General features: G+C 36.9%; 2 protein-coding genes across 2 annotated transcripts; both read right to left on the bottom strand.

The window, feature by feature from the left end:
* Positions 1-55,867: 55,867 nt before the first annotated feature.
* LOC105437987 lies at positions 55,868-72,560 on the bottom strand. The gene is made up of 8 exons (XM_030980917.1): positions 71,521-72,560; positions 66,018-66,179; positions 62,282-62,446; positions 61,433-61,597; positions 59,757-59,921; positions 58,923-59,102; positions 57,072-57,169; positions 55,868-56,680 (listed from the first exon to the last, which is right to left on the bottom strand). Exons 1-6 carry the CDS (start codon positions 71,689-71,691, stop codon positions 59,061-59,063), a joined length of 870 nt encoding a protein of 289 aa, XP_030836777.1. The 5' UTR covers positions 71,692-72,560; the 3' UTR covers positions 55,868-56,680; positions 57,072-57,169; positions 58,923-59,060.
* Positions 72,561-73,291: 731 nt separating this feature from the next.
* LOC105438508 (NACHT, LRR and PYD domains-containing protein 3-like) lies at positions 73,292-120,856 on the bottom strand. The gene is made up of 9 exons (XM_030980918.1): positions 120,782-120,856; positions 106,574-106,737; positions 105,336-105,616; positions 101,833-103,553; positions 100,805-100,960; positions 94,134-94,298; positions 92,511-92,675; positions 85,103-85,267; positions 73,292-73,724 (listed from the first exon to the last, which is right to left on the bottom strand). The coding sequence occupies exons 2-9, from the start codon at positions 106,684-106,686 to the stop codon at positions 73,536-73,538; spliced, it is 2,955 nt and encodes a 984-aa protein (XP_030836778.1). The 5' UTR covers positions 106,687-106,737; positions 120,782-120,856; the 3' UTR covers positions 73,292-73,535.
* Between the last annotated feature and the right edge of the window lie 10,701 nt (positions 120,857-131,557).

The following is a 131,557-nucleotide window of genomic DNA, read 5'->3' on the forward strand; positions in this document are numbered from 1 at the left end:
ATTCTGACTGTTAGTGGTTTGTGGCGGGGCACTTAATTGGCAGAGAGTTGTGCATTGGGCTCAATTGCATTACGAAAAATGGCCTATTGTGCAGAACCAAAGTCCTTTGTCCCAGGAAAGACATTTTTGTTTTGCCCTCAATGATTATACATGTTTCACCAAAAACTTGAAAACTTATAATCTTAAATCTTGTCAGCCGTGACATATTCCTTTCCCCGCTATGAGCAATAGCGTAATTGTTTGGTATACTATGCTAGCTAATAGATCAATTTACCAATATATAATCAAATTTATGGATTTTTTTTTCATGGGGACCTAGTGACGAGCGATTTCATTAATCTGTTATTAATAAACGAACTACAATACCTCAGTTCAGTTCAATTAACATTTCTTGTTGATATGTCGGGCAAGCCTCAGGAAGGCTTCAGGTTGTCATATAAAGTTTTGTTTAAGAAGTATATTTAAAATGTATATATGTTAATAACCTTGTCTATTATAAGCACTTGCTTCAAAACACAAATAAACCAGGTTTATAAATGCTTTTATTCGATGCTCACACTATGCAGGTCAAGAGCTGGCATCCTGAACCCTACCAAGGACAGACTACAGAAAATTTCAATTTGCACGATTATGTAATATGCATGATGAATGTTATCCCATTGTATGAACCTTATAACAAAGGTAATGCCTTTCTTATCAGGGATTCCAGTTTATAAGGGTCTGTCTATTAATCAGCCTCATTATAGAATTGTGAACAATTTGGGTATATACACACTATACGGTCATCAGTTCCGAACGTTGTCTTTTTAAAAAACACTTACAACCCGCTATTAAAAACTAAGAACAATAAGATGACAATAATAATGCTAACATGCATTGCATGTCAGTTTCCCGATTCTTAGAAGTAAGATATGTCTACATATGACATTACTAGTTTTTTCTTTTTAAACGACAGCCTATCGATAACAAATTGGAATATCCCTGCTGTTAAAGAAAAGAAAAAATTCATGTATGTTTGTTAGCTAATTCATTGACATAAAGAAAACAAAGACAGTAAGAAGAAAAATGAGAATTTGCAGTTGTATCTTTTATTACTTCAGGTGAATTGCTTTTACATGTACATACTTGACCTCCCTAAAAGAACACTGTTTTGAAAGGTCAGTCTCGTACAAAGTACATGTACTTACATTAACATTTCTTTATATGTGTTTACATGTATACATTACATGCATTCAGTATACAAAATACATGCACCGAAATTTCAGAATCACCCAAGTGATGTTATATTTCAATTTCAATTTATTCATGTTTCCAACAAAACATTACATACCAATTATAAGCATTTAAAACAGATGTAAGAAATTCATGTTGGAAACAGAGGGGTCCACTAAAAAGCAATGCTTGTACAAGTGTGAACACCTCAAATGATACTTAGGAATACTGAGTAATTAAATTAACTAATTCGTAACTACAAAAGGAACTACAAACTAGGGGGAAGGGGGATGACAACAGAGACGGAAAAGGGGCAAGACAATGCTTTACACGACAAAGATAGAAGAACACGGTCATAATACAAAGAGTAGACAATGACAAAAAGAAGTGAGAGATCGGGGGTACAGAAAATAATACAAAATGATGAGCTGCATGTGGGGTTGAGAAAAAGATAAGGAAAGAGAAATGCGCGTTAGAAAGGAAACAAGTCAACGCAAACCGTAGCATCCCCTCGCAGGGTACAAATGGCCTACATACGTCAGAACAAGTTACCTCCATTGGACTATACTATTATAATTATTACTAGGCAAGGAACCACATTTTCACATATATAATTAGGTGTTTTTGCATATTTAATGAGCTATGACCTTTCACCTTTGACCTACATACTCAGAAATTGAACTTAGGCTGTACATGTATTTCGACACCATGTACCTTCATATCAAATTTCATTAAATCCGTCAAACTGAAGTTATCGATCGGAAACCAAATTTGTTATGGACGGACGCACACACGGAAGGAAGGAAGGAAAAACGGACGGCATTGTTACTATATCCCCTCCGACTTCGTCGGCGAGGGGATAATAAGCATGAGAAGGCACAATATAATATATCAAATTACATTTCACTAAGGCCAAAAGGGGAACTCTGAATTAAGAGGTGAATACATATTGAACATACTGAACAATGAAACGAATGCAATTTATTTCTTAATTAAGATTGTGGGTATTTGCAAACCATTGGAGTCAGGCCCTCTCGATTACTTTCAGACTGCCTTAATTTGCATCATGTGCACATAGCTGAGACAATGCAAACAATGGGTATGCGTAGAGAATAGAATTGTGCAATCTAATTCTCTTTAACATGCGTTATGACGTGCAAAATAAGGTTGTTATATTGCACAGTCCTGCAAATATAACAAAATGTTGAGTATCAAGTGACACCATTTCAGCTAAGAGGATACTCACTAACAAGTACACCATCATCAAACTACAACTTAAACATTCTTTTGTCTCCTTTTTACATCAAAATGTTGAAATATTTAAGGCACTGCAAACTCATTTCAGTAATTTATGATCATCCAATATACTTAGAAAGACCTGTCTAGTATAACCTTTTGTATGACATAGTTCAGAAGAAACTCACAGATCTGATCAATTTCATTGTCTATGTGAAAATCAGAGTGGATTATAAAAATGACATCACTTAATCAGAAGCGGATGGTGATCAAACGGCAAGTAAACGGAAAACTCAAAAGAATAGTGTGTATATGCTTGTATGTGTGTTATAAGCCAATTAGGAATGCAAACTTACTAAAATATATGGCAAACATATACAAGTTAAAAATATACATGTATCTTAACAATGCTTAATCATAATCTAATGAAGCAAAGAAAAGCCTGGAATATGTATCATCTACGTACATTATTTAACTCCACGTACCGAGTACAATTAGAACAAACATGTATCGTAAAATTATAGTAGTATAATTACATGTACACTGGAGTAATATTTTGATTTGATTTGATTACTACATTTTCCAAATATAATTACTGAATAACAAAGAACATATAAACGTACGATATAATACAAAATATACAAACAATAATAACTTCAAGTCAAAATTGTATTTACATATAAACATATAATAACGAAACTTAATATTTCTATAACATATTATTATATTAGATAGCTTAGACAGATACCGAGATATGATTGGTTCAGAGCTCGTCACGTAATATCGATTGCGAGAATCGTAATTGTTATATTTTCCTGGCCGGTCACTTTCGATGGTTATATTGACCAGCTGGTGAAATTAATATATTTGTTAATCAATGCATGTCGCCCTCTTGAGGACTGTATTCATTTTTTTTCTCGAATTTTTTTTTCTCCCTCGAATTGTTTGTTTTTCTTAATTTTATTTTTTTCTTAATTTTTTTCCCTCAATTTCCCCCCCCCCCCCCAAAAAAAATTGTTTTTTCTCAAAACTTTTTTTTTTGGTTATTTTTTCTTCTTTTCACTTTTCTCACAATTTTTGTTGTTGACAAAAAAGGGCCAAAACAATTCGGGCAAAAAAATTGGACCCCCTCCCTCCAAAAAAACCCGAGGCTATCTAATATAACATATTGACTGACAGGGGGTATACCGGTATAACATTCAGCAGTCCCAAAAATGTTATATTACACCCCCCGTCAGTCAATAGCTGTATTATCCGAATCCTGTGTGGAAAAAAGTGCAGGAGACCGCAATCATAAGCAATGCTTGACGAGGATGTAACGAAAATCTCGAAAAATATTTCCTCTTTTGGATTTTAGAACTGGATGAAGTTCTAAATCAATAATCCACGTCCAACCGAATATTACACTGATACCTCAAGCATGTGCATTGGAAAAAATAGGCAAGTATCTTCATATTATAGAGGTATATTTACATATACACTGGAATGAAATGAAGAAAATCCTGGCAAATATTTCCTCAACTGAATGTATTATGTAGTACTGGTGGATGTAGTTAATCATGTACAAACAATAATCCATATAAAATTAAATATTACATTGATAAATCAAGCATGGTCGATTGACAAAAGAGACATGTAGCATATGTACATGTACACTGGAATGATGTGAAGAAAATCCAGGAAATCTAGAACCGGATGTACATGTAGTTCTAAATTTATAAACAATTTTATATGTCTAACAGAATGTTACACTGATAACTCAGGCCTTTATTCATACACCTGTACCAGACAAAGCTAGTTCTCGACTATTATATTGGGGTCTATCAAATTTATTTACAACATAACTAGAACAATATGACTCTCAACATCTGGATCATTTGTGATGATAAATTTACAAGGTAATCTAACGATTGTACTTAATTATATTTTGATTTAAAATGTGCATTAACATTGACATAATTATACAACGACATTTTGATAAGATAACTTGAAATATTATATATTTTAATCCATAACTCACCCTGTGAATGTTGAGTGGTATTTCATACATTCAAATCTTATATCCAAATCTCCTAAAACAAAATGGTAAAAGTCTACAATACACAAATACTAGGTACGTGTACTGCAAAAACTGTCTAATGCAATAACGTCCTTGACAAGGCATTAATCCACATTTGCCACTCTCCACCCAGGTAAAAATGGGCACTCGATGTGTCAGGGTGTTACCTATTTGTCAGGGTGTTACATGCCTCCTAGGACGTTTGAGCGCCAGAAATGTCATGGCTTGTCAGGCGTGTGCACTATATCAGAAGCAACAGTTATTATCATTATAATTACTAGTCCCTTGTGTTGTCACCTTCTAGACACAGGCATAATATATGATCATAGCCGATTACAAAATAAATTCCCATTTAAAATATTTTCAAAATCATTTTCCAACAAATTTCATGCAAATCCGCGTAAGACACTAACATAATGAGATGGCCGAGCAATCCGGGTCATCTAAGCCATCCAAGTCGGCCGAGTCATTTGTAATGTCCGAGTTGGCCCAGCCATCTGAGCCGTCCAGGTCAACTGAGTTGTCGGAGTCATTCGTGTTGCCAGAGTTGCCCAAAATAACCGGTCCATCTGAGTCGTCCTAGTCAACTGAGTTGTCAGAGTCATCCGAGTTGCCCGAGTTGGCCGAACCATCAAATTCATTTGAGACGTCCAAGTCGCCGGACCTTAAAGGAAACAGATATTTTCTTTAAATCTGTTTGAAAGCTGAGTAATAAAAATCAACTAATATTGGTACTATTGAATGTACCAGACGCGAGAAACATTTCGATCAGTGAATGAAGAAGAAGAAAACAAAATATAAGTGACTACAGTCAAACAGATATATCAAAAACAGCAACAAATGTACAAATTAGTTTGAATCCACTTTACAGAATTCCTTCAATAAAGTAGGGAATTCAATCGATAAAACTATTACTGAATATTTTTTTCTGACAGACGAGAAATCATGAATTGCTGGGGTAGTTATCAGCATTGTATATTTTCGTATTAGATAAATGCTCTTTATATTGTTTTAAAGGTGTACATGCTGTCCTCTGAACTTTTTTTTAAAAACTTTTTTTATATTTTCTGTACTGACCTCTGCAAACGTGTGAGGGCATGAAGAAATGCGTCCAAGTCATTCTGAGCAACTCCATTGAACCTGAAGTTTCCGTTCCTGATCTGAGGAAAATAATCCTGTAACATAAAACAACAATATAACAAATTTGTATCAGTTACAAGTATAAAGTGGATCAATTTCATTCTGGCATAAAATCAATTTTCTTGGGGAATATAAACTCAAGAGCTACAAAAAAATAACATAAACAAAATGAAAAAAGGAAGAAGAAAAAAAAGTATGGAGAATGAAAAAAAAACAGAGAGAGAAAGGTTTTTGCACCAAAAATTTTCGAAAATTTCCAAAGTAAATTGATCCACTACATATTGCAGTAGTTTCCACTATAGCAGTACCAATTCTCGCTATCGCCAATACCCCCCCCCCCCCATGTCTCGATTTTGACCTCTTGAACGTAATTTCAAACTACTTTCGGTACTTAATGTATACAGTGCGTTCGTTACACATATTATGCATGTGCAGTATACGTATCCGGAAGCTAGCTATGACCCGAGTGTTTTCCAGCGCGCCGCGACCCGAGTGTTTAGTATTAGTCGATTCGACTGGGGCGCGGGCATGGCAACCAACGGATGCGCGTGCTTGACAACATGACGTCCAGGTAGTTACCACAAAGCATAATAATGGTAACAGTTAGATCTAACAGTAGTAGATCTATCAAATGTTTTCTGTTGCATCATTTTCACATTTTCATAACATACACTATATTTGCACCATGTAATCATTACTGCTCTCTCCATACTCCATGACATTTGCATACCTGTATGGATGATGCCTTTGCTTTCAATGTAGAGTAGAAATCCTCAGAGAGAAGACTGCCAAGAGTCAGGTCAATCAGGTTTGGCATCGAACACATCGCTTCTGCCAGGTGATGTGATGAGGCTTGTGTTAGACACTGCGCAAAATCAAGCTTTAGAATCTGGACCTGCATTGTTCAAACAAATTCAATTAATTATTTAGTTATATTCATATTAACATTCACATAAAAAATGATTCAACTGTTTTTATTTTCAAATTCTATTCTTGCCTATTGAGAAACGAACACTAACGTTTGATACTGCTTGTTGTATCGGCTTGCATGGTGATGAATATATACAGTAGGTTTACGGTTGCACCATGTGAGAGGGGGAGGAGATAATTAGGGAGTCCTGAAAAGGAATATCACTAATCTTCTTTCTTGATTGTGTGTGTAGTCCTGAAAAGGACTGTTGGTAATTTGTATTGAGCGTATAGTTCTAAATAGAACTATAGCGCCTGTTGGAGAGGGTGGGTGGTAGGAGGGGCTCGAAGTTTTGAACAGATTGACTATCCATCGTTCTCTTTAGAACTATAAGTTCAAGAAAGATTACCTACATTCCTTTTCAGGACTACGAACACTCACTCAAAACAGATTACTGACAGTCCTTTTGAGGACTCCCAAATCCCCCTCCCTCTCTCACATGGTGCAACCGTTAGCCTAATTTATATACTAAAGTGTCTATGGAGAAGATGATTCAGTGAGAGTGATATTTTAAAATAAATTCCATAAGTCCTACTCCTACTAACACTGAAATTAATAATAGCTTTAAATGTACATTTGCTATTAATGTATTAAAAGTATTCATTAGTCTGGATTTTATGTGCACAAGACCCCTATTAAAGTCAGGAGATCTGTTGCTATAGTTTAGTTTAGTAAATTCAAGCCTTTATTAAAATGGCTCTTTAAAAACTTGGTGATATATTTGTTTTATTAATCAAAATTAGATATTCATTATTGGTCAAAAAATTTCAATCTTATGCATCCTAGAATTTCAAATGAATCAGTTCATGTGTAGTTAACTTTTATTCCATGTTTCATGACTGTTCCAATATACTAAGTGAATGGCCTTTACAAAAGGGTGTTTGGAAAGAAAAAAACATTATATACATGTGCACTTTTACTGCTATATCTGTCAATCAATAACCCTCCTTGGCATAAACATTAGTACAAATATACCTGCATGGATGATGCCTTTGCTTTCAATGTAGAGTAAAACTCCTCGTTGAGAACCATTCGCAGTGTCAAATCAGTCAGGTTTGGCATAGAACACAGTGCTTCTGCAAGGTGAAGTGATGAGGCTGGTGTGCGACATGTCACATCATAAAGCTTGAGAGTCTGGACCTGCATTGTTTGTGAATATATTTCAGCAGCATGTCTATACATCCATATGTTTTATTTACTAATTTATTACAGTATTCTTATATCTCACACAAATTACATTTATTACATAGTTGTATTCATAAAAATATTGTTGACATATTACTTGAATAGATATCATTTTCAAACTCATTTCTTGTCTATTGAGAAAACGAACCGTGACACTAAAGTTTCCATTGAAAGGATAATTTAGTAAGAAACATTTTTGTTAAATGTCTATATGTATTCTCTAAAGGCTTCCATCCTGTTTGCATTGATAAGTCTGCTCCTACTATCACTGAAGTTATTATTACCCACAAATATACATGTGTTATTAACGTATTAAAAGTATTCACAACTCTGGATTGCATGTGCATGAGACCCCTAAGTAAGGGGGTAGGTTGCTATGGTTCAGTATGCTAAATTCAAACCTTTATTAAAATTGGCTCTTTGAAAATTATATAACATTTTTTTTTATTAATCAAACTTGGATATTCATTATTGGTCAAAACAATGTCAATCTTATCCATTCTAGAATTTCAAATAAATCAGTACATGTGTAGTCTGCTTTTTTTCCATGTTTCATGACAACTGTTCCAATATACCAAGTGAACGATCTTTAACGAAGGGTGTTTGGAAAAAAAGAAACATACCGTACTGTATATACCTGTGCACCATATAACTATGATTGCTGTTTCTATCGATCAATGACCCTCCATGATATTTACATAAGGACACACATACCTGTATGGATGATGCCTTTGCTTCCAATGTAGAGTAGAACTCATCATTGAGAACCATTCGCAGTGTCAAGTCATTCAGCTTTGGCATAGAACACAGTGCTTCTGCTAGGTGGTGTGAGGGGGCTGGTGTGCGACATGTCACATCATAAAGCTTGAGAGTCTGGACCTGCATTGTTTGTAAATATATTTAAATAGCACGTTTATACATCCATACATTTTATTTATTTATTTAATACTGTATTCTTATATTTCACACAAATTCCATTAATTACATAGTTGTATTCATAATAACATTCTCAAGAAAATGATTGAACAGATTTATTTTCAAATTCATTTCTTGTCTCTTGAGAAAAAGAACACACCAAAGTCTCCATTAAGAGGATAATTTAGTGAGAGAGGTAAAACAAAAAATGTATTCTCTAATGGGCTTTTAACCTGTTTGCATTGATAAATCCAAATCTTATTAACTGAAATGTATTATACCCATAAATATTCATTTGCTATTGATGTAATAAAGGTATTCATAACTCTAGATTTCAAGTGCACATGCAAGACCCCTAAGTTAGGACAGGAGGCTTATTGCTATGGTTCAGTTGGTGAATTCAAGCCTTTATTGAAATTGGCTTTGAAAAAACTATATGAAATATTTGTCCTATGACTCAAACTATAAAAAGGTTTGATATTGATAATTGTTCAAAACAAGGTCAAACTTAAACACAATTAAATTCTAACTGAATCAGTACCGGTTCATGTGTAAATTGCTTTTATTCCATATTCTAGGACTGTTCCAATATACCAAGTGAATGGCCTTTACAAAAGGGTGTTTGGAGGGGAAAATATATATTTACATGTACACCATATAACTTATACTGCTGTTTCTGTCGATCAATGACCCTCCATGACATTTACATAAGGACACACATACCTGTATGGACGATGCCTTTGTTTTCAATGTAGAGTAGAACTCCTCATTGAGAACTATTCGAAGTGTCAGGTCAGTGAGGTTTGGCATAGAACACAGTGCTTCCGCTAGGTGATGTGATGAGGCAAGTATGGGACTGTCCACATCATCAAGCCTGAGAATCTTAACCTGCATTGTTTTATGAATATGTTTAAGCAGCACATCTATTGATGCATATTTTTTATTTAAACAATTCTGACTTCAATTTCGTACTAATTCCATTAATCAAATAGTCGTATTCCTAATAACATTCGTATCAAAATTATTAAATGGATTGTCTTTTCAAATTCAATTCTTGTCTATTGAGAAAAACAACACATTTAAGTTTCTATGGAGATGATGATTTAGTAAGAGTGATTTCTTTCGAAATTCTATATGTATTTTCAAACTCTTTGCATTGATAAATCCTACTCCTACTAACACTGATATCAATACTACCCATTAGTATACAATTGATATTAATGTATTAAAGTAATTAATTATTCTGGATTTCATTTACATAATACCCCAAAGTCGGGGGGTTTTGATGATAAGTTTCAATTTGGTAATTTCAAGCCTTATTTTTTCCTATCAATCAAACTTCGAAAAGGTTGGATATTGATTATTAAACAAAACAATGTCAATTTTATACACACTAGAATTTGAACTGAATCAGTACATGTGTAGTTTCCATTTGTTTCATGGCTGTTATAATATAGTATGTGAATGGCCTTTGAACGAGGGTGTTTGGAAAAAAAGATAACATATATATATGTGTGTACCATATAATTATTACTGCTGTTTCTGTTGATTAATGACCCTCCATGACATTTACATTAGAACACACATACCTGTATGGACGATGCCTTTACTTTCAATGTAGACCATAACCACTCATTGAGATTCTTTCCGATTGTCAGGTCAGTCAGGTTTGGCATAGAACACAGTGCTTCGGCAAGGTGATGTGATGAGGCTGGTGTGCGACATGTCACATCATCAAGCTTGAGAATCTTGACCTCCATTGTTAGGAATAAATTTAAGCAGCACGTTTATACATCCATATGTTTTTCTCACTAATTTAAGACTGTATTCTTACATTTTACACAAATTACATTAATTACTTATTTGTATTCATAATAAAATTATCAAGAAAATGATAAATAATAATAATAAAACATAAGATTTATAAAGCGCCATTATTGATTGATTGAATATATTTATTTTCAAATTCATTTCTTATCTATTGAGAAAAAGAACACACTGAAATTTCTACGGAGAGGATGATGAAGAGAGTTATTTTTTTAAAAATCGCTACGTATTCTTTACAGAGCTTCCAACTTGTTTGCATTGCTGAGTCCAACTCCTATTAACACTGCAATTGATCTGTGGATCAATGACCGTCCGTGACATTTACATAAGGACACATATACCTGTATGGATGATGCCTTAGCATTCAATGTAGAGTAGAACTCCTCATTGAGAACTATTCGAAGTGTCAGGTCAGTGAGGTTTGGCATAGAACACAGTGTGTCTGCAAGGTGATGTGATGAGGCTGGTGTTGGACACCTGACATCAAGCTTGAGAATCTGGACCTGCATTGTTTGGGAATGTATTTAAGCAGTACGTCTTCTTACATTTCATATAATATCATTAATTACATAGTTGTACTTATAATAAAATTCTCAAGAAAAAGGATTGACTAAAATTTATTTGTAAATTAATTCTTGTCTATTGAAAAAGAGAACACACTAAAATTTAGCAAGAGTGATTTTTTGTTAAATTCTATATCTATTTTTATAGGGCTTCCAAACTGTTTGTATTGATAAGTCCTACTACTACTAAAAATGAAATTAATAATAACCATAAACATACGTTTGCTATTAATGTTTTAAAGGTATTCATTGCTTTGGATTTCCTGTGAACAATTTCAGACAAGGCCTACTGTCGGAGCTAATGTGCGTGCTTAGACCAGGCGTTTTATCAATCAGTGACCATCCATGACATTTACATAAGGACACATACCTGTATCGATGCTGCCTTCGCTTTCAATATAGAGTAGAACTCCTCATTTAAAACCATTGTAAGTGTCAGGTCAATCAGGTTTGGCATGGAACATAGTGCTTCTGTAAGGTGGTGTGATGAGGCTGGTGTGAGACTTTTCGCATCAATAATCTTGAGAGTCTGGACCTGTATTGTTAGTGAATATATCTAAACATCTAGTCTGTACATTTAAATGTATTAAATTCCGACTGTATTTTTACATTTCACACGAATTACATAAATTACATAGTTCATAATTCATAATAAAATTCTCAACAAAAACGATTGAAAATATTTTATTTTCAAATTCAATTCTTGTTTATTGATAAAAAAAAAAATAACACACTGAAGCTTCTTTGAGGAGGATGATTTAGTAAGAATCATTTTGTAATACTGCATGTGTATTTTTTAAAGGGCTTCATATATGTTTGCATTGATAAATCCTATTCCTACTAACACTGGAATTAATATTTCCCGTAAGTACACCTTTGCTATTAATGCATTACATGAATCCATAATTCTGGATTTCATGTGCACAAGACCCAAAAGGACTTTTATTGCTATGGTTCAGTTGGGTAAATTCAAGTCTTCATTAAAACTGGCATGTTAAAATTATATGACATAATTTTTCAAATCAATCGAAGTGGGAAAAAATGGGATATTCAATATTGATTAAAACAATGTCAATCTTATACACAGAAGTCAGGCAACAAAAAGTGCACAAAGTGTTTAGAAAAATTAATTTGTCACCCATGGCCTTGAAAAGGGAGAAGCCAATAATGATGACCCTCAAACGTTTAAGATAAAGGTGAGTTCTGATAATGCAATTGCATTGTGAAAGAAAAGGTGTGGAATGGATCAGAAAAAGTTGATCATGTAGCACGTAAGTATTGGTGTACACTGCAAGGTTCTGGAGTCATCAAAACATAATAAATTTGGCCCACTATTGGTAAAGTAAAAAGCACTGTACACAAAAAGATGTATATGGGACTACACAAATGGTGTCGGGGCTAGTACTTAATAATGTTTTTATCTTTCTATGCTAATTACTCAGCCATTATACATTTTCTTCCAAAAGTTTTGGCACATGACATTTATTTGCAATCTTGAACATTCAGTGTAAGTTTCGTTTGATTCTGTGAGAATTCTTTTTTTTCTTCTTTTTTTTACCGGAACTCAAGTTTATCTTTAACTATCGCAATTCATAACTTCTGTTGTATAATATCCAAGATACTAAGGGCAAATAACAAAAATAATGTGGTTCACGTCCGGACTTTAAAAAAAGGAGGAGGCAGGGCATTACTATTTTGCAATTTTCAGCTATTTTATTTCCAAGATGGCTGCCATGATAATTATAGCTGGCCAAGCCTATTTATTCACAGACATTGTGCTAAGTGAGTAAACTGACTTGATGTATGACAAACAAGTGATTTGTTTCAATTTAGAATCTCTAGAAGCCTTTTAAACAAAATGTGCATCACAGGCAATAGTAAATAGTAACAAATTTTTTGAAGGGGGCGGCGGCGGCGCCCAAAACCAAGAACAATTGCCTCAAGTTCTCTTCAAATATGTTTAACAAAAATACTGAAATTCATAGTCAACCCACGAGATAAGCTAGCTCTTATCACCTACCAAAAACAAGAACGGTATGTTTCCAACAGGATCTTTACGTTCACTGGCCCAAAATTTTGGAATGCCCTTCCCGGCACATTGAAAGAAAAAAACTCATTATTTGAATTTTTAAAAATGCCCCCAAGAATCTGCAAAATAACTAGTTCCCTATTTTTTCGTATTTGGCCGGACTGGCCATTTTTTCACGTTGAAATTGTGGCTTGTGTAATGTTTATGATTGTTTTAATATCATACTACTCAAAATGATCCCCCCCCCCATGGCCACCCTCTCTCTCTCCCTTCTTATTTTTCTCTCTCTCTCTCTCTCTTTTGCTCTCTCTGTGTCTCTCTCTCGCTCTGTCTATTTCTCCCTCTACCCCCTCTCTCTCTCTCTCTTGGTTTTCTTCTCCTCCTTCTCTTTCTGTCGTTTTTTTAAAAATCTTTCCGTTTATCAACCTCTCATCCTTAGCTTCTTTATCTACCACCCTCATCTTGTCATCCTGTCACTGTTCTTATTTGTTTTTGTTTCGTTCTTTGTTTCCGTCATGTTTCTTTGACTCCGTATTCTTTAAAAATTCGGTTGTGAATGTATAAAGTTTAACTTTGTTATTGTCCAAACCAACAACTAACAAACATTGCGTCCAAGTAGGTTTGTCTTTCATTTCATAAAACTAAATAATTTCGCATTACAAGACTAAAAAATAATGTCAAATAAGTTTCTATGCTAATTTTCTATTATATCATTACGCTTATATTATTGTGATTATCTTGACATTGTTTATTGTTTATAAATTCGCTACGAGTCTACTATACTATATTTGAATTTCAACTGAAACAGTACACGTGTAGTTTGCAATATGATAATAATAATAAAAATAATAATTAGTAATTTTCTAGGTGTAGACTTTTTTTTTTACTCACACTGTATATGCGTCATGTGCACCATATAAATATTAAAAGGATAGTTGAGTTTTTGTTTCAGACCGCAAATGCTTCAAAGTGCATGGTTACTGCTCGTATTCTTATTCATGACATTTCTAATGCACTTTTAGGACCTAAAATTACTATGAAGCTAATTTTAGACCCCAAAATGTGTGCAATTTAGCCAATGCGATCATACTAATTCAGCTTCACTTTCGACAAAATACAGTGTCCGTTAATTAATTAATTAATTGATAATCACAAGACACAGGCCGGCTGGTCGTGCGTATTATAACCAACAAAAAGCCGCATCAGCATTGACTGAAATAAAACGTATAAGGCGCTATTCAATTTTTTTTCAACGGCTGGTTCAAATTATCGAATATTTTCGGGTCACCACAAATATTAGAATTGGTTATATTTAACGCCGTCTCTGAACCGCTTTTCATCAAACAAAGATGCTTTTGTCATTTAAATTGTATGTTTTTTTCAAATTTGCCACTCACTTTTTCATTATCTCACAAACAAATTATTGTGTGTAGCGCCCTCTGCAACAAAACTCAACTATCCCTTTGATGCTGTTTCTGTCGATGTATGACCCGCCATGACATTTACATTAGGATTATCATACCTGTATGGATGATGCCTTTGCTTTGTATTATCTTACTTTTTCCACTATGTAAAAACGATTTATATCCGTGTTTCCATATGAATGTGTCATTGTACGTTTGCTACTGTGTATTATCTATTGTGTATATTATTATCTATTGTATATTGTTCATGTGCTTCATGTAATGCCCAAAACTGAATTTCCAACTGCACCAATAAAATTAATCTGAATCTGAATCTGAATATATAAATTTGTGCACCGTTTTTACTATTACTGCTGTTTCTGGCGATGAATGACCCTCCATGACATTTACATTAGGACCCACTTACCGGTATGGATGATGCCTTTGATTTCAATGTAGACCAGAACCCCTCACCGAGATTCCTTCCAAGTGTCAGGTCAATCAGGTTTGGCATAGAACACAGGGCTTCTGCAAGGTGATGTGATGAGGCTGGTGTGGGACTCTTGATAACTTCAAGCTCGAGAATCTGGACCTGCATTGTTCGTGCATATATTTTAGCATCATGTCTACACATGAATATGTTTTATTCATTATTTTTCGACTGTTTTTTTTGTTTTTTTTTTGTTTACATTTTACACACATTCTATTAATAACATAATTGTATTAAGGTTCTATTGAGAGACTGTTGGTCTCTTCTTATTTTCCTTAACTCTTTATTTTACCTTTGTTTACCTTGCAATGTACCATGCATGTGTGTGTGTGTATGTGTGTAGGGTATGTGTGTGTTCATCGGTGTGTATCTATAATATGTAGCATCTTATTATATATATTGTTATTGTTTTGGTAACGTGTACAACCATGTAATCTTCAAACTTCCTTTTTAGTCTCCAAATTCTTCATTCCAGAATTGTAAGATTATGATTGTTTCATGTTACTTTTGTATATATATTATTGTATGGTTTTATGATTGAAATGAAACAATTGAATTGAATTGAATTGAAGAAAAATGATTGAATAGATTTCAATTCAATTCTTGTCTATTGGGAAAAAGAATGCACTAAAGTTTCTATAAATAGGATGATTTAGAAAGAGTGGTTAAAGAAAATGCTATATGTATTTGTTTAGGGCTCCCAACCTGTTTTCATTGATAGGTCCTACTCCTACTAAAACTGAAATTAATAATACCCATTAGTATACATTTGCTATTAACGCATTAACAGAATTCGCAACTCTGGAATTCATGTGCACAAGACCCAAAGTCAGGAAGTTTGATGCCATGATTCAGTTTGGTAAATTCAAGCCTGTATTGAAATTGGCACTTTAAAAACTATATGACATTTTTTTCATATCAATCTAATTTGGAAAGATTGGATATTGATTATAGGTCATAACAGTATCAATTCTATACACACTTGAATTTCAACCGAATCATTCATGTTTAGTTTGCTTTTGTTTCATGACTGTTCCAATGTACCAAATGAATAGCCTTTAAACAAGGGTGTGTGGAAAAAAAATATCATACATACCTATGCACCATTTGATTACTACTGTTTCTTTCTTTTGATGACACTCCATGACATTTACATCATGATAAACATACCTGTATGGACGATGCCTTTGCGTTCAATGTAGACCAGAACCCCTCATTAAAATTCCTTCCAAGGGTCAGATCAGTCAGGTTTGGCATAGAACACAGGGCTTCTGCAAGTTGATGTGATGAGGCATGTGTTGGACTCTTGACAACATCAAGCTTCAGAATCTGGACCTGCATTTTTTGTAAATATAATTAAGCAGCACGTCTATAAACATGCATATGTTTATTTACTAATTTCCGACTGCATTTTTGCATTAACCACCCCGGTGACTGTGAAATTACCATTCTTAACAAAAAAGATAATTTAGATTCTATTTTCAGATTCAATTCTTGTCTATTAAGAAAAATAACACACTAAAGTTTCTATGGAGAGGATGATTCAGTAAGCGTGTTTTTTTTTGTTTATGCTATATGCATTCTTTATCTCTGGATCCCACTATCTTGTCCATAAAGAATCTGTTTTTGTTTGTTTTAAATATTTTAATGTATTTGAATTGAAATATTATAATATTGTTATATTTATGTTTTTATGCCGTAAAGTTATTAAGATTTTATCTCCCCCAATCTTTTTAACAAATTGTAATTGAATTTTGAATTACATTCGTATGGAATTAGGCCATCATCATAATTTTGTATAACACTTATTAAAGCTTCTGTCCCCCAAGAAAAATACATTTCTTTAGAGGTACTATGTCCTATTTGCAGGTTATAAAGAATGAAGAGGTTATTAATTCCAACAGCATTTGAAAGACAAACTTATTTAGAACTTCCCTTTAAACGGAAAATTTTGAAAATGGCTTTTTCTTGGATTTTCATACCCTTGTACCGAGTGGTCGTACGTTTTGTGCTGCACAAAGATTCAATCAGTTTAATTTTGGTCATTACAAGTAGTCGGTTATTGATGTAGCCAAATGTTCATGTACCTGTTACAGCTCATGTTATGTATGTTATTACCAAAGAAAAAAGATGTCAGTCACTCACTCAATAACTGACAGGGAAGTCTAGAAAGTTAACGGGTTTCTGTGCATAATTTGAATACTAGGACACTGCTACAGTTATATTGTTTACATTTCACAGACATTATATCACATATCCATAATTTCTGCAAAGCTCTACAGAATTTGATGTTGACTATACAAGGGACAAAGTATCTTTAAATGACCAATTTTATGAAATAAATTACTGAGGCTCCTCATGTCAAATCAAGACAAATTTAAATACATACTTAAACAGAGATAAAAACAATTAAGTGTTATTATTACAATACAATAAAGACATTTCTATAGCGCTCTTACAAACTAAATGTTGTTTCTCAGCGCTTTACATAAAAGTTATCAAAGAATCTATTGTTGATCATGGTATCATTAGTATATATATATATATGCATTCAGGTGTTAGACATTAGATGTTAGTTGTTATTTGTTAGGTGTAAGGTGTTCAGTTTTTAATAAGGTTAACATTCTATATTATATCATAAGGGACCAGCACCACATAAGACTTTAATGTTCTTTCTTGCCGGTTTCCTAATTCGTATATATAATTGTATTTTGTGTTTATCTTTTGGTGTATTGTTCTTTACTTATCTGAAATATCAGTTTTATAATAATTTATTTTTTATATGACAAATGGATTAAAATGAATTGTTTTTTGTTTGATTTATAGAGCTTCTAACCTGTTTCATTGATAAGTCTTACTCCTACTTACACTGGAATTGATAATACATATAAATACACGTTTGCTTCTAATGTTTTGAAGGTATTCATAGCTCTGGATTGTCATGTGCACAAGACCCCAAAGTCAGGAGGTTTGTTATGGTTCAGTTTGGTAAATTCAAGCCTGTATTTAAATTTGGACATATTTTTCATATCAATTAAACTCGGAAAAGGTTGTTTATTCAATATTGATCGAAACAATGTCAATCTTACACACAATTAAATTTCAACTTAATCAGTACATGTGCAGTTTGCTTTTATTGCATGTTTCATGACTTTTTTAGTAAACCAAGTAATAGCCTTTTAAAAAGGGTGTTAGGGAAAAAAATCAGATATTCATGAGCACCAAATAACTATTAATGCAGTTTCTGTCGCCGACCAATGACCCTCCATTATATTAACATCAGGACACACATACCTGTATGGATGATGCCTTTGCTTCCAAAGTAGACCAGAACTTCTTATTGAGATTCATTCCAAGTGTCAGGTCAGAAAGGTTTGGCATAGAACACAGTGCTTCCGCAAGGTGATGTGTTGAGGCTGGTGTTGGACTCTTGACAACATCAAGCTTGAGAATCTGGACCTGCATTTTCGTGAATATAATGTAATAAGCGGAACGTCTACACATGGATATTTATACTATTTTTCGACTGTTTTTTTCTCTTCATTTCAAACAACTTCCAGCAATTACATAGATGTATTCATAATAAAATTCTCAACAAAAATGATTGAATAGATTTCATTTTTAAAACCCCAATTCACGTGTATTAAGAAAAAAAAAGACAGTCACTAAAGTTTATATGGAGAGGAGGATTGAGTAAGAGTGATGCTATATGTATTCTTTATAGGGCTTTAAAACATGTTTGCATTGATGAGTCTTACTCCTACTAACATTGAGAGTAATAGTATCCTATAAATATACGATTGCTATCAGTGTTTTAAAGGTATTAATAACTGTTGATTTCATGTGCTCGGGACCCAAATGTCCGCAGTTTTTGCTACGGTTCAGTTTGGTAAATTCAAGCCTTCATTAAAATTCGCTCTTAAAAAAACTATATGACTTATTTTTACCCTAAATAAAACTTGGAAAAGGTTGGATATTGATTTTTGATCAAAACAATGTCAATGTTATACACACATGAATTTCAACTAGATCATCTGCCTATTGTAATAAGAAACCTTAAGAAATTGTATTCTTTTAAGAAGGCAGATAAAACTATGTTATTGTCTAAGTATTGATCCTGTCGTGTGTAATTGTACTGTATTCATGTTCGTGTGTACATTGACTCTATATTCAACAATGATGTGTAATCGTCCATGACCTAGCATCGTTTAGCCATTCATGAATAAACCTGCATTCAATTAGCAGATGTATGAGATTTATTGTATTATTACCAACGCTCCTTCTCCCCCCTTTCCTTTTCTTCTCTGCAAGTCACTCTTTTTATTTTTTATTTGTATTGTTGTAAAGTTGAGGGATGCGGGCACGTAGCTACTATGCTTATTTCTGTAGCCCTCCTGCATCTAATGTATGTTACTTATGCATTTAATATATTTGTTTAAATTCGTTTATTATCTGTATGAAATTATATACACTTAAAATATTGTATCAAACCATATTATGTTCATGAAAATGTATGATGGAAAAAAAGAAAAAAGATGCAGAAACCAATGAATCGAATCAGATCAGTACATGTGTAACTCGCTGTTATTCCAAGTTTCATGTCTGTTCTAATATACTGTTAAAATATATATATAAACACCCTTAAAATAAGGGTGTTTTTAAAAATCTCATATATATATATACGTGTGCACCATATAACTAATACTGCTATTTCTTTTTTTCAATGACCTTCCATGGCATTTAAATCAGGACACACAAACCTGTACAAAAATAACCTCTTTTGGGAGTGTATTTCAAGTGATTTTAAAGAATGGTGCCTTTTGAACTAAATTTAAACGTTATCGACCCGTGCCTTCGTTTAACAAAAACGTGAACTCCTGTTCACGTTTTCATCTCACCTAAAAACCACCAATTTATCACGCGACTGGAGTAACGTGATTCCACTAACCTCTGTAAATCAAGTGTTTATGGCCAAATAACCACTTGACCAAGCAACGAGTTTTTTTATCCGTTAAACGATGGTGGTTACAAATAAGTAATTCTTTGGTCTTTTGAGCACATTTATCGATTGGTTGCACAAGGTATCCAAGGTCAATGGTAATAATCACGTTACTTACACCGGTCAATCGTCTTATTGTTCTGTCCGTTAATCTCTGGTTGTGTTAAATTATTAATTCTGAGGTGTCTTTATACACACCTCTTTAACTGGTTTCAAAGTTATCATAACTTTCTTGGTGATGATCACGTGGCTAACACTGATTACTAATCTAAGCTGTGAATCCGTGATATTTAGGAGTGAAAAATTAGTTATTATTAGTTGTCTTAAAATACCTCTTCAAATGATAGTCAAAGTTGTCATAAGTTCCACGGTGATGATCTCGTGACTCAAACGGATTATTAATATAAGCTGAGCATCCGTGATTTCCAGGTGTGAAAAACCTTAGGTGTCTTAGAACACCTTTTTAAATGGTCGTCAAAGTTACCATAATTTTCTTGGTAATGATCACGTGGTTAACACCGATTACTAATCTAAGGTGAGAATCCGTGATATTTAGGTGTGAAAAATAAGTAATTATTAGATGTCTTAAAATACCTTTTTAAATGGTAGTCAAAGTTGTCATGATCTCGCGGTGATGATCTCGTGACTCAAACGGATTTTGTAGGTGTGAAAAAAGAGTTAGTCGTGGGTGTCTTGATGGTTTCACAGTTACCATTTAAGTTTCGTGGTGATAATCCCGTGACTGTTGGCATATTTCCATTTGCACCAGTTGATAACTGACTGTTAGCATATTTCCATTGCATCAGTTTATAACTGGTTTGTGTGCATATTTCCAGTTGCACCAGTTGATGACTGACTGTTGGCATATTACCATTTGCACCAGTTGATAACTGACTGTTGGCATATTTCCATTGCATCAGTTGATAACTGGTTTGTGTGCATATTTCCAGTTGCACCAGTTGATGACTGACTTTTGGCATATTACCAGTTCCACCAGTTGAAAACTGGTCCGTGGGTATATTTCCAGTTGAACCAGTTGACACCAGTTAATTTACTTTGCGGCGGCGGCAGCGTATTCTGCTGAATCCAAAGTATCCTCTAGCATACTGCCGAGGTATACAATTCAACTTACAAGGTACATATATGTATATTCAGATGGTGAAAAAATACGACCATTTTCTACAGCAGGTATGAACCATGCATATGCATATACCCACAATCACATACTAGAGCAATACAAACAAGGGAAAGAGGTTAGAATAAGAAAGAGGAGAAAGGGAAGAAGTGAAAATTGGACAGAGAAAATGGTCTTTTCAGTCAAGGCTGGCATCATTTTAAAAATGTTACATTTAAATCAAATCTAAAACATAAAAAGTAGTGTGCTTTCATTCCATGTTTCAGGACTATTTTAACGTAACAAGAGAATGGCATTTTAATTTTTAAAAAATAAAAAAATATGAAAACATATATATATATGTACACCATATAATTATTACTTCTCTATCTTTATACCAATGAACCTCTCTATGACATTAATATTAGGACACATACACATACCTGTATGGATGATGCCTTTGCGTTCAATGTAGAGTAGAACTCCTCATTGAGAAACGTTCCAAGTGTCAGATCAGTCAGGTTTGGCATAGAACACGCTGCTTCGGCTAGGTGATGTGATGAGGCTGGTGTGCACTTGCCAACATCAAGCTTGAGAATTTGGACCTGCATGGTTTGTGAATGTATTTAAGCAGCACGTCTATACATGGATATGTTGTATCTACTCATTTCTGACTGTAGTTTTTGTTTTAATTTTTTTTTTTTACATTCCATTAATTACATAGTAGTATTCATATTAAATTCACAACAAACGATGATTAAATATATTTTAGTTTCAAAATCAATTATTTTCTATTAAGAAAAAGAACACACTGTAGTGACATTAAAGTAGACATTGATTTAAATAGACATTGTATGACAAATGAAAGCTCATGATGTAAAGCAAGTGAAAAGTATCATATATTTTCCCTAAAAACACATATGTGACCTCAATCAGACATTTAACATTTAACAGCAATGGAGGGGCTACATAAATAGCCTTTGTTTCCTCTGTTCAAAGAATACTTCCACCTGTGTATCATGGAGTACACTGCTTGTGCATAAATGGATAATGATTACATAACTTTCATGAGCACGTATCCAGTATTTTGTCTCCGTATATTTCACAATTTGTTCTGCAATGACCTTTATCTGCTCATGCTCAGACTGCAACCGTGAACTGGCTTATTACTACTGCATTCACACAACGCCGCACGTATCACACCAACACGCTAGGCGGTTGGAGCAGCCATTTTATAATTTTAATTATTTATCATCCATAAAATGAGTGAATTTAGGCCTGACAGTTACTTGGATTAACAATATTCATCGTCTGAATCCAGAGACGATAATATTGAAGGAATCAATAGGCCATTTTTTGCTGGGCACCCCTAAAAATTGACCCTCCCCCCCCCCCCTCTTAAAAAAGGGGGAAGGAAAGGAAAGGGAAAGGGAAGAAAGATGGGCTAAAAACAGTTAGAAGTGGACCCAGGTCACTCACTTATGCCTTATTCGTAAATAGGTTAGGCCCCGGTCCCGCTAGCCATGCTCCGAGATTTATTTTACTTTCAGGTCGGAAACTAGCCCTAATTCGTGTACTATGCCTATACGATTTAAACAAAATGTCAATGATCATTCTACACTAGGGCGTACAAGTTACAACGTTCAAAAGTATGTCAGGAATCAGTTTTGGTCCATCTGTCAAATTATCATGCCGGCCGTTGCACAATGTACAGGCCCCAAGCTACGGGGCACAGTGGCCCAGGGAAGAACTAAAGTGGGCCAAAAGTCTTCTTTTTTTCTCTTTTTTTTTTCTTGCCCAGTTGAAAGATAAAACATCAAAGAATACCTCAGTAAAATATTGAAGTCCGGTATGCACAATAAGGGTATAAATTTACTCCTTCAAACAGCAAAACATTACATATTCACAGTTTTAGTGCAAAAGTGACTTGTTTTATAAATCTTTCAATTTAACATAGAGTTTTTAAGCTATTGATGTGAAATTGCTCTCACATATTCCTGATAGTTCATTTCACTGCATGAATGGGTTAGAAATGGATAGAAACAAGATCATCATGATATATCACAGGGTAATTCACTATAAAATTGACTAATTGTCCATGTTGTTTTTTTAATCCAGAGGAAATGTTTAGATTTCCGGGGTTTTCTATTTTGATTTTATTACCACCATTTTCACATCCTTGCCACATTGCCCCGAAAATGTGTTTATTTTGGTCCGCGGTGTCAGAACATTAGGAAGTTTTTGCAATCCCAACGCGGACGGACAAAGGCTTTTGTTAACATTGCTTTTGTCTTAATCAAAAGATCATTGATATATTCTTCTGTCAAAAGAACCAGCCTAAAGAAAAGTAAAATGTAAATTAGAAAAGGGAACAGATGGTAATGGAATGAAAAATTTAATTAAACACTATTTAACACATACATGTACATCACAATTGTGGATGAACCGCTCACCTTTGAATCTTTTCCTTTCCTTGCAAGTGTTTCAAAAAAATGATGATGGAATTCGCTTTGTAGAAAAGCTTTCTTCAAAGATGGCATGGAGCATATTATCTCTGCCACGTCAAGTGACATAGTAGGTCCGCAATCTCTCTCAATACGGAGTGTAACCTGGATAAAATGACAAAATGATTTCTGATGAGATGCAGAATATAGATGTTCACTTCATAAATGTGTAACCTACATGAGCGGTTGCCCTACATGTGCTGCTAGAACTACAGAGAGTAAGATGGAAAAGGAAATAAATAAGGTTACAGGCTGAAGAACTATTGCCACAATTTTTATATGAAATTTCTTTTTTTATTGCGACGGTAGGATATCTCATCTTAGTTTACCATGTACTAAACATAGAATACTTAAATGAAATAACAGAAGAGGGAGGATAAGTCTAAGAAGATATTTCAAAGTTCACATCATTTAGTGCCAAAAACCTAAGCTCGCAAAGGAGAAATGAGGTAAAATGTCGATACCCCCTGCCAGAGCACATACATGTATTCAATCTTACCAAGGGAGAGTGAAGCAGAAGATAGGATGAATTGATCTACAGTAATCATGTACATGTATGTTAAGAGTTGCAAATCAATAACAACAATTATACACAGGGCCAAGAATATCAAACAGATTCCTTTGTGCCCAGTTAAACAGTAATAAACCAAGAAGAGAAATTTGGTTGGTAAAGGGGCCAGATAATAGCACATGTGCTAGTATAGATGCACCCTTTTATAATTATAGTGTTGTATGTACTAAACGAAAATTGCAAAAGACATCAAATTAAGAACCTGTACAAAAATGGAAGAACTAATTTTGTTTATCAAACTATGATTAAACTTACCACATGTGGTCCAATGAAAGCATAACCAGCTACAGTGTGTGCTGTCATATCTTTGGATATTGTCAGCGTAATTTCCTTTGATGAAACCCTGTCCTTCACCAAGGCTGCTACATCTTGGTCCTGACTCTCAAAGGCTACGTCAACAATGAAATCTAACTTTTTACCTATGTCAAATAAATTATCTAGTCCCTGAAGTATAGAGTTCAGTACATGGGTTGCAATACTTTTGCTTTGTGACACAGTGAAGTACAGGAGATACCTAAACTCTTCCTTCCTTGGCAGCACTACTTGCTCAATCAGCCTGTTGAATTCATTACGATCTGATTCATACAGGGAAGCAAGATGGACTCCAGCCATGTACTCCTGAAACAGTTTGTGAGGGAAGAAAACTGGCAATTGCACATGGGAATTCCTCTCATGTATGTCCATGCTAATGGTAATTCTGTCCTCCTGAGACAAAATCCCAACCCGACAGGCAGTGTCCTTTGATTCTGGGCATATTTGGAAATCATCTTCATCGAAAATCAAGGTATTTTGTAGCAGACCATTGAGGGCCTGTTTGGCAATCGGTCCAAGGAGCTCATCAATTCTTTTCAAGTAGGCATGAAGTGAGGGGCTGCCTACTTTCTTCACCATTTTCTGAGCATAATGTTCTTTTAGAAAGGCAATCATTTCTTTGAATATCTGAGAGAAAGTATTAAGTGATTTCATTTCCTTTAGTTTTTGCTCGTCAATTTCTTTCCACATAAGACACAACATGGCTACATATATAGGATAGTGGGCCATGTTTTCAGATATGACATCATTCTCGCTGAAGAATTGGATGAGCTGATTTGCTTTATCATCATTCTTTGGAAAGTATTTGTGAATGTAAACTGCCAAATTCTCTTCGTTGAAACCCTCAACATGAATGAATGTGTAGAGCTTCATTAGATCACCATCTGATCTAATCTCTACTGCTCTCCATGGGCGAGTGGTCACCAAGACTGGGCAAGGGGCAAGTTGATCTGAACAAAGAATATCTCCAAGTCCAATGTCACGAGTCTCAGATGAGCTTCCACGTGCATCTGATGAAGTGCCACTTGGTTGTGGTGGCTGAAGTTGCATTTGATCAGTAGGCTGTGATTCGCGAGATTTTGTCTTCATGATATTGCAACTGACTTCGTCTAGCCCATCGAATGCAATAAATACCTTGTCAGGATTTGACCGGATATACTCAGTAATCTGAGAAGCGGTTGCTGGATTGTTTTTGGCCAGATAAGACTTTGCAATCTCCCCAATAGTGTGTTGCTTAAATTCACGTAGAGGAACAATCAAAACCCACACAAAGTGACTGAAATGCCTCCCTCCCATCCAGTCCCAGGCAATCTTAGCACAAAATGTAGTTTTTCCAGCCCCTGCCTCTCCCTGAACCATGATCCGCTTGGGGAACTCTCCATTGACTTTGAGATCAAGGATATCATTGTAATCTAGCAATCGCTTCTCTGTCCCATGTTCTTCTTGTAAGACGAGATTAGTATGCATGTCTTCAAACTGCATAATGGACGCAGGATTGAGAGGGTCAGCTCTGATCTTACAGACAGTTGACCTGTACTTGAACTTGAAATCATTTGCACACCGCTCAACCAGTTCAGGAGAAAGTGGTTCGGTCTGAGATTTAGCTGAAGGAGATTTGGTGTGTGATTTGAGCAGTCTTGATGGCCCTCCTAAAAATACATAGATAATCCATAAGATTTCATATTCACATGATGACACATTAACATATTTGGATATATCCGAAAATGAATTTAAGGCCTGAGGCGAATATTGTGACATACGATTAGGTGCATGTACTAAAAAAATCGTATATGTTTGTCTGAAATTGTTTGACTTCATTAAATTTTAAGGGCAAGTAATTTTGAATACATGTACTTAAAGGTTCAAGGGTCAATTTTATTTTCTACTTACTCATATCACATATATATATATATATATAATAAAACATAAACAAAACAAAGCAAAGCATTACCAAAATCAGTACGATAATAATATTGCTATTTTTTAATGATGTACATACTTCTTTAGTGAACATAAAATACATTGCATCATCATTAAAGATTTGTAAAAAAAATATCATTTTCAATTACATCATAATTTGAGAAAAAGTGGAGGTACCTATAAAAAAAAAGCAGAGCTTGTAAAGCTATAGGTCGCCTTTTTAGGTACAAGCGAAACTTGTATTCAAGAATTTAAAAAAGGGGGAAATTACGAGTTTGGTACTAGTGCAGAGAGGGAAAAAGGAAGAGAATAGAATAGACAAGAAAAAAGGAGAAGGAGAAAAGGTGAAGGAACCGGAAGGAGGAGTTGAAAGAGGGAGCAAGCTAGAGGGGAAAAGGGAGAGAAAAGGATTAACAAGAAAGAAGGTGTGTATCACTGGAACTATTTAGGACTAGAACTATCTAGGACATTTCAGTGATGCAGAGATTTTCTGACAATCACGCATCTTATTTGAGAGAAAAACATGACAAATATGACTGCATCTCCAGTATGCCTCTGCCGAAATTCAGTTAAGATTAGGGATTGAATGAATTTGTAAATATCATAATGAGGGAAAAATCCTTTCTCTCTCTCCCTCTCTCTCTCCCTCTCTCTTTCTCTCTCTCTCTCTCTCTCTATATATATATATATAAATACATGTTGATTGACCTTTACAACCTTTGACCTTTAACCTGACAATCCAACATCCGATCAATTGTCTCCCTATAGAGATGTATACATTATGTAGGTGTTTTTTCGAGTTAAATTAGTTTAAAGTAGTTAATGATATGGTAATAATCTTTTCATTTTACTGACCTTAAGCCTTCTAAACCCAAAATATAAACAGTTTGTCTCAATATGGTGATGCCTACCAACACCAAATTTGAAATTCATGATTCAAACCGTTCTTGAGACATTGCAATAATGGGGCTAAAACCCTTAACAATTATTTTATTTGACAAGGTTTTGTTCATACCTCAAGTGGTTGTTGAGATATCGCAATAGCAAAATGCAGGATGGGTGGACAGACAACCAAAACAAATATTTTCCCCGGCACTACTAGTGGTTTGACGGATTCACAATTACAATTATCATAATGGGATGACACGAAATGATATAAATTGTTTGTAGAACATGTGCATATCAAGAAAGCTGGCATACATTGAATTCTACTGTCACTAAAAGTGCCTATACTATATTGGTGTCCCAAAAAATATCTAGGATTAACAAAGGTAAATTAGTAAAATTTGACACTTCTGTAAATTATGGCAAATGTATATAACACAGAGCACTCAATACCTCTATGTTAAACAAAAAAGGGTTACTTCAGTGTTATGCACAGTTGTCTTCACAAAGATCCTAAGTTGTACTTAACAATTATGGAAAGCCGTTAGCATCTATGAAAATGTTTTGTAACAGTTTATTTTTAAAAGGCATAACATTTTGATTCAAATCATTCATATTTTCGATTATCAAAGAGATGTCATGTTCTTGTTGTGGAAATACTTGAATTTTCGCTTTTGAATATATTTCCTTTTAAGGCTACAAATGGCTCTCTATATTTTGTAAGTCCAACTTAGAGTTAAGTTCGACTTAGGATATCTGTGAAACACCCCCGGGTGTAGCAAGCACTAGTATCTGCTTACCTGTGCTGTTTTGAATAAGAGATTCGTTGAGTAATCTGTCCGATAGGCTACCCAAGTCAATCTCTCGAAGTGTGTCTGCCAAAAGCTGTCGTCTGTTTGAGTGCGGAGGTTGCTGCATGACACTCCATTTCATGAATACATCCAGTAACGCATTAGTCGGGTTCTTCTCACTCAGAATCTTCTCTAGCTGAGCATAGGGGATCCCCAGAGATATCCCTACATTGTAGTAGTAAGACGGAGCGATATCCCTGGCCAGCTTCATGAACTCCATTTCGCTGACAGTACTGTAAAATGAATGATAAATCAATTGGAAACGATACGATATTAGTTGGAGGGCATCCTATTGGCTGAGACGCTATCACGTGACAAATAACAATGTGTATTATTTGCTCGAGAGTGCTGAGGGTATCAGAATACATTGTCGATGATATTAACATTTGAAAAAAAATTGCCCCAAGTTACAAGTAAAGGCGATATTGTTCTAACAAGGGTAATCTTTAAATCATTCCCAAAAAAGTAGAGTCTGGCAGTATATAGAGTAATAATGGTGATGATAATGGTTGTTAAAATAATGATGGTGATAGTAAAACTAATAATAAAAAAAGAAAAAGGTTACCACCACTTTCAATAATGATGATAAATAGTAGAAATAATGATTGTTACACTATTATTATTAATAGAATTGATGATGATGATATCGATGAGTATCATTATTATCATCATCATAATTATCATCACCATAATTATTATTTGTATCAAACATAGTCTCTTTAATTAGCTTACTTTGAATCATCGGATCATTGTGTCGGGTTAGGTGGTGGAGTTACCCAACTCTTTGTGAAAACACGCCACTTTATTCACGAAATGTCATAGGCTAATGTTTGTGAAATGAACCCCTCTCATCTACAAATGGTCTAGTCTAATTCACCTGAAACTTTGTAAAAACCTACGGAAAATCTAGAAAAGATCGCATTTTGAACATGCATCTTTACATGATCTTTTGTTTCACGAAAGGTCGTATAACGCAACCACCCGACGGGACGCGATGACCTGATGATTCGAAGTAAGCCAGTATATGCATACCTTTCTGCAGTGTTAGGACCTGGATTGGTTTCAACATCACCAGATCTCATCAAGAGGATCAGGAGCAGATAGAGAAGGCAAAATCCATCCATGGTTTCAGATGTTCTTCTCATTCGACAGAAATGTAGTTCTCTTGAAAATGGGGATGACATAGGCAACCATACCCTGAAAACAATATTCAGAAATATCTACATTACTGAACGTACATAAAAACAGTTGGAATAACGTTTTAATTCACTATATCTAACAACAGGCTTATAATAGCGTATGACATTGTTAGTTTTTTTTTCCCTTTTTTTTCTTTTTTTTTTTTTTTTTTTTTTTGGGGGGGGGGGGGGGGTTGTAGTCGTCAAATCAACGCGCCCGAGTTTCTTTCACCACGCAAGATGAGCATCATCATCTTTCTATTATTATTATTGACCCCCCCCCCCCCCCCCCCCAGATTGGCGAAGAACCGTGCTTGGGCACAGAGTATCAACTAACGATGTCACTATCGGGGATAGTATTAAGAAAAGAAATATGGAAATAAAGCTTAAAGAGATCTTGTGATATAAGTGCAGATTGGCTCGGCCAATATCAGAATCTGGGATAACAGTCATCCTCCCTAGAACGATGAGATCTGTGAGTGCAGCATACATCAAATCAGGTGTCAGAGGGTGAGGCCTCTCCTGGATGGGTAGTGGTACGCTGGTCATAAACGGCGACCTCGCGGTGAAGTAGAGAGGGCATTCCTTAATCATGTGAATTGCCATTTATTGTCCGTTCAGGAATTTTTTTCCCAGTACGAATACATATTTCAAGAAAAAAAGATGTTGTTTTGGCCTTTGCGACCTACCCAAAAATCTTGAAATCAACGGTCGGCTTTTTAAAAAAGTATTTTTTAAAACCGTTTTTAGAAGAGTAAATTCGTTAAAACATTCACAACTGAAAACTATCAGCCCAAAGAGGGATTAAAAAAAAAGTTTTAAAAAGTTTTCCGACCGACCGACCCGTGTTTTGGCACCAAAAGGGCAATACAACTGGGCCTAAAAGTAAATGTTCATTATCACAAACATTAGAACAATCTGAAAATAATATCCACATTGGAAGCGGAATAACATTTATACATTGATTGCAATATAATTATAAACTACATGTATTGTTATTACCATTTCAAATGAAATTTGAACTTCTAAGCTTCCAATGATGTATGTGTATAAGCAGGGAGTTTGGACTTCTCCCTGGTATAAGTATGTACGCGTGTGTGTGTGCGTGTGTAGGCGGCAGAGAAAGCGCGGTCTAGCGCGCGCTAGACCGCGCTATCTCTGCGGTATGGAAGGTACAACGTCGGTTCGGTCCGCCCAACAGCGAGCCACGGCGAGCCAAAACGGCGTGCCACTGGAGCACCTCTTGGGGGTGGTCCGCGCTATCTCTGCCGGTGTGAACCCGAGCTACGATAGTACGCCGGAAGTCATCGTTCTACACGCGGGGAATTTTATACTCATTCTATTTTGGTGCGATCTGAATTTGAATCGGTAAAACTCAACACTCCGGGTTCGTAATAGCGCGCGAAATCTTTGACCGCTCTGACCTCATGACGTCACGCGTCATGGCAACAGGACCTCTCAAAAGGGGGTGCTACGATTGACCGCGCTATCTCATTGCGGTGTGGATCCGGCGAATGGGCGGACCGTGGGTCGCGCTACGATAGCGCGATCCACGGTCCGCCCACGGTCCGCCCACGGTCCCCCCTTGCCGTGTGAACACGCCCCAAGAGGTGCTCCAGTGGCACGCCGTTTTGGCTCGCCGTGGCTCGCTGTTGGGCGGACCGAAACGACGTTGTACCTTCCACACCGCAGAGATAGCGCTGTCTAGCGCGCGCTAGACCACGCGATCTCTGCCGGTGTGAACAGCATCATCAAGGGGGCGTGTTCACACCGCAAAGGGGGGGACCGTGGGCGGACCGTGTATCGCGCTATCGTAGCGCGACCCACGGTCCGCCCATTGGCATTCGCCGGATCCACACTGCAGTGAGATAGCGCGCGGTCTATCGTAGCACCCCTTTTTTGAGAGGTCCTGTTGCTATGACGCCTGACGTCATGAGGTCAGAGCGGTCAAAGATTTCGCGCGCTATTACGAACCCGTACTTGAGAGCTGTACCGATTCAGATTAAGATCGCACCGAAATAGAATGAGTATAAAATTCCCCGCGCTGTCTAGCGGACGCTAGACCGCGCTATCTCTCGTGGACCACCCCCAAGAAGTGCTCCAGTGGCACGCCGTTTTGGCTAGCCGTGGCTCGCTGTTGGGCGGACCGAAACGACGTTGTACCTTCCACACCGCAGAGCAGTGGCGGATCCAGGGGGGGGGGGGGCCGTGATTTTTACCTTTTTGGGGGTTGGGCCCCCCCCCCCCTGGCGCTCAAGGGGGGGTGCAAATTGGAAAAAAATTGAGGATCCAAAAAAAAAAAAAAAAAAAATGTGCTCACTACCCGATTTTCAAATTTTCGGGAGCAAAAAAAAAAAAAGTTGGGCCCCCTCCCCTAAGAAATCCTGGATCCGCGCCTGCCGCAGAGATAGCGCGGTCTAGCGCGCTCTAGACCGCGCTATCTCTGCCGGTGTGAACAGCCTCAAGGAGTGGCAAGTCTATCCCTTATATACATTGAACTAATTTTCTGGGTTAATTGAGTTTCTTCTGATCAATTTTTATTGCATTGGCAAAAGTAGCACACTTTGTTATATGTCAGAACACTCTGGATTAGGGATTTGTAGAAAAAGACAATATGTGTATTGTCTAATATTAGCTTTGTTAAGGTCCTAACAAAATACTGCTTCTGATTTGCCTTCTTTTGAATTAATTCAGCAATCTTTTACCAGTCTTGACTAGTGAATTGCATATAGTCGTAACCAGATACTTAAATTCGTGTACTAGCTCTACTTCTTCCCCATGAACGGAAACTTTCTTTTCCTCTCTACAAAGTCGCTTGTTTGCAACAGATAGACAATTTGCACAAAACAATAGGCACCAAATGATGGAAGGACTGCTGTGTGCTAAACAATGGATTTGCAAAATATCCCATGTCCGGTCTTGTTTAGCTCCATGAAAAACACTGATATATAAACTTATTTTGCACTATAGAAACAGTTAAATAATCTTAAACCCTTTGGTACGTATCTATCCCATGCAGGCGCGGATCCAGGATTTCTTAGGGGGGGGGGGGCCCAAATTTGAAATTATGCGAGCCAAATATTGGTACGTAATGGTGACCAGCAGTGACGTAATGCAGGAGGATGTAGGGAGGGGCGAGTTTCCCCCTCCCTCCTCCGCAAAGCGCGGAAGCTATATATGACGTTTCATTAAAGTATTAGAGAAAGAAGACAATTCGTTGTACCGTTCTCGACTCTTAATCCTTGTCTAAATTCAGCCCCCCCCCCCCCCTTCGCGCAGCGCGGAAGCTTTGACGTTTCATTGAACTATTAGTGAAAGAAGACGATTCGTTGTAGCGTTCTCGAAAATTATCCTCGTTTGAATGCAATTTTCCCCTCCCGCACGAAGCGCGGAAACTTTTACGTTTCATTAAATCATTGACGAAAGAAAACGATTCTTTGTACCGTTCTCGACTCTTAATCCTTGTCTTAATTCAGTCCCCCCACCCTCCCTCCCCCTCTTGCGCGAAGCCCGGAAGCTTTTACGTTGCATTAAATCATTGGAGAAAGAAAACGATTCGTTGTATCGTTCTCGACTCTTAATCCTTGTCTAAATTCAGCCCCCCCCCCCCCTCCACGAAGCGCGGAAGCTTTGACGTTTCATTGAACTATTAGTGAAAGAAGACGATTCGTTATAGCGTTCTCGAAAATTATCCTCGTTTGAAAAATTCAATTTTCCCCTCCCGCGCGAAGCGCGGAAACTTTTACGTTTCATTAAATCATTGACGAAAGAAAACGATTCGTTGTACCGTTCTCTATACTCTTAATTCTTGTCTGAATTTCAAAGATGTATTTTGTCTACCCCTTTTCTCCCTACGTCCTCTTCCTTTCCTCTCTATTTTTTCTATCCTCCCCCCCCCCCCCCTGGCTACGCGCCTGCGGTCAGATAAACAAATTTTGATACCTTGTCCGACCCGGGAAGCTCAGGGGTTTTACGCATTTGATTACGGTCAGATGAACATATTTTTATACCTTATTTGTGACACTGGCAGGACACTAATTGGCGTGAGGTCCAGCGGGCGAAGCCCCCAGAAAACAGGGGTTTTAGGCATTACATTTCCGTCAGATTAGCATCCAGGGGAGTCTAGGGCCCTAGGCGGTGTGCAGGGGACGGAACCCCGGAAGCTCAGGGTTTTTTAGGCGTTTAATTTCGGTCAGATGAGCAGCTAGTTAACTATTCTTTCTTTTTTGCTCTCTTTATTTCTATTTCTCTTTACTATACCTTTTCAAAAAAAAGTGGAGGAGGGGGGGGGAGCTCGAGGCTTGCGATTCCAGCCGATCCCCGGGCCCTAACTTTTCTCAAGAATTATATTTCTTGCCTGGCTGTAAATTTAGGAATTTGTCATTTTCTAACAAACGCATACAAAAGTATAATTTACTTAAAACTTAGGAAAAATCTCGGAAAGAATTCAGCATTATTTGTAAGCCACCGTTATGGAATTACAAATAAACCACGTTTGAATTTGAATTCCCCCAAGCCCCCCCCCCCTATCAGTACGCCAGTGCTCCCCCTTTTCTTCTTTCTCTTTTTTTCTTCTTTCCCTTTCTCTCCTCCTTAAGGTTTGCCGAGGGGGTGGAGGGGTGGGGGGGGGGGGCAAGGGCCTTTCGGCCCCCACCCCGATCCACACGTTGTTGGCGGGATTAACCGGAACTGATCTCCCGTTCTTTTCACCCTTTTCTTTTCTTCTTCCTATTTGTTGTTCCTTTTTAGCTCTCCTCTTTCCCTTTTCCTTCTTTCTCTTTTTGTTATAGCGGGGGCGGGGGGAGGTAAGGGCCTTTTACCCCTCCTCGATCCACCGGCGGGAAAATTGCAAATGATATCCCCTTTCTTTTCTTTTCTTCTTCCTCTTTTTCCTTCCCTTTATCTCCTCTTACCCTTTCCCTTTCCTTCCTTCTCTCTTATTTTTTGATTGGGGGGGGGGCCCTTTCGCCCCCCCCCCCGATCTCCTTCTTCACCCGTTTCCTTTCTTCTTCCTCTTCTTTCTTCTGGCGCTACACCTCTTACAAAAACAAAATGCAAAAATATCCAAAAAGAGAGGACTGCAATGGGCAACTTTGATTTAAGCTACGCGACCATTATTCTCTCATTTCCTTTCACATTGTATCTCATAACCATGAGAATTGCCAAGCTATTGTATACCTTATTTCGTTACACGCACACACACAAACACACCACCACACACACACACACACACACACACACAAGATCATAACCTGCACGAGTCTACAAGGTGTGAGAAAACTCTGATTCAGGAAAGAATGCAAGGGTGAAAGTAAAAGCGAAAAAAGTGGACACGCTCACATGGCTTCCATGGATGCCGTCTTTGTTCTCTTTTTGCCTTCTTCTTACTCCTTGACCGTTCGCGCATATTTTTTTTTAAACAACTCTTTAGCCATATAGAGTACATGTGCAAGCACGTATACCCAGGGAAGGGAAGGTAATAGAAGAGGGAAAACAAAAACTACATAAGGAGAGTGCAGAGGATATGGAGAAATAAAGACAAAGAAATACATAACGGAAGAGAAGAGGTCAGGGCTTTTAGGCACCAAATTACGCATCTATGGACCCGCCCTAGACCCCTTGATGGAGTCCAGAGGGCAGAGCCCCCGAAAGCTCAAGGACTTTAGGCATTTAATTACGGTCAGATGAGCAAACAGGGGCCCGCCTTAGGGCCCTTGGTGGGTTCCAGGGGGTAGAGCCCCCGGGAGCTCATGGAAAAATACTGCCATTTTAGCAATACTTGTAAATCACTGGTATCAAATTAAAAATAACCCATGTTTAAATTGTATTGGGGGGGGGGGGTTACTGCCCCCCCCCCCCATCAGTACGCCAGTGAAAGAGGCGGAGGTGACGGAAGGGACTACCCCCATAAAGCTGTCTGATAAGTCTTATATGTAAACCCCTCACAGGTTTTTGAAGTTTTGTTGTGTTACAAAATTACATTCTTTAGCAAAACTACAGCATAAAAACAAGCAATATACTTTTTTCACGCTTCACTTTTACTTTACCGATATCTAGTGTGCAGTCCGGAGGGTTGTAAATATTTACTAGGTAAATTTTAGTAAGTACTGAGCAGGAAAGGACTTCTTAAAAGAGCAAGCTAAATATTCTTTTTTGGAACACTGATCTATTTCTATAACTTTTTATCTTGTTAAAATACAGTGTAAACTGTACATACGTGATACCAACAGAATACATATTTTCTACAATATTTACTTGTATATTTTTAGGATATTATGCGAAGGAGCGTAGCGACCGAGCGAGAAGATTTTAGCATTTCTATTAGTCTAAACGCTGTACTCTTGGGCCCACCAGAGCCTTAAAGCGTGTTGCAGTCTTTAGTCAGTATTTGCTATACATTTTGTTGGTGTGCACTTTTTCAAATTATCCATGGGGGACGATCCCCCTCAGAAAATTGAGGGAAGACGTGTACCCCGTCCTTCCCCCGGGATCGCCGCCCCTAACTCGCACATTTGGCTTTCAATCGCAGAACGCTCTAGCTGTGTCCAAGAGAACAAATTCTCGGAATGTGGGGCATCTCGCAAAAGACATGGGAAAAAATGTGTCGTGTGAAAAGCCAGGGAAGGACACAGACACAAAGGCCCGAATTCACAAAGGAGGTTTGTAGACAAAGCTATGTTTATGTGCGTCATAATTATATGACGCGTTTCAGACAAAGGTTTGTCTAAACCTTGGTCTGAAAAGCATCGAAACGCGTCATATGAAGCACATAAACCTAGATTTGTCGATAAACCTCCTTTGTAATTTCGGGCCAAAACCTCCATGGGTGCGATGTGACCTGTGTGGACGTTGGCTCCACCTATTTTGTGTTTTGCTCAAAAAACTATCCACAAAAAAGGACTATGTATGCCCTTTTTGTGAAGCGACCTATCAATATTAATGTTCAAATATCAGTCCCTTTTTGGATTGCCCTCCTCCCTCCCCCCCCCCCAAGAAAAAAATATTATCACATTGTTACATGTGTGCACAATATATATTGATGTGTCAACCTTACGAAAGTGGTGTTTACATAATGATTATTGACCTCCTTTAAATTTATATTTATATGGAAGACTTAAGAAGACAACTGTTTACAGTCCAACTAAGGGTGTAGAGCATGCCGTGTAGACTAAATGTGCAATGTTGTTCAATTTCTGAATTCTTTGTTTAAAAAACTTGCTTGCTGTCAATAGTGTATACATTTTTTATACATTTCAAATGTCTAGTCCGGTTAAAAATAGCACGTAATGATTTCATTATTTGACACGTACTTCACATTGATTTATCTTATCGATAAGCGAAACGATTTGCTTTAGTATCATATAACAAATATAACAGTAATGACAAGTATGGTTTTCCTGAAAATTGCATTATACAATGTATATTCATCGTTATGGAAAATGTTGTATAATATACAACAATGGGCATTAACATTTTCCAGACCAATGATTTAATTAAGTTTAATATTGAAGCTGTTGCCCTTTGTATATACATGAACTTGAAATAATAAGTAGCCTTGAAAGTGTCGCAATAAATCATGTGTGAGTGAGCTTGAAGTTTAATGGTGTAGGTTTGTTTGATACTGTATAGCCTTTACTCTGTTTTTAATGAGATATATCTCCAATCAAATCAAATCAAACTGAGTGATGTTATCGTGCAACTAAACAATATCAATCTTCTGTTCTCCTAAATAAGCCTGGGAAACTTGAAAATTGCATTACAATGTGAATTCATTGTCAGTGAAAATGTAATACAATACACAACAATGGGCAAATAATTGTTTCCAGACCAATGATTTAAGTAAGAAGAACTTACATTTTATATTGAAACTGTTGCCGTTGTATATACATCAGGCGCGGATCCAGGATTTCTTAGGGGGGGGGGGCAAAATTTGAAATATGCGAGCCAAATATTGGTTCGTAATGGTGACCAGCAGTGACGTAATTGGGGGTGGGTGGGTGCAGGAAGGGGCGAGTTTCCCCCTCCCTCCTCCGCGCAACGCGGAAGCTTTGACATTTCAATAAATTATTAGAGAAAGAAGACGATTTGTTGTACCGTTCCCTAAAAAATAATCCTCGTCTGAATTTAGTTTCCCCCCTCCCGCGCTAAGCGGAAGCTTACGTTTCATTAAATCATTAGAGAAAGAAGACGATTTGTTGTGTCGTTATCCCCTTTTTTCTTTTCTTCTTCCTCTTTTTTCCTTCCCTGTATCTCCTCTTTTCCTTTTTTCTTTCCCTTTCCTTCCTTCTCTTTTATTTTTTGATTGGGGGGGGGGGGGGCAACAGCCTGGGAGGCAAGTCCTTTTGCCCCCCCCCCCGATCTACTTCTTCCCTCTTTTCTTTTCTTCTTTCTCTTCTTTTTCCCCTTTCTCTCCTCTTTCCCTTTCCCTTCTTTCCTTCTCTCTCTCTCCTTTTTTTTTTTTTTTTTTTTTGCGGGGGGGGGGCCAAGGCCCGCTTGCCCCCCCCCCTGGATCCGCGCCTGATCCCATGACACATTTAAAAATCCTGTCACAGAGAGAGACTATTTGTGTTGTATATAAACAAAAAAAAGTTAAATCGGTAGCCTTTTGGAAAATGAAAATGCATAATAAGTTTGAATTCCACGCCATAAATAGGACAAAAGGGGGGGGGGGGGGATTGTCAGACTTTAACAAACAAGTCAAAGCAGGTAAGTTGGTTACAATGAGGACAAATAACAATGTTTATATGGTGCTAGTAGTTGATGAATAACAGAGTTATCAAAAATATCTACAGATCATATTTGCGTTATGTCTGATGAAGAATATAACAAATAAATGTAAATATAAATTAATGCTATCCCGCGTCGTTTCTGAGTGAACTTTGTAGTTAGCATTAGATAAGTAAGGAAATACATCCCTCGGTATCATGTTAAAATCGTGAGCTAAAAGCAACATGATTATAATTTATTTTTCTGTAGAAGAAGTTACCTCTCTTTAAATACATGCAGCAAACACACGAAAGAAAGAAAAACAATTGATATCCATACTAGAATACGTAAATGTGCTGTTCATCAAGCCAACCAAAACTTTGTTTGGCCTTTTTGAGGTGGAGGAGGTGGAGGAGGCCAAGGAAATCATGCGAAATGTTCTGAATCTTCTTTTGAAATTCACAAAGGTGGTTCTATTGACACCATCCTTATTCCCTAATAAAGAAAGATTTGTTACTGTAATACACTACTTGCAAAAAATACATTATTTGTTGATACGCTGTACCAAGGGTGTCGATTTGTATCCGTGGTTGGGGGGGATGATAGGTGCCAAAATATTTTCGGCAATGGATCAAAGCAATCAAGAGGTAGAAGCGTGTGGCAAGTTGCACCCCTCCCAAGCGCGTAGCCAGGATTTCATTTTAGGGGGCGGAAGTGAGCACGCGAAGCGCGGTCCCTAGGGGGTTGCGTGCAGGAAGGGGGAGTTCCCCCCCCCCCTGGAAGTGCGGAAGCTTTGACGTTTCACTAAATTATTAGAGAAAGAAGACGATTCGTTGGACCGTTCTCGACTCTTAATCCTTGTTTGAATCAAGTTCCCCTTCCTCCGCGCGTAGCGCGGAAGCTCTGGCGTTTCATTAGATTATTAAAGACAGAAGACGATTCGATGTACCATTCTCGTCTCTTAATCCTTGTCTGAATTCATTTTCACCCATTCCTGCGCGAAGCGCGGAAGCTTTCACATTAGAGAAAAAAGACGATTTGTTGTATCGTGTCCTTTATGAATTCAGTTTCTCCCCTACCGCGCGAAACGCGGAAGCTTTGACGTTTCACTAAATTGTAAGAGAAAGAAGACGATTCGTTGGACCGTTCTCGACTCTAAATCCTTGTTTGAATCAAGATCCCCTTCCTCCGCGCGTAGCGCGAAAGTTCTGACTTTTCATCAGAATATTAAAGAAAGAAGACGATTCGATGTACCATTCTCGACTCTTAATCCTTAATGTTTGAATCAAGTTCCCCTTCCCCTTCTGACGTTTCATTAGATTATTAAAGAAAGAAGACGATCCTATGTACCATTCTCGTCTCTTAATCCTTGTCTGAATTCATTTTCGCCCATTCCTGCGCGAAGCGCGGAAGCTTTCACATTAGAGAAAAAAGACGATTTGTTGTATCGTGTCCTTTATGAATTCAGTTTCTCCCCTACCGCGCGAAACGCGGAAGCTTTGACGTTTCACTAAATTATAAGAGAAAGAAGACGATTCGTTGGACCGTTCTCGACTCTAAATCCTTGTTTGATTCAAGTTCCCCTTCCTCCGCGCAAAGCGCGGAAGCTCTGACGTTTCATCGACAGATTATTAAAGAAAGATGACGATTCGATGTACCATTCTCGAATCTTAATCCTTGTCTGAATTCATTTTCGCCCATCCCTGCACGAAGCGCGGAAGCTTTCACATTGGTGAAAGAAAATGATTTGTTGTATCGTGTCCTTCATGAACTCAGTTTCTCCCCTACCGCGCGAAGCGCGGAAGCTTTAACGTTTCAATAAATTATTACTCTTAATCCTTGTCTGTATTCATTTTCGCCCATTTCGCGGAAGCTTTTACGTTTCATTAAATTATTCGTAAAAGAAGACGCTTCGTTGTATCGTGTACTTGATTGAACAAATTGAATAAATACATCAATTCCTGATGAAGCCGTATGAGCGAGAATTCAATTTATTCTTGTCTCATATACGGTTGTCTTATTTACTTCGTATATACATGTATGTATGTATTATGAAAATGAGATAGCAAAATGTGTATATTGATGGTCATCTTGCGAGTAATAACCACTAACTACTCTCATCGGGCTCTCATCCTTAATTTGTCTCTTCATTTTTTTTTTTTTTTGATGGTGAATTATTGGGGGGGGGGATGATTGTACAGGCCATCCCCCCTCCACCTGAAATATTGGGGGGGGATATATCCCCCCCACCCCCCCCCCCCCCGGGATCGACACCCATGCGCTGTACGAATCTTGATTAAAGATGCTCACATGTTTGGTAATAGATTTGCCAATGTTTGTTTTGTGTGAGCTAACAAAGCTGTAGAAGGAAAGATAGGTTATTCATATTTGTTTGTCTTAAAATTACGATTAATTACAAACTTAAACATTCACCCGTATCTGTAATTGCAATCTTAAAACATACTAGATATGTAATTGATGTATGCCAGGGACTATGCGAAAAGCAGTTTTGGAACTGCATTGTCACCATGGCATAAATTAACAAATAATTTGTTACATCAATGAATATTATGATCTTTCTACTCGCTTGCCGATTTTATTTACATAGTATCATCAGCCATCTGTTATCCCTACCTCAAATAATAAACTGCCCTCAAAGGAAAACAGCAATTAATGAGTAACAGAGTATGTATATTATGTTTGCATTGTATTAAATAAACAATATAAAAATTAATGTAAATATCATGTCGTGCAAATGCGCGTCATTTCGGAGTCATCTTTGTAGTTTACGTGTAATTGGTCACGTTCTCCATCCCTGCATCAGTGGCTGATCTAGGCCCCCGCCCCCAAGGGTAAATTAACTTTTTTTGAAGATATAAAAATAAGACCGACTTTACTTACTCGATACATAAATATACTCATGTAAAAAAGTATAAGTCTGTTATTTCAACACAAACAATTGTTTAAAATATATAGGTTTTGTATATGCACGAAAATGTGCAGAAGATATTGCCCTGAAACCTCTTTTTGTATCTTCAAAATACTGAGATCAAATTTTCGATTTAAAACAATTTCCCCAACCTAATATTCCATACAACATGGACAACATTTTGTCACTCATATTTGTTATCTGCCATGCTAGTACACTGTTGCGGTGTCATTTTACTCTAGGTATATGTTTTCCTACCAGTTGTTCTTCGCTTCCCTCTGAGTGTTAAACCTTCTACTCTATCATCCGTGATATTATGTGCTTAGTAGATGTATTTACTGAACTGCTCGTTAAAGTGGCCATCTTATTGCAAATAGAGCCTGGGCATTTCCAATGCCCCCCCCCCCTCTCTCTCTCTCTCTCTCTCTCACACACTCTTTTTATTTCTCTCCCCCTTGTCTACCTCTCCTCGGTTATCTCCCTGATTTTAGCTTCATCTCTTCTTCCATATTCATTTGATATTACGTCTATATGTCTACTGATGCAATGTCTATTGTTTGTTGTTGTATATTTCGCTCTGTTTTTATTGTACTTCTTTTGTACTTGCTACGTTTATAATATTACTATTAACATCCTTTCGTATATGTTGTATTATTCTAGTTGTAAACTGACCCCTACAGCCGGTGCTGATTTTCAGTCTTGATATTATAATCAAATATAAATTATACTTTCAGCTACTACAAGCCGATTCTTCACAGTCTCTTTCTTTGACTCTAAAATATAATTATTTTTTTCTTCACAATATGAAACAGTAAATGAACTACTCACGGTCTGTGTATATAAGTAGGCCTTCAAATGTACACCAATGACGTAATTCGCTGTCTTTAGTTTAGCTGAACGACGAGTTGTTTCGATGTATAAATAATTGAAGAATAATTATTTACTATAAACTACTGGATAACATGTATAATGATCTAGTATGATATGGCTGTCCATGCAGAATAATCCTTGCTTAACAGGGCGATGCTTGCGGCTCAAATTGGTGTAAACTAGGAGAATGACGATACTTGAGTCTCTTAAAACAATTTCAGTCTTTTCACGCTATTCAAGTCTTCTGATGACTGTCCGTGTTTCAATGCATTTGAATCACCTTATATGCTCAATCAACCTGCTTAATATAAAAGTACACTCAACAGGTTCTCAAAATTCGGTACCCAGCTCCAAACAGAACAATTTATACTTTATAGTAGTCTACGAGGAAGAAATAACATGTAGCGTCAGCAAATCCAACCGAACGGGATCAAGTTTAAGTTGGTGACGGTTTTCTTTTTTGCACAAGTTCGCCAATTACGAAACATGATCAAGAAAGTGGCTGCGCACATGTCATGCTAAAAAGCATTACCTCATGCAAAGATTGTATTCAACAATACATCTCTTGTACCCTTCCGTAGGAAATATTGTACATTCTAGGCCAGGAATAAATTTCCTTTTTTAACATAGCCAAACTTGTCCCTTGGGGTGAGGTTTCTTTTAAAGTATCTTGAAGCCTCTGGTATATATCTATATCTATCCCATGATATATGTTAATACAATGTGGTACGGGAAGACTTTTTGTGTGCATGCATACAAATATTTAAAACGGTAGTCTTTTAAAACAATTTCTCAAGAAACATATCTTGAAGGGGGAAAATGGAAACATATGATTCGATTTTCTTTACACGCCATAATAAAAAGGGGTATAACTTACACGACATCAACTAACATGTTGAAGCAGTTGACCTTGTTACGACTAGGATAACTAATAAATCTACATTTATATGGTGCTAGTAGTTGGTAAATAACAGAATAATCAAAATGTATGCAGATTATGATATTTGCGTTGTGCCTGATAAAGAATATGAAAATTAATGTATATAACATTTCGTGCTATCACGCATCGTGTCTGAGTCCCCCCCCCCCTACCCACTCATTTAGGGTACGCGTATGCATGCTCTCTAAATTTGAAAGTCTTATTTTTAAATCTTAAAGTCTTACTTTTAAATCTAACAGAGACTGATATTAGTGACGAACCCTTTGGGATTTAAAATAAGTCTAAGCTAAGACTTGAAATTTTAAGTTCCTGAAAAGGTTTAAAATTTAAGTCAATTGGATTTATATTTCAAGTCTTTTAATATTTATTTTAAACCTTTCTTGGATTCATTTCAAAAATAAATCTAAGCTAAGACTTAAAATTTTAAGTCCCTGAAAGATTTAAAGTTTAAGTCAATTGTATTTTATATTTCAAGTCTTTTAGATTTACTGGTCTAGCTAAGCCATTAGAACCATTTGGTAAAACTTCCAACCAATTGAACGGCAACAACACTTCAATACTGGTACGTCTGTATTATCAATGTAAAGGCATCGGTAATAAGTAGACTTATACATAATTTCATTAATCGAATTTTTTTTCATATACTTGTATTTTATTGAAATTATTTTAGTTCATAGTTAATGTTTCCCTTATTCATGTTTAATTAAATGGAATTCATACGAAGTAGCGAAATGTCCTAATAACTTGTAATTTATATTTGTAGTATTTTCGAAATGAATTGCATATACCTAAATCATCAGTAATTAAGAAATATGCTGTAAATTCAGAAAAATTGTTAAAAAAAACATAGATCTGCAAGCACCCCATATTCAATATGCAAATTAATTGGTGTCAGCTGGTTCAACTGGAAATATGCCAACAGTCAGTCATCAACAGGTGCAACTGGAAATATGCACATCTTATTGGCGAGAAGTTTAAGTCTTTCCAAGATTTATATCTAGAAGCTGGTTTCGATAAAACTTTTAGTCGAATTCCCAATTTATTAAGTCTTAAAGACTTGAAATATTTTAAGTCTCAAAATGGATTTAAAATTTAAGTCCTAGAAATTAAGAGAGTGTTCCGTCCCTTTGGAAGCAGGGGCGTAAATCCCGGGGGGGGGGGATGGGGGTGGGGGGCTGCATCCCCCCTGGCTTGAAGTAGGGGGTGGCCTGTACAAACATCCCCCCTGATATTAGAAACAAAAAGAGAGAAAAAAAAAGGAAGAAGAAGAAGAAAATGTGATTGTTTCAATTTCAGCATAATGCATGAGAAATTAGTTTTTTTTTTTTATGTATGTATAACTGTATAGCATACACGTATACAGTATGTCACGATCATTAGGAGTAGTTGCGCGACGTGCGCGAACAAGCTCTTCATAAACTTCAGAATAATTTTCGTGATTTTGCAAGGTATTATTATAGCCCAGACGTAAAGTGCGCCAGCGCGCGAGCACTTAAAAAGTGCAATCATGTACAGTAGATGCCCGGCTCCCCCCCCCCCCCCTTAGTGTTATTTAGGGTGCGCGTTTGCTCGTTCCCTCCCTTTGAAAGCACCCTCCCCCACCCTATCTCAGGACTGCCAACATTTCTGAATCCCCTTTTCGCCGGCTTTTCGCTTGCTTTTCCTGCCTTGGAGACCCCAACCCCCCCCCCCCCCCCCCATTTCTGGTGAGCTCTAGTCGATCGAGGGGGACTGGGGGCCAATGCTTTTACTTTTCAAAATGAACTAATCCTGAATGAGCTTTCACAGCTAGCAGGAATTTCAGGAATTTGATCCCGGGATTTGATCATTTTTTTCTATGATATTCAAGATATTTTATAACCCCCTTTTTTACATTTCTCAGGAGTCAAAAGAGAGAGAGAAAAAAAACCCACCCTCTTTTTTCTCGAATGATTTAATGAAACGTAAAAGCTTCCGCGCTTCGCGCGGGAGGGGAGGGGGAACTAAATTCAGACGTCGATTAAGAGTCAGGAACAGAACAACCGGCGAATCGTCTTCTTTCTCTAATGATTTAATGAAACGTAAAAGCTTCCGCGCTTCGCGCGGGAGGGGTGGGGAAGACTGAATTCAGACGAGGATTAAGAGTCGAGAACGGTACAACGAATCGTCTGCTTTCGCTAATGATTTTATGAAACGTAAAAGCTTCCGCGCTTCGCGCGGGAGGGGGGGAACTGAATTCAGACGAGGATTATTTTCGAGAACGGTACAACGAATCGTCTTCTTTCTCTAATAGTGTTTGTTGTTTGTTCGTTTGTGTGTGTGCGTGTGTGTGTGTGTGTGTGTTGTGTGTGTGTGCGTCCGCGATCGCGCGCGCTTGCGTAAATTAGTGTGGGCGTGTGCTCGTGCTAGTATGTGATGGCTATCGCCGATCATCCCCCCCCCCCACTCCTCGGTACGGATTTACGCCCCTGTTTGGAAGCACCCCCTAACTCCGGTGTGTAAAGTCAATACGGGGCCGGATTTAGTGAAAGCATCCCCCCCCCCTATTGAGGTGTCGTGGTCGAGTGGATATGTCACCGGACTGTCGATCACAAGGTCCGCGGTTCGAGTCCCGCCGCGGCACTAATGTCCTTTGGCTAGACATTGATCTACATTTACCACACTCAACCAAGTTGATGTAAAAAGGTACCTAGCAGGAATTAATTCCTTGAAATGCTAGAGCGCCGTAATGGTAGCCGTGCTAAAGCCAGGGTAATAATTGGGCGCACCAGGAGTGTCAAGTCTGACAGACATGAGCGCTATACAAGTACTCACTCTCATTATTATCATTATCTCCGATGTTTATAAGTCAATACGGGCCGGACTTTGTTGCGTGAAAAGTACGTTCCCCTTTACCAGAGATGTTGGGAACACGAATGCGGTCTCTTCGATCCCAGAGTGAGGGGGGGGGGGGGGTCTGAGTGCTCTTTGTAGTTTATCTCTCTTTAAATTCATGCATCATACACAAGGGTTTTACAAAAAAAGATCCATACCAGAATATGCAAATGTAATGTTCTACAAGCCATACACATATTGGTGTCTGCTTATTGAAGGTGGGGGGGGGGGGGAGCATGAGAAATTTTCTATACCTTTAGTCAACATTCACGAAGGTGGGTTTATTGGAACCATGTTCTTATTGTTTTTGCATATTTCTTTAACTTAAATGTTTAATTTATCATCTTGTACGTTATTACATAGCCATAAGATGACTCTTTGACAGGACCCCTTTGGTCTTTTATGGTACCCTTGATTCCATGTATAATTATTTGTATCTGTTCTGTATTTCTGATTTGTATGTGTATACGGGTTTATTGGAATTAACTAAATTACAACTAAAAATGTACGATTCAACCTCTATCGTAGACTGAAATAAACATACATAAACTAATACGTATGAGCGTTTTGTTGCATGCCGCCTATTGGACAAGGACATCAAGCGCGTACTAAAATTATGGTGGTTTAAGTCATGGTTAAGATTAACCTCCTTCACAAAGTCGGGCCTTGAGATGAACATTATATAAAGTGCATATACCTTTATAAAAATGTTACAGGAGGTGACTAGAAGGCTATTTTAAAAGGGGTGTAGCATGACGAGACTAGCATTCACCATACATTTCGGTAATGCAAGCTGGATATGTGGCATCGTTGCATTCTGAACCTTTACCTTAAATAGATTAGGCCATCCGCAATTCAGTCGAGCATGCACATACATTGTAAATTAGAGTCGAAAACCAAATTACATGTTATCACTCTTTCAGATTTTGACATTCTCACGTGCATAAAGGCTGTTGATAGGTGCCAATACGATAAGGAGATGAATAGTTGAACTAATTATGTAAGTACATGTACCTAGCCTACATAATTATTTGAATCCTGCAGATCGATGAAAGATAGATGGATGCACAAAACATGCTAATGCGTGTCAAATATAATGGATGTCTTATCGCTCTTTTGAATTTGAGATCCTCACGTACTATGCAGATGTCAGCACAATTGAGTGGAGGGATGAGCTATTTATGTATTCAATCCACAAACATTTTACACCGCGACGCAATCATTTGAAATCTAGCTCCAACTTACATATACATTGTATCTCTAATACTTATATCCTCTATTCCAGCAAATTTCCTTTCAAAATATCACTGAGTGGCAGAATGAAAACGAATCAAAGTCCAAACCTGACAATCGACCAAGGAGTTTTAAGAGCTGGAGTCCCAACTGGCAACAGATTATTCCAAGCAGCTGCCGTTTTCTAAGCTTGCACAATAAAATATACAGATGTGCTGTTTCCTTTGATGTCCGAGGTTCGTATCCGCCAAAATCATTGGGAAGCTTGAGTAGTTATTTTTTCGCACAAAGAAATAACGTTAATATTTCAAATTTTATTTGAACTACCAAGGGGAAAATCGAACAGATGATAAAATATGAATACAAAAAGCCTAATTGTGTCAAGAAATTTGCTTACAATGTATAATAACAGTTTTAATTTGTAAAAATAAAGTAACATTTTACAATCCTAAAACCTGCAATTGACACTTTTCGATTACGTCGGCTCACGAAAATATAAAGTGAATTTGTCCATGTACAGTTCTTTATGATGTTATATTTCAGATTAGTGCCCACACATACCCAGTCAAGTAATTCTGATTAATATTTCAGGAAAAATTGCTCCATTTCTTTTCGCTTGCCTCCTGCAAGGTAAGCACTGTGTGCTCGTATTATCAGACGAGTGGTAGCGAAAAGTAGTTATCAGTACAAAAGCATATTCCCCTTTGAAAGTGGCCCGTTAGTTTGCAGCTAGGCAGGAATCTTTTTCTACGTATCTACAAGGAAGATCCAGGTAAGCACATGCCTAGCATATTTTCTCCTGCCGGCATCAACGATAGTACAAAGGGAATGAGCTAGATAATACTCCATCTCATAAAACTCCTTGATTCAATCAAGATTATTCATATACTCGGTCTTTCGGTGAAAGGAAATTAAGTTCAGAATTCATATCATTAACAATCGCGATCCAAAATCCATTTCTGGTTTCTGAATATATTTCAGGTATTTCTAAAAGGTCCCAAAACAAGCTATGGTTGTTTGCATGCCTTAAAGAGCAGGTTGAGTTCTGGGGACAGGTGAAACAAAATTATGAGCGTTATCATTGTCATTATACAAGTGGGGTAGAACGTAGGAGAAAAAAATGTTCCCCAAAAGCATGGCTCTTCAAATGCCTTCATATTCTAAATATGACAACAGCTTAAAAATGAGGCCCGATATTTATGCCACATGGTTTTTGTAGCTCCATAATACATCTGTCTGTGTACAGTGCTTGTTACTTTACCAAGACTGGGCCAATTTCTCATCATTTTGAAGACTCAGGAACCTTGCAGTACACACCAATACTGATATGCTACATGGCTAACCTTTTCTGATCGATTCCACACCGTTTCTTTCACAATACAATCGCATGACCAGAACTCGACTTTATCTTTAAATTAAGAAAATTTACATTCAAGGAAAGAGAAGTCTGGTTTTCGTCTAACCGTGCCGTAATGGCATATTGAATCTTCCTACTAACCACCTTTCATTATATAGAATGCAATTGAGCAAGATAGTGTGTCACAATATATAACAATATTTAACAAGAATTGTTAAATAAATGTTTGCATAATTGTACATGAAGATTTTTCCCTTCGCTGTACCATGAGCTATCGTAATACGTTAGTTCGCCATAAAGACTTCAAGGTCGTTACCATGGTAACAGATCAAGAAATATTTTAATTGTAGAATATACTTTAATTTGTATTCAACAACATGCAACAAGTGGTAATCATCTAATTATTTTATCTGACCATTTGATTATAAATCAAAAGAAATGGGTCATGTTAAGCCACGATCTTATACAAAAAATGGCCGTTGCCATTGGAAGTTGACTTCAGTGTACATAAAAAGATTGGTAAATAATCAACACAAAAAATATATAATATACATAAATATAAAAATATAAGCTTTATCAAATACAGTAATATACATTTGTTATCTAGTACCCTTAGCTATCATAATCTGCTTATTTTGTCATAAAGTTGGTAGTGGATGTGACCATCATGACCGTTACAGGGGTTAATAATCAGTTACACATCAAGAAAAAATGAATCTTATAGATACCACATAATTTATTTGTAATTGAACAACATAAAGACAAATTAAAGCATCTAGATCAAAGTGTTCAGCTTCCAGATTGATTGCAATGTTATCCTAATGAGCCACCTAAGGTCACGATAAGTTAGGCAAGAAACGTTGTAGGTATAAAGGTATAGTGAAAAATAACAATTTGTTAGAAAGAATGCTCTAGCTTAGCTTTTACTTCACAAACCGTTTGAAGTTTTCTTTTGTATTTCAGTATTCAACACAGTTTAACTCATCCCACTGCGAATATAAATATGATGCAACAATGGCTGATCCGGGTGGGGGAGGGTGGGCACAGGGCACATGCCCCACCCCCCCCCCAAAAAAAAAAAATAAATAAATAAATAAAAAATAAAAATAATAATAATGACCTTGTTTTCTTCTTGTCACCAAATTTACAGTTTTTGTCTCCGTTTACAGGTAGTATGATATGGCCTAGAATCATTTGTGACTATGAAATAAGAAAAGACGTAAGAGATTGTTAGTTATTTTAATGGTAAGTTCGTTGCAGTAGAAAAAAAATTTAGCTGCAGATATTGTCAACACTAAAAATTAGTGTTAAGAGGTCGAACAGAGGAAATTAGAGACAAACGAAATAGATACTCGGTATATCATGTATATTATGACATTTTGCATGTGACTAACCTGAGATTACCATGCAATAATCACGTAATGTGAAATTATTGAAGGCATTTAATTGTTTACATTCCATGATAAATATTCCCATCTTTACTTGACCTTCAGTACCTATAAATGGCATTAAATTACAAAATAAACATTGGAAGTGAATCCTACTCCCTTTAGAAGCTGGGAATACACCTATCATGCATCATCATGGGACATTGGACTCTAAAGTTTATGCCAATTATGCAAATTGCCCAACATTGCCAGAATGTTTAAATTGTTCTCTAAAGACAAGAGATCATGAATCATCTCCATGATCATCAACAACAACAATGAATCTTCAACGGAAAGACCCTTTTTAGGTTTATTAAATGCAAATTCCATTATTTTACCGGGCATTTGGGGGACCGCTTCGAACAAGATGATGTTTCATACGTTACCAGAGCCAAAATGGCTTATCCTTAAGACATGCTAATGTGGGTAAAGTCCACCGTCTCGTCATTCTCACAATACTAATAAGATTTAGTCCAATTTGTTATGATATTTACTAATGATTAGGGTCTCTGCAATACATACATGGATTGTCTGTAACTCTATTCGGATGAGATTATATAGTGGCTATTGCTTGCATCAACAAAATTTAGAGGTAACGAGTCAACAATGATATATATTATACTCACTGTTTGCCTAGCTCCTGCTAAATGCGAAATGAACCGTGGAATGTGGCGTCGACTCCTATCTTCATTTTATCAAATTATAGCCGAGCTAAAATGATTCACCCATAATATTACACAGTTCCAATAGAAATCTCTTCTAGAACGTATTATAAAGGCGTTTAAAATGTCTCTTTCATAAGGTAAGAGGAGAGTTTTGTCTCTGGGTCATAAATCCGGTTTGACAGATGCAAAAACAGACAACGTGTCGAGAAAAAAAATGATGTGGAAATCAAGCTAATGCAGATTCCCTTTGCACACGGACTGCGCTTCGTTCCATCAGATTTGTATGTAGAAGTGACGGATAACCAGTATGGAATAGAAGACAGATGCCCGCATGTTTCCGTATTTTACCGTCTGGTGACGTGACAAAGAGCAGGTACCCGGATGCAAGTCAGTTGGATCATGTGGTCCAAAAGACGAAACCAAAGGGAAATGCATATAACTATAGAGCTAACCAACCGAACAATTGAATGCATATCTCTCGCTCAGTGAGTCGGTCCTGATGGGCATTGTGATGCAAATAATATCATGTGATAAAGTGTGGGGGGGGGGGGGTGTTAGTGAGGGAAGTGCTCATATTTTTAAATATTTTAACTGAATTGTACATGTATTAAGTTAATAATATGATGAAAAAGAATTGTATTTTGAGGAATCATTATTATTGTTCTAATAGAAAGAAAAAAAAATAGAGATTATGGAAAAGCAATCCAGACGTCCTTTTGAAATTCTTTTCAAGATGGAAATTCCTCCGGGGTGTCACTCTTATTATACACAAGTCACTATGAACATGACTGACAAAGAAAGCGGACAAAATATACAGTTCCTCAGGTAGACAAAGGACGCCGTATAGCTGTAAAAGACACCCTTTCGACGCTTTTTCTGGACGCGGGTGCATAGCCGGTCATGTTGAAAATGACCCCCCCCCCCCTCCTTCCCACCTCGTGGGAAATTCCTGCAAGACTAATTATTATATTTCAGTCTGCCAATGGCATTGTGGCCAATGACTTTCTTGACTTGTGAATCAACATAAGATGGTGCTCAAAGTAAATCATTGGTATGAACGACAAAGTCTGATTGACCATGTTGACGTGTAAGAGAGATTATTATATTATCCTTTAAAGTCACTATAGCCATTATATAATTATGTCATTATTACATCATGTAGAAACGAGGCTTTCGAGTTCAGTTGGAAACAAAATCATCATCCGACATTTGACGATTCTACAATAATACAAGTAGCCTTGCTCGCAGACTCACGAATTTTCTTCTAATGTCCCATTTGCAGGCCAAAAATGTAAAGGTTACATTCCAACGGCATTTGGAAGATAATACTAATTTGGAACTGCACTCAAAACGGAAGGGCTTGAAAATGGCTTTTGAGGGAAACGATCATTTTTTTGTCATATGGACTTTAGTCTGATTTTCAGACCCTTGTACCGAGTGGTCGAACGTATTGTGCTGCGCAGAGATTCAATCAGTTTAAATTTTGGCTATTACAAGAATTGGGCTATTGATGTAGAGAAATGCTCAAGTACCCTTCACATCTCATTTTTTTAATATTATTACCAAAGAAAAAAAGGAATTCAGTCAGTCAGTCAATAGTGTCTGACAATGTAGTCTAGAAAGTAATGGGTTTCTTGTATAATTTTAATATTAGGACACTGCTAACGTTTAAATTGTACAGATAGGCAGGACATACAAGACATATTCATTATTCCTGCAAAGTTCTACAGAATTTGATGTTGGCTGTAAATAGGGCATGGTACCTTTAAAGAAAAACGTTGTGTTATGGAACTACTTGTATGTGAAGTGTTTTTCTGTTCTTCTTATTAGTTTATACTATGTAAAGGAAATGGATTTACTCATGTACCCTGGATTTCGTAACACAAAGAGAGAGAGAGAGAGAGAGAGAGAAAGAGAGAGAGAGAGAGAGAGAGAGAGGGAGGGAGACAAAAGAGTGATTTTGCCTGGAAACCACACAAATCTATTACCATGGCATATGGACTGGCACGTGCACACCCTTTATAACATGTCACAGTATCGTAGGTGAATGATATATTCCATAAAGGTTCGCTTGTAACATGGGTAACAAAAGAAAGAAAAAACATTTGAAAGGAATATTCTGGAAAGATGGGTACCTTGATTGAAATCATTTGTTATGATGTTCACGCTGGTAGGTTTTACATTCCAAAAAAGTCAAATCAATTACCGATTGTAACCTGGGGAGCGTGGGGGCTTAGAAGCTCAAAAACATATTTGTCGAATAGATTCTTTTGAGTAAAATTTCAATGGAAAACTATTTGAAGGGTAAGCATGTCTGAATTTGGGTATTACTTCGTTCCCCTTTGATAAAAACATTCTGCGCTCTTATAATATGCAAGAAAACTCAGATAGACATAAATAACTGAAGTATGGAAAAACTATTTTGGCTTCTGTTTATGACACTTTATCTGATATTCAAATTCAAATGATAGATTTTCAAATTTGCAAGTTCCCCCCAAAAAAGTGCTCACTAGTATAATCATGCAGGGTATAAAATGACGTCTAAAATGCCCCCCCCCCCCCCTCCCTCTTGACAGATTGTCAAAATCCGGCTCCGAGATGCCCTGCATTTGACGACCTAAAATATGCTTGCAAAATTTCACGGGGAAAATAACTGAAAGGGGACGAAAAGCGTTCTAAAGATGACGACAAAGCCAATACGTGTTATAATTGTACGGAAGCCCAGTAGTAGACCAGCCAAGACACGATTTTACTTTTGACGGCAATTTGGGGTGATGCATGGCATGCATGTTATTAAAGCTCTTGCAAAAATACAAAAGGTAACATAGGGGTGGATATGCCACGCGCATTTTTCTTTTTTTACTAAAAGTACAATTTTTTGCTCAAAATGTGACAGAATTTCCAAATTAAATCATGATTTTTCAATTTTTTACTGAATATGATTGTATTATCTGATGAAGACCTTCCAATTGATTCCATTTTTATTATGAGTTTGATTTGATAAAAGTGTGATTTACTCAGAATATGGGGTTATTAAAACTAATCATTTTTCAAAGTTTTTAAAACACATAGAGCTGTCCATAGAAACACCTATTCTAGATACATATAATATATGTTGTCGTGCCACACACAGAAAAGAAATGATCAGATAATGTAATTGATAAGTCATTTTATGCTTTCCCAAATGGGTTGATGCCTTTTTACAGGATGCACATTTTTAATGGGTTAATGCATTCTCCCGCTCTCTTCCAATTTCCATTCATTTATCATGGTATCTCTATTTTGTTCCCTCTCTCCTTCTCTAAACCTTTCCGTTATCTCTTTTTCGCCCTTACTGTCCTCTCTCTCTCTCTTCCTCTAGATCATGTTTCATTCCTCCATATTTCTGTTTGTGTCCCGGTATATCTCCCTTAGTTCTGCTCCTATATTACTTAAATCATCTACTTCCATTCCCTCCGTCTCTCTACAAATATTAATGTTCCTACCTCTTTTTTATCACCCTATTACCGTTTCTCTTGCTCGTTCTCTCTCACCCCCCCCCCCCCCCCATTATCACCAATTGCTACATGCAGGTATCTCTATTTGCACCCCCCCCCCCCCCCCCCCCCTTTATTCCGTCACCGACATTCTTTGTATCTCTCTTCACCAATATTACTCTCTCACTATTTCTCCATCTTCTAACGATTTAAGTCTCTCTCCGTAGTCATCCTTATCGCCGTTTTCCATGCTCTCTCCTTTGCTATTTTCCTGAAATCACCCCCCCCCCCTCTCAATCTCCTCTCTCACTCATCTTTTTCAAATTTTCGATTGTTTTTCTTAACATCTCCCTTTTCTGTTTCTCTTTTGCTTTCTTGCTCACTCCCTTCGAAACTTAGAATGTTTCTGTCTGTTTCTCTCATCTCCCTCCCTCTCTCCCTAGCCCCCATTCCCTGTTTGCTCAATCTCCCTCTATCCCTACCCCTCTCTAGCTCTCTATCATCGTCTTCCCATTTTTCTTCTAGATTTCACATCAGGCAAAGAGATCAAGATACAAAAGGTATATTTAAATCTTCCTTTTTTTTACTCAACTTAGAATCATGACAGTTTTTGATAAACACATCAATCGGCCATTTCCGTAATGTAACCAAATTTATCCATACTGGTATGCCCTTCAGAACACGATAAAAATTATATCATGCAACTGTACATAAAAGGATTCAAGTACGTAATTAATCATCAATTGTTCTGAAAATGTATAAGTACCAATTTATATCAATTTATATCTAATTACATCTTCATTAAATAATAACATTCGCATAGATTACCGATACAAAAATATACACACACCCACACACACACACATATATATATATATATATATGTATACACACGCACAAACTTTTTGCAGGAGCATGCATGCAATTACACATGTATGTATATATATATATATATATATATATATATATACATGCATATGTATTGCATGCATGCTCAGTATAAACAAATATATGAACCTAAACATTTTGCATCATGTGCAAATAGCTGAAACAATGCAAACAATGGGTATGCGTAGAGAAGAGAAGAGAAGTGCTCAGTCTTACTAATTCTCTTTTGCACGCGTTATGACGTTTTTTTTTATATTGCACGGTTGTGGAAATGTAACAAAATGTTGAGTATCACGTGACACCATTTCAGCTACTAGGATACTCACTAACAAATACACCATCATCAAACTACAACTTGCACATTCTTTTGTCTCCTTTGAACATCAAAATGTTGACATATCTTAGCTAGGCACTGCAAACTACATTTCAGTAATTCATGATCATCCAATATACTCAGAAAGACCTGTCTAGTACATCATAATTCAGAATAAATTCACAGATCTGAATGCTTTGCATCGTCTATTATAAAAATCAGAGTGGATTATAAAAATGACATCACTTTAATCAGAAGCGAATGAATCAAAAGGCAAAGTAACGGAATGCTCATAATAGTATGTCTACGACTGTGTGTATGAGTCAAACATGAATGCAAACTTACTAAAAATATAAAACTCATTTACAAGGCAAGTATGGCAAAAATATACAAGTTAACAATACAGATGTATCTTAAAGGTAATACAAAGTTTTGGTATAAGGTCATGAATTTGGTTCAAATGAACATATTGGAAGCATATGGGATCCTACAATATTCAGTGATCTTTGTCACAGATTGAAATCGAGTCTTAACTTATGAAATTGTAAATAATAAACTCTTTATGTTGTATAGCTCCCTCTCAAGGTCAAGATATTAATTAAGCTATAAAACAATGTTTCTTGACTAAAATCGACCAATTAGCTATTCCCGTTTGAAAATTTTATATCACAACTACATATTCTGAAATTTTCATGGTCGCAGCTCCCATTGTGGGTCCGTAGGCGCTATTTGAAATTTATCAAAATTTACTGGGAGCACCGGTAAATTTTTATAAGAAATTTTTCTCGAAAGCAGGAGTGTTATAGAGCTAAATTTTCTAGTGCTTATAAAACATCTACAGGGGCATCCAAATATATCAAAATTGTATAGAATCACTCTCCACCCAATTTTCAAAATTTCCCAAAACTTTGTATTACCTTTGACAATGCTTAATTATAATTGAACGATGTAAAGAAAAGCCTGGAATATGTACCATCAACATTATTGAAATCCAGTTCTGAATACAATTAAAATGAACATGTATTGTACAATTATAGTAGCATATTTACATGTACACTGGAACGATGTAAAGAAAATCATGAAAACTATTTCCTCTGATGGATTTTAAAATCTAAAGCTGGATGAAGTTCTAAATTTACAAACGATAATCCACGTCCCATAGAATGTTACACTAGTAACTCAGGCATGTGACATTGACAAAATAGACAAGTATCTTCAAATTATAGCAGCATATTTACATATACACTGGAATGATGTAAAGAAAGTCCTGGAAAGATTTCCTCGTCTGAATTTATTGTGTACTACTGGTGGATGTAGTAAATCATTCATAAAAATAATCCATGTCAAATTAGATATTACACTGATAACTCTGGCATGTTAGATTGACAAAAGAGACATGTATCTTAAAATTACAGCAGCATATTTCCATATACTGTACATTGGAATGATGTGAAGAAAGCCCATGAAATATTTCCACAGACGGAAATCGGAGGAAGTATTTTCCAGGAAATCTAGAACTGGATGTAGTTCTAAATTTACAAACAATTATGTATGTACAAAATTAGTACACCGAGCCATCCGAGTCATTTGGACCGTCCAAGTGGCAAGTCGGCCGAGTTGTCAGAGTCAATCGAGTTGCTCATGTAGCCAATCGCTTGACCTATAATGGAAACAGACATTTTTCTTATTATCTGTTTTAAAGATGAGAAATAAATTAATTACTATTGGTATTATTGAATGTACCAGTCTTGAAAAACATTTTGATCAGTGAATGAAGAAGAAGAATACAAATATAGAAGAGACTACAGTCAACAAGATATATCAGATAGAGTCTATATCCCTATTTCACAGTAAGGAGATCATTCAATAAAACTGAAAATTTATTTCTGACAGACAAGAAATCTTAACTTGCTGGGGTATTTATCAGCATTATATATTTATTGCATTACATTGAAGGCTCTTTATATTGTTTCTATATAGCACTACTCATGAAAAGTCTACATGCTGTTCTCTGATTTTTATATTTTTTAAATCACATTTTCTATACTGACCTTTGCAAACATGTGAGGGCGTGAAGAAATGAGTCCAAGTCATTGTGAGCAATGCCATTGAACCTGAAGTTTCCCTTCCTAATCTGAGGGAAAAAAACCTGTAAGATATAACAGGAACATTGCTTGTAAAACCTTGTATCAGTTACAAGTCAGTGGATCTTGCATTTCATTCTGGCATATAATCAATGGTTTTTTAAAAGATGCCCATTGCCCTGGGTAATGGGCCATATAAATAAATTTTGCTGAGATCCACATCGGTTTACGTGTAAAAAGTTTCTTTGTGCGAGCACGGATACCATACAGTACTTTTTATATGCGATTCCCGAATGATCATAACATTCAGGCAACTTTCCAGCGAAGATTTACAAACAGTGTCTCAGATTTTCTGTGATGTTTTAACCAGTCCTTGCTCAAGAAAAGGATAAAGATATGGCTCTCATTGTTTACTCGCAATTTAAAATGGCGCCCATGTCGGTGCATGCGCACTCTTGTAACCATGAAAGGGCGCATTTCATGTCCTGATTTCAAATGCACTCTGGGATAGCTCCGTGCCTACGTTGCTACCGTAATCCCTGAGCTAGCTGGCTGCCTATATGCTATCCTTTAATTTTGTCTGTGGCTCTATTTGATAGTATATTGTAAGCAATTTTCTACTTTTATAGACTGAATTGTCAGTTGAATATGGTGCGAAACTGTGAATCTGCTGTGTAGATGGGCATGTGGGCATCTTTAAAAAGCTATTGAAAGGTAGGCAGGCATGGCTAAAATTACGACCAATCAGATGACTAGATTTATTCAACATACTTAAGAGAGGTATATAAATTGTAATATTAGCCAAGGTATGCATGTACATTTAAAGGGATCCGATAAATTTGTCTCAGATCCATAAACAAAATCCTTGATTTAGTTCAAGCTGCAATCATAGTTATAAACCTTTAGGTCATTCAGGAATCCCAAGACTTTACAAGCCGATCGCTTGTCTGATTATCAAGATATTTATGATTCAAAATCATTTTGCGTTTTCCTAACGGTTTTCATAACACTACAGTCTATTGGGTAAAATGATTATGGTAAAACCGGAGACTCAAAGATATTTACTTTTTTGAGGCACTTCATGATATTTTGAAGCGCAATTTTTTTAGGGCTTCAATACTACACCATATCAGAGACATTGATATCACGTAGGGCCATACATTTTAGATTTAACACCGTTAAACGATGGCTTTAAAGGAATTTTGCTGCTATGATGAAATTTAAGCATAATAATGGTAACAGTAGTAGAACTATCAGATGTTTTCTGTTGTAGCATTTTCAGATTTTCATAACCAATACCATGTAATAGGCCCGTTCACACGTAACAATTAGTGCGATTTGGATCGCGATGCAAAGATCATTTTTTTTTTTTTTTGCGACCGTGCACATATGTCAACTTAGTGCGAATTGAAACGCGATGCAAAGATTAATTTTTTTTTTTGGGGGGGGGGGCGACCATTCACACACGGAGAATTCTCGCTCGATGGCAAGAACATCCAAATGGCACATGCGTGATTCTCAACGATATGCGCGCTTGAAATCCTGGGATTAAATATATTGTTTTTTCGATTCTCAATTTTTCACACACACAGCGCCCGGCAAACTATCTTGATTATTCTGAAAAATAGAAAGACCTACTGCAAATTGGATCGCAAATACAAGTGAATTATTCTGTCACACATGAAAAAAAAAAAAATTGGATCATGATGCAATTTTTTTTTTAAATTCTCACTTTTTTCTGTAAGTGTGAACTCCCCTACTATTGCTGTTTCTGCTTATCAATGACCCTCCATGACATTAACATTAGGACACACATACCTGTAAGGATAATGCCTTTGCTTTCAATGTATAGTAAAAATCCTTGTAGAGAAAACTTCCAAGTGTCAGGTCAGTCAGGTTTGGCATATAACACAGTGCTTCTGCTGTAATGAGGCTGGTGTGGGACACTCCTAAACATCAAGCTTGAGAATCCGGACCTGCATTGTTTGTGAACTGTATCTTATATTTCAAACAAAATTACATCAAATACAAAATTGTATTAATAACATTCTCAAGAAAAAAGATTGAATTAGATTTTTTTTCTCCAAATTCAATTCTTGTCTATTGAAAAATAGAAAACACATTAAAGTTGCATGGAGAGAATAGTTTAGTAAGAGTGATTTTTTTCTTCAATTCTATGTGTATTTTCTATAGGGCTTCCAACCCGTTTGCATTGAAAAGTCATACCCTTACCAACACTGAAATTAATAATACCCATAAATATACATTTGCTATTAATGTATTAAAGGTATTCATGACTCTAGATTTCATGTGCACCTCTAAGTCTGAAGGTTTGTCGATATAGTTCCAGGATTCAAGCCTTTATTAAAATTAGCTCTTTAAAAACTATACATTTTTTAATATCAATCAAACTTGGAAAAGGTTGGATATTGATTATTGATCAAAACAACAACAGTCAATCTTATACACACTTGGAATTTCAACTTAATCAGTACATGTGTAGTTTGCTTTCATTCCATTTTGCATGACTGTTCCCATTTACCAAGTGAATAGCCTTTACACAAATTGAATATACCTGTGCACCATATAACTATTACTGCTGTGGCTGTCAATCAATGACCCTCCATTATATTTACATTAGGACACACATACCTGTATGGATGGAGCCTTTGTTTTCAATGTAGAGTAGAACTCCTCATTGAGACTCATTCCAAGTGTCAGGTGAGTCAGATTTGGCATAGAACACAGTGCTTCGGCTAGGTGATGTGATGAGGCTGGTGTGGGACACCTGACACCATAAAGCTTGAGAATCTGGACCTGCATTGTTTGTGAATATAGTTAAGCAGCTTGTCTCTACATGCATGTCTTTTATTTACTAATTTCCGACGGTATTCTTAAATTAAAAAAAAACATTAACTGCATAGTTGCATTCATAATAACATTCTCAAGAAAAGGGACTGAATAGATTTTATTTTCAAATTAAATTCTTGACTATTGAGAAAAAGACATTAAAGTTTCCATGGAGAGGATGATTAAGTTAGAGTAATTAACAACAAAAAAATGTGTTCTTTTTAGGGGTTCCAACCGGTTTGCATTTATAAGTCATACTCCTACTAACACGGAAATAAGTAAATTCCCATAAATGCACATTATTAATGTATTAACCCTATATAGCCCGGGCTATTTTGAAACTGCATAACCCAGGGGGGGGGGAGACTTCTAAGGCCCTCCCCCCTATGATCTCGGCTATTTATGGACCGATTTTGTCCCAACTTGGTGTGTTTGTTTCTCATCATGTACTCATCAAGTATGCTTAGTAAAATTTATGATATATATCGTTAATTTTAATTTATGTCTAATTAATGATGCAAATATGCACATTTTTCCAACAAATCCTCATTTTGTCTTGTTTCCCCCCTATTTATGTAGAAAATGCAATTATATTTCGCATGTGTGTAGCTTGTCATATAATTTAAAAGATAGGATAGTCAAATTAATGACATGTATTGAAATTCCATACTTATAATTGTAATTAATTATGAAAAAATGCTAATTTTTCTTGAAAATCTAAATTCTTATGTGTTATTTTGTTTTTAAATCTTTTGTTTTTTATTGTTTTGTTATCTAGAATAGTTCATGATGGCCAAAAGGGATGTTATCTGAAGAAAAACAGAAAATAACATTCTTCTAACAACACTTCTTATAAAACTCATACATTGTACACACAAGATCATTGAAAACCATTTTTGGAGCCGTTTTTGTGTGACATTGGTCACAAATATGTGCTACATCTCCGATACCATACCCCTCATTTTCGCAAATAGGGTCTTAAAATGTGCGGCAGATGTCAAAGAAAAAACTCATAATATTTTGCGTTAAAAATTTATCGCAAAAAATGTATAGGGGGGGGCTTCTAAAGCCCCCCCCCCCCCCCGGGCTATAAAGGGTTAAAGGTATTTATAACTCTGGATTTCATGTTCACAAGGCCCCTAAGTCAGGAGGTTTGTTGCTCTAGTTCAGTTTGGTAAATTCAAGCCTTTAATACAATTGGCTCTTTAAAAACTATATTACATTTTTTTCATATCAATCAAACAGTGGAATGGTTGGATATTGATTATTGATCAATACAATGTCAATCTGATACAAACTTGAATTTCAACAGAATCAGTACATGTGTAGTTTGCTTTCATTCCATGTTTCATTACTGTTCCAGTAGATCCAGTGAATGGCCTTGAACAAAATTGAATAAACCTGTGCACCATATAACTATTACTGCTGTTAATGTCGATCAATGACCCTCCATGACATTGACATTAGGACACACATACCTGTATGGACGATGCCTTTGCTTTCAATGTAGAGTAGAACTCTTCATTAAGAACCATTCGAAGTGTCAGGTCAATCAGGTTTGGCATAGAACACAGTGATTCGACTAGGTGATGTGATGAGGTTGGTGTTGGACTCTTGACAACATCAAGCTTGAGAATCTTGACCTGAATTGTTTGTGAATATTACAAACAAAATTCCATCAATCACAAAGTTGTATTCATAATAACATTCTCAAGAAAAAGGATTGAATAGATTTTATTTTCAATTCAATTTTTGTCTATTGAGAAAAAGAAGACATTAAAGTTTCCATGGAGAGGATGATTAAGAGTGATTTTTGTTTATTCTTTTTGTGTTCTTTATAGGGGTTCCAACCGGTTTGCATTGATAAGTCATACTCCTACTTACACTGAAATAAATAATTTCCCATAAATACACATTTGCTATTAGCGTATTAAAGGTATTCATGACTCTGGATTTCATGTGCATGAGACCCACTAAATCAAAAGGTGTCTTGCTATGGTTGAGTTTGATAAATTCAAGCCCATTAAAATCGGCTCTTAAAAACTATATGACATTTTTTTCATATCAATCAAGATTGGAAAAGGTTGGGTGTTGATTATTGATCAAAACAATGTCAATCTTATACACACTTGAATTTTAACTGAATCAGAACATGTGTTGTTTGCTTTTATTCCATGTGTCATAATTGTTCCAATATACCAAGTGAATGGCCTTTAAAAAAAGTGTTTGGAAAAAGAATGCATATATATACCTGTGCACCATATAACATTACTGCCGTTTTTGTCAATCAATGACCCTTCATGACATTTACATTAGGACACACATACCTGTATGGATGATGCCTTTGCTGTCAATGTAGAGAAGAACTCCTCATTGATATAACATTGAAGTGTCAGGTCAGTCAGCTTTGGCATATAACACAGTGCTTCTGCAAGGTGATGCGATGAAGCTGGTGTGGGACATTCGACAACATCAAGCTTGAGAATCTCGACCTGCATTGTTTGTAAATATATTTAAGCATGTCTATACATGAATATGCTTTATTCACTAATTAGGTGGTCTGTCAGCGACAGATCACCTATTAATTTGGTCAGAATTTTCTTTCTTTCTTATTATTATTATTCTTTTTTTAAATTTCTTTTCCCCCTTTTTGTTTGCAGAGAATAACCCAAGATCAGAATAGTTAATTTCTTTCAATTATGATACAGTCATAGGTCATCATCATGAGACGTTACAGGAACATTTTCAAGTTCATTAAATTATCGCGACGTCATCCAGGGGCCATTTTGTGAAATTTTATGAAATTCAAATCATGATCATAACTTCATAACAGATATTCAATTCTCATTCATAATTATCTTTATTTTCTTTCATGATAATTCTCATTTTTTTTCTCCAAACAATTTGATACCATTTCTATCTCTTTATGACCATTAATAACGGAATGAGCGTCCCTTCAAATTAAATGTCCTTACGTGGAAGCTCTTGTAATACATAGCATATGTGGGCAAAAACATGCCTATACAAAATGCATTAAAGCTCTTTAAGAAGCCTGTTGACCCCTAATTTTCTTGTCTTGTTTGGATAGAGTATGATTCGTAGATATTAGTTCATGTCTCATTTTGCATTTAAGTATATCGTGACATCATTATAATGGCCTTGGAACTCGAATAACAAATTTGCATATTATGACGTCAGCAAATTTATGGAAAATTGATTGCATCTCTGTAAATATTGATTGATTTACTTCCAAATTTTGATATGTTGTAGCTAAGACAATTCTCTACAAGATCAGTGACCACCATTTTTCATTTTGATGACGTCATCATAGTGACAATTTCAATTAAAGGCGACACGTCAGCATTTTTTTAATTTGCGTGTTATGTCTAGAGAAGGTGAATTTCGTTCACATCATGAATCTACATGACATTGTTCTTTGAGCAGTATCTTGCTTTTTCTTGCTCCATTTTCTCCACAATTTTGATATTTTATAGTATAGTAATAATGACTGTTATGAGAAACATAGTTGTTTTTATACACTCAAGGGGAGGTTACATGATCGTGCTATCACCCCTCAGCATGTCTCGGGGCGGTAGCACGCTCATGTAACCTCCCTGAGACGGAGAGCCTATAAAAACAACTATGCCTCGAATATTAAAGCAGTCATTACTTTTATATACCAAAAAGGGTCAAAGAATACATGTGCGACTTACCAATCATGGTAATCAAGTTTGTTTACGCTATTGAGACCTAGTCTTAATAGGGTGTCTGATCGCACACCACTCGAATTTGTGTGCTAAACTCCTTCCCATTGAGAAAGTACACATATACATAAAATGCCAAAACCGGTCAATAGTCTTTTGAAAAGTGCCCTAGGGCTTTTTTCAAAAGACTACTGACCGGTTATGGCTAAAATCTCAACTCTAATTTCGACCAATCAGATGGCTGGATTTCTAAAGTGAGGTATATAACTGAAACTATGAGCAATAGGGGACGTGCCTTTTTTTTACAATTAATCAAATGTTGGGATCATGTAGAAATTTCCAATTGCAAGTTGAAATTGCGACTATGCCATGGCCGTTTGTCAGCTTTGCATGTAAAGTCTATGAGAAATATTTTGGTCCAGTGGTTAAAGCACTTGCCTCCCATTCAATTGACCCAGATTCAAAGATTTGATTCCCGGTGGGTCAATTTTCTTTAATTCTTTTTGTGGTTCAATTTTACATTTGATTTTATTCCCTTCTTTGACTATCACAACATATATACAATCACATACAATGTATTAAAATGCCTAATTGTGTGCGTTAATACTTTTGGAGAGGAATGTCAATGGTTTTCGTGTACAAAGTACCCAACGGAAAATCAGATTCCCTGTTGTGTAATAAACCTAAAGGGGTAATCTCTTAAGTCTATACAGTGTAACAATATCATATCGTTCCATTTCTATGATGCTTGTCTCCTGTCCAGACGTTTATCCTTTTTCAAGTTTTGGCGTTGGAACTAAAAATACGAATTTGCATATTTATGGAAAATTGACTGAATCTCTGTGAATATTGATCAATTTTTCCCAAATTGATATGTTGTAGCTGTAACAATTCATAACATGAGCAACTTCCACTAGATTTAATAACAGACCACCTAATTCATTCCAATACCGATTTATATTTCTCGTGTCTGATTGTATTCTTATATTTCACACTAATTCCATTAACTCTTATCCTGCCATAACGAATACAGCCCAGTGCCACAGGGCTAATCCCCATTGTGCCAAGCCACAAACCACCCCTGTGCCAAGTTTATTTTAAGATAATCTGATAATGCGATCAATAACGTATGCAAAGCACTTAGCACAGTACAATGAGCATGAACAATAACTGCCATTACGAATGCGAGTATGCATGGATTAAGTGGCCAATCGATAGCGGGCTCCCGTGTACAAAGCACTATAACGGTAGCGTGCATGCAGCCTATATGGCATGATATGAGTTAACTACATAGTTGTATTGAGAATAACATTGTCAAGAAAGAGGATTGAATCAATTTTTATTTTCAAATTCAAAAGGAACACATTAAAGTTGCTATTGAGAGGTAGATTGAGTAAAAGTGGTCTTTAAAATCATATTAGAAATGTGGCAGTTAGGGCGCATATAAAACATATGACCTTTGACCCTATAAAACATTATACCAAGATTATACCAATATACACCTCCATACAAAATTTGAAAGAAATCTGTCAAGAAATGAGGCAGTTAGACTGTAGAATAGAGTGCACACTAGACATCTTTCAAAATATGACGTTTGACCCTATAAAAGATGGCACACTAGAGGCAGCATCACAACAATTCATAGGCTTGAAGATGATACCAATATACACCTCTATACAAAATTGGCAAGAAACCCGTCAAGAATGTGGCTGTTAGAGCGCACACAAGTATATAATTTTATGAAACGAATTCGTTTTCACTGGGTGCCTGCCGTAGCAACAGAGTTGACAACAGACTTAACTCCGTTTCGTTTACAATCAGCCATGCATGAAGTCTTTCGTTTACGGCTGATTGTCAACGAAATGGAGTTAGGTCTTAGGTCTTTTGTCCACTCTGTTTGTTGCTACGGCAGGCACCCAGTGAAAACGAATTCGTTTTATAAAATTATGGAAATGCACGCACTACAAACAGAACTTTGTCATTTCTTGCTCATTTTTCCTGATTGAGGTGTCATATGAAAGGGCAGAACCTCAACTTTCTAGAAATGTGATTTTCTTTTTGAAATTCATATACCGTCTGCCAAATGACTTTTTGGTTCCCTCTCTTCAAATTGATTTTAATCACTCATGCATGAAATATGCATCATATGAGTTGCATTAAATGAAAGAGGAGGATCTAAGCTTTCCAAATATGTGTCATTTATCAATTATAAAATGTGATTACGTTATGATAAAGCATCGATACTTCTCGGTTTCGTTTTTTCTGGGACGCACTGTAAATACCTGAGCACCATATAACTATTAGTGCTGTTTTTGTCGACCAATGACCCTCCATGGCATTTACATTAGGACACACATACCTGTATGGATGATGCCTTTGCTTTCAATGTAGAGTAGAACTCCTCACTGAGATAACTTCCAAGTTTCAGGTTAGTCAGGTTTGGCATAGAACACAGCGCTTCGGCTAGGTATTGTGATGAAGCTGGTGCGGTACACTCGACATGAAACTCAAGAATCTGGACCTGCATTGTTTGTGGATACATTTAAGCAGCACATCTATACATGCATTTGTTTTGTTTACTAATTTCTGACTGTACCATTACATTTCATACATATTCCATTAATTACATAGTTGTATTCATAATAATATTACCAACAAAAATCATTGAATAAATTTTATTCTCATCTATTGAGAAAAAAAAACAAAATTAAATTACCCATGAGAGGATGATTTAGTGAGAGTAATTTTTTAACCAGAACGTCAATGACATAGCGCTCATCCGCATCTCGCAACAACAAATATTGTACATTTTATGTGGTACACTTTTGAACTGGTCAAAAATTAAAAATTTGATGCCCTGGAAGGGAAATAATTTTATTTAGCTGCATGTACAAGATTAAATAGAAACTAAAGGAAATGGAATGAAAATTGGTTGAAAAATAAATAGTTTTATGACAAACAGGACTCGAACTTAGTAAGAGGTAAATGTAAACTACTAACACTGAAAGAAAAAAAATACCCATAAATACACATTTGCTATTAACTGTTATCCTGCCATAATGAATACAGCCCAGTGCCACAGGTCTAATCCCCATTGTGCCAAGCCACAATTCCCCCTGTGCCAAGGTTTTTTTAAGATAATCTGATGGTGCGATCAATAGCGTGTGCGAAGTACTCAGCACAGTACACTCAGCACAATCAATAGCGCACTCGCAGGCAAACCCGGACTTTAGTGCCCAGCTGAAAATCTCAGTTTATTATGGATTTAATATCAATAATATTAATTATGCTAATATATGCAAATATAAACATACCAAAACTTGATGATTTTTAATCATTTGACGTCATAAAAAGCAATTTTAAGCCAAAAATAGCAGCGAAGTAGGGGATCTCCTCTTTGCTTGATGCGAGATACTAGCGAACTGAAATAACCGAATAAAAACTATGGTGAACTAAAAAAAGAAAAGAAAAAATCAAACCACCTCTGAAATTACCTTTGAAATGTTTATTAATTTTTTCTTCCGATATGCGCACATGATAGGGGCAGGTTGGGATGGGATGGGGGGGGGGGTGCTCAATAGTCGCCAAATTTGGGGTAAAAGGGCAACTGGCCTTGGGGGGGGGGGCTAAATTTATTATTTACTTATTTTTCTTTGTAATCATTTTTCTAATTTTTTTCCGGGGTGGCTCTTTTCTTTATTCTGCTTCTTCTTTCTTTCTCACCAGATATGTTTCGTGCATATCTGGTGAGAAAGAAAGAAGAAGCAGAATAAAGAAAAGAGCCACCCCGGAAAAAAATTAGAAAAATGATTACAAAGAAAAATAAGTAAATAATAAATTTAGCCCCCCCCCCAAGGCCAGTTGCCCTTTTACCCCAAATTTGGCGACTATTGAGCACCCCCCCCCCCCCATCCCATCCCAACCTGCCCCTATCATGTGCGCATATCGGAAGAAAAAATTAATAAACATTTCAAAGGTAATTTCAGAGGTGGTTTGATTTTTTCTTTTCTTTTTTAGTTCACCATAGTTTTTATTCGGTTATTTCAGTTCGCTAGTATCTCGCATCAAGCAAAGAGGAGATCCCCTACTTCGCTGCTATTTTTGGCTTAAAATTGCTTTTTATGACGTCAAATGATTAAAAATCATCAAGTTTTGGTATGTTTATATTTGCATATATTAGCATAATTAATATTATTGATATTAAATCCATAATAAACTGAGATTTTCAGCTGGGCACTAAAGTCCGGGTTTGCCCACTCGCATGTACAAGGCACTATACAGTAGCGTAAATGCGGCCTTATGGCAGAATATTAGTTAATGTATTAAAGGCATTCATAACTCTGTATTTCATGAGCACATGAATCATAAATCAGGAGGTTTGTTGCTAAGGTGCAGTGTGGAAACTTCAAGCCTTTATTAAAATTGGCTCTTTAAAAACTATATGACATATTTTCATATCAATCAAACTTAGAAAATGTTGGATATTGATTATCATCAAAACAATGTCAATTTTATACACACTTGAATTTCAACTGAATCAGTACATGTGTAGCTTGCTTTTATTCCTCATTTCATAACCTCTAATATAACAAGTGAATGGCCTTTAAAAAAAGGGTGTTTCGAAGAAAAAAAAACATATATACCTCTGCACCATATAACTATTAATGTTGTTTCTGTCGGTCAATGACCCTACATGACATTTGCATAAGGACACACATACCTGTATGGATGATGCTTTTGCTTTCAATGTAGAGTAGAACTCCTCATGTTGATTCTTTCCCAATTGTAGGGCAAGCAGAGTCAGGTGAGTCAGCTTTGGCATAGAACACAGTGCTTCGGCTAGGTCATGAGATGAGGCTGGTGCAGTGCACTCGAGAAAAAGGAAGAGAATCTGGACCTGCATAGTTTGTGAATATATTTAATCAACATGTCTATAAATGCATTTCTTTGTTCACTAATTTCTGACTGTACCCTTACATTTCATCATACATACATATTCCATCAATTACATAGTTGTATTCATAATAATATTCTGAACAAAAATGATTGAATAGATCTTATTTTCAAATTCAATTCTGATCTCTTGAGAAAAAGAACAAACTAAAATTTCCATGGAGAGGATAATTAAGTAAGAATGATTTTGTTTAAATTCTATGTAATTCTTTATAGGGCTTCCAACCTGTATGCATTGTTAAATTCTACTCCCACCAACACTGAAATAAATACCCATAAATATTAATTTGCTATTAATGTATTACAGGTATTTATAACTCTGGATTTCATGTGCACAAGAATCAAAAGCCAATAGGTTTGTTGCTTAAGCAGGGCTCCCACTTAGCCGAGTTGAAGCCTCCAGTGTGAACTCATGTGAAGTTGCTTGAAATTTAATAATTGTTATGATATTTGCATGAGTGATCTATGAAGCAACATTGAGTTTCCTACGATTGATGTACGAGTGAACCGAGCACATTACGAGTCACATGAGCTCGGTATGAGTAGCGATGACCTGTGTACGACTTTGACTGATCTACCAACGAGTTATTAACCCTTTGAGAGCGAGCCCGCGCACCCTGATTGTTTCCCCTGTGACGGAGCGATTTCGGTTACATCGCCAGTAATGGAAAATTTTGCAGTGCTTTCTACTTTCATTGCTTGTTGCGTCTAATTCAGTCATTTTCATGACTTTTCGTAAATGTAAAAATGAAAGATCAGACTTTTTTCTTTCGAATAATATAAGTTTTGTTCATCAATACAAAAAATAAGGTCTGTTATTTTTGAGGGAAATTGCCGTCTTATTTTGCTGAAGCTTCACGTCTTTCCTTTTCAATACACTCACAATACAAATTGCATAAGCACCACTGCACGCGCAGATCGGTCGATACCTCCATTCATTACCCCATTGTCAATGATTGTCGTCTGCTAAAGCTCAGCCGATCATAAACAGAGCCATAACCATACATAATAGGCCTAAGCCTTCGTTGTACATGGGTTTGCAACACATTTTGTAAAGGTATATAAGTTAGAGTGGTTGTTTGTATTGTCATGTAGATTGACCTACGTTTAGGCCTATATCCTCTTCTTTCAAAACGGTAATCTTCCAGAGTAGTTACTTCTTTACATTGGTTTGTTTCTCTTAGGGTGGGATCTGGTCCAGGCAGCTGAGATAAGCACTTCATAAAAGAGGAGGTCCATACATGAATGATTCGCTAAATTGGTCATGTTGATAAATTGAAAATCGTCTTGTCAGAGTTCCGACACTGGTAATTACAGGCGAGAAAAATTACCATGTCCTTTTATCAATGCATACTTTTATACTTACACAGTTGAGAGTAAGGTCGGTTATTTGTAGCCAAGTGAAACGCGGCGTATCGCAAATTTTTATTCAAAAGGAATAGTCCTAAATATAGGTCTTTATGAACAAGCCTACTATAGGCCTAATAATATTATTATATAAAAAATTATAATACAGGCCTAGTTTCTGCGCTCTATAAATGTATTATTATTAATGTGAGAAAAACAATGCCTTCTCATATTGACCTGCGAATATCATCCAATTACCAATGGAAAATCGCCATGTAATCATCTTCATCAACAAAACCAATAATCCAAAGCCTTGAATCATAAATAATAAAATGCAATAATATAGCTGTCTCATAATGCTTTTTATTTCTTTGTATCATAGATCTGCAAATGTTTGAATAACTTTTTTTGTGTTTCATATTCTACTTTCTACTATGCATCTAAATCAGTTATGTAAATACAATGACGTCGTGAAGCAAGAATCCTGGCAAAAAGAACGGGTATTTCGAGAGCCTTTTTTGATCCGAACACTAACTCAGGGTAAAGTTGATATGATATCACTTTTTCTCGATTTTTTTCCACTTAACTTTATTATTTTTTTAATAGATGAGATGAATGGATATATCTAAATGACACTTCAAAGAACTTTAGCACATAATAGCTAATAATAAGCTGGAAAACTTTGTCAAAGTATTAGGGACACATCTCTGTAGAAGCCCGTCGTCTCCAAGTGTTAAGATCTTCTAACGATTGATAAGAGTTTTTTATCAGTCATATGGGATCAAAGGGAAATGCATAATTTTGGCGCTCTCCAAAATAAAGATAGATGCTACTCTGCTCATGCTCATACGAAACTCGCCGTAAGTCCCTGTACTCGATCTAAAGTCGCGTTAATCTCATAGGCAACTCGGCATGACTTGCAGCATGATCATCGTTTTCGTTCCCTTTTTGAAACTTGAATAGCACTCAGTATACCTAAGTATAATTCAAGAAGGTGGCAAGTTGCTACGAGTTATGAAGAGCGCAGCCCGAGCTTGTTACGAGAGTAAGCAAGTTTACCTCGAGTTACGAGTCGGTGAAAATTTTGAACATGTTCAAAATTTTGGAACTGCTCTTATGCCGAGCCTTACAGAGTTGTTGAGAGTTATCCGGAGTTACAAGAGCTTTTTGTGAGTCAGAGGGAGTACCTCTTTGAGGCAACTCACCACAATTCGCCAACATAACTCGTTGCAGGTGTAGTGTGTAAAATTCAATCCTTTATTAAAATTGGTTCTTTAAAAACTATATGACATATTAATATATCAATCAAACTTGGAAATGTTGGATATTGATTATTTTTCAAAACAATGTCAATTTTATACACACTGAATTTCAACTGAATCAGTACATGTGTAGCTTGCTTTTATTCCTTGTTTCATAACCGTTCCAATATACAAAGTGAATGGCCTTTAAAAAAGGTGTTTGGAAAGAAAAAAACATATATACCTCTGCACCATATAACTATTACTGTTGTTTCTGTCGATCAATGACCCTCCATGACATTTACATAAGGACACACATACCTGTATGGATGATGCTTTTGCTTTCAATGTAGAGTAGAACTCCTCATTTTGATACCTTGTAAGTGTCAGGTTAGTCAGGTTTGACATAGAACACAGTGCTTCGACTAGGTGATGTGATGAGGCTCGTGTCGGACACTGGTCAACAGACAGCTTGAGAATCTTTACCGACATTGTAGATGAATATAGTTAAGCAGCACGCCTATACATGAATATGTTTTGTTTACTAATTTCTGACTGAACCCTTACATTTCATACATATCCTATTAATTACATAGTTCTATTCATAATAATATTCTCAACAACAAAGATTGAATTTTTTTTTTTTTTAAATTCAATTCTCATCTATTGAGAAAAAGAACAAACTAAAATTTCCATGGAGAGGATGATTTAGTAAGAGAATTTTTTTATTTTTTATATGTATTCTTTATAGGGCTTCCAACCTCATTACCTGTATGCATTGTTATATCCTACTCCCACCAACACTGAAATAAATCAATACCAATAAATATACATTTGCTATTAATGTATTACAGGTATTCATAACTCTGGATTTTATGTGCACAATAATCATAAGTCAGGAGGTTTGTTGCTGAGGTGCAGTTGTGGAAAATTCAAGACTATATTTAAATTAGCTCCTTATAACTATATGACATATTTTACATATCAATCAAACTTGGAAAATGTTGGATATTGATCCAAACAATGTCAATCCTATACACACTTAAATTTCAACTGAATCAGTAAATGTGTAGTTTGCTTTTATTCCATGTTTCATGACTGTTCCAATATACCAAGTGAATGACCTTTAAAGAGGGGTGTTAATATAACTATTACTGTTGTTTCTGTCGATCAATGACCCTCCATGACATTTACATTACGACACACATACCTGTATGGATGGAGCCTTTGCTTTCAATGTAGAGTAGAACTCCTCATTGAGATTTCCTCCAAGTGTTAGGTCAGACAGGTTTGGCATAGAACACAAAGCTTCGGCTAGGTGATGTGATGAGGCTGGTGTGGGACACTTGACAACACACAGGTCGAGAGTCTGGACCTGCATTGTTTGTGAATATATTTAAGCAGCACATCTATACATGCATATGTATTGTTTACCAATTTCTGGGTGTACCCTTACAATTCAGACATACTCCATTAATTACATACTGTAAACATGATAATATTTGCGGTGCTTTAATTTTAACAGATTTTGCGCTAAAGTCGGTGTCCGCGAATATCAAAACCTGCGAATATAAAAGTATTACTTCTTATGCGTGTTTCAAATGGGATGAATTCCGTGCAACGTGACTTTAAGAACCGCAAATTTGTTTTGGGGTCACTCAGCGTGAAAAATTAATCACGCAAAAATAACAGCGTTTACAGTAGTTGTATTCATAATAATATTCTCAACAAAAATGATTAAATAGATTTTATTTTCAAATTCAATTCTCATCTATTGAGAAAAAGAACATACTGAAATGTTTATGGAGATGATGATTAGGAATGATTTTAAAATTTTTTTATATGTATTCTTTACAGGGCTTCCAACTTGTTTGCATTGATAAATCCTACTCCTACTCAAACTTGAATCAATAAATACCCATAAATATACATTTGCTATTAATGTATTAAAGGTATACATAATCTGGATTTCATGTGCACAATAATCATAAGTCAGAAGATTTGTTGCTAAGGTGCAGTTGTGGAAACTTCAAGCCTTTAATTAAATTGGCTTTTTTAAAAACTATATATGACATATTTTACAAATCAATCAAACTTGGAAAATGTTGGATACTGATTATTTATCAAAATAATGTCAATCTTATACACATTTGGATTTCAACTGAATCAGTACATGTGTAGTTTGCTTTTATTCTATGTTTCATAAATGTTCCAATATTATTAGTGAATTGCCTTTAAAAAGGGGTGTTTGGAAAGAAGAAAGAAGATATATACATGTGCACCATACAACTATTACAGCTGTTTCTGTCGACCAATGACCCTTCATGACATAAAGATTAGCATACACATACCTGTATGGATGATCCCATTGCTTTCAATGTAGAGTAGAACTCCTCATTGAGATTCCTTCCAAATCTGTGGGCAATCAGAGCAGTCAGGTTTGGCATAGAACACAGTGCTTCGGCTAGGTCATGAGATGAGGCTGGTGTGGTACACTTAAAATCAAGAAGCTCGAGAAACTGGACCTGCATTGTTTGTGAATATAGTTATTAACGTTATTCCCTGTTTTATTATTCTATCATTGGCTTCTTCCTATTTCTCCTCATGTTGTTTTTTGTTTTCCTTCTTTCACTTCTATCTTTCAAATATGAAATATCTATTCTTTATCATTTTCTCTTTCTGACTTTCCTTATGTTATTCTTTGGTCTGTTTTCTTTTATCATCTCTTATGTTATTGTTTCTTGTTATCATTCTACATGTATTATTATTTTCTTCCTATCTCTCTTGATATTCTTTGTTTTCCTTCGATCTTTCTCTTTTTCTGTCTTTTCTTATCTTCATTTACTTATCCTTACGTTATTCTTTGTTTTATTATTCTATCATTTTCTTCTTCCTATCTCTCGATCCTCATGTTATTTTTTGTTTTCCGTTTTTTCATCTTCTCTTCTATCTTTCCAAAAAAAAATGTTATGTCTTACAGAGTACATAAAAATTAGAGTATTTTCACAATTTAAATTTAAAAATATCCCCATATTGAACACAGATACTACTTATACCCAACATGATTTTTCTGAAGATAATGTGAATCTTTTCAAAGAGTTAGGAAATGTGGACTGTTCCGGAATGTACAGTACAAATACTGTCAATGAAGCATTTGAAAAAATTGGAGTGTTCAAAGCAGGCCTCGCGCCTGAACAGCAGAGCATGGAATTTTGGTTAGAACTAGGGCGGTAACCCTCCCAAGAAAAGCCTGGGTCAACCTAAAGTCCTAAACCGTATCAGAACTGGAGTTGGCCATACACAATATTTCCTACATAAAATTGGAGCTGAATCATCACCAAACTGCGCCTATGGAGAGATCCAAACTATGGATCACGTCATTGATGACTGTCCGATCTACAAATTCCCCCACAGCGCTTCCGGACTTCGTGAGCTCGATGAGACAATCCGTTGGTTTAATAAGGATCTTCCTATCTAGATGATGTACTCCCTGATATTCTTTGAACTGACGAACAAAGAAATATTGACATTATAAACAAGGTCAAATTTTACTTTCCAAAAGGGTTATTATTAAACCTGTATTCAACGTTGATCCTCCCACACTTAAACTACAGAATTATAGCTTGGAGCAATTGTGCTGACTATCTTTTAAATAGAATTTTATTACTCCAGAAAAAACGCTGCGTGTTATATGTCATTCTGATTTTCGAGCGCACACATTTTTTTCACACACTTAGTATCCTAAAGATAACAGATTTATACAGTTATAATCTGGGAATATTCATGTCTAATTTAAATAAAAATGAACTGCCAAATGTTTTTTATTCAATGTTTACAAAGAATGTCAATATTCATCATTATCCTACTCGGTCTGCCAAGCTTTTTCATCTACCAAAAACAAGAACTTTGCTCTCAAATAAATCATTGGTATTTTCAGGCTCAAAACTTTGGAACTCTCTTTCAGATCCAGTTAGAAATAAACCCACATATTATAGTTTTAGTAGAGGGTTCAAAAATAATTTAATACAAAAATACATGTCTCCTACAAGTTAAACTACTCACATCTCCCCTGTTTCACACACTCCCTCTCTCTCTCTCTCTCTCTTCCTCTAACTTCTGTTGTGTGCAGCTTTGTTTTTGTCTCCTTTTGTCCTGTCATGTCTTTTTTTGTCTTGTCCTGTCATGTCTTGTTTATCTTGTCCTGTTATGAATTTGTTTTGTCATGTCTTGTCTTATCTTATTATGTCAGTTTCCTGTCTTTTGTGTCCCGTTTTGACAATTTTTTCTCTTTGTATATTTTGATTATTTAGATACTTTAAAATGGTTTATGAAAATATGTTATTTTATACAACTCACTCCCAGAGTGATTGGTCATGCGCGGTCACGTGTGATTCATTTAATGAGCCTATTGCGCTCGTTTTCATGAAAAGGAGTGCAATATTTTCCAGTACTATTGAACTCGTTTTCAGAGCGCAGTAGTGAGCGTAGAGGTTAGAGCGCTTAATACTGCGTGAGCATGAGCCTATTTTTGCACAGCACTATGCGTAAATAGGTATAGAGGTAATTAGTGCGCTTGCTATATCTACAGCTATGTGCGCACTAAATTAAGCCTTATTAAACTTGAGATTTATTTGTCAGCCATATACTGTCACAAAACAATCTTGAATGAATTCTTTTTACATCAAATAACAAGGTTCTAGGAGTTTTGTTGTATAAAACAAATGATGCATGTTTTCATTTGTTCATTATACGATCTATCCGCCCTCGTTGATGCTGTGTGTATCTATCGCACTCAGCCTAACGGCTTCGTGCAATAGATACACACAGCTTCAACTAGAGTGCAGATAGATCCTATAATGAACTCATGCGCATGCATCATTTGTATAATCTTATTTCTATTTTACTGTGATTATTAAGACACATTAAAATGATTTATTAAAATAATGTTCATATTATATTTATTCTTGGGAACCTACAAAAACAAGTTATGCTTTCCAGTAGGCTCCTGTTCCATTTCATAATTTTGATCTTACTTTGTCAACTATGTTCTTTATTGTGCAAGCAATTGTTATATGAAATGAAATGAAATCAATCAATCAAATTGTATAAAGGCAAGATTAGAATCTGTTTAAAGAGTGGTATACTTGGACTTTGCATTTGTGACTTTGTTATATTTCTTAGAGACTTTTTCTGTAAAATATATAATTTGTTTAGATGTGATTTATAAGTATTCCCCCAAATATAGTTGCAGTAGTTTAGATGAGGTAAAACAAGGCTATTGTACAGAATATATAACACATTATATATTTATTATATAATGCAATACAAATTTTAGTTAAGAGAGGATACCAACATATCTAGCAAGTGTCTTAGAAATTTCTGATATATGCACATTCCAATTCAAAGACTCTTTAATTGTAACACCAAGAAATTTTACATTTTTCAAATTGGATATAACAAGAACATCAATAACAACAGGTACTAAATGACTGGGCACCTTTCTATTCTTTGACCGAAATATGACATAATTTGTTTAAGTAACATTCAAAGATAATTTGTTTACTTTAAACCAGGAAGAAACTTTTGAAATATCCCTGTTTACTGATGAAGCAAGTATGTGTATATTACTGTTACTCATAAGAGCACATGTATCATCAGCAAACAGGGAAAACTTTAAAAATGAAGAGATTTAATTATATTGTCTCACGACCTACAAAGGAATATTTGTAATGAGTGGACTGGTACATGTTTGTTTAATAACGGAACCAATCATTGAAAGGGTGTTGCAATTTTAATTAACAGAGACCCGAAAATTGATTTAATACATGTTTTTAATAAAAGTGACAGGACAATTGTAGCTGCTCGTTTCAGCTTCAATGGAATATGTTACTTTGTTTTGAATGTTTATGCTCCTTCCCAAAAATCGGGAAAAGAAATTTTTTATAAAATGCTTTTAAATTAGTTGAATATGATAGGAGGAGGGGACTGGAATTGTGTTCAAAGTCAGGAAATGGATACACGTGGTATCTCTTCTGCTACTGTTCTGAAGTTTTATTTTAAGAAGTTTAAAAAACATCACAATTTGGTAGATATTTGGAGACATTTATATCCAGACAAGAGACAATATACATGGAGACAGATGTCTCTCTCTTTATTTTCTAGGTTAGATTATTGGTTAATATCAAAGAAGGTAAGCCATTTAGTTTAATCTTCGGACATTGGTCCGGCTTGAAAGTGTGACCATAATGCTATTTCTTTGAAATTGACAATTGTAAAGAGAGGCAAAGGGTTTTGGAAGATAAATAATAATATCTTAATAGTGGATGCAAAGTATCAGACGGGTGTACGTAATTTGATTAAACAAGTTTAATTGGAATACAAACAATTGTCACCACAGGACAAATGGGAAATATGTAAAGTTAAGATAAAAGAATTTACGATGTCATACTGTAAACAAAATATGATGTTAAAAAAAAATGATTTTAATAAACTTAAAAAGGAATATGATACCTTGAGTGAACAGTTAGATAGGGATCCAAATGAAGATGTTATTAGTAAGATGAAGGAAGCACAGAAGAAAATAGATAAATATTATACACATAAATGTAAAGGGGCGTTTGTAAGATCGAGGTCAAAATGGATTGAAGAGGTGAGAAGGCAAGCAAATATTTTTTACAGTTGGAAAAGCGCAATGGGCAAAAAAAAGAAATAGAAAGTTTATACGTGAATGGAAAAATTATTGAGGATGATGAAACGGCTTTACAGGAAATTCATAAATATTTTGAAAAAGTGTATGTTAAGGAATGCACAAATTTTCTTGCTGATAAATATTTTAAATATCTAATTGTTAGTACTCTGACCGATGATTTTAAGAAGTTTAAAAAACATCACAATTTGGTAGATATTTGGTATTTACTAATTAATTAATTAGGGTAGTCTTTCTCCACTTTCATTCTTGGTATTTTGTCCCGCAAGGATCTCTCCTGGGTCCGCTCTTGTTTCTACTTTACATTAATGATTTCCAAACTTCCTCCCCCATTTTGTCATTCATACTTTTTGCCGATGATTCCAATATTTTCTTTACTCATCCAAATCCCAATATTATTGCTGACGTTGTAAACAATGAATTACTATCTGTTTTGGAGTGGATTAATGCCAATAAATTATCTCTTAATGTGACTAAAACGAACTATATGCTTTTCAGTAACTCCATAACATCACAACCTGGTAACATTTCCATTAATGACATAAACATTTTATTTGTTGAACACACAAAATTTCTTGGTCTTGTTATAGACTGTAAACTTAATTGGAAAATGCACGTTGGAAATTTATGTAAACTTTTATCACGAAATACCGGCGTCATCAACAGACTTAAACACTTTTTTCCTCTTGATGTCCTGTTGAATCTATACTCCACCTTAATTTTCCCTTATTTAAATTACGGTATTTTAGCATGAGGCAACTGCTCCAAGACTCAACTGCATAGTTTATTGGTCATTCAAAAAAGAGCCCTGAGAATAATTCACAATGTTGGTTTCCGGTCACATTCAAACATCTTATTTTTCAACAATAACGTTTTACATGTGTCTGATATATTTCTCTATAATTTGGTATTTTCATGTATCAACTTACAACAAATGATTTGCCTGATTCTATTGCTTCTCTTTTCACTAAGAACTTGGATATTCATTCATACCCTACCAGGAAAAGGAATGATTTTCACATCCCCCGTTTACGCACTTCATTTTCTCAAAAAACAATTGTATATACTGGTCCGTCTTTTTGGAACAATCTTCATCCTGATTTACTTCACTCTTCTTCTATTCATCAATTTAAATATAAACTCAAGTTACATTTGTTGAATGCCTACAATAATAATGATGATTAGACATTTCATGTATAATGTTCTTTTTTTATAACGTGTACCATTTTACAATTCATTTTACAATTCATTTGCAATTTTAGGCCTTCTTTTGCCTATGTGACATTTAAGTGGATTTTAACAGGAAAGGAATAAATAATTCATGATTTCTATTGTTCGGTTTTTGTAAACGTTCAGGTGGTGCAAACATGTATGGTGCATACTCTGCTATTTATTGGCTCGTTACTACTCTTCGGTTTAATGTATTTCGTTTTCTTTCTTTTTTCTGTATTGTATTGTATTGAACTCGCAAACAACTATTTGTCAAACTACTACCGTCTTAATTTTAATTGTGTACCTCTCTCTACTGTAAACATTTTCTGTCCCTGTTATTTTTCAAGTCGCCCAGGAACCTATTCTTTACAAGCTCTGCTTTTCTATAGGTTCATGCACATTTCACAGTTTGTACTTTTATCTGGGTTTCCTTTAAATGATATTAGTTGTCAAACAAATGTGATGATTACCTTGTCAATTAATATAATCATTTTGTTATATTATGAAACAATATGTCTTTTATGTATATTTTGTTATCTGTATTATTTCTGCATGTGAAATGTGAAATCAATAAACTCAAACTCAACTCAATGAAGAGGCATCGAAGTGCGAAGGGTAGCTAAGTGCGAAGGGTTGCTAAGTGAAAAGGAATGTGAAGATGCATTGCAAGTATGGGTAATAACAAAGCCCCTGGAAGTGATAGTCTTAGTGCTGAGTTCTACAAGGTTTTTTGGTTAGAAATTAAAGATTTGGTTATTGCAAGTTTAAATGAGGGGTATCACAAACAAAAATTATCTTCTTCCCAAAGGCAGGGTCTTATTACGTTGTTATTCAAGAAGGGGGATAGGGGTTATTTAGACAATTGGAGACCAATTTCGTTATTAAATAATGATTATAAAATTGCGGCAAGAGTACTGTCTAAAAAACTTCAACATGTTTTATCGTATCATTTGAATTGAATTGAATTCTCATTTATTTCATTCTCGATTAAAAATTACATTGATACAAAAGATACAAATTATTCAAGAACAAATTTAGAAATGAAATGGGGAACTACATAAATAAAGCCCTTAGGCCTTGTACAAGCATAGTTCCCAAAGCATTCATAGCATAATGGAAAGCAAAGATAAACAAAAACAAAGATTTAAAAAATAAATAAAAAAGAAACAAACAAAAAAAAAAAATTAACACAAATATAAACATAAGATAACTATACATACTTGAGATAAAGAAACTGCTTCAACTTTCTTTAAAGGAATTAATTGACTGATTTCAAGTGATCAAAGAGGTTTAATAAAGGAAAGATCCGCAGCAGAAAACATACGATTAGTACAAGATGTAATCGACTATTTAAATACATCCAATAGTTCGGGAATTATATTCTTTTCGGATTTTAAAAAAGCATTAGACGATGTATCCCATTTTGTCCTATTTCATGTACTACGTATATTCAATTTTATAGAATCTTTTATCACCTGGATAAAGGCCTTTTATACTGACGCCATCAGTCGTGTGATGAATAATGGATGGATTTGAAAAAAGTTGCTTATTGAAAGGGGAGTTTGCCAGGGTTGCCCATTATCGGCATTACTTTTTAACCAAAATAAGACAAAATAAAAAGATTAAAGGGATCGATATATTCAGTGTTGATTTAGGTATTGATAGTTTAAAAATTTCCCAACATGCAGATGACACAACATTATTTGTGGAATTGCGCAACTCGAAAGAAAAAAGTCACAAAATTTCATTGCAAGATTTTCCTGCGTTAAAAAATTATCGCGAAAAATGTTGAGGGGGGGGCTACTAAAGCCCCCCCCCCCCCCGGGCTAGATAGGGTTAAACTGGAATGTAAAAATATATAACATTCAAAATGTATTAAATATGTGGAAAATGAGAGATCTTACTTTTTATGGCAGAATAATTGTTTTGAAAATGTTAGCGGCGTCACAAATTGTATATACTGCAACTGTTGTACCAGTACCAAAACATGTCTTACAGATATTGAATAGACTATTATTTTGTTTCTTATGGAACTCCAAAAAAAATTACACATAATGTAATCATAAGTGATATTGAAATATGATTGATATTGCTAGTAAAATATCTTCACTTCGTTTGGCATGGATATCTCAGTTTTTTAATGATAATGGCTCTTATTGGAAAAATATGTTTAGATACTGGTCCGATAAAACAGGGGGTTTGCCACTTTGTTACATTTCAATTGTAACATAAATGATATGAAAGTATTATACTCTAAACATAATTTGCCAGAATTCTATGTAAATCTTTTTTGTACTGGGTCAGAACTAAAATTCATTGATATGGTTAAAGTAAAAAATATTCCAAATGAAATTATTTGGAAAAATAGTAACACTACCTTTAAGATCTAGATTGGCAAGATGCCGGTTTATTGAAAATTTGTAATTTGATTACAAATGGTATTTGGAATGACTCTACATTACTAAATACAAAAGTGAAAGCAGTACAGCTCTTATTTGATTTTAAATATACAAAATTAAAGAAAGCATTTCCGCAGTGTTGGTTGGATAGATTAAGCTATGATTATGAACAAGAATGTGATATTTCGAATATTATAGAAATAGAAACGGGATAAAGTGAATGCTTTTGTTATGAAAGTGAAAGATTACTATCGTTTGTTAATACGTAAAAATTCAAGAGAACGAAATCTCATTTACTTTTGGAATTCCTTTTTTAGATGTGGATAATGAATTTGTTTGGAAAGATGTATTTTTATTTAAATTGAAGCCAATTCGTAATAATAAAGTTAAACGATTTAATTTCAAGATGATTCATAGGTTTATTGCCTCAAAAGAAAACTTATATAAATGGCAAATTGTTAATAACTTATGCAACTCTTGTGGACAAGTTGACTCAACTTTTCATTTTATGTTATATTGCAAGGATGTGACTTTGTTTTGGAAAATAATATGTAATTTGATATTTAAACTATTCCAAAAAAAATACAAATAGACCAAAAGATAATAGTTGTAGGTAAGGATATTGGAAACAAGAAATATTCACTTTTGAATATTATTTTAAGTTATGCACAATATGCAATTCATAAATGTTACATTAAGAAGATTGTTAATGGTTCTGTTTACTACCCACATACTTTTTTTGGGTTAAATTCAAGTTGTTGCTAAGATTAAATTAATCAATTGGGCAAAAAGAATTTCTGTTTTGGTTTAATAAAATTTGGAGTGGACTTATTAGGCTATTATTATTATTATTATTATTATTATTATTATATGAATGTGTTAGCAAAGAAAATAATACTAAGCTGAAAGAATTGTTGAATACACTTTAATGTTTAGCCTATGATATGTTTCACTCAGTCATTGAGTTATTAATGTAAATATGTATTGCTATCATGGAAATAAAAACCTCACTTGAGGATAAGAGAAAAAAAAATTATATCGGTAATATAGATAAGAAATATAAGAGGGCCCAGCACAGAACCCTGGGGAACACCACAATAACTCTGTTGTATAGAAGGGTTGACACCATTGACCATCACATACTGTTTTCTTTCAGACAAGTAGTTTTCAAACCAATTTAATGCTAGGCCTCTAATACCATAAAATTAAAGCTTTCTTAACAATATGTGGTGGTCAATGGTGTCAAAAGCTTTTGATAAGTCCATCAAAAGTCCAACGCAAAAATAATCCTTTTCAATTTCATTTTGTATATGATTACCCAATCTTGAAACAGCCAAAGCAGTTGACATTTTTTTCCCAAAACCAAATTGTTCATCAATCAAAATATTGTTTAATTGTAAGAAACTATATAGACAGACGTTCATGATTTTTTTTTCGAGAATCTTTGAAAACAAAGAAAGAAGAGAAATGGGCCTATAATAGGTCAAGTCATTTGAGTTACCTTTTTTACAGACTGGTACGATCTTAGCTAATTTCAAACCATCAAGGATAGTTCCTGTACAAATTGATGTATTAAATATGTAGCATAATGGTTCAACAAAATTAAAAATAGAGCTCTTAATCACTTTAGGGTCTATACCTTCTGGTCCATTTGATTTAGAAGCGTTTAAAGAAGAAACTGTATTTAATATTTCATAAACTGAAGTAGGTTTAAAAAATACTGAGTTTGGAGATTTATTTTCAAGTAAGAATGATTCATATGAGACATTAACAGGTGGAATATTTTGTGTGATATTCCTACCAGTGTTAAAAAAATATGAATTAAATTTTTCTGCAATATCTTTAGATGAGTGTAGTTTAACATTATCGTAATACATAACGGCAGATAACTTTCTACATCTTTTATTACCATAGCATTTATGTTATTTCAAATTCTTTTTGTGTCACCCTTTATTTTATTAAAAACAAGAGAATAATATTCAGATTTTGCAATACGTAATAAACTTGTTAACTTATTCTTAAATTTAATGTACTTTTCCTTATATTTATCAATATGGTTTTTCAGAAATATACAATGCTTTATCTGGATAGAGTTCTTGTTAACCAAAGTTTTTTTAAACTATATTTGATTTTTTACTTTTGTTTTATTTTGGGAAAACATTCATCATATATTAAATGAAAAATTGACATAAAAATGTCTTAACAATTATTGGTGTCATTTGATGCATAAACACAACTCCAATCAACTTCACTTATTTTTCTTTTAAATCTGAGAAAGTTTTCATCATTAATTCGTCTTTGTTGGATTCGTGACTGACTTTCAACGATGAGCTTTTAAAAAAAAAATTATACAAAATATAGGAAAGTGATCAGAAACATTAACTATAAACAAACCGGAATCAATTTCATTTTCAAAAGAATTGCAAAATATATCATCAATCAAATTTTAATATCTATTTCTAAATACAAAGCGTTTTAGAGTTGAGTGTTCTAACACTATGTTTCACGATGGTAATGCGAATTTCAAATTTAATGATCCAATCCTGTTGAAATATTCCCAAAACTTTGTATTATCTTTAATGTATTACAGGTATTCATGACTCTGGATTTCATGTGCACAAGAATCATAGGTCAGAAGGTTTGTTGCTAAGGTGCAGGGTGGAAAATTCAAACTTTTATTATAATTTGCTCTTTAAAAACTATATGGCATATTTTTCATATCAATCAAAATTAGACAATGTTGATTAGTGATCAAAACAATGTCAATCTTATACAAAATGAATTTCAACTTAATCATTATATGATACATGTGTAGTTTGGTATAATTCCATGTCTCATGACTGTTCCAATATACCAAGTGAATGGCGTTTAAAAAAAGGTGTTTGGAAAAAATAAATATATACCCGTGCACCATATAACCAGGGAGAGTGTAGGAGAATGGAGAGCCCATCCAAGAGGCCCCTTTGAAGACTTGCATAGCTCCAGGAGTCTTTTCCCCCTACCGTAATCCCCCTCTGAGACTGCAGAGCTCGCGGAAAATGTCAATAATTATATGAGAAAATCATGATGATAAGAAACTTGCATTCACTCAAACTCACCATTTCCTTGGTCGATTTTCGCTGGTTCACATGACCATGTCTTCAGTAGAGTTAGCCGAGCATAGCAAAAGCATTTTATAACCAATAGAAGGTTGCCTTGTGCCATATGTAGTGGATTCTGTATTTTATATGTTACAGTTATATACATCTTCACTGAGTATGCGTCATTTTTCGCAGTGACACAAATGGCTTCCAAGCCTTTTTTTTCCCGCAGAGTGTTTAGAGAGCTTAGAGAAGCAGATGGTGTTGCATGACAATTGGATTGCCAGAGGGGATTTGGGGTCTGACAAGGGAGGCTGTTGATGGATCTGATTGCTGGAAAGAGTTACATTTCTTGTTGTTAAGCCAAGTTAATCTTGAATATCTTTCCCTCAAGAAATTCTTTCAAGACGGTTTCTCCATTCTCTTACACTCTCCCTGATATAACTATTACTGCTGTTTCTGTCAAACAATGACCTTCCATGATATTTACATTAGGACACACATACCTGTATGGATGATGCCTTTGCTTTCAATGTAGAGTAGAACTCCTCCTTGAGATTACTTCCAAGTGTCAGATCAGTCAGGTTTGGCATAGAACACAGTGCTTCGAGTAGGTCGTGTGACGAGGCTGGTGTGGTACACTCAACAAATGCCAGCACTAGATTCTGGACCTGCATTGTTTGTGAATATAGTTAAGCAACACGTCTATACATGAATACGTTTTGTTTACATATTTCTGACTTTACCCTTATAGTCCGTGGGCCAGAGGGGGCTACCGTGCACCCCCCTATGATCCTACTTCTTGGGTGTCATTTTGTTCATTGGGATCCATAATATCAGAAAAAAGATGTTCCCAAGAAAAAAACTCATTTGGACACTGTTTTTTTGCTCCTTATTTGAAGATATGTAAAAATGTCAGTTTTTCGTGTTTTGCACACTTTCTTAGGGTTTGTGAATTATGTGCTTACATTTTACCCTGTTTCTCAGCAGATATAACTCTAATCTCCACCAAATTTATAAAAGATTTTCGTAAACAATACAACAATAGGTAGACACAATTATTTTGTTTTATTTTATTGTCTTCAATTGTTAATTACGTCATGAATTTGCATATATTTTGATATGCAAATTTCTGCCTCAAAACCTGTCAAAATCACCTGAAAATTGTATTTTGTCTGCTATTATCATGAAATAAGTTTTCAAACCCCCTAATTTGGTGTAAAATTATTCATTGATATGTTATCTGATGTTTCCTGCAAAAAAATTCAGTCAACTGTTGTTGACATTGTTTTTTACCATTATTTGTTATGTAAACATATCAGTTTTCCGTGTATTGTACATTTTCTTAGGGTTTGTGAATTATGTGCTTACATTTTACCCTGTTTCTCAGCAGATATAAGTCAAACCTCTACCAAATTAATAAACCATCTTTGTAAACTATACAATAATAGGTAGACGAAATTATTCTATTTTATTTTATTGTCTTCAATTGTTAATGACGTCATAAATTTGCATATATTTTGATATGCAAATTTCTGCCTCAAAACCTGTCAAAATCACCTGAAAGTTGTATTTTGTCTGCTATTATCATGAAATAAGTTTTCAAACCCCCAAATTTGGTGTAAAATTATTCATTGATATGTTATCTGATGTTTCCTGCAAAAAAAATTCAGTCAACTCTTGTTGACATTGTTTTTTCCCATTATTTGTTATGTAAACATATCAGTTTTCCGTGTATTGTACATTTTTTTAGGGTTTGTGAATTATGTGCTTACATTTTACCGTTTCTCAGCAGATATATGTCTAACCTCCATCAAATTAATAAACAATCTTTGTAAATCATACAACAACAGGAAGACAAAATTATTTTAATTTATTTTATTGTCTTCAATTATTAATGACGTCATAAATTTGCATATATTTTGATATGCAAATTTCTGTCTCAAAACCTGTCAAAATCACCTAAAAGTTGTATTTTGTTTGCTATTATCATAAAATAAGTTCTCAAACCCCCTAATTTGGTGTAATATTATTCATTGATATTTTATCTGATGTTTCCCGCTAATTTTGTTCAGTATCAGTCAACTTGTATCCCCACCCCCCCCCCCCCCCCCCCTCTCCCCGCATATTACGATTAATACATTCTGTATATATAATGTACATTCAATTAAAGTTCCTGTTTAAAAAAACAAAACCTCAACAAGCAGTATTTCAATTACTATTGGGGCTAGCCTGTTAACATCAAACTAAATCAAATACAGTAATTTACCGCATACTTCATTGTTTCCTGTTATAGTATCAGCCTGAAGAGGGGGGATCAGACAAAGCAAACTTATTCATCAGTTGGTCATTAATCCCATTATATGCTATAATATAGTTTTGTTGTTTATACAAATGAATGAACAAACGGGGTACAATTTCACGAATTTCAACTGACTTGACACAATGAGCAATGGAAGAAGCATGCATCCTCATTCTTGAAGACATTTCAGATTTTTACGGTTATCATCGGGAGTGCTACCAACTTTTTACCAAGAATCTCAATCGACTGTCAGAGATCTTATCTGATGCCACAGAACCTTCAACATCCCGTCCACCCAGACCATCAATTGATGAAGTCATCCTCAATCCTGATTGTATCTCTTGTAAAAAGGAAGGCCCAAAATCAATCAAAGTGAAAAGCTCTTGGACAACAGAAAGTACACCAATGTTAGATTCTGGTGGGTGGCAAAATGTTGTAGATGTTGCAAAGAGAGGGGGTGATGAAGACCTACTTTTTGAGAATCCTGGAAGTTGATCTGTTTGCTGCAGAAGCAAGAAATCACAAGAACTGTCGGTAGAAATATGTGGCGAACTAAAGGCCAGATTAATGGAGAAGTGGCAAATACGATGAAGTAGCTAAACAGAGAACAACAGAAATAGCCCACAGTTGAACAGATTCCCACTAAGCTAGAGAAGTTTCTGAACCATTTGTTGAGTGGAAATCCATCTCGACCGTCACAAAGAGTGACTAAACTTGTCATATCTCTAGGACAAGATATATCTAGGACAGCCACAAATGGAAAGTGGAAAATGTCCAAGCATATACTGGTATGGATGACTCTGAGACATCTCTTACGCAGTGCTCAATTGATCACATTCCTGAATCGGCTTGTTCATTCAGAAAGCTATTCATTTTCACTTGAGCTTTAATCTGCCATAGCACAAGCGCTACAGTAGACTTTCGGTATTCTATCTAGACAGGTAGTCCGCCATTACGTGGAGCCATCAGTCTTCCATTCAGACGATGACGATTTCAACCAATACATTTCAAGCTTAGGTGGTTCTGGCTCTGTCCACACAGCCCATGGGATTATGTTGCTGGAGATTTCTAACAATGAGACAGTTGAATCTTCAAATAGCACAGTACCCTCAGTAGCACGTACATGAACCAAAGAAAGTTCCTTGGCTAATGAAAATGAAGGTCCTCTTCCATCTTGCTATGTCAACAGATATAAAGCATTCAAAGAATGTGCCAGAAATGATATTGCGTGGATGCTTGTCCGAAAAAGTAGTGGAGAGACAGGTCAAGAGCTTCCAGATTGGGGCTGGATTTGTTTCAGTAACATGGGAGGTGCCCTCACATGTGACGACCATAGATTACTATCCTGTAAGAAAATATCCCATAACAGAATTCGATACAATCCAAGAGTGCCTAAGAGCTGCAGAAGAAGCAAGCCACAAGGTTGGCCATGTCATAACAACATTTGACTTGGGCGTGTGCCTGTAGGCATATCCTCTCATTTGGAGTCATCCATAAACTTACAAGAAACACATTGTGTTGATTGGCACTTTCCATTTGATTTGTGCATACCCCCAAAATGCTGGGAAAGAAAATGGAATGATCCGGACTTGAAGATATCCTCTTGGAAGCTGGTCTCATGTCTTCTGGGTCTATGAAAGACGTCATAACAGGAAAGAACTGCGACAGGAGTCTGCATTGTCACAAGACAATGGTGGAGTGCTTAGAAAGGCTCCTTTTTTTATGAGTTCCTGTCAATGACTGGATAAGATGATGCACTTGTTGGTATAGCTGAGGAATCAAAGAATATCTTCCAAGAGCTAATTCGATCACCAACAAAGGAGAGGCTTGCTGAGGTTGTGGCTAATGCAGATCTGAAGGCGTTGATAGAGTAATATGAGAGCTTCAAAGCTGATGTTCGAAGAGGATCTTTTTGGAAGACAGCACAAATTTTGATGTCGTATGTTGATTGCGTTTGGATTGATCTTTCATTGATCAGGTCTGTGAAAGAAAATAACAGTACTGTCCATTGTACTTGCACTGCCTGTTCCTTATGCCTGACCTGGTCTCAATTACTCCCAATATGTGACCTACCTTGATGTATTCTTGGTAAACATTGAAGATTCACATCATGGTGCCATGACATTGCTCGAAAGAGTTGCAATAAGTGTTGCCAGGTCGCTCATTCCAGGGAACCGTGCTGTCGACAAGACAATTGAGGAGATAATCTTGAAGCTTGGCAAATCTCGCAGTGGGGTTGGTAGTGGTGTCGGTCTCTCTGGCATAATTAAGAACTACAGTGTATATCAGAGGTGGGCTTAAATATATGCAGATATGACGTTTGATGCTCACCGTGGAAATAAGCACACAGATCAACAACCAACTCAGATAAGGAAAAGTGAGGGATGTGTATTAAAAAAAGGGCCATAGATGATGTAAAAAGCTTCCTCAATCAAGTTGATGTTGATGACAAGAATGGATTGTATGTTTTCTCTTCCGGTGCCCGCGTTCCAGCTGAGGTTGAGAAAGATGTCATGAATGCAATTACCACAGGGAAAGACCAGAAAGAGATGTTCATCAAAGAGCGATTAGAGAAAAAGCCAACTTGATCTACGGGAATTCTTTGATCCCTGTTCTCTACTCAATTAACGTTGGAACAACTTCTTTGCTAAGACAGATACATTTAAGGGCCTACACTATCTCCAGAAGGATGTAGAGAACTCACAACCTCCAACCACTGGCAATTAGTTGGTAGTGGAAAATGGTTTTCTACTACCTAAAAGAGATGCCTGCATACTTCCACGATATTTGCATCAAAATTCACAATCGAGTGTTGTCCAAATGCGATGTCATTTTCAGCACAGACATGTACAAGCCAGACTCTGGGAAGTCAAGTGAACGGACACAGCGTGGGTGTGCAGAGAAGATGATGATTAAAGGAGGCAAGACCAAAAGACCATCTGACTGGAAGCAGTTCCTAACGAATGATGAGAATAAGAAACAACTTATTCAAGTTCTTCTGGATGTCTGGAGTAAGCACAACATGGCTAAGAGCCGGGCTGAGAGGCTATATGGGAAAAGATGATATTCATCACAGAAGGAGAAGCCTAACTGCTCACTTCTCGGAATGGGAGAGAGACACTGTATTCTGAGATTCCATCTCTCAACTCAACCCAAGAAGAAACAGATTCACGCGTGATCCTTTACTGCCAATACGGGAAAGGAGCAAGGTTGTGATCATGTGCAGATCAAAAGCCCAAACAGCGATATATTTTTATATTGCTTCATTATGCTCATCTCACTCCAGACATTACATTACTCTTCCATACAGGGAGAGGCAACAAGCAGCGGCTCAAAGATGTCACTAATTTTGCCCAGCACTCCTTGGACTTACATGCTTTCTCAGGCTGTGACTCCAAAAGCGCATATTTAAAGGAACCGGCAAAGTCAATCTAATCAAACTGTTGCAGCAACGCAACAAATTTGTCAAACCTCTGGCAGGACTTTGTGATTCGTGGACTGTACCAAAGAGTTGATATCCAACCTGAATTAAATGTACATTATATGTACAGAATGTACTAATTGTAATAAGCGGGGGGGGGGGTGCATACGAGCTGACTGATACAGATTTTTTTGCAGGAAAAATCGGATAACATATCAATGAATAATATTACACCAAATTAGGGGGCTAGAAAACTTATTTCATGATAATAGCAGACAAAAATACAACGTTTAAGTGATTTTGACAGGTTTTGAGACAGAAATTTGCATATTAAATATATGCAAATTCATGACGTCATTAATAATTGAAGACAATAACATGAATTAAAATAGTTTTGTCTACCTATTGTTGCATTATTTACAAAGATTGTTTATTAATTTGATGGAGGTTTGACTTATATCTGCTGAGAAACAGGGTAAAATGTAAGCACATAATTCACAAACCCTAAGAAAATGTACAATACACGGAAAACTGATATGTTTACATAACAAATAATGGGAAAAAACAATGTCAACAAGAGTTGACTGAATTTTTTTTTGCAGGAAACATCAGATAACATATCAATGAATAATTTTACATCAAATTAAGGGGGTTTGAAAACTTATTTCATGATAATAGCAGACAAAATACAACTTTTAGGTGATTTTGACAGGTTTTGAGACAGAAATTTGCATATCAAAATATATGCAAATTTATGACGTCATTAACAATTGAAGACAACAAAATGAATTAAAATAATTTTGTCTACCTATTGTTGCATTATTTACAAAGATCGTTTATTAATTTGATGGAGGTTTGACTTATATCTGCTGAGAAACATGGTAAAATGTAAGCACATAATTCACAAACCCTAAGAAAATGTACAATACATGGAAAACTGATATGTTTACATAACAAATAATGGGAAAAAACAATGTCAACAAGAGTTGACTGAATTTTTTTTGCAGGAAGCATCAGATAACATATCAATGAATAATTTTACACCAAATTAGGGGGTTTGAAAACTTATTTCATGATAATAGCAGACAAAATACAACTTTTAGGTGATTTTGACAGGTTTTGAGGCAGAAATTTGCATATCAAAATATATGCAAATTTATGACGTCATTAACAATTGAAGACAATAAAATAAAATAAAATAATTTTGGTTACCTATTGTTGTATTGTTTAAGAAGATCTTTTATAAATTTGGTGGAGATTAGAGTTATATCTGCTGAGAAACAGGGTAAAATGTAAGCACATCATTCACAAACCCTAAGAAAGTGTGCAAAACACGAAAAACTGACATTTTTACATATCTTCAAATAAGGAGCAAAAAAACAGTGTCCAAATGAGTTTTTTTCTTGGGAACATCTTTTTTCTGATGTTATGGATCCCAATGAACAAAATGACACCCAAGAAGTAGGATCATAGGGGGGGGTGCACGGTAGCCCCCTCTGGCCCACGGACTATTACGTTTCATACATATTCCATTAATTACATAGTTGTTTTCATAATAATATTCTCAACAAAAATTATTGAATAGATTTTATTTTCAACTCAATTCTTGTCTGTTGAGCAATAGAACACTCTCAAATTTCCATGGAGAGGATGATTTAGTAAGAGCAATTTTTATAAAAGTTCTAGTTGTATTCTTTATAGGGCTTTGAACCTGTATCCATTCTAAGGTTCTACTCCTACTAAGAATGAAATCAATAAATGCCCATAAATATACATTTGGTATTAATTGGTATTCATAAATCTGGGTTTCATGTGCACAATAATCATAAGTCAGGAGGTTTGTTGCTAAGGTGCAGTGCGGAAAATTCAAGCCTTTATTAAAATTGGCTCTATGAAAACTATATGACATATTTTTCATATCAATCAAACTTGGAAACTTGGAAAATGTTAGATATTGATTATTGATCAAAAAATGTCAATCTTATACACACTAGAATTTCAACTGAATCAGTACATGTGTAGTTTGCTTTTATTCCATGCTTCATAACTGTTCCAATATTATTAGTGAATTGCCTTTAAAAAAATGGTGTTTGGAAGAAGAAAAACATATACACCTGTGGACCATGTAACTAATACTGCTCTTTCTGTTGATCAATGACCCTCCATGACATTTACATGAGGACACACATACCTGTATCGATGATGCCTTTGCTTTCAATGTAAAGTAGAACTCCTCATTAGGAACTATTCCGAGTGTCAGGTCAGTCAGGTTTGGCATAGAACATAGTGCTTCGGCTAAGTGATGTGATGAGGCTCGTGTCAGACACTGGTCAACATAGAGGTTGAGAATCTTGACCTGCATTGTTTGTGAATATAGTTAAAGGTATTACAAAGTTTTGGTATGGGGTCATGAAATTGGTTCAAATTAACATACTGGAAGCATATGCGTTCCTACAATATTCATTGATCGTTGTCCCGGTTGAAATCGAGTCTAAAGTTATGAAATTATAAATAATAAACCCTTTATGTTGTATAGCTCCCTCTCAAGGTCAAGATACCAATTAAGCTACGAAACAATGTTTCTTGACTAAAATCGACCGATTAGCTATTCCCGTTTGGAAATTATATATCACAACTAAATATTCTGAGATTTTCATGGTCGCAGCTACCATTGTACGGCCGTAGGCGCTATTTGAAATTTATACAAATTTACCAGGAGCACCGGTAAATTTTTATATTCAATTTTTCTCGAAAACAGAAGTGTTTTAGGGGTTCAATTTTTTTAGTGCTTATAATACATCCACAGGGGCATCCAAATATATCAAAATTGTAAAGATTCACTATCCACCCAATTTTCAAAATTTCCCAAAATTTTGTGTTACCTTTAAGCAGCCCGTCTGTAAATGCATATCTTTTATTTACTTATTTCTTACTGTATTCTTATATTTCACACAGTTTCCATCAATAACATAGTTCTATTGATAATAACATTATCAAGAAAAATGATTGAACATATTTTATTTTTCAAATTCAATTTTTGTGTATTGAGAAAAAGAACATACTAACATTCCATGGAGAAGATGATTTAGTTATAAATTCTATATGTATTCTTTAGAGGGCTTCCAACCTGTTTGCACTGATAATTCCTACTCCTACTAACACTGAAATTGATAATACCCATAAATATACATTTGATATTAATGTATTAAAGATAAAGGTGAGTTCTGGTAAAAAAAAAAAAAAAAATGAATTCTCACAGAATCAAACGAAACTTACACTGAATGTTCAAGAATACAAATAAATGTCATATGCCAAACAATTTTGGTAGAAAATGTATACTAGTAATGAGCATAGAAAGATTAGGAAATCAAGGTTGGTAGCCCCGACACCATTTGTGTGGTCCCATATACATCTTTCTGTGTACAGTGCTTGTTACTTTACCAAGACTGGGCCAAATTTATTATGATTTTGATGTCTCCAGAACTTTGCAGTACACACCAATACTTACATGCTACATGATCAACTTTTTTCTGATCCATTCTACAAGTTTTCTTTCAAAATGCAATCGGAAGACCAGAACTCGCCTTTATCTTTAATTGGTATTCATATCTCTGGATTTCATGTGCACAAGACCCCCAAAGTCAGGAGGTTTGTTGCAATGGTTTGTTCCAATATACCAAGTGAATGGCCTTTAAAAAAGGGTTTTTCGAAAGAAAAAAGAACATATATATATATATATACCTGTACACCATATAACTATTACTGCTGTTTCTTTATATCAATGACCCTCCATGACATTTAAATCAGGGCATACCTGATTGGATGATGCCTTTGCTTTCAATGTAGAGTAGAACTCCTCATTGAGATTCCCTTCAAGTGTCAGGTCAGTCAGGTTTGGCATAGAACACAGTGCTTGGGCTAGGTGATGTGACGAGGCTCGTGTCGGACACTGGTCAACAGACAGCTTGAGAATCTTGACCTGCATTGTTTGTAAATACAGTTAAGCAGCTCGTCTATAAATGCATATCTTGTATTTACTAATTTCTTACTGTATTCTTATTTTTCACATAGATTCCATTAATAATATAGTTCTCTTCATTATAATATTCTTAAGAAAAATGATTGAATAGATATTTTTAAAAAATTAATTAAATTCTTGTCTATAGAGAAAAAGAACATACTCAAATCTCTATGGAGAGGATTATTAAATATGAGTGATTCTTTTAAAATTCTTTATTCATTTTTGATTGGGCCCTCAAACTTTTTGCATTAATAAGTTCTACTCCTACTTACACTGAAATTAATAATACCCATAAATATACATTTTCTATTAGTGTATCAAAGGTATTTATGACTATGGATTTCATGTGCACAAGACCCAAAAGTCAGGAGGTTTGTTGTTATGGTACAGTATGGTAATTTCAAGCCTTTATCAAAATTAGCTCTTGAAAAACTATATGACATATTTTTCCAATCAAACTTGTAAAAGGTTGGATTATTGATCAAAGCAATATCAATCTTATACACACTTGAGTTTCAACCGAATCAGTACATGTGTACTTTGCTAAATCATGACTGTTCCAATAAATGAGTGCTAACAGGGATAAAATATGTTCTAATAAATCTTACATTTTTCCAGTTTCATTTATGCCATGAAATAATGAATCATAATTGTATCAGGCAGTTCCAACCACATGTCAAAAATAATGTTCTCTCCGAACCTAAAAAATTGTCCTCTTCGAACATTTTTTTGACGCCACATATCTCAAGAACCATTTATATTTTTATTCTGGAAGTTGGTATGCAAAAGCACCCTTACCACATGTAGCTGTGCAGTACAGAATATAGAATTAAACTGCTCTGTGTTTTTTTTTAGTAACTTCATGATGTTAGTCCATCATTTTGTGGTATGAAAGGATGCAAAATTGAATTTTACATGAATAAAATCATTTTGCGCTTGAAACATTGAGTTGTATTCTGATTCCATATTATCAAGTTATCAAACTATGTCATTCACATTCACCCAAAGAAACAATATTATCTTTCTGCATAATGTCATCAGGTGAAACGTGACCCTATTTTTTCATTAAGGACATGTTTCTTGCTTGAAATAAAAAAGTTTGACACTTGTACCCATAAAATTGTACAGACTTTACAAGTCACTTATATACAACAAACAAGAATTCAGAAGAATCAAAGGAACTTTTTTGTTCACCCCAAGTGAGACAAATTGTGTACCTGATTGTAAAAACAACCCTTATGCTTAGTCTATCGTCTTCTCTACTTGTCTTTCCTTATGTTATTCTTTGTTTTTCCTTCTACCACCCTCCCTTGTGTTATCCTTTGGTTTTTATCATTCTATCATGTTCTCTTTCTAATTTCCGTATGTTTTCATTTGTTTCTTCCATCTATCACCTTCTCTAGTGTTATTTTTTTGTTTTTATCATTCTATTATTTCTCTATCTTTCATTATGTTATCCTTTTTTCTTCCTTCTATCACCTTCTCTTTTGTTATTCTTTGTTTTTTATCATTCCATCACTTTTTCTTTCTATCTTTCATTATGTTATCCTTTGTTTTTATCCCGTCTTCTTTTTTCTATCTGTCCTCATGTTATTCTGTTTTTCCATGTTTCAGTTTCTCATCTATCTCTCCCTTTGCAATTCATTCACTTCACGCTCAGTCTATTGTCTTCTCTACTTGTCTATCTTTGTGTTATTCTTTTTTTCCCCATCTATCATCTTTTATATCCTGCATACTTAGAATCTTGCAATCTGATTGGTCTAAACGACGTCACATGATCAATGATAGATACGTACTATCTCCCTGCGATAGGACTTTTGTACAGTAATTTTTTGCTGCTGCCCCACTTGCCCATTGAATAAGCATAGCAAAGTAGGTTACGCGAAATGTCAATGTCAAATGAGCGCGCATTGACTTTATTACATGTATACTTGTTGTGCTTTGTAAAATATAGCTGAAGCTAAACTGTCTGCAGAATCAGTTCTTTTAATTATGTAGAGTTCACTTTAAATACACCTTATTGCCAGTGTGGGATATAAAACAAATATTAACCTCCTACACTCAGGCAATGGATACAAACTATCATCGCCTCAGTGATCTCAGGGCTACCATTATCCCTCGCCTTGCGGCTCTGGATGATATTAGCCCCAAGATCACCTCGACGATGATAGTTTGTACCATTACCCAGGTAGTCGATTAATATTTGCTTACTATCCTATCTTTACTTTGTTATTCTTTTGCTTTCCCATTCTATCCTCTTCTGTTTCTATCTATCCTTATATTATTTCCTTTGAATAGAATTCTGTCATTTTCCCTTCCTTCCTTTCCTTATTTTATTCCAGTTTCTTCTTTCTATCACCTCCTCTTTTGTGATTCTTTGTTTTTATCATTCTATCACTTTCTCTTTCTATCTTTCATTACTTTCCCACCAAACACACTCACTTCCGGTTGAAGTACGCTTCCTGGCACGGTTGTGCTTTCCCACTCAGTTAGACCGATCTAACATAGACCAGTCAAGCGTAGATCGATCCGTGAAGTGAGTGAGAAAAGGGTCTAGTTAATTTCCACCAACAAAAGTGAAAACCATGACTACTAAAGTTGAAAAATAATAAAATTAAAAATGTGATTTGTTCTAGTCATTTAACCCTTATCTATCAGCCTAACCAGATTCGAACCAAACTGACCTATAACATAGTGATGTTGATTATAATCTTCAACGTCTGATTAATCTTGAAATACATAAATAATAAATTAACTTTTGTATGAAACTTTAGATCAAATACATGCAGAATTCTAAGTATACATCAAAGGCTTAAAATATTTCTCCGATCTGCCCTTATTAGTTTTACTTTTAAACGCAATTTGAATTTGGCCATACTCTGAATAAGGTCAACTTATGTATTATTTTGTCATTTATGATTATATGACAAACCAAAATAACAACAGAGAAAAAATGACTTCAGTATTGATGTTATTCAGGGCAAACAATTCTGCAACTTCTAATACGGGGAGATTCATTTGTTGTATGGCCCCAGTCAAATGTATATATACAGTCGCATCAAATAAGCTTACAATCGTATACAAGGAAGCATTCCCAAGCATGTGGGTAGTGCACATAACATGTTGTTCAGACCATGTTGTTGTTGTTGAGTTCAGCGTTATATGGTGACTAGTCAAATTTGACTATTATCACCTACTATTTTTTCATTGGTATGACTTTAATTTTTTTAAAATTAATTCACCTCTCTCTTTTATCATAATTTTTGTTGATGTCCCTGTATTTTTGTCCGGGTTTTTATTAATATTATTATTATCAGGATATGATGCAAGGTTACCAAATCCTGTCCTTTCTTATTTGGCACCATCCTGACAAACCCACTTGTATGGTCCGAGGATTTCTCTAAAAAAATTGAGGAAATTGTGTCACTCAGGTGTGGAACAGGGTGGCTCCCTTTGGGATACCTTTATCTGATAATCAAGGAAAAGAATTTGGGGGTAAACTGAAAGTAGACCCTTCCCAAAGAATTTGGTTGCACTGTCTAACAGAGAGTTATAAAAAATGATGAAAATGTCATGTATGTCGAGAAATGCTAAACAACAAATATGGACTTGTGATGAAAAATGGTGCAGTTAATCAAAAATGAAACAAAACAAAACATATATAATTAATGAGGCACTTATCGATGAGATGTCCCTACACTATAGACCTTTATGTAGTTTATATAAATTTTAAAATCGATTTTAGGGTTTAGTGAAACACCCCCCAGATACAGTCGGCTGTGGAAGTGATTTAAATCGCTGATGATCAAATAACAAGACAAAGGCGACTGCATTTCCTATATACATGCCTCTGCCCTAAATTCAGTATGGGAAATGGATGGAATTATTTGTGACATATCGCGATAAAAACAAAAAGCCTATCTCTTGTGGTTCTGGACATATTGCAATAGCAAGGCTAAAATCTAATGAGATTGTCTTCCTATGGTGATACATATCATCATCAAGTATATATGATATCTCTAGTGGTTCTTGAAATATTGTGATAACGAGGCGAATACCTGGAATTTTATAAGTTGACCTTTGTAACCTTGACCTTTGACCTAGTTACTCCAAAATCTGATAAGATTAAAATTAATAGTATCTCAAGCGGTTCTTGAGACAATCCCATTAACAAGTGGGACAGACGAACTGACGGACAGCCCCAAAACATAATGGTAATAACCAAAATAATGATGATAATAATAAACGCTTAACTTTCACCAATATAACATTTCTAGGATTGAGAAATACATATATCTGACTTTTAGTACATGCCAAAACATGTTATACAATCCTTAATCCCAAGTCGTAAGGATTATAATGCAAACTCTCTTCTTGCAAATGCAAATGTGACCGACACTAAAAGGCACCAGAGTCCAAAATAAAGTCAAAAATCTTTTCCCTTCTTTTTTAATACTTCCAAATTAATGTAGCTAAAATGAGATTTTGATACTATCCAAAAATGAGTATATTATTGTTACCTGCCCAATATGTGCTTTCTATATATTCTTTTCATTCATAAAGCTCCACTTCTTTACATAATCATGAAACAAGTCAACGCAAAGCGTAGCATCCCCTCACAGGGTACAAATGGCATATATACATCAGAACAAGTTACCTCCATTGGACTATACTATTGTTTTACTAGGCAAGGAAGTTAACCACATTTTCACATATGTAATTAGGTGTTTTTGCATATGTAATGAGCTATGACCTTTCACCTTTGACCTACATACTCCTTACTCAAACTTAGGCAGTGTTTTGATACCATGAACCTTCATATCAAATTTCATTGAAATCCGTCAAACATACTAAAGTAATGGATCCTAAACCAGATTCGCATATTTAACGAGCTATGACCTTTGACCTACATACTCGGAAATTGAACTTAGGCTGTGTTTTGATACCATGTACCTTCATATCAAATTTTATTAAAATTCGTCAAACATTACTCAAGTTATCAAATGGAAACCAGATTCGCATATTTAATGATCTATGACTTTTGACCTTTGACCTACGTACCCCACAATCGACCTTAGCCTGTATTTTGATATCATGTACCTTCATATCAAATTTCATTAAAATCCGTCAATCATTACTAAAGTTATCAATCGGAAACCAAATTCGTTACGGACGCACGGACGGAAGGACGGACGGCAGCGATTCTATATGATCCCCTCCTACTTCGTCAGCGAGAGGGTAATAAAACATTTGTTTAATTGTTTTCTTCAAAACTTCCTAGAATGAAATAACCGCATAAAGCTATCAAATTAAAGAGGGAAATCCACCCTGACATTATAGTGTGGAACGGTATGTTACTGAAACAGTCCCGTAGGATTTTTGTGCCAAATTGATTTTTTTTTTTTTTTTTTGCATTTTTGGATTTATTGGGGTCCAAGCTTTCAGATATTGATGGGGTTCAGATTTTCCAGGAGACACCAAATGTCCCTATTGCGCGTTATATATGCTATTTTGGCGCCCAATATGGACCCCCCCCCCCCCCCCCCAGGAAATGAAGGAGGGGTCTGAAAATTTGAACCCCATCATTTTTGGCCAATTGGGAACCTTTTGAAGCCAAAACAGCAAAAAATAATCAACTTTGGAAAAAATATCCTACGGAATTACATACCATACCGCACTATTAAATTGGTTTAATAAAAGCAGGAAAATAAGAGAAACTGGTGAGTGAAATTTAAGCGAAAAGCGATTTAAAATAAGAAAGTTATTAATTTTTGAAGGTGCGATCAATATAAGACAAATTGGCAAATCTGTGACGTATCTTACAAGGTCCCCTCCCTTTGACCCTATAATAAAATACATAATAAAATTTATAATTTCCCTTAAGAAAATTTTCAAAAATACATTCATCCTAAATGTAATTAATAATTATAACAAAAAATTTGTTATGCAACCCCTGTATGAAACAAATCTATTCAGTCATCAATAACTAAAAAGACAAATTTTTATGACATTTTCTGTATACAGAGCAAATCCGAGAGGAGCTCACAAGATACATCACAGTGTTGCAAATATGTGTTCCACTGATGACAACATAAACAATTCATCACTTTTGTATCTTTAATCGGATATTGCTCAAATTTTCACTAGTATATTTCTCTTATTGTTTTGCTTTTATTAAAAGTTTAAAACCAAATTAATATCAGGGTGGACTTCCCCTTGAAGTACGTTGTGATCGTCCACAGTTTCCATGGTTAGTATTCACACTTAAAGGCTATTTTTTACATTGCTGCGGCCTTAGTGAAAAGACCATTGATAAATTCTTCTGTCTAAAGAACCAGCATATATGAGACATTTAAAGGAATTAAAGAAAAGTAAAATGTAGATTAGGAAAGGGAAAGGTGATAATGGAATGAAATTAAATTGAACAATCACACATACATCAAAATTGTGGATGAACCGCTCACCTTTGATTCTTTTCCTTTCCTTGCAAGTGTTTCAAAAAAACAATGATGGAATGAACTTTCTAGAGAAGCTTTCTTCAAGGATGGCATTGAGCATATTATCTCTGCCACATCAAGTGACATAGTAGGTCCACAATCTCTCTCAATATAGAAGTCTTCCTGTATAAAATGACAAAGTGATAACTGATGGGATGCAAAATATAAATATTCACTTGGATGTTAAGCGTACAAGTGTAACTAACATGAGCGCTTGCCCTAGGTGTGCTGCTAGAACTACAGAGAGTAAGAGGGAAAAGGTAATATAAGAATATATATAAAAAATAAGGGTACAAGCTGAAGAACTATTGCCATGATTCAGTCTTACCGAGGGAGAGTTCATTTCATTTTTTTTCAAATCCTTGAGGATATTTACAAGATAGCTGAAACAAAAAAAGCAAGAATATGATGGCAAGTAGTATGGAAATTTTGAGATGGGCAGGAGAAAACAAAAACAAAAATGGGAAGGAGATGTTCCACCACAATAAATTTCTAAATGGTATACGATTGTAATAAGAAAAAATGTAATTGTTTTAAAAAGCAACTAGTGGTTGGGAGATTTACAAATCGTTATGCACAGTATTCCAAAATTTAAATGATCTCAAAAGAGGCAAGTAAAACTTATCGGATTGTCGAGTAGGGTATCTATGAACAGCATGATTTTTTAAGAAACATATCATTAAACACAAAATATATATATATCTATTTACAACCCCCCCCCCCCCCCCCCCACCATCCCTAGAATCTGCTAGTTTGTATTATTACCGGTATGTATCCATTACGGTAGTCATGCTATCGAGCTTTGCTTACTTTGTCAACCCTCCTGTTTAATGTTTTTGACTAGTTACAGCCGACCTTACCATATTTTACATATACTCTGTTGTCATGTATAAAATTGTCAATGATTTGTTTGTTATATATTTGTAAAACTGCAAAAGAAAAAGAAAATCAAAAGAAATAATTAAATCAAATCAAATCAAGTCAACTAAACTTACCACATGTGGTCCAATGAAAGCATAACCAGCTACAGTGTGTGCTTTCATGTCTCTGGATATGATCAGCTCTTTTGTCTTTGGTAATACTCTGCTGATGTCCTTCACCAAGGCTGATGCATCTTGGTCCTGACTCTCAAAAGCTAAATCAACAATGAAATCTAACTTTTTACCTATATTTTCTATGTCAATTAAATTCTCTTGTCCCTGAAGTATAGAAATCAGTACATGGGTTGCAATACTTTTGTTTTGTGACACAGTGAAGTACAGGAGATACCTAAACTCCTCGTTCCTTGGCAGCACTACTTGCTCAATCAGCCTGTTGAATTCATTACAATCTGATTCATACAGGGAAGCCAGATGGACTCCAGCCATGTACTCCTGAAACAGTTTGTGAGGGAAGAAGACTGGCAATTGCACATGAGAATTCCTCTCATGTATGTCCATGTTAATGGTGATTCTCTCCTCCTGAGACAAAATCCCAACACGACAGGCAGTGTCCTTGGATTCTGGGCACATTTGGAAATCATCTTCACCAAAAATCAAGGTATTTTTTAGCAGACCATTGAGGGCCTGTTTGGCAATTGGTCCAAGGAGCTCGTCAATTTTTTTCAAGTAGGCAAGAAGTGAGGGGCTGCCTACTTTCTTCACCATTTTCTGAGCATAATGTTCTTTTAGAAAAGCAATCATTTCTTTGAATATCTGAGAAAAAGTATTCAGTGATTTCAATTCCTTTAGTTTTTGCTCATCAATTTCTTTCCACATAAGACACAACATGGCTACATATATAGGATAGGGGGCCATGTTTTCAGATATGACATCATTCTCACTGAAGAACTGGATAAGCTGATTTGCTTTAGCATCATTCTTTGGAAAGTATTTGTGAATGTAAACTGACAAATTCTCTTTGTTGAAACCCATAACATGAATGAATGTGTACAGCTTCATTAGATCCCCATGTGATCTAATCTCTACTGCTCTCCATGGGCGAGAGGTCACCACGACCGGACAAGAGGCAAGTTGATCTGAACAAAGAATATCTACTAGTTCAATATCACCGGCCTCAGATGAGCTTCCACATGCCTCTGAGGCGTGGACACTTGGCTGTGATGGCTGAAGTTGCATTTGACCAGTAGGCTGTGATTCACAAGATTTTGTCTTCATGATTTTGCCCCTGACTTCGTCTAGCCCATCTAATGCGATGAATACCTTGTGGGGATTGGACCGGATATACTCAGTAATCTGAGAAATCGTTGCTGGATTGTTTTTGTCCAGATAAGACTTTGCAATCTCGCCTATAGTGTGTCGCTTAAAATCACGTAGAGGAACAATCAAGACCCACACAAAGCGACTGAAATGCCTCCCTCCTATCCAGTCCCATGCAATCTTAGCACAAAATGTAGTTTTTCCAGCACCTGCCTCTCCCTGAACCATGATCCGCTTTGGGAACTCTTCATTGACTTTGAGATCAAGGATATCATTGTAATCTAGCATTCGCTTTTCTGTCCCATGTTCTTCTTGTAAGAAGAGATTAGTATACATGTCGTCAAACTGCACAGTGGAAGCAGGATTGAGAGGATCAGCTCTGATCTTACAGAGAGTTGACCTGTACTTGAACTTGAAATCATTTGCACACCGCTCAACCAGTTCAGGAGAAAGTGGTATGGTCCGAGATTCAGCTGAAGGAGGTTTGGTCTGTGATTCAAGCAGTCTTGATGGCCCTCCTAAAAATATATAGATAATCCAGATTCACATCATCACATGATTACACATAAACATATTTTGATACATCTGAAAGGATTGTAAAGGCCAGAGGCAAATAGTGTAACATACAACTAGGTGCACTTACTCAGGCCTACACGTTTGTTTGAAATTATATGAATTTATTCAATTTAAAGGGAATTTATTCAATTTAAAGGGCATTTAAAATCTGGGTAATTTGTGTTTCTACATGTACTTGTATATATATATATATATATATATATATATATATATATATATATAATATATATATATATATATATATAATAATTTATTGTCCTTTGCAGGAAATTGGATTTCCACTGGTTACAGAGTGTTACAATACAAACATATAAATGAAATATTACAGGACAGTGATAAACATACAATGAATGAGATAATATATGAGTAAGCCACGGTATATATGGTGGTTAAAGAGGTAATATCAGATTCCATTTTACAAAATATGAAGCTAAAATATTTAATATCAATGGTTGTTCTATATTAAATCTTTAAATGATAATAAATACATAAATTATTATTATTGTAGGTGATTATTACTGGAATTATTTTTCCTAGGACATTTCAGCAATGCAGAGTTCCTCTGACAATCACACATCTTAATTTGAAGGAAAAAAAACACGACAAATATGACTGCATCTCCAGTATGCCTCTGCCTAAATTCAGTTCAGATCAGGGCTTGAATCAATCTCTAAATATTACGAGAACAAAAAGCCTATATATATATATATATATATATATATATATATAAATACATTTTGATTAATCTTTACAAACTTTGACCTTTGACCTGACAATCCAGCATATAATTGCTTGTCTCCCTATGGTGATGCATACCATATGTAGTCTTTTTCTTTAATTTCCAGCTAAAATAGTTTAAAGTAGTTATTGATATGGTGATAATCATTTCATTTTGCTTACCTTTGACCTTCTTAACCCAAAATATAAACAGCTTGTCTCAATATGGTGATGCATATTCTAACATGAAATTTGAAATTCATGGCTCAAACCGTTCGCGAGACATTGCAATAATGGGGCTAAAACATCCCCCCCCCCCCCCCAAAAAAAAAAAAAAAAAAATAAATAAATAAATAAATAAATAAAAAAAAAAAAAAAAAAAAAAATATATACATATTTTAATTGGGCCCTCATGGCCCTTCGCCTTTGATCTAATCACTTTAACTCACTTTGATAACACAAAGTTTGAAGTTCATACCTCAAGTGGTTCTTGACATATCATGAGGCTAAAACCTGTAATTTCAAAAAATTACCTCTTTGACCGACTAACACCCAAATCTAATAAAGATTATATTCCTATGGTGAAACATACTACCAACAAGTTTATAGTTCAGACCTCAAGTGGTTCTTCAGATATCACAATAGCAAAAAAGCAGGACGGATGGATAGACAACCCCAAAACATATTTTCTCTGGCACCACCTTCGGTTGGCGGATGCATAATACACTTACAAAAGAATATAATTTGTTTGTAAAACATGTGCACATAAAGAAAGCTGGCATACATTGAATTCTGCTGTCACTAGGAGTACTTACATGTATACTATTTTGGTGTCCAAAAATTATCTAGGATTAACAAAGTTAAATTAGTAAAATTTGATACTTCTGTAAATTGTGACAAATGCATAGAACACAGAGCACACACTACCTCTATGGTAACAAAGTTACCTCAGTTTTATGCACAGTTTTCTATGTCTTCTGGTGTAGCAAGAATTAGTATCTGTTTACCTGCGGTTTGAGGTTCATTGAGTAATCTGTCTGATAGGCTACCCAAGTCAATCTCTCGAAGTGTGTCTGCCAAAAGCTGTCGTCTGTTTGAGTGTGAAGGTTGGTGCATGACATTCCATTTCATGAATACATCCAGTAACGCATTGGTATAGTTATTGGACGTCTGAATCAGGATTGCCTGTAGCTGAGCATAGGGGATTCCCAGAGATATCCCTACTTTGAAGTAGTAAGGTGGAGCGATATCCTGGGCCAGCTTCATGAACTCCATTTCACTGACAGTACTGTAAAATGAATAAGAAATAAATTAGGAATGATAGGATATTAGGTAGAGAGCATCCTATTGGTTGAGAAGCTATCACATGACTTTTTCCAATTTGTATTATTTGTTCGAGCATGCAATATAACAGCCTGGGGATATCAGTATACATTGCCATTGATATTAACATTTGAAACAAACTACCCCAAGTTGTAGCTGATGTCGGTAATGTTCTAGCAAGGGTAATCACTGTTTATTTTTAAACAGAGTCTGGCAGTAAATACAATAACGATGGTGATAATAATGATGGTTATAGTAATCATTATAATATAAGAAAAGGATCACTACTACTTCTAATAATAATGTTTAAGGTATTATTATTACTAGAATTGATGATGATTATGATGATTATTATTATCATTATCATCATTATCATCATCATCGTCAACATAATTAGTATTTGTATCAAGCATAGTCTATGTAATCGGCTTACTTACATGTACATGGGTCATCGCGTCGGGCTGGGTGGTGGAGTTACCCGACCTTTTGTGAAAACATGCCCCCTTTATACACAAAATGTCAGAGGCTAATGTTTGTGAAAAAAAACCCTCTTATAAAATGGTCTGGTCCAATTTACATGACACTTTGTCAAAACCCTACAGCAAATCTACGACAGATTGCATCCTGCACCTGCATCTTTAAATTATCTTTTGACCAGGGAAAAAAAAAATTGGGGGGGGGGCTATTTTTCAAGCTTGCTTGCATGAAAATAACACTCTTTATTTTGTTTTGCATTGAACTCTATGCAAATTTTGGGGGGCTCATTTATGACTTTCGGGGGCTCTTTTTGGCATTTTGGGGGCTACTCCGCCCCGAGCTCCCGTGTATTTTTTCAGTGTTTTGTTTCACGAAAGGTCGAGTAACGCAACCACTGACCGGACGCAATGACCCGATGATTCAAAGTTAGCCAGTATATGCATACCTTTCTGCAGTGTTAGGACCTGGATTGGTTTCAACGTCACCAGATCTCATCAAGAGGATCAGGAGCAGATAGAGAAGACAGAATCCATCCATGGTGTAAGATGTCCTTCTCATTCGACAGAAGAGTAGTTCTCTGGAAGATGGTTATGACATAGGCAACAATATCTGAAAATAATATCCAGAAATATCTACATTATGTACATAAAACAGATGGAATAACGTTTCAATTCACTATATCGAATGACATGCTTATAATAGGTTATGGACAGATAACAATGATTTTTTTTTTTGTAGTCGTCAATCTAACGTGCCGGGATTGATTTCTTTCACCAGGCAACATGAGCATCATCATCTTATTATTATTATTATTTTTGAATTCCTCTGCTTGGCGAAGAGCTGTGCTTGAGCACAGGGTATCAGCTAACAGTAGCACTGTAGGGGAAAGTCTTAAGAAAAGAAACACGAGAAGAATAAAATATGGGAATAAAGCATAAAGAGATATTGTGATATAAGTGCAGATTGGCTCGGCTTATGTCAGAATCGGGGATAACAGTCGTCTTCCCTAGAACGATGGGATCTGTGAGTGCAGCAGACATCAAATCAGGTGTCAGAGGGAGAAGCCTCTTCTGGATGGTTAGTGGGAAGGCTGATAATAAACGGGGACCTCGCGGTGAAGTAGAGAGGGCATTCCTTCATCATGTGCGAGACTGTGTCATGTGTCTCTTGCGAGAATCCACATAAATAACCTGGGTTCTTAACAACCTAATACTCTTTTCACACTGGTTTTGCTTAACCCTGTACTTTGCTTAGCCCCGTACTATCCTTAACCCCGGACTATTTTTTGGCTTTTCACACACGCTGTTTTTAGTCCCGTACTAGGGGCTATTCCGGAATAAGAAAAGTCACGCTGTTCTCACTGCAATTCGTTAACCCTGGATATCGTGAATGTTATGATTGGACATACTTCGCATCTGGCCAGCTGCGATACGCTCCATTGCGTAGTACCGGACTATTTTTCGTTTCTGTTCTCATTCATTTGATTGGCACCGCAATTGCGGGGTTAGCAGGAGTTAGCACCACAATTGCGGAGTTAGCCCTGCTATTTTGCAGGGTTAGTTAACCCCGTACTATAGGTGGGGTTAGCCAACTTTAGTCCAATTTGGTAAAAGCCTGTCTGAACAGGAAGTGGAATAGGCTTAACACTGTACTATAGGTGGGGCTAAGACCCCCCCCCCCCCTTAACCCCACCTATAGTAAGGGGGTTAAGCAAAATATTGCCAGTGTGAAAACAGTATTAGTGGTTTAAAAAAGGCGGTTGGTTGTTGGGTATAGACGCCACAAAGAAGTTGCAATTTGAGAGTGATGGCATATCGTCGGAGCCTTGGAGGGGCGAGAAGGCAATCGAAGCAATTGGAGCGAGGACTTGAGCTGAGCAGATTCCGTAGTTTCATTGTTTGCCCATACATACATGTACATGTATATACAAACAGTTGCCTCAACCAATTTATTCCAAACGGCATAGGCATGCAGGCCTGATAACGGCTGGCGGAGCTAAAGCTAGGATAATAACTTCTAAAGCTCTTTACAGTGCTCAGGGACGTTATATCATAATGTGTTATGAGCTATACAAGAACGGATTATTATTAAGGAATAACACAAAGATGTACATAGCAATGTAAGCATGCTTGAGGTGTTGCCATACCTTATTCTGTATAAATTTTTACAAAGGGGTGAAAAAACGATCTTTACGTTAATTAAGGCATTGTTTAACAATGTTAAATCTGAGGTGCAAAGCCCTACATGTTATCAGTGTCTGTGACAGGGTGTAATATTGAAGTCCTAAAAAAATTGCTCTTCAAGAAGTGCCTCAAACTAGTAAAAATCTTTGAGTGACCAGTTTTACCATACTGGTACTTGTTTTCCACAATAGACTGTAGTGTTATAAATACAGCAAAAATTTGATTTTGATTTCCAATCATAAATATCTTGATAATCAGACAGACGCAGCACCAAACATACAACCATTCGGTACAAGGGTCTGAAAATCAGACTAGTATTATAAATGGCTTGCAACCCCGGCCCAATTAAAGACATTTTCAAGCCCTTTCGTTTTGAGGGAAGTTCTATAAATTGGTATTATCTTTCAAATGCTGTTGGAATATAACTTTTTCATTTTTTGGTCTGCAAATGGGACATAGATCTAACCCAGTACCCGTATCTTTAAGGGCTAAGCCTACATGTAGGTGATAATTATTGATACTTATGATATTCAGACGCGTAGCCAGGGGGGGGGGTGTTGTTGTTTTTTGCTTTTTGCTCAAGGGGGGGGTGGCTGGGGTGTGTGCTGATAAAAATTAAAAAAATCAATACTCCTTAACCCCCCCCCCCCCCTCACTACTGAGCGAAATATGGGTCGACGCAATTTTCAAATCTCTGGGGCCCCAAAAAAAATTATAAGTGCTCACCACCCCCAGAGCTACCAAGTGTCACGCATTTCAAGGGTCTGAAAACGCTCTCACGCATGACGCGTGCGCTAGATTTTGAAAAAAAATGCTATACCTTATATGTATGGGGAATTATTAATATGGACCGCACGCATGTGCGTGCGTTGGATGGCGTTCCATACTTGATTAGCACGTACATGCGTGCGTCCTATATAAGCAGGTTATCCGCACACCGTCGAAGCAGAATTACCAGTAACCAGATAACAGAAGTATAGACTACGCATCGGAGTGCACTACAAGCAACGGAGATCATCACAGCAACCAGCAAAGGACAGCATCGACGGATTCTGACATATAGTGACGACTCTGGTGAGTAGATTTTACTTTAGTGGCGCTGCGACACTTCGTTCCTGCGCTGTTTAATTGACGAATTATCGTTGATATTTGTATTATTGAGTGTGTGACTTGATTCTTGTATTGTGTACGTTAGTTTGTGGTTGACATGTGCGTGCCGTATTTTGGCTTGTACATGTGTACGGCGTAATCACGGACAAGTTCGTGGATCCGCCGAGCTAGTATATAACAGGTTAGTATTATTGCTTGTTATTTTTGCTTTTGATTGATTGGAGGTTATATTTTTAGGTTTTTTTCCGTGGAGTGGTGGTTTGAAGGCAGTTTTCTTCGCGATTTTTTAATTTTGGGTGTGGCAGGGGACGCTACGTCGGCACGCCCTAGACGTTGTTATTGCATTCTTTCTTTTGTGTACTGCGCCCAGGCTCGCACCCTATGGTAGCTTATTGTTATACTGGGGTGGAGTTTTTTCGGGTGCGTACCTGAAGGTTGTTTGAGGCTGGGTTTATCCCTTCATTTACCTTGGCTTTGGCGTATTATCTTTGATATTTTTGATTGTTTGGGAGTGAAAGTATTTGCTTGGTGTGATTTAGGGTTCATTCACCTCTTGTTGGAATTGTATTTTCCACCCAATTTCGGAGTGCCGATTTTTTGTGAGTGGGGAGGGAGAGTGAACCACAGTGGTTTGTTATTGCATTGCTGCTGGAATTAAATCATCGCTAATTTAATTAATCATCGCTAATTTAATTAATCATTTTTTGAATTAGAGTTGCCCTCTTACAATTAATCAGTTTGGAAGCAGAGTTGCCCTCTTACAATTTTAAGTAACGGGCTTCTCGCTCCGAATGATTTATTGGGTTCAATGATTATCGGCAAGGGCATATAATTAAATATACTGTTAGGGTTTATATTTTATAAATTGTAGTTTAAGTTACTGTAGTGAATACAAATATATATTTAAAAATACAAGTTTATTAAGTTGTTGAATTGGGTCTGAATGTTAAAGCAGTGACATAGTGACCTAATCAACGGCTGTGAATATTGTGTTTGAATATATTGTATTTAAATTTATTGATAGGAAGTTGATTAATTTATTAATCGTAGGGTAAGTTACTCCGCCAAAGATATATTGCGGGGACATACAAATATCTTTAAAGAATACAAATTCATTTAAGCGGTTGAATTTAGTCTGAGTGTCCACAGCCAGGGACATAGGGACTTTATCAGCGGCCTTGAATATTGTGTTTGAATATTTGGGTTTGAGTTTGAATTATTTGAGGACAAGTCTCCTTCTTTGAATTAAATTCTGTACTTGAATGTTTGAATGTTTGAATATTTGAGTGTGAATTTGGATTGAAATTATTTGGGTTTGTTTATCAGGAAAAGTCTCCGTTTGTAAATTAACATTCTGTATAACAGAATAGTAAAGAGTTGTTTGGTTGATTGAGCAATTCTTGTGAAATATTGTAATACTAGGTTAGTAAAGAATTGCTTGTTTGATTGAGCAATTCTTGCGCAGTATTGTAATACTAAGTTAGTAAAGAATTGTTTGTTTGATTGAGCAATTCTTGCGCAATATTGTAATACTAAGTAGTAAAGGATTGTTCGCTTGATTGAGCAATTCTTGCGCAATATTTGTATACTAAGTTAGTAAAGAATTGTTTGCTTGATTGAACAATTTTTGTGTAACATTTTAATACTAAGTTAGTAAAGAATTGTTCGCCTGATTGAACAATTCTAGCGCAATATTGTAGTACTTAGTCAGTTTTTTAAGGTTGGTACGTAAGTTAGTTGTATTGTATCATGCCGAAGATACAAATTAATTTTTGTAAGGTAGAAGAGCTGTTGCAGGTTCCCGGCATCGGCAGGACTTTAGCCGACCGGATTCTGGCTCTTCGGGAGGCGAGTGACATCACCGCAGAGTCGCTTGTAGAGATTCCTCATATAAGGAACCCCTCTGAGATTATCGAGCACTTCGATTTTGCGCCTTTTACGGAGAGATTGAGCGTTAGTGGTGAGCGGTCTCCTTCTAGGGATACTCCCACACCCGAAGCCAGTCGGCCACCTTCTCCGTATCCGTTTGATGCGTATCCTAAGGATGCGTTACCAGCTCACATTGTGAACCCGACGGAAGGGGAGGGAAGCCAGTCAAAGGTGACTGAGGACAACCCAAGGGAGAAGGCGAAAGCTATTGACCGCGAGACCTCTCCACAACATAAGGCTGTTAGTTTCGATTCGCCCAAGAAGTATAAGTCTTCGACTCGGGAGAGGGTTTCTCCGGTTTCTTCACCGGATTGCAAGGATCGCAAGGACTCTCGGAGAGATTATGATGACGAGGGTCTTTATTCAGATTCTCCCCCTCGAAGGTCGCGGCAGGGCCGTGACCAGTACGAAAGTAGGGGCGAGACGGATCGCAGAGGGAGTCGCCATGACTCCCCTCGATCAGATCGCAGAGGGAGCCGCCATGACTCCCCTCAATCAGATCGCAGAGGGAGCCGCTATGATTCCCCTAGATCAGATCGCAGAGGGAGCCGCCATGACTCCCCTCGATCGGATCGCAGAGGGAGCCGCTATGATTCCCCTCGATCGGAGCGTAGGGGGAGTCGCCATGATTCCCCTCGATCGGAGCGTAGAGGGAGTCGCCGTGACTCCCCTCGATCGGATCGCAGAGGGAGCCGCTATGATTCCCCTCGATCAGATCGCAGGGGAAGTCGCCATCACTCCCCTCGATCGGATCGCCGAGGGAGTCGCCATGATTCCCCTCGATCCGCTCGCAGAGGGAGGCGTGTCGATTCACCTCAAAACCGGAGGGAAGGCCGGTACGATCATGATAGAGAATCGAGATATCACTATTATGACCAGGATTCCCCTCGAAGTCACCGGAGTGACCGTAGTGAATCTAGAGGCCACCGGCATAGATCTCCTTCCCCATATCGAAGATCCCCCCGTAGGTCGCATGATCTGCCTAGGCGGGATCAGAGAGAGGAGAGTAGCGAGGGTGTAGACTTCGAATTGCCACCCCGTGTGAGAAGGACGGTTTACCATCACTCGCCCAGACCCATGAGAGCGACCATGGATGAAGGGAGGAGCGTAAAACTGGTGTCTCTTCCCAAGTCCATTGCCTTCAATGGGACTGGGAACTGGCAGGCGTTTATCGCCAAATTCAGGCTATACGCCAGCGAGAGTGGTTGGGACTCCAAACAATCTCGCAATTACTTGTCTTGGGCCCTGGATGGGGATGCTAGTATATATGTGGCTACTTTGCTTGAGCGGGAACCCGGCACCACATATGAGGTACTGGTAGGAAAATTGGAGAGGCGTTTCACTTCTCGGGAATTACCTGAAGTGTCTCAAATGCAATTTTCTTATGCCAGGCAGATCCCCGAGGAGGATATCGTTGAGTGGGCTGCCAGGCTATCAACTTTAGCCTCCCAGGCATTTCCCGATTTGCCGGAGCACTACATTCAACGCCAGGTCGTCATGCGTTTTTGCCAGGGTTCCGCGGACAAAGAGGCAGGTCAACATGCCTTGAATTCTCGTCCTAAGACCGTAGAGGAGGCAGTTGATCTGGTCAAGTGGTACCAGCACTCTCATAAGGCCATCTATGGGAAGCCCAGGAAGGAAGTGAGACAAGTCTCACAGTCCATTGAGGCTTCCACTGTCAGAAAATCGATCTTGCCCACAACAACCCCTCCGGCACAAGGCGGCTTGGAAAAGAGGGTTGCTTCTCTGGAGGGCAAGATGGACTCGGTGATTCAACTTGTTGAATCATTGAAGACGTCCCTTGCAGTGATGGGGCCTTTACAGACGACAGTACAGAGTCTGGTTGAGAGTGTGAGAAAATCACAAGCTTCTCCCGCCCGCTTCAGGGGCAGAGCCTCTCCCGCCCAGGGGAATTTCTCACCGGGCCGGAGTATGGCTTGCTACCAGTGCGGGAAATTAGGGCATTTTAAATTAGAATGTCCCGAGAGAAGTCCCGGGCTGAAGGTTTCCTTTGTCTCCGAGGACCCGGGAAACGACTCTGGATCGGCGGAGGAGGTCCAGCCCCGATCCTGAGGAGTGAGGACCCCTACCCAGCTGTGGGGTTGGACAAGGGTGGACCAGCGGACAATGCTGTAGCATTTGGAAGGGATTCGCCTCCCCCAGAAACAGGGATTAATGGTGTTTCCCCTGATGTTACGATTATTAATAACATCCACGAATCCAAACCGATTGGTGGCGGCCAGAATAGCATCGGTAAAGTGGAAGGGCCGAGGGAAGTTCCCAACCCAACTTCTAGTCAGAAAGAGCTTCCTTCGCCCTCCCCTTCCGAGAGTGCGACCCATGGGATCAGGCCTCCGATGGAGCCAAGTCCATGGCTGGTACCCCCCTGGCCACCGCCTACCAGTCAGAATCCTGACAACCCAAAACTGGAAACGGACGTAGTAGTTTGCCGCATTAAATCACCATCTACTTTCAGTGTAAGCATATGGATGGGCGACAAGCCCATTCGGGCAGTAGTAGACACGGCTGCAGAGGTGACTATTATATCCGATAGAATCTATCGAACACTTCACCCCGTTCCCCCAGTTGTCAAGACTGTTGTTTTGCATACTGCTGGTAGGAATATGAACATGACTGGAATGATTGTGGGACCGGTTGATTTGATTTTGGGTGGCAGCAAATTCAGTGAACATGTTTATGTTGCCCCAATCGATGATGATATGTTGTTAGGAGCAGACCTCCTGCAGAAACATCGTGCATACATCAATATACCGGACTCCTTATTAACCTTTCAGGGTGAGTGTATTAAAATGACCTGTGGCGAAGATGCGAATACGTCTCGAGTATTCCTTGCGAAGTCAGTAACCATTCCCCCGATGACGGTCAAACGGGTGCGATGCACTCTCGATTCATTACATATGATGGACCAATTCATTGTGGAGCCGGTTGTAGCCTTGGCCGGGTTTGTCCCGCGTACTCTACATGGTGGGAAGGGTTCAATACAGTTGTATGCTCTTAATGCTTAAAACTAATGTGTTTCTAAAATGGAAAAAAGGGAAACTCATTGGTGAAGCTCTCGGAGCCTCTGTTATGGAACACACCGAGTCAGATATTCCAGCCCAGAAGATCCGTCAAGTAGATTTGATAGGGGATGCACCAATTCCCTCCCATCTGCAGGATCTTTGGGAACGTTCTTCCGAGTCTTTAATCCCAGAAGAACAGGGAATATTGAAGGGCTTGTTGATAGAATTTGAATGTGTCTTCGCCAGAGACGAATTTGATTTGGGTAATTTTACGACAATTACTCATTCAATTGATACAGGCGGGGCTGCCCCCATTAAGCAGAGAATGAGGCGCACTCCCATGAACTTTGCACAGGAGGAACGAGCATGCCTGAATAAAATGCTGTCAGCTGAAGTTATCCGACCTTCAATGTCACCATGGGCATCAGCCCCTGTACTGATTAGGAAGCGAGATGGAAGCGTCCGATGGTGTATAGACTATCGTAGACTAAATAATGTTACGAAAAAGGACGTCTACCCCCTTCCTTGCATTGAAGAGTGTTTGGATACTCTAGCCGAGAATACATGGTTTTCGAAACTGGATGCCAACTCGGCTTATTGGCAGATTAATCTCAGGGAAGAAGACCGTGAGAAGACAGCATTCATCACCAAATATGGGCTATATGAGTTTGTTCGTATGGGTTTTGGTCTATGCAACGCCCCAGCTACATTCTCTAGAGCAATGAACCTCATCCTTAGGGGATTGACTTGGGACATTGCATTAGCCTTCTTGGATGATGTAGTAGTCCTTGGCACCTCGTTTTCCGATCACGTCAACAATATCAGGAAGGTGTTGGAGCGTTTTAGGGACTTTAAGCTCAAGTTAAAGCCAAAGAAATGTGCCCTCTTCCAACGCCGGGTAGAGTTTCTGGGCAGAGAGGTGGATGGAAGTGGTCTACACCTTAAGGAAGAACACATACAAGCCGTAGTGGGCTGGCCGACCCCTAAATGTACTAGAGAGGTGGAGCAGCTCCTCGGTCTTGTGAATTACCATCGAATCTTCCTTAAAGACTATGCCCAAGTAGTAGGACCATTATATGGTCTTACGGGCAAGAATAAGTTCCATTGGGAAGAAAAGCATCAAGATGCTTTCAATCGAGTCAAAAGACTAATGACCACCGCCCCTGTACTTGCACTACCCAACTCTGTGGATCCGTTCATTCTGGATACCGATGCGTCAGGGATCGCCATTGGTGCTGTGCTTTCTCAAGTTCAGGAGGGACAAGAACGAACTATTTCATATAGTAGTTTTTCCTTATCCCCCGAACAGCGACGTTACTGTGTTACCAGACGGGAGCTCCTGGCAGTGTTAAGGTTTACCCGGCAGTATAGACACTATCTGCTGGGCAAGCCATTCACGGTACGTACGGACCATGGAAGTTTGACGTGGTTAATGAACTTCAAGGAGCCACAAGGGCAGTTAGCTCGTTGGCTCGAAGAATTGGGTCAATATGACATGGCAGTCAAACACCGACCCGGCAAGAAACACCAGAATGCAGATGCATTATCTCGGATACCCGACGGTGAATTCCTCTGTGAAAATTACCGATTGGGTACCGATCCTGAAAGTTTGCCTTGTGGTGGTTGTTCATACTGCATGAATGCTCATAAGAACTGGGCAAAATTCACAGATACTGTGGACGATGTAATCCGACTTGCACAGAGAAATAAGGTCTCGGAAGTAGTAACTCTTACCCCCAGAGATGATGAGGACCTCCTGATCACTCATTTAGATATTGGTCATATGGATGGCCCCTTCTCTGTTAAGGTCAATGGGGTGACAATTGACAATACCGATCTCCGGCCTGACGTCGATCTCACCTCGATGGAAGTTCTCCGGAAAGAACAGGAGTCCGACGATCAATTGACACCCCTGCGTCAGTGGTTGGTTAGTAAAGAGGAACCAGATGAGGGTATCATTCTTTTATGGGACCCCGCTGGAAAAAACCTCTGGATAAACCGAGAGCTATTTTTCATCAAGGAGGGTGTCATCTGGAGGAAAAAAGATGATGACACCCAGCTAGTTGTGCCACAGTCCTTGCGCGAGGAGGTGATGAAGTTGAATCATGACCTTCCCTCAGCCGCGCATGCTGGTGTGAATCGTACGACGAGTAAACTGAAGTCCAAATACTTCTGGTATGGAATGTCTAGGGACATCCAGGAGTACATCAGAAGGTGTGCCACCTGCAACCTAAATAAGAAGGCGGTGAGGTATGGGAAGCACCCCATGATAAACTATCATGCGGGAGCCCCCATGGAGCGAGTCCATCTGGATTTCATGGGCCCACTGCCTAAAACCTCACAAGGGAATGAGTACATCCTGATGATGGTGGACCAGTTTACTAAGTGGGTCGAATGTGTCCCCCTGCCCTCCCAGACGGCTGAGGTAACTGCCCACGCTGCGGTAAGTGAATTTTTCTGTCGGTTTGGATACCCATTTCAGATATTCACGGATCAGGGCAGGAACTTTCAGAGTAAGCTATTTGTAAACATGTGTAGGTTGTTACACATACACAAGGCTAGGACTACCCCGTACCGACCCTCAGCTAATGGCCAAGTTGAACGCTTCAATCGGACATTAATGGATGCGGTCAGATGTTACATTGGGAAGTCCCAGAACCAGTGGGATCGTAATCTCGCTCAAATAGCTGGGGCCATTCGCTCTACCGTTAATCGAAGTACTGGATTCACGCCCAATCAATTGATGTTGGGGCGTGAAACCAATCAGCCAGCAGAGTTAGTTTTTTCCCCTTCCCCCATCTGTCCCTGACCGCTCACTTGATGAATATTCAGCGAAGCTGGTAGAAAGTATTCATAATGCACATAATGCTGCGAGAGCTACCCTCAGGTCGACGCAGCGACGGATGAAGCGGGATTATGACGTAAAGGTATATGTACGTCAGTTTAAGGAGGGTGATAGGGTGTACCTTTTGGATTTGGCGACCCCCAAGGGAAAATGCAGGAAACTGCAATCTCCCTGGAGGGGTCCAGCTTTAATCGTACAAAGATACACACCCTATGTATACCGAGTGGTATACCGTAACAAGGCCCTGACCTTAAACCATGATCAGTTGAAGAAGTGCTCTGATCATAGTGAACTTCCCAATCCAAACTGGAGAAAGGAAAAATACTGTTATTGCAGGACGCCTGACGATGGTTCCCTTATGATTCAGTGTGATGGGTGCGATGAATGGTTCCATGGTGAGTGTGTTGGTGTTACCCCGGCAGAGGGAATGAGTATGGATAAGTATTTTTGTCCTTTCTGCAAGTGTAGGTAACCCATTTCCTTTCTCCTTTGCAGTTATGGATCCTGACGACGCGATGGAAGTACATGCCGGCGAGGCATTGGAGGAAGTTCCGGAGGAAGTTGGGGGGGAGACCCGGTAATCGAGGGGGGAGACGACCCGTTAAGAGCAAGGATGGGGCCAATCCCACCCTCAGGGTCAGCCCGTAAGAGAACTTGGCTCCGTAAACTCCGACGGTTGAAGGGCAAGCTCCGTGCTGGGACGAGGGATTCGCCTCAGTCGGCTTCGGCCACTGGAGGAGTTCCCCTTGCCCCAGCCGGAGCTTCGGGTATACATACTCGTCCCAAGAGGGGGTTTGGTAGGGGGCGTGGGGCTTTTGTCAATTGCCCACCCACTACAGTAGGAAGGGGGAGAGGGTTTGTTGATAGAGGACTTGGTAGGGGGCTTGGTAGGGGGAGGAACCCACCTCCACCTCCAGTGGGTATGGGTAGGAGGCTTGGTGCTCCTCCTTTGAGGAGCCCACCTCCTCCCGGGACGAGGGCAGGGTTTGAGGCTCGAGAGAACCCACCCATGCTGGGGGGTAGAGGGAGAGGCATGCTCCAATATATGAGCCGGATCATGGCTTCCAGCCCTCCGAATGCCATCCCACTGTCCGGGTTCGATTCCCATTTTCACCCGGATAGGTGTGGATGGTATGGGGGCAGGCGTCGGCAGTCTAACATCTTGCCTGAGCACCCGATAGGGTTGGTTGGGGGGGTTATGAACTTTTGTGACCCCACTACTTACAGGGAACCCAACTTCCTTAGTCGGGTGTTAGCCTTACAGTCACCGGTTGGGGGTAGTGGCTGGAAGCTAGCCCTTGGGATTCATCCCAAGCATGCAACAACATACACGGAAGAAGATTGGGGTACATTTGTCGCCCTGTTGCAGAACCCCCTCGTAGTTGGGATGAGTGAAGTCGGTTTCGACTTCTCTGTCCCTTCCCAACGGTGGCCTGACCAGGAGGCGCTGTTCCTTCGCCTTCTAGGTCAGGGCACCCAGGGGAGGGTCCTCATCTTGCACTTACGAGGGGGGGCACACGCAGACACAAGCTATGCGGTGCACAAGTTGAGCCGGAGGCTACTCACCAGACAATGCTCCCCACTTCAGAGGATCCATTTACACTGTTATAACTCTGATGAAGTACAGGTGAAAGCCTGGGCCATAGCCTTCCCCCATTGTTATTTTGGTTTTACGGGGTTGGCCCGGCATTTCAATGCATCACAGGTCAGGGGGTTGCGGGCGGTGGCCGCAGATCGCGTGGTCTTGGAGACCGATTCTCCCCATCTCCCCCCTCATCCAGGAATGGGTGATAATTCACCAGACTTCCTGGGTGATGTGGGGGCGATAGTCGCAGATCTGCGGGGGCTGCCCCTAGCCGACCTGATGAGACAGACAGTAAGGAATGGGCAAGCGCTGTATGGCATATTTGGCTAAATAAGCTCATTTATTTCCCTTTTTTCCGCAGTTTTACCTTTCCCACTAGGGGGATTAGCTCCGAGTCTCTCGGATCCTCTCTAGTTTTGGGATTGGGATATCTGCGGATAAATGATTCGGGATATAAATGAATAATATAAGTTAGTTAAGTAAATAAGTTAAGTAATTGAGTAAATAAGCAATATTATATTAATATATTAAGTTAGTTATGTTAAAATAAGCAAGTCAGTCAGTACTGAAGAGAGCTATATAAGAACTAGCTATTATTGCTTTATTATTGATTACTATATCAATACACTTTACATGAATACATAATACAAGTAGTATTGAGTAAAATGGATACATTAGACATTATATATATAAATAATGACAAGGTATAATACAAGTATAGTATTGTTCAATTCATGGATCTGAGATGCACGGTCCTAAGTGCTATCAGGATCTATGATCTATATTCCTTTTTCCTAACAGATGGTAATGTTATAAAATTAGTTAGAAAAATGAAAAGTGGAATTTCGTTTTCCAGTCATAGATGTCTGGATAGTCAAATGCAGACAGGCGATCTGTTTGTGAAAGTTATGGGATTTTTTAGTGCCTTTAATTTGGAACATGATAAATATAGAGTATAATTTAATCTATTTAGTTGGGAGGAATATGGGGAATTATTAATATGGACCGCACGCATGTGCGTGCGTTGGATGGCGTTCCATACTTGATTAGCACGTACATGCGTGCGTCCTATATAAGCAGGTTATCCGCACACCGTCGAAGCAGAATTACCAGTAACCAGATAACAGAAGTATAGACTACGCATCGGAGTGCACTACAAGCAACGGAGATCATCACAGCAACCAGCAAAGGACAGCATCGACGGATTCTGACATATAGTGACGACTCTGGTGAGTAGATTTTACTTTATATGTGTGTTATACCCCCGCCCGTGCACTTGTGCTCCGAGTCATGACAATTTCACGCATTGCTGATCTTTGAACTTGGCATCTCTGTACCCCCCCCCCCCCCCCCCCCCCACTAAGCTAAATGTCGGTAGGTGCAATTTTCGAACACCCTCCTTCTAAAAATCCTGCGTACATGTAGATCTACTTCTATAACGATACTCAGCAGGATCCATAAGTTTTACATTATCACTTAGCCCTGAACTTAAGGTTATACAACTGTCGTGAATGAGTGGATATGTCACCAGATGCAGATTGTCGACCACAAGGTCCACAGTTCAAGTCCCACCGCGGCACTTATGTCCTTTGGCAAGACATTGATCTACATAGCCTTAAGGGCTCTCTCGAAATGTTTTTTTAATGATATTTTCGAGAGAGCCCTTAAGGCTAGATCTACATTTGCCACTCTCCACCCAGGTGTTAAATGGGTAACCGGTAGGATGCGAAAGCTAATGTGCTTAGATTAGCAAGTGTGCGCTTGTAAAAATGATGCACTGGCTGGAATGCTCCCCAGGGAGTGGAGAATGTGCATATATTGTGTGCCGGTAAGCCTGAATCTGATGACCGGAGTAAATATGATTGCAGGGCCCTCAGGGATCGAGAACAGTATGAATACTAATGAGGCTACCCTGGGTAAACAAGACATATCATTATTATTATTATTATAACAACAAGATTATTTAAAATACACTAACCTTCTTTTAGTCTGATCAGGTTTATAAAGACATCTCACTTAGCTCAGCTCAGGACGCTATACGGAGGCCAGGCGGGCGGGCGGGCGGGCGGGCGGGCGAGGCCTGAATGGTAGCTGAGTCGAGTGCAATGCAATGGTGCAGGTGTGTGGACAAAGCACTTGTCAATTCATAGTAAAATCTTCCATTGCCGATTCCAGTGCAAGTAAAACACATGCCTGTAAACTTATAGTACTTAGTATGCCGTCGACAGACTTAAAGCTAAATCTACTGCAACTGAAGAAAGAACTCTGAAATGGGGTGGCGTGGCAGTAGGCCTAGACCTATGTGCAAACTTCCAGGCAGAAAAATGGCGAATGTACATTTGGGCGCGGCGGATCGCGATCGCGGAATGCGGGATAAGGACCAAAAAAAAGAAACTGAGCGAATGAAAGGGGAATCCCCGGCTGCGCGTTTTTGTCTTCTATAAGGCTCACGTTCGAGGACAGTACAGTACGTGTGTGTGTGTGTGTCTGTGTATTGGGTTTTTACAGACGTACACATGCAGTGTAGTCTTTATACCCGTCTTTATATCTTAGTGGTGCAGAACTATTCTCCAATATACATCACTTATCATCATCATCATAATTATCATTATTACTGTATCATGATTGTTCATGTCTAACTGCCTCGCTCGAGTGACCTCGTTCAATGACTTCAATATTTTAAAGTGACCTATAACGTGACATTTCTTTGGTAACAAATTAATTTGTTTGCTGTATTTGCTATTTTTGCTTGTTTCACTTTGTATATCATCCCCGGATATCATCTTATGATTCTTGCCCACCTATTATTATTGCTACGCCTTCACCATTGCAACCACTTCAATCAAATGTTAATTTTATTTATGGGAACCTATAACTACAAGCTGAGCTTTTCAATATGTTCCTCCCATTTTACCCTGTATAACCTACGATTCAATACAATTAATTTCGACGTCTTCTTAAAGAATTGATTATATAATCAAAAACCGAAATTGTCCCACGCTACTTCAATGTTGCGTGAACTACACTGGCTCCCAGTTGCTGATAGAAATACCGGATACTTGTTCAAACCTTCAAATCTATGTGCTATGTCGACCACCCTTCCTGTATACATTTCCTCACTCTTTCAGCAACAGAGAACATCATATTCTCTTAGGTCTTCATCAGCTCCTAACTTTGTCAATCCCAAATCAAATCCTTTCAGTCCTTAGCCCCACGTCTCTGGAACAAACTCCCCTCGTTCTTAAGAAACAGTACTTCACTAGATTTCTTAAAACAACTGAAACTTACCTGTAGGCCTACAACTCCCTACACTGTTGATAGTCTAAGAGACAGCGCCTTAATCCAATTATTCTTATCATTATTTATTTAATGTGACACTTTAAGTATATTTCATATTAAGTTCTAATTTTGTGAATTATGTGAATTTTTTGTGTGAAATGTGAACGAAATAAACTTGAGCCTTGAATAATAATCATTAGCCTCGTTTTTGTTATTATTATCATTTACGCGTACGCGCGTGCCGCCCCCCCCCCCCCCCCCCCCCACACACACACCTGTCAGGATATTGTCGGTAAAATTGCGCTGCTGTCGGGAAAATGAGAAAAGGGGGAGGAGAAAAATGAGAGGGGAAGGGAAAGAAAAGAAAAAAGGAAAAGAAAAGAAAGGAAAGAGAAGAAAAGAAAGAAAGAAAGAGAAAAAAAGAAAAGAGGAAGGAGAGGAAAGAAAGGAAAAGAAAGAAAGAAAAGGAAAAAAGGAGAAAAAGAAACGGGGATGAATGACAGGAGAGAGAGAGAGGGGGCGAGAGCCTGAGAGAAGAGGGGTAATAGTAACAAGAGAGGGGAATGTTGGGTCAAATCGCCACGTCGAGGGAGTATAATTACGTTGCTGTGTCGGTATTCTTGCTCGATCCTCGTGTAGTGTGAGTCAAAAAAAAGTTTACACCTAGAAAATTGCTAATTATTTTAAAAATCATATATAAACAGTAAATGATTATACATCTTATGAAAGAGTGTTTTGTCCCAAATGATTTGGTATCATTTGTTTGTGGTATGTGTTCACACTTGAATGAACAGGAGGCATTGTTTGGGAGAGTACAAAAATCGAGTTGCGCCAAAGTTGCTTGTGTGTTTGAATAAAACAATTGGGATTTGGGTATTAATTCGGTCTTTGCAGATCCAAATAACATCCCTACCAAAATTAATCATGCCACATATATCAAATATCGAATATCAAATATCAACGAACATTTGTGCGTGTGTGTATGTGTGTGTGACTATGCTTCTGCAAAAAGTATGCAATGCATTTCATTTTATACATTCAATTCATCTCTCACTCCGCTGATCCCAACATAATACATGCAGTAGGCATCACTTTGGCGCAAGTCGATTTTTGCACTCTCGCAAACAATGCCTCATGTTCATCCAAGCGTGAACACAAGCCAAACAAAAATGATACCAAATGATTTGGGATAAAATACTCTTTCATGAGATGTATAATAATTTACTGTTCATATATGATTTTTAAAATAATTAGCAATTTTCTAGGTGTAAACTTTTTTTTGACTCACACGGTATATCAATGCAAAAGTTCGAAGACGGTAAAATGCATAATATCGGTCGGCATGTGATTTTTTTTTCCCTACGAACTTTTTATCGGACAATGTTTTTTGTTGAAAATTTATACAATGATTAAGAGTTAAGAGTCGGTACAACGAATCGTCTTCTTTCTCTAAAAATTAACGGAAACGTCAAAGCTTCCGCGCTTTGCGCGGAAGGGGGAGACTGAATTCAGACAGGGATTAAGAGAAATAATTTAACGAAATGTCAGAGGTCCATGCTTTGCGCGGGGGGGGGGGGGGGGGGGACTCAATCCAGACAAGGATTATGAGTAATAATTAAATGAAACGTCAAAGCTTCCGCGCTTCGCGCGAGAGAGGGGGGGGGGGGAGTGAACTGAATACAGACAAGGATTAAGAGTTGAAAAGGTACAACGAATTGTCTTCTTTCTCTAATAATTTGATGAAGCAGCAAAGCTCCTTTGCGCGGGTGGGGGAAAATTGAATTCAGACAAGGACACGTTACAACGAATCGTCTTTTTTTTCTGATAATTTAATGAAACGTAAAAGCTTCTGCGCGAGGGGAAAAACTAAATTCAGACTAGGATTAAGAGTCAAGAACGGTTCAACGAATTTTAATTTTAATACAACAACAAAAAAACGCTTATAGAGCGGCGGGCTGAGTCGTTGCGAAATTTTTGGCCCGATTTCAAAATGTTAACCCCCCCCCCCCCCCCCTCCCTTAAAAAATCCTACGTACGCCACTGGCTTCGGGCGGGATGGGCGAAAATGAATTCAGACAAGGATTATGAGTAATAATTTAATGAAACGTCAAAGCTTCCGCGCTTCGCGCGGGAGGGGGAAAACTTAATGTATACAAGGACTAAGGAGTCGAAAACATTAGGCCTACAACGAATCGTCTTCTTTCTCTAATAATTTAATGAAACGCCATAGCTTCTGCGCTTCGCGCGGGAAAGGGAAACTAAAAAATGATTTAGCTCCTGGCCCCGGATTTATAAGGTTAAATTTGTAGACATTGGGACATTGGCAATAATATATTTGTCGGTAATTGGTGGCTAGTTTTGTCGGTAATCGTTTGCCCCCCCCCCCCCCCCCCCCCCCCCGACTGAAAAAGGTCTAGCGACAAACCTGCGTGCCGCACATAATGTACGTTAACTTTCAGCGACATTCGAGCTATCGTATAATATGCATTCGTCGATCTATGCCCGGTTCTATGACTGTGACGAGAGACGACCGTTATTCTCATTGAACATTAACCAAATCAGAGATCGAGGGGGAGCGGATCGAGATGGGCAGATCGAGTGGGGCCGAATGCCTATAAGGGACAGGCCCGTGGCCACGGGGGGAGGGGGGGGGGGTAAAAAAAAAATCTGACCGTAATTTAATGCCTGCTGTGGTCCGTCCCTTGACTCTACGCCAATATACGCTTCGCTCGCTATTATACGCTCTACGTGATCATTAATACACCAGTTTGAAAAACGTTCCGGGTCTGCATGTAACATATCAGAGTGGTGGTGATGCAGATTTTTCTTCTGCCCTCCCCCCCCCCCCCCCACAAAAAAACAAACTTTTTTGCTCATTACACCAACGTCCCTGAAAGATGTGCCCCCTAGAATGTTTGCCCCCCGGCCCCCTCCCCAAACCCAAACCGTTTCCTGCGCGCCTTGCTAAAACTCGAGAACGTCTGAGGGCCCCGTCCCTATATGCAGGATTAAACCCCGACACGCATAAGTCCCTGGACCCCATCGTTACTATGGCGGTCTCAAATGAAAAGGGGGAGAAAAAAAGAGGGGGGGGGGGTTAGAGCACATATTTTGTTTTGTCCCGGATATTGAAAAATTATGCCGATCGATATTTCGTTCAGTGGGGGGAGGGGGGGGGGGGTAAGGCCATTTAAAAAACAAAAACCTTTAGCACATAAACAAAAAGGATTTTTTTTTTTTTTTTTTTTTAAATTGTACACTCAAAAGAAAGAGGGGGGGGGGGTATCCTCCTAAACCCACACATTAAAAAAAAACATCCCCTGCGTACGCGCCTGCGTGTGAATGGAAAACATCTCACCAAACTGTCTACATGGTCCGGACCAGGGAAACGATGTGTTTCCGTGGTCCAACCTCGTAGTTGGCGATGCGCACACTTAGCACTTCGTATATATATATATATATATACCCGAGCATTTGCCTTATATACGTCGACTAAATGCACAGATGTGTAGATATGTACCATGGAGTTGAGAGTTTAAACTCTTATCTCCCTGACTGTACAATCGTAGGTCCATGCAGTCCTCCCACCTCCGATCAAGCTCTCGCTAGTACTAGTCTGACCGGCTACAGCACACGCAACTCAGTGCAGTTCTTGCTTTTATTATTCGCTGATTGGTATGCAATTCACCAAAATTTACTATTTTGCTTTGATACTTGCTGTATGGCTGACTGAGACTTGTCTGTGTTTATTTTTTACAATGTTAGTTAGGGCCCAGCTAGGGTTGTGATACTCTGTTCATTGTTGAAACTGTCGAAATGAGCTGACATTAGATTTTGAAAAATTGTTATCACTTTAGCCTTCTCTTAACACGGTATGTGATGTGTATTCTAACTTTTAAGTTAACAGGCGTGTGTCGTAAGGCTAATATCCAGTTCTGGCAATGGAATTTTATTTCAAAGAAACTGGCACAATTTTGAGAACTTTGAGGGAGATGGTATACATGTTTTATTTAATTTTAATCTGTTTCAAGTTTGATTATTTCAGTTTAAACGACTTACTTTTTGATATTCGTGAAATTCTAAAACAAACGACTGATATATAAAGACTACTTAACACATCCTTTCGAACCCCCCCCCCCCCCACCCCCTGGTGCGTTCAATGCACCCTTTCGAGAAAAGACCGCCCCCCCCCCCCGCCCCTGCTTATCTCAAAAGTGTGGGTTCAGAATGGAGTACCGCCTAACTTTACTTTTTTTACTTTATCAGCCGTTGTCAATCCACTGCAGGATGAAGGCCTCAGCATGATGTTTCCAAATGCCTCTGTTCAGCGCCTGTTGGTGCCAATTTGTCTGTCCCCAGAACTGTTGCAGCTCGTCTCGCCATCTTTTTCTTTGACGTCCCCTGTTTCGTTTTCCCTCGTATGGTGTCCAATGAGTGATTGCTGAGCTCCAGCGATTGTCTTTCCTGCGGCTGATGTGGCCTGCCCAATTCCATTTCCTTCTTTTCACTGTTTTAAGGATGTCCTGGACTTTTGTTTGTTCCCTGATCCATTATTAAGCGGGGAGCTTTTCTCAAATAGGTGCGTTAACTAGTCTTAATTAATAAATCTAAATAATTGACTTAAATATTTTAAAATGTCAAATAAAAATGTTTAGTTGACCTACATTTAAGTAGCCATAAGTTGCTTGTTTTGTAGGATTTCACCCTTGAAGTTTTCTACACAATATTACATATTTTTATCAAATAATCTTAAAAATTGGTGCATCTATATATATATATATATATATATATATTATGCATTCGATGCAGAAATTCACAAAATGTAACTGGGTCACTTCAGCTCTTATGAATGGCAAATCCCACCCAAGATAGAGGGAGAGGTTAACAATTTCATAATAAGCTCAATTTCATAATAAAGAATGAAAACCGAAGTTTGAAATCTCATCTGGAGTGTTTATGAGTATTCCACAAATCATGGTAGCATAGAAATGATCAAGGGGAAGGAAATATTTTCACAGAATTTGAATTTAAGAGAAAGGAGACAAATAAGTGAGATGTATTTATAATGAAATTGTGAGAAGAATTGAACAAGGAATAAGAAAGTTATGAATTGATTACAATTTAGGTTATTAAGGATGGGGAACCATTGGAAATGATGTTATTTTTTAAAACAAGTAAACCGTCTATAAAGTGCTTGGTACATTTTTTTTCATATTTTTCCCTTTACAGGGATTTTATTGATGTCCATTTGCAACAGATTAACAAATATATATTCAAAGTAATTTACATTTATAATATAAATGAAATTGACTACTCAAGATACAAGTATATTTTGAACTGTTGAGTTAACGGAAAACAAACATATTTTCATTAATGTATTTCTATTATGCATGGAAAGAGAAAAAAAGGTAAAACAGTACAAACAGGTTGACATGTAGACAGATGCAGATGCGTACGCAGGATTTTTTCAAGAGGGGGGGGGGGGGGTAAGGTTACCTTTTTTAGGTCAGCCATGGGAATATTATAAAAAATAAAAAAAATAAAAATCTAAAGGGGGGGGGGGGTTTAGGGGGGTTATGGGGGGGGGGGTTTACACACAGAAAATTACCAAAGGGGGGGTTTAACCCCCCCCCCCCCTGTGTACGTGCCTGGATAGATGATATGAAATCACTCGTGGTTCCCCTCAACTGAATTTGTTTCATAACAAGCATCAGCATCTAAAGAGTATGCAAGCCAACAAATACAGAAAAATATAATTTTACACGAACAGAATTTAAACCATTTTCTTGTGAATTTATTATTTCTAAGATTCGAATTTGCAATATACTTTTCATTTTTTGAAATAATTTATAATTGAAACTCTAATATTATCCAAGTCGGGCATTTTTTTCTTTATTTTGCAAGTATACACCATCTGTCGCACCACAATCAGTATACAATTCAATGCATGATTATTTGAACCTCTCAAACCAAATAATTTATTTTGTAATGAAAATATTAATTTATTTCCGGTTCCAGTATACATCCAGTGCTCAATCCTATCCCAAATATGTTTAACATGCGAACAATCACATCAGAGATGTATAACTGTTTCACTCTGTTCATTACAAAATGTACATTCTTTTCTTTGGACTAAATTCATTTTAAACAGCCTTAGTCTGTTTATAATATGAGTTGCAAAACCTTAAACTGAAACCATCGTAAGCCTTCATCAATGGTTCACTTAAATCCAATGGAACAATATGTTACCCGACTCTTGTCATTCAGGTCGAAAATTTCCATTTATGAACACTTACATTCTCCTTTTCTTCTCTTTAATAGAATTGAATAGATATGTGAACATCCTTTAATACGTTTCATAACAAATGCCATTGTATCCGGGAAAAGGGGTCGTGGAACCTTGTTAAAAAATAGTATAATTGTTAAACCCTTCTCTAATTCTCGCTACCCCAAATAGCGATTCTGCCGAGATCCGGGGAAAATCCTGAAAACGCGCATTGCATTATGGGATAGCTTTTCGACATTACAGCTTCCTGTGCAGGCGTTCGTGATCACAACCCTCTCTTTCACGGTAGAGTTTAACGGCCTTTTGTGCTAAAGTCACTAATTCTGCCCGAAGCTTTCCATTGCATATTATAATCTGTACAAATTACACTGATTGGCATCGATTTTAGCGTGCGTGAAAACTCTGCACAGCGAACACAGGCGCTAGCGCCAGCGGGATGGGACTCTATACCGGAAGTTGTAGTGACGACCCGAGAGAGTGAAAATTACCTCGTCTCGCGAATTTCGAGATTTTCGTACCTATTTAGGGTAGCGAGAATTGCATTGCATAATCCACGATAAAAAAAGAAAATTTTATTTGAAATATCATACTTTTCTTGTTGGAAATCTTCAAGAGAGAAACAAAAAAAAAAATCACCATTTGTCTCTAAAATATCATTAACAAAACTAACTCCGTTTTCACACAATGTTTTGCTATATATTGGGCTATTGCCTATTTTAATGTAATCATTACTCCATATAAGGGTTGGCAAGAAATGTTATCACAATGCATGGACAAGAGTGTACCAAAAACCATGAACATTTCTTTCCCAAAAGGATTCTTTGTTGTACCTGGCAGTTCCCGAAAATAATTGGTTCCTGTATATAATTTTAGATCTTGCGGTTCAGGCAAGAAAGATTGCAAAAGACGGAGATATTGCGATCAATTGATCCATTTACCAATCTCTTAATCCAGGACATTTTTAATGATTGGCAATGTGTGTATATATATCTATCATCTTGACCCCTCCGTCTGAATAACTTTGTGACATTTGATTTCTACTTATTTTATCAGGTTTCTCCCCCCATATAAATCTATAAAAGTGTGCATTTATATCTTTCAAAAGATTTTCACCTGGAATAGGGAGGGGCAAAATAAGGTACTTTAAGTTGGATAACAACAATGATTTGACGACAGTGACTCTTCCAACAACAGTAGAGTATCGCCTTAACCACAATGTCATTTAACTTTGCTTTCTTTAAATTTTTAATTATAATTGTGAATTACGAATTTGTGCAAATCTCTAAATATCTGAAATAATCATCAAACATCCAATTTAGATTTCTATTGTTTTTTATATCCAGAAATCCATATCGCATGTGTCGTATGTATATCAACTTTTAAACCAGACATTGCATTATATTCGTCTAAAATGTTTAATGCACTGTTTGATTACATTACTGACCCGTTCAATGTTAAAAGAGTATCATCTGCATACTGAATTATCTTAAGTACATGTCTATCAGGTATTAGCTTTAACCAACAATGGAATTGGATTTTCTAAACAAAAGACCAAGTATTTTGGCGCATGATAGAAAGATATAAGTAGACAGGGGATCTCCTTGAAGACATCATCGCTCGATTGGAAATCTTGGAGACAGATGTCCATTTATCAATACACAGGATTGAGCATTTTTATAAAATACATTAAACTATTTTACAATAGATGGACAAAACTTTAAAATTGTGAGAAACAGAATCAAATGCTTTTTCGAAATCTATAGGCTGCAATAAACCAGGAATGTCATTGATATCAGTATACAATAATATATCATATAACAAACGGATATTCTCTTCAATGAAGCGCCCAGACATAAAGCCTTTCTGATTTTCATGTAAAAGAAAATCTGTTTGCTATACAGGTGGAACCTAATTTATAACCACGTTCAATAAAGATATGGTTCTCCAATTTTTTCAAATCATGTCTATCTTTATTTCCTTTTGGAATTAACTCCCAACTTCTGTGTATAGGACATACCGGATAAATATGCAGAGTTCAAATACCTCACTAAAAATATGTGTAATTCTTTCCAAAAATGTTTGAAAAATGCAGTGGTATATCCATCTAGACCTTGGGATTTATTATTTTTCATATTTGTAAGTGCTTGATGAACCTCATCAATGGAGAGTGCTTGGTATATTCATTTAAGTTGTGTCTGGAAATGTCTGGAATTCTGCATTAATTTTTCATAAATGTTCCTCCATTTTTGTGGGTATAGACTGGTTTCTCAACTGTGGACAAAGGCGCCAAAGACCGCCCACAAATATCTCAGCGCTCTAAAAAAATACATCAGGTATATGATGACGGAGCTTGATATGGAAGCAGCATTGCCGACGGACCAGCTGCAGAAATGTTTGATGCGGACAGAAGAATTTATGCGCAGTCTCGCAGGTCCAATCAAAATCCGGGTAAACGTCCTTAATTAGTTACAAATAAGAAAAAGTAAGTGCTCATTATAAATTTTTTATGTCCACATTTTAGTGGCAGTAATTGCACAGTTTCTTCTTCTTGAAAACCCATGGCAGGAATCTGACCAAAATTTGTAGGAATCACCTGCAGGAAAGGGAGAACTGAAGTTGTTCAAATAGGGTCTATGCCCCCCCCCCCCCCACCCTAAGGAAGAATTTGGAAGTATGTAAATGTTATATTCATGACCATGATTCTCAGAAACCGTACATAAAAGATCGACCTTTGAATATATGCATTCAACATGTATGGATTATGAATTAAACAGTGATACTCTTTACAGACATATAATTATCTCGGCAAAATGAAATCAAAATAAGAAGAATAATGTTGTTAAAGTATGTATTAGGACTTGCACATAGACGATTGGGAAAGCAAACTATTGCTCCCTCCCTTGATGGACATTTGATCTAAAAATAACTCCCGTTTAGATTTAAGTTTGGATAACCAACACTCAAGATTTTTTCCTTTTCATCAAGCAGATGAGATACTGGTTCCCCCTGAGGTAGTTCTCTACAGGAGGCACATGCAAGCCAGCACTACCAGGGCCATTGGTATGGATGATGAAGAGAAAACAGAAATATCCACAATTAAGTGGTAGTTTCTGGAAAGTGTGACTCAATTAACATTACATGCTCTATGTACCATAGTAGAATCAATGATATTTTACTCTGATCCCATGA

This window comes from Strongylocentrotus purpuratus, unplaced genomic scaffold (assembly GCF_000002235.5).
Source record: "Strongylocentrotus purpuratus isolate Spur 01 unplaced genomic scaffold, Spur_5.0 spur5_scaffold_11, whole genome shotgun sequence".
NCBI classification, from domain to species: Eukaryota; Metazoa; Echinodermata; class Echinoidea; order Camarodonta; family Strongylocentrotidae; genus Strongylocentrotus; species Strongylocentrotus purpuratus.

Coding starts and splice junctions, on each gene's coding strand:
- LOC105437987 (XM_030980917.1), bottom strand. CDS start 71,691: ATGTCGGTAAAGATTCTCAAGCTGTCTGTTGACCAGTGTCCGACACGA. Junction 66,180..71,520: donor CAAAAGCATCATCCATACAG/GTATGTGTGTCC, acceptor CAAACAATGCAG/GTCCAGATTCTTGAGTTTCA. Junction 62,447..66,017: donor CAAAGGCATCATCCATACAG/GTATGTGTGTCC, acceptor CAAACAATGCAG/GTCGAGATTCTCAAGCTTGA.
- LOC105438508 (XM_030980918.1), bottom strand. CDS start 106,686: ATGAGAAGGACATCTTACACCATGGATGGATTCTGTCTTCTCTATCTG. Junction 100,961..101,832: donor CTTTCATTGGACCACATGTG/GTAAGTTTAGTT, acceptor CATTTTATACAG/GAAGACTTCTATATTGAGAG. Junction 92,676..94,133: donor CAAAGGCATCATCCAATCAG/GTATGCCCTGAT, acceptor CAAACAATGCAG/GTCAAGATTCTCAACCTCTA.